Source organism: Dermochelys coriacea, chromosome 21 (genome assembly GCF_009764565.3).
Source record: "Dermochelys coriacea isolate rDerCor1 chromosome 21, rDerCor1.pri.v4, whole genome shotgun sequence".
Classification (NCBI taxonomy): Eukaryota; Metazoa; Chordata; order Testudines; family Dermochelyidae; genus Dermochelys; species Dermochelys coriacea.
Genome location: NC_050088.1, coordinates 12,208,992 through 12,330,887, shown reverse-complemented (window position 1 = coordinate 12,330,887; position 121,896 = coordinate 12,208,992). Strand labels below are relative to the sequence as shown.

General features: G+C 46.6%; 4 protein-coding genes across 13 annotated transcripts; all 4 read left to right on the top strand.

Annotated features, from left to right (window-relative positions):
• Nucleotides 1-308: 308 nt before the first annotated feature.
• On the top strand, nucleotides 309-9,277 carry CDKN1A (cyclin dependent kinase inhibitor 1A). 3 transcript variants are annotated; one of them, XM_038379656.2, is made up of 3 exons: nucleotides 309-455; nucleotides 6,194-6,619; nucleotides 7,304-9,277. In XM_038379656.2, the coding sequence occupies exons 1-3, from the start codon at nucleotides 449-451 to the stop codon at nucleotides 7,351-7,353; spliced, it is 483 nt and encodes a 160-aa protein (XP_038235584.1). In that variant the 5' UTR covers nucleotides 309-448; the 3' UTR covers nucleotides 7,354-9,277. The 3 variants fall into 3 exon arrangements, with proteins under 3 accessions (XP_038235584.1, XP_038235583.1, XP_038235585.1); XM_038379655.2 differs by lacking the exon at nucleotides 309-455 and adding an exon at nucleotides 1,614-2,137; XM_038379657.2 differs by lacking the exon at nucleotides 309-455 and adding an exon at nucleotides 2,162-2,717.
• A 5,537-nt stretch (nucleotides 9,278-14,814) lies between these two features.
• On the top strand, nucleotides 14,815-44,556 carry RAB44 (RAB44, member RAS oncogene family). Of its 3 annotated transcripts, XM_038379654.2 has the most exons (14): nucleotides 14,815-15,062; nucleotides 21,686-21,905; nucleotides 22,952-23,066; nucleotides 24,235-24,406; nucleotides 25,932-26,078; nucleotides 26,730-26,820; nucleotides 29,062-29,157; nucleotides 30,275-30,462; nucleotides 32,092-33,326; nucleotides 33,943-34,024; nucleotides 34,967-35,081; nucleotides 40,782-40,883; nucleotides 42,210-42,286; nucleotides 43,749-44,556. In XM_038379654.2, the coding sequence occupies exons 2-14, from the start codon at nucleotides 21,711-21,713 to the stop codon at nucleotides 43,834-43,836; spliced, it is 2,703 nt and encodes a 900-aa protein (XP_038235582.1). In that variant the 5' UTR covers nucleotides 14,815-15,062; nucleotides 21,686-21,710; the 3' UTR covers nucleotides 43,837-44,556. The 3 variants fall into 3 exon arrangements, with proteins under 3 accessions (XP_038235582.1, XP_043356310.1, XP_043356311.1); XM_043500375.1 differs by lacking the exons at nucleotides 42,210-42,286; nucleotides 43,749-44,556 and adding an exon at nucleotides 41,034-42,202 and having other exon boundaries at nucleotides 14,851-15,062; nucleotides 40,782-40,898; XM_043500376.1 differs by lacking the exons at nucleotides 40,782-40,883; nucleotides 42,210-42,286; nucleotides 43,749-44,556 and adding an exon at nucleotides 38,903-40,770 and having other exon boundaries at nucleotides 14,852-15,062; nucleotides 34,967-35,121.
• Nucleotides 44,557-50,267: 5,711 nt separating this feature from the next.
• Nucleotides 50,268-86,232, top strand: C21H6orf89 (chromosome 21 C6orf89 homolog). 6 transcript variants are annotated; one of them, XM_043500666.1, is made up of 10 exons: nucleotides 50,291-50,388; nucleotides 53,190-53,522; nucleotides 56,042-56,109; nucleotides 57,331-57,538; nucleotides 61,979-62,144; nucleotides 78,005-78,159; nucleotides 78,505-78,644; nucleotides 80,088-80,214; nucleotides 81,326-81,449; nucleotides 82,182-86,232. In XM_043500666.1, exons 4-10 carry the CDS (start codon nucleotides 57,350-57,352, stop codon nucleotides 82,265-82,267), a joined length of 987 nt encoding a protein of 328 aa, XP_043356601.1. In that variant the 5' UTR covers nucleotides 50,291-50,388; nucleotides 53,190-53,522; nucleotides 56,042-56,109; nucleotides 57,331-57,349; the 3' UTR covers nucleotides 82,268-86,232. The 6 variants fall into 6 exon arrangements, with proteins under 6 accessions (XP_038235577.1, XP_043356601.1, XP_038235579.1 ...); XM_038379651.2 differs by lacking the exon at nucleotides 56,042-56,109 and having other exon boundaries at nucleotides 53,190-53,275; XM_043500665.1 differs by lacking the exon at nucleotides 56,042-56,109.
• A 5,099-nt stretch (nucleotides 86,233-91,331) lies between these two features.
• PI16 (peptidase inhibitor 16) lies at nucleotides 91,332-102,206 on the top strand. Its single transcript, XM_038379645.2, has 6 exons — nucleotides 91,332-91,569; nucleotides 96,385-96,603; nucleotides 97,428-97,537; nucleotides 98,517-98,605; nucleotides 99,554-100,375; nucleotides 100,783-102,206. The coding sequence occupies exons 1-6, from the start codon at nucleotides 91,417-91,419 to the stop codon at nucleotides 100,920-100,922; spliced, it is 1,533 nt and encodes a 510-aa protein (XP_038235573.1). The 5' UTR covers nucleotides 91,332-91,416; the 3' UTR covers nucleotides 100,923-102,206.
• The last annotated feature ends 19,690 nt before the right edge of the window (nucleotides 102,207-121,896 follow it).

The following is a 121,896-nucleotide window of genomic DNA, read 5'->3' as shown; positions in this document are numbered from 1 at the left end:
ACAGATACCCTGGCTGGCCTAGGGAGCTGGCAAGGGGATCCGGACCCTCACTTCTAGGGCAGCGGCTGCTAAGGGCACCTGATCCGAGCGGTCCAGGGGCTTCTCCCGCGCCCCTGGGCGCAGAGCTCGGGGCGGGCCGGGCCTTGGGGGTTAATTTCGCCCCCAGCGGAGCAGGTCGCTGCATCGCCAGCGCGAGTGGCCGCCAGGCTCCCTCCAGCCCAGGGTTAAGGCGCCGGGCGGCAGAGCCCTGCCCGGGGCAGCGCCGTGGGAGTCCCGGGCTGCGCGGCGGGTGCGCTCAGCGGTGCGGAGCAGGTGGGGAGGGCCGGGGGCGGAGCGCTCCGCCCGGCTATATACAGGCTGGCAGCCGGGCGCAGCGCTCAGAGCCGCTGCCGGAGGTTTGCAAGAGACGCAGCAGCGGGCCGAGGCTGGGCTGGGAGGCGGTGGCTGGATGCGAGGTGAGAGGGGCTGGGGCATGGAGGGGCCTTTGTCCCCTGCCCTTGGGGGCGGGTCGGGGCATCACCTTTCCCGCCGGGTATCTGTCCCCGAGCCTCCCCCCCCCCCCGCCCGGTGGATTCGCGCACGATCAGTGACACCCCCCTCGCTGGGGACCCGAACTCCATGGGAGAGGCGGCGTCTTCACGGCTCCTTGGCCCCAGGTACCGGGGGTCCCACCCCGCTTCGCGACACCTGCGCGGGCTCTTCCCCTTAGCTAAAGGGGTGTCGGTGGGGCCCCCACTCTGGAGTCCTCTGGGCTAAGCCCAGCCAGCCAGAGCGAGCCCGACCGGGAGCCTGCTACTGTCCCGCACCCATCGGGGTCACCGGGGGGCTACCCGAGAAGCGAGGCAGGAGTCGAGACCCCGCTTCCCCCTTGGGCCGGGGCTCCCGGTCTCTCCCTCCCGGCTGCTGGTGGGGGTTTCTTCCTCCTGCATCCCAAGCTGCTCTGGCTCTCTCGGTTTCGCTTGCTGGGGGAGCCTCCCACTCCCTTCCCGGGGCCCCCGGCCGCCGGCCTCCTCCTGACCCGCACCGATCGGTGGGCTGGTCCCCCTCACGGGGGATGCGAAGATCCCGGAGCAGCGCCCTTGACGCGCGGTGGGGCTGGGAACGGGGCGGTGTCTGCGCTGGAAGGGCTGGGGTACCCGATGGCCCGTTCGGGCTGCAAGCGGGGCGCCCCTTGCTGGGGGGCCCTGCCGGGCGGGTCTGGGAGCGCACACGCGCCAGGAGCGTCGCCTTTGCGGTGCTAGGCGTCATTTGGGTTTACACGTCTCCTTCCGAAGCGCAGCGAGGTGCAGCCTAGGGGATGGGGCGAGCGTGGCGCATGTCGGATTGGACCCTCGGGCCATATGGCCACGGATGACGGCGGCAAGAGGCGACCGATCTCCCCAGCAAACGGGGGCGGGGGACCCGGTGGGGAAACGTTTCGTTTTCGGAGCCGCGCAGCCGGAGCGGGGCTGTGAGAGCCGCGGGCCCGGCTGCCGGGAGCAGGCGAGCGGCGGGCGGGCGATTGGCCGCGGTGCCGTGGCGGGGGACACTGACGCCAGCTGCTAGGCACGCCCGGCCTCCGCCGGGCTCGACAGCGGGGGGCGCTGCGGAGCCGCCAGCCCGGGCCGGCCAATGGGGCGCGGAGCTGCCCGGGCACGGCCGGCGATTAGCAAGAGTCACACGCTCGCTGTGGCGTAAGAGACCGGCCCCATCGCACGGGCCCGCGAGTCCTTCCCGGGCCCACGTCGGGCCGGGACTTCCCTGCGGCTTGGGTCGAAACACGTCCAGGAAGAGCCAGGCGAGCCCGCACCGGGGCAAAGCCCCTCCCAGGCCGGCGGGGGGGCTGCCTCGCTCCGCTGGAACTCGGTGTCCCCCGGGCGCTTGCGAGGAACAGCCGGATGAGGCTGATAAGAGCCGGGCGGTCGGCGCTGCCCGCTGGCTGCCGCAAACCGCAGAGCCCGACAGGACGGCAGCAGAAGCCGCCCACAGGGCTGTAGGGCTGGCCACGCTGCCCTCGGCTCAGCCCCGCCGCTGATCCGCCGTGCAGTTTGCATTTGGACAGCACTTTTGCAGATGAAGCGCTCGCTCCTCCCGGCAGGCTTGCTCCGTCACCAGCAAGGATCCCCGAGGGTCCGGCAGAAACTAGAAGAACCTTGCGGTAGGGTCCGGACAGTGCAACCGGCTGAAAGGCGCAGACGCTGCTTGTGGCTTGAGCGCCTGGGTCTAAAGGGATATTTCACAATGTATTCGTTCCCCGCGGTACTCAGCGGCCCCTTGGGCTGGTCCAAGATGATGTAATCCCAGCCTTCCCTAGACGTGTCACTCTGCATGTCCCAGGATGTGTCATTTTGGCGGGCTGTTCACTAGGTTTCACTCTGGTTGCAAATAATCCCTCGCTCTGCCTCTGGTATGAACAAGAAATAGAAACTCCGGGAGGCTACTGCAGTGAGGGGTGGGAAGATGTTTATTCCTGGGTGACAAACCCCCCCTGGTGGACAAAGTGGTGCACTGTTAAGAAGCTGTTTTCAGAGTAGCCGCCGTGTTAGTCTGTATTCGCAAAAAGAAAAGGAGGACTTGTGGCCCCTTAGAGACCAACACATTCATGAGAGCATAAGCTTTCGTGAGCTACAGCTCACTTCATCGGATGCATTTGGTGGAAAATACAGAGAGGCTGTACACTGAACACTTGCATGTCTGGTGTGAAAAGCTGGCAGTTCTTGCTTAAAGTGGCTATTCAGGTAAAGCTACTTTAATTTATTGTAATCTAGGTTAAGATGGTTGACGGGAGCAGTAGAGCCATACAACTCACAAGTAAGGAAAGTGAAGCCTGCAAATGACCCAGAATAGTTCCACTTCCTCCCTCTCCAGACATGCTTTGCCTGGAAACTGCAATATTAATGACAGGTTTCAGAGTAGCAGCCGTGTTAGTTTGTATTCGCAAAAAGAAAAGGAGTACTTGTGGCACCTTAGAGACTAACAAATTTATTAGAGCATAAGCTTTCGTGAGCTACAGCTCACTTCATCGGATGCATTTGGTGGAAAAAACAGAGGAGAGATTTATATACACACACAGAGAACATGAAACAATGGGTTTATCATACACACTAAGTGATCACTCTCCTTACAGTGTGTATGATAAACCCATTGTTTCATGTTCTCTGTGTGTGTGTATATAAATCTCTCCTCTGTTTTTTCCACCAAATGCATCCGATGAAGTGAGCTGTAGCTCACGAAAGCTTATGCTCTAATAAATTTGTTAGTCTCTAAGGTGCCAAAAGTACTCCTTTTCTTTTTGCAATATTAATGAGACCAAGCCCCAGATTGTTCCAGAGGTCTGCAGTAAATGGGCTGCTGACTGTTGGACTTTAAACTTGTTTCCTTGCTGCTGTTCTTTTTGCCCCTAGAATTTCCTTTCCCAACGTGGGTGTATGGGAAGGAAGGGGCTGCATTGAGCCCAAAAATCCTGCTGTCAAGTTCGCTCGCTTCCAGGAACTCCTCTTTGCTGTCTCTCTCGAAACAAAAATCCTGCTGTGGCTGAAGACCTGGATGTTTAGCTTGAACATACAGAGCGCTCTTCAAAGGATCCCCAAAATCTTACTGTAATTAAACCTCCCCCTATACTCCTTGTGCTAGGCCAGTCTCTCGTGTCACTTTGGGACATGTAAGACTTGCCAAGGTCACACAGCAGGCTCTCTGCACACTGAGTGCAATTGACTTGATCACTGCACCCAACTTAATTTCCTATTGAGATCCTGCCACCTGTAAGAAACTGGCTTAGGGAAGTGATGACTCCTGTTTCTTAGACGGTTCAGGGTGAGCTGAGCCAGTGACAAGTTGCCTTTTGCTTACCTGAAGCACTTGTCTAGAGCTGCGTAGTTGTTCAGCACTGCCCTGGCACCCACTGGTGACCACAAACCTTGCCCTATATCAGCTGCTTGTTCAAGTCTGCAGGGTTCTGTAGCAGAATTTAATGGGACTTGCAAGAAAGCTTCATTGTATGACAGGAAATGAAAATGACTTCAATGGTTCTTTAAGTCATCAAACTGACTATTCAGGAAATTAAAAGTAAAGACCAGCCCTGTGTCGTCCGCACTCAGCAGCTTCCAACACACACAATCAGGAGCGGAGGATGAAGCATTAGTCTTAATGCGAGGTTGTGCAGTTTTGTGGCACACCGATCCTGTGAGGTGCTGAGTAGCTGCAGGCTTGTCTGATGTAGCACTTCAGTGTAGACACTACCTATGCTGATGAGAGAGGCTCTTCCCGAGAGGCCATAGCTAGGTTGACGGAAGAAGTCTCCTGTTGACCTAGCGTGGTCTATATGAGGACTTGGGTCTGTTTAACTACGCTGCTCAGGGGTGTGGATTTTTCACATCCCTGACTGATGCAGTTAAACTGACCTCACTTTCTACTGTAGACCAGGCCTTAGACTCCGGTTTAAGTTTTAGTGGTAGGTGTTGAAAATGCTCCGTATCTCTCAGGAGTGGGCATTCTTGCATTCCAATGGGTGTGGCTGTTTGCTTTTATATATTGCAGCCAGTTGAAACTTGTTACCTGCCAGGGCTTGTTTGGACATGTTGGAACTTGACTGACTCACAATGATGTCATTCCACTGAACTGTTTACAAGGGTGTGAACTGTCAGGCGATATGAAGGTTGAGTTCTATTTTTATTCTCTTAGCCTCTTCCTCTCTGGGTGAAAAGGCAAGAACAGGACAAGCTGGATCAATAGAATATTATAGGCACTGAGGCCATTTAAAGGTTAAGGTTCAAGATATATAAGCCAAATGTGGCCTTTAGCCTCTGTGGTGCCTAAATGTCTTCCAGACTAATAGCATAAAGGCTAAATTGTTGCTGCCAAAGAACCGTGTGCGGGCCAAGATGAGCAAACAGTTCACGGCTAATTAAAGCGGTGAAAATAACTTTTTTTTTTTTTTTTCCCTTGCATTACTGGAATCAAATTAATTTTGAGTTGAACCCAAAACATTGTTGGGTTTTTGTTGGTTTATAACAATAAAGAGAACCTTAAACTCGGTGTTCAGATTTTCATAATCCTTTTTTCAAACTATTTAGCAAAATTGTCAAATTCCTGAATTGTTTTGGTTGATGCAAATCTGCATTATTATTTTTTAATTTTTTTTTTCTGGCATAAAGCTTTGGTGAAAATTTTGCCCGTTTGACTGCTAATAACTTATTTGGCTCTAGCTTTCTGCTCATGGGCCTATTGTGACTGCCCTCTGTCCATCATGGGGTGGATGTTTTGTGCTGAGCAGCCTCTGTTCCTGCTGCAGTCAGTAGAAGCTGACCATCAGACTCTATGGGAATAAATTCATGGTCTCAGACTTGGATGAATGCTTTTAAAATATCACTGTGCCCTTTAAAACATAATCCTTACATAATTACAAGCTGAAAAGGGATTCCTTTATAACCCTGCATGCCCACATCAGCAGGAGGGTGGGAAGTTAGAACCCTTTTGGGATTTCATCAGCAATTGGCAACTTTCTTTACCACTTAGGTGCATCTCCTGTTTATAGACCTCAGGTGTGGCTGCTCTTTGCCTCCATCTGCAAAGCAGGGTCTTTATCAGTGGTTACCCAAGAGGTTTACCGATAAGGGATTACCAAAATGGACAAGCTTGTAATTTATTCTGTGCAGCTTGTTCAAAGCATAGTTCCTTGCTGCTATGTTCTACTACTTGGATTTAAGAAATTCACCTAATATTTCTTGTTGGCTTTGCCATCTGCTCACATATGAATGTCTCATGCAAATTTGAATTCAGATCCAATTCTGATTTTAAATATCCTCCAAGTTGAGATCCAGTCTTGTTGTAGCAGTGTCAGTCCCAGTCAGAGATAGAAGGTGGGTGAGGTAATATCTCTTATTGGACCACGGGGCTGACAGCAGGGTTTGAACCTAGGACTTTGAGCACGAGATGGATCAGCCCTTACCACTTGAGCTCAAGGATTAAGTCCTATAGCTGGGAAGCTGTAGCAGATTCAACCCTCATGTAAAGCAGACACTAGAGGGAGACAAGTGCATGGCCCTTGCATGGATTACATTAGCCAATGATTGCTCAGCGCTCCATGCCGGAGGTGGTCCCAGGAGATGCCTGAACCCCGTGGATCTCTGTGATCATTTACTAATGCCCTTAGTAGCCTAACTTTGATCACTTGCGCTGCTGCTCAGTAACCATATGTTGCTCATTTTCCTTCCAGCTGGAAACATGCCTCTGTCACAGAGTAACATGCATCAGGCCCCCTGCAACAGGAAGATCTGCCGAAACCTCTTTGGCCCGGTGGATCACGAGCAACTCCAGAATGACTTACAGGACTTGATGAGGAGACATCTGGAAGAAGCTCAGCACAGGTGGAATTTTGACTTTGAGACAGAAACACCGCTGGAAGGCAAGCTCAAGTGGGAGAGAGTCCTCTATCCTGACATGTCTCCTGCTTGCCTGCCTTCTCAGGACCCGAGCCACTCCAAAGGTAATGGTGGGGAGAAGAACCAGAGCTCTCCAGCACTTAAGATTTCTACAAAAGATCTTAACGTGGCCCTCTCGAGTGAAGCAGTACAGACGGGCTCCGAGTCCCACAAGACCAGTCCCCCACGGCACCTGAAACGAAAGCAGACCAGCATAAAAGGTAAGTACGAATGTTTGTCCTGCCCCTAGTTCACAAGTACCCCCAATGGCTACTAGAGCAAGAGACAGAATGTCAGCGGCAGCTTGACCAGTCCAGTCGGATCTGTGGGGTGGCACAGGGCACCTGTCACTGCAGGCATTGGCACTTAGCGTCAGTTCACCTGTTCGCACTACAGCATTGCCTTGAGGCTCCAGCTGAGATCAGGATCTCATGGCAGTAGGTGTAAAGAAAGCAGCTAGTGTTGTAAGAGGCAATCTCTACCCTGGAGAGCTTACAGTGTGGGGGGGGGGAAGGCCAGTATTCTCTGCTTGCTACAGCTGGGGAAAGGAATCTCAAATGACATCACATGGGGTGGCTGGCAGAGCTGGGAATCCAAATCCAATTTCCTAGATCTCAGGTCAATGAATCACAAGACGGGAGCAGATGATAAAAATCAAACCAGCATCCCATAGCCATTCAACCAGATAGCCAAAGGGAACTCGTTAAAATAAAACTCTGCACAGATGGGCCTTTTCTCACTATCAGCCAGGCAATCTGAAGCATGACTCCGGATTATTCTTGCCAAAACAAATACAGATGCTTATTGCTCATAAAGCTCCTCCAGCAACAGTTTATTGGAAGGGTTCATTTGCCCTCTCACTTGAGAGCAAGCTCAGTGTAGTCTCCTTTTCTTTCTCCCTCCAGATTTCTACAGTTCGAAGCGGAGGATTGTCCCTTGCAAGCCAAATCCGTGAAGCCACAGCACAAGTTGTTCTGCTTCTGTGTGCCTCTTGGCTGGGGCACAGTCATCAGGATGTGTCAACTACTAACCCTACTGGCCCTCTGCAGCCCTCTAGGAAGACCGTTTCCATTGAAGTCTGTGGAAGGGTTGCCTTAGGGGCTGAATAAAGTCTGTGTCAGGACTTAGCGGCAGGAAGACTTAGTTAGAAGCCTCCCTCTGCATTGTACTGTATAAGCTGCCTACTGAATCTGTCTATTATGAAGTGATGTAGAGTTTAGTGTCGTATTTATGAATAGGGCTAGATGTCTAAGGACTCACTTGTGTGCACTGTGTATTGTGAAGGCTTTATTTAAAATAGATGTGGAATATTTGATTACCTCCTTTTATAGGCCTTGGAGAAGAGGGAATGATAAATGCTGAAAATTGAGCCTTCAGAGCAGGCCAGTGACACTCAACAAGGAGGGGTAGGAATGAGTGGTAAGTCTCAACCCCCCTGACCAGCTACACCCTTGCCCTGAGGACCACAGGGTAAAAGGGGTGGGTGGAGGAGAGATGGGCCTAGATCCTAAGCTGCTGTAAAGAGTGTTTTACTTCCACTGAAGTCAAGTATAAAAGAGCATAGCTCCCCAGCTGAGGCTCTGGCCCATGGCAACTGGTCCTCATGGCCATGGGATGCTTATGTACATGCTTTTCTAAAGCCTCACTCCTGCTCCTGGGCAGCATCAACACTCTCCATCTGCCTGGGCAGGAGTTAGCTGTGAGTGCAGTGGGCCTGCACTGGTAGAAGGGTGTCTGTCTCAAGCTGGGGCTCTGCTTCCTGAAAAGGAATGCTTAAGGTGGGGGTGGGAAAGGAGATGCTTGTTGCCCATAAAACAAGCATCCCTGACTGCAGGGCCTACCTGAATGAGCAGGAAGTGGATGCTTAGCTGGGTAACAGGATGGCACATCCAGCTTTCTCCCTGGCTAGCTCAGATCAAGTTCTGCTTGGTGTTTAAACTTTGCCCTCTGCTTGCTGACTTGAGGAACGGAATAAGTTGTAGCTCCATTCCTTGGGTGGTTCTTCTGCATTACAGGGAGGCTGGCAGTAGGAGATGGGGATTGAAGATTGTGGGGGTGGGGGGCGGATTCTGGCAGGGTTAGACATCTCCTCTGCTAATACCTGCCAGTCCTGTTCACTACTTGTAAAGCTGCTTGATGCACCCTTGAGTGGAAACGGACTGCTGATGCCACCTGGTTGTACCCAGGCCCAAATGCTGCATTGGCAGATTTCAGCGCTAGCCTAAGAGCAGAATTTGACTAAGACTTGCCTTTAGTTCCCCCTGCTCTTGTCATAATACACCACTAGCTCCTGCCACTAGGCTATTGCAGGGCGTGTTCTGTGGGGGATCCATCTACTCAGCAATTGCTAGACTTTGTGATTTGCTACAGTAGAATTGTAGCACCACTCTACAGCAGGGCTAATTCCCTTCCCACTTCCTCCTCCAGAAGGAGGTTTAGCTGCTGGTCTCCCTCATTGTGTGGTGGTTCATGTCACAGCTTCAGCAGTTCTAGCTCTGCAGTTAGACTCACTGCATGTCATCCTCTTGTGTTACGGGCCAAATTCTCATGGCTCCTGCTGCTAGTTTTCATGGCCGGTTTGTCTGTCCACAAAGGCTGCAATCTCTCTGTTCGAGATGGTCTCAAGAAACATCAGAAATTCTTAGGCACTTTCTCTCAGTGATGGGTTCATCCCCTCTCATAATGGAGTTGGACTTCTAACCCTGGACAGAACAGATCCCTTCACACCCCCACTCCTTGCTGCACTTTGCGTTCAGGGTAACGCCAGCAAACTTTCAGCACTAATACTTGTATCTGTAAATAAAATGCTGCTGCATTTATTGGAAAAATGTAGTTTAAAAATGTAACTTTATTATGAATAAACACTGTGTATAAATGAGGCTTGCTCATCACCGGTCTTGTTTTTGCCTGCTCTGAAGAGTGCAAGTAACTTCAGAACCAAGTATGCTATTAATGCACTCCATGTCACTATCTGCATGAAGGATGCTGCAGGTGTAAGCCTGGACTCAGGAGATCTGGGTTCCGTTCCTCACTTTGCTATGTAGGTGTGACTTGGGCCTGTCACTTGGTCTCTCTGGGCCCCAGGCCCGCATCTGTACAATGAGGATAATAGCACTGCTCTGCCTCACGGGCCTTGAGGATAAACACATTAAGCAGCTCAGATACTAAGGCCTGGCCTGCACAACAGGGTTAGGTCAATGCAAGGCAGCTTGTGTTGACCTAACTATGGAAGCATGTGTGACTGATTCCCTGGGGTGCAGTCTGGGACTGTGGGACCATTGTACCCCCTGAACTCTCTCCAGCCAGGGCTCTCTCTCACAATCCCTTGCTAGTGACAAGCCACAAACCCCTCCAGGTGCTGTGATCACTCATCACAACCACATGTGGCACCCCATAGCCAGTGAGATTGCATGAATACTCCCAGAGCCACTCATGAATCACACAGGGAAAGGCACCAGCCAAATCTCCCCTCCCCCCCCCCAGCACTGTACCTCAGGAATATACCATCTTGTGCTGGTCAGGATAAGCAATGCAAATTTAATTGGTTTACCACTTTATCAATGGAAAGTGGACATACACCAGCCTTTTTAAAACCTGAGCATATTTACCATTCGCTTCAGGCAAACTCAACCAGTAAAACAAATTTATTGGTTACAAAAGGTAGATTTTAAGTGATAGGCAAAAAGTCAGTTAGTTACCAAACGAAAATGAAACGTAAGTACGCAGTCTAAACTCTCAACCCTATTAGACTGGGCAACATTTAGATTAAGCAGTTTTATTTCTCACCCCACTGGATACTACAGTTCATAGTATACAGATTTCACCCTTGAAATCCGGGCCAGTCCCCTCAACTGGAGCCTTCAGACTGTCCTTGTTGCTTGCAGCGTAGGTGGGTGAAGGAAACGGGCCAAGGCTGAGCCCCCTATGTTCTGTTTGATCTCCTCAGTTCATGTGCTTGTAAAATGCAAGTCCAGGCATGTCTGGGGGAATTGCTGAGTCTCCGGGCAAGGTTGAGCAATTCCCCTGGAGTAGCCTCATGCAGGTGAGTCACTGAATTGTAGCTCCCTTGCTGAACAATGGCTGTTGATGGTGGTTTGACACCCTGCCTGGGCATTGGTGACTTTCCTTGCTGTTGCCTCTGGGGAGCTAATATCTGGCTGATTCCCCAACTTGCAGTATTTTTTCGTGACAACCATACAACACACTTCTCAGAACTTCATATGCATTAATGATATGGCTAGAGACATGACTTTCAGCAGATCATAACTTTTCCCCTGATACCTTACAAGGCACACTTTATATGCAAGATAACAATCCCATATAAATTAGGAATATGCGGGCTACAGGGTGCTTCCCCCAGGATACAGAATGTCAGTGTCTGCACTTAAATGTCACTCCTGCTGATGTAACTGCTCCTCTACATCAATAACTCCATCTCCATGAGTGGTGTAGAGTCAAGGCCAGTGCAGTTATGTTGATGGAGTGATACGGCGTAGCCTATGTTGACTGTTACTGGCTTTCAGGAGCCATCCCACAATCCCCCACTCAAGACAGTATAATCAATACAAGCGCTCCAGGGGAGGATGTGCACCACCAACACACGGAGCAAGCGGCAGACGCACAAAAATGATGTCATTACTGTGGTGGCTGTATGCTGACATAAATTGGGTCAACTTAATTTTGTGGTGTAGACATGGGCTGGGGTAGTGTGGGGCCACATAAGTATTTAGACACACTTTGCAGCATGGTCTTAGCTGCCTAGCAAATCCATGTGCTGCAGTCAGTCTGAGGTCACTGAAGGCTCTGAGACTAGACTCCCTCAATCACAAACAATTTACAGACCTTATTCAGGGCTCCTAAGCATGACTGAGTCTGAAAAAAAACACTTCCCCTTCCTTTAGAACAGGGGTCGGCAACATGCGGCACGTGTGCCAAAGGCGGCATGCAAGCCAATTTTTACTGGCATGCTGCTGGCAGCTGGGGTCCTGGCCACCAGCCCCACTCAGCCCGCTGCCTGCCTGGGTGAACGCAACCCCCGGCCAGCAGCGGGGACCTCGGCTGGCAGGAGCTGGCAGACGGAACCCATGGCTGGCAGCGGGCTGAGCGGGGCCGGCGGTCGGGACCCTGGCTGGCAGGAGCCGGCGGCTGGAACCCCAGACCGGCAGCGGGTGAGCGGCTGCTAGTCTGGGGTTCTGTTCACAACCCCACTCAGCCTGCTGATGGTCTGGGGTTCCGGCCGCTGGCCCCTTACCAGCCGGGATCCCAGCCATCGGCCTGCTTCCGGCCTGGGATACCAGCCGCTGGCCCCGCTCACCTCACTGCTGGTCTGGGGTTCCAGCCAGGGTCCTGGCCACCTGCCCGCTCAGCACGCTGCCAGTCTGGGGTTCCATCGGGGGGCCCCTGTAAATGTAAAATTTATTACTGGCACGCAAAACCTTAAATGAATGAAGACTTGGCACGCCACTTCTCAAAGGTTGCCAACCCCTGCTTTAGAATTAATCTACCAAGCCCTGGTATCCTACTCTGCAACACCACTTCTTTCCATCAGAGCTCCAATGAAGATCATGGGCCACAAACTTGGCTGCTATAAATCAGCCTGACTCATTCATGGCACTGGAGTTGTGCGGACTTACACCAGCAGAGGATCTGGGTCCTTAGATCATTTCTGTCACTCAGTTCCTGTCCCTGCTGCTACAGAACAATGGGGCTTTACCAGTTCCTTGAGGGAATGAATTCTACACTTTAGCACACCTCATTAGCCAGGCGTTTTGCCTTTCTTAATTCACACCCCTGTACTCCAGGCTAAATCATTCTTCCCTCTCGTAATGTGTTAATACCCTTCAAATATTTGCAGAGCATTGTCATACTATCCCTTAGCTGTTCCTCAGCCAAGCTCTACAGATTTAGCCCTTTTAATCTTTCCTCCTACGTCAATGTGTCCAACTCTTCCAGTGACTGTCACTGCTTCCCGGCAGGTTGTCAGCAGGAAAAGATACTGAGCACATAAACAGATCAGTAGATAAATATCCCCTGAGATCTGAACACCTCTCAAAATGAGCCAGGCTCATTTCCTCAGCTGCTCTTCCCCATCACATAGGAGGTTAGACAGCTTTCAGTGAGGTGTAGCCGGAGACAGATTTAAGCAGGATCTTCCTCAGGCTCTTGAGGCACTTAGCTACAATGCACACTTGACAACCACTCATCTGTTGCAGAAGGGCCACAGCGGGTCTTCTGTGATGACTGTTGTCACAATTCACCTCCTCTCATACAGGTGTCCCATTTCCTGATAACTACAAGTGCCACGCTGCCTGCCCAACTTAATCAATAGGATTCTCTCACAAATCCTGCCACTTTCTGTAAATCCTGCTGAAGGAAGCAGCTGCATTCTCTAGCATGTATAACACTGCAAATCAGACAGCAAGGAATAAGACTACATGTCACAATCCTTCCATTGTGTGCTGCCATCACACTAACATTCCTGCCCCCCGCCCCCCCATGACCTCTCGGGTTCTCCAAATGGTCCAAAGAGCCCCATAGCTGCAACAGCTGTCCAGATTTTGAACTACCCACAACTTATCATTAAGAATAATGCACAAGCGAACAAAGCTGCTTGCCAAGTAGATTCTACAGCTGGAGGTAGACCCTCGGAGGTGGAGAACACGGTACCTGCCCTATCTCTAACATTAAAACACTTCACGGGTAAGTGCATGAGCTTGGCTTTGATCTCCTAAGTGGGGAGGAAGATAGGATCTGTTGGATGTGTCCAGTTATGTGCAAAGGTCCTAAGGACACGCTCACCCCACCCATAAAGCACCCATAGGCAGGTCAGTGCAAAGCTCATGTTCCAGTTAGCTCAGCTTTGGAGAGCAAGAATCAGTGCTCGGTACAAATAACTCTGATCTAAGAGTCATAACAGGCACTGGACATGGCACTTCAGTTCTGGTCCCTGAATAAAATAATACTTAGCACTTACCTTTTCAACTCCAACGTACTTTACACACATTGTCTAAGTCAGTGGCTCTCAACCTTTCCAGACTACTGTACCTCTTTCAGGAGGCTGATTTGTCTTGCGTACCCCAAGTTTCACCTCACTTAACAACTACTTGTTTACAAAATCAGACATAAAAATAGAAAAGTGTCACAGCACACTACTACTGAGCAATGGCTGACTTTCTAATTTTTACCATATAATTATAAAATAAATCAACTGGAATATAAATATTGTACTTACTTTTCAGCGCATAGTATATTAAGCAGTTTAAACAAGTCATGATATGAAATCTTAGTTTGTACTGACTTCACTAGTGCTTGCAGCCTGTTTTAAAACTAGACAAATATCTAGATGAGTTGATGTACCCCCTGGAAGACCTCTGCGCACCCCTAAGGGTATGCATACCCTATGTTGAGAACCACTGATCTAAGTCATGAAACCTCTCTGCACCAGATGTGGGAAACCAAAGCAAAAGAAAAGGAGTACTTGTGGCACCTTAAAGACTAACAAATTTATCTGAGCATAAGCTTTCGTGAACTACAGCTCTCTTCATCGGATGCATGCAGTGGAAAATACAGTGGGGAGATTTTATATACACAGAGAACATGAAACAATGGGTGTTACCCTACAAACTGTAACGAGAGTGATCAAGTAAGGTGAGCTAATTACCAGCAGGAGAGAAAAAAAAACCTTTTGTAGTGATAATCAAGGTGGACCATTTCCAGCAGTTGACAAGAATGTGTGAGGAACGGGGGGGGGGGGGGGGGGGAGGGAAATAAACATGGGGAAATAGTTTTACTTTGTGTAATGACACATCCACTCCCAGTCTTTATTCAAGCCTAATTTAATGGTGTCCAGTTTGCAAATTAATTCCAATTCAGCAAAAGAGACACTGACCAGTCTAGTTCCACTGTCCCAAAATACAGTCCAAAAGGTGAAAACTAAATTAGATTTTTTTTAATTTCAGGTTAATAATGACAGGTGGGGAATTGCTAAAGAACCTAAGGCAGGTAGACGCTCCAGACTCAAAGGATGCCTACCTTCCTTGTGTTCCCTTGAAATTCCCAGCCAGAGAGTGGGACTGAACCTAAACCCCAGAGCTAAAAGCATCTGGACTTTGTTGGGATTTGAAAATACAGGCAAAAGCCATTTAAATTAGAATGATTGACATAGCACCCAAAAGAGTGCTTGGCACTTTACAGGCATATTAAAAAGACACATCCCTGCCCCAAAGCACTTACAATCTAGAGTCCAGATTTTTTAGAAGTTCAGCAGTAGCTGCCTTTGTTATAAGTGGGGGATTCTCAATTGTTCCCCATAGGAGCTGAGAACTTTGGAAAATCTGGAACCTATCTCTATGTTTTATATCAATGGTGTCCCTTTAAATATTGGCTTCCTATGTTAAGGTCACAAAGCAATGTTTCGTGAACAGGAAACGCAGGGAACTCTAACTGTTATATTTAACCCAACAGCGGAAAAGTGAGTTGAGCAAGAGAAAGAAAATGTCAGATCATGCCCGAGCCAGATTAATGAAACATAACAGCAGAAGCGGACCCCTCCTCTGCACTTACTGTGCCAACTTCCTGCAAGAAATAAAGGAACCAGATCACTTCAGAGAAGGTGCCCCGCACTTTGCAACGTCTGAAACCCTCTCCCAGAGGCACTGCTGAAAGGTAAGTGTATTTTACAGCTTGGTTGCTTTTTTATTTCTGAGGCAGATTTAGCCCCAAATCTGCTGCAAAACCCTGAACTGATCTACTCTTCCTCACAAAGAAATAGTTCCCATGTTGCTTAAAAAAAAAGTTTGTCTAATTTCGCTCCCAGTTTGATTTAACCAAGGCTGGATTTTCAGGGGTGCCAAACACTTCCAAAAATCAGGACCCTAGTGGAAATGTTTTGATCTTGATATTAACAGGCTCATGCAAGTGTCTCAAATGCAATCTGCCGTCTAACTGCTGCGGCTGAGTTAGTGCACGTTTTGCTACTTGAAAAACCCAAGTAATGACCAGAGAGATCCTAGATCTACTCTGCTCTTTAGCTGAATAGGATCCCTCACGAGTGCTCTTTGCTGTCAGGGTAGCCTGCCTTTCTGCTTGTCACCCCTCTCTCCTTTGGATAGGTATTGGTGCAAGACAGCTCAGTAAAACAGACCAAGGAGGCAGCATGCTCTGGAGAAACAAATATGAGTCTGGGAGGGCCTCCAGTTCTAATCCTGGCTCTGTCACTCAGCTGATGTGTGACCTTGGGCCCACTCACTTTAGGTGGGACTTCTAAGGGAACTAGGCACCTAATTCCCTCTCCTTCACTCAGGCATCTAACCCCCTTAGGCATTTTTAAATGCAAACTCTTCCCCATTCTGTGCCTCAGTTTCTCCATCTATAAAGCAGGGATAACACAACCTTTCCCACCTACCTCACTATGGTGGTGTGAAGATAAATTGTCCACACAATGGGCCCATTTGCTAAGTGTCATTAAAGCCACATGACCAGATCTGCCATAGAAGCTTCTGTTTCATTAATTCTGGGCAGAGGACAGATTCATATCACAAACCACCCGAAGTTAGGAGCCAAACTCTGTGGACTGAATCAGTCCCTAAATAGCAGTGCTGGTTTGCAGATCGGAACCCTTTTATGTTGATATATTTTTAGAGGGAAGCCTGGAAAAATTGGACTAAAAGCTCCTGTTCGGGTGATCTTTATTTTAGTTTGTACTGACAGTCTTCTGGCCTGATAACTCGTTTCCTATGAACTCTGGATGCTTATCAGCATCTCTGTCTAACCATTACAAAACACACAATGTGATGAAGTTAATGTGCTATCTCACCATCACTCCATCCCTCCTGACCTCCCACTCTTAGTGTGAAACGGTTAACTTCTTTAGTTCCCATGCAAATATCATTTGTTTAGAATGAACAGAGAAGAGCAGCCTCTGGGGACAGCTTCAGGTGATGTATAATGAGAGGAAGGGTGGCTCCAGGGGGTAGGGTGCTAGCTTGTATTCAAGAGCTCAATTCTCTTCCCTGCCACACACAGCCGATGTGGCCCTGGGCAAGTCACTTATGCTGAGATTGTCAGAGGTATTTAGGTGCCTAACTCCCATTGAAACCATAGTCTGTGTGTGCCTCAGGGTACATCTATACTGCAAGAAAAACCCTGCGCCAGCGAGTCTTAGAGCTCAGTTCAGCTGAGTTGAGCTTGTGTGATGAGGCTAAAAATAGCAGCGCCAACATTCCCACTCAGCCCGGAGCCCGGGCTTTGAGACCCACCCCTCTTGCCAGGTTTCAGAGCCCAGGCTCCAGCCTGAGCGGGAATGTCTATGCTGCTATTTTTTCAGCCTGTAGCACAAGCCCGAGTCAGTTGACCCAGGCTCTGAGACTCGCTGCTGTGAGGTATTTTTCTGCAGTGTGGACACACCATCAGTTCACCATCTGTAAAATTGGGATAATTATTATCTTGAGCTCTTATCTAGAGCTTTCCATCAGCAGATCTCCAAGCACTTTGCACTGGAGGTCAGTATCTTTATCCCTGTTTACAGCTAGAGAATAGCACTGCCCTACTATACAGGGACATTGTGAGGATCAGTATATCAAAGATTGTGAGGCGCTCAGATACTAAAGTAATGGGGCTACGACAGGCCCTAAGACAGAGGGACTCTGAGCAGAGGATCTGGAGATTCAGAGCCACAGTTCTGCCAACACTGATGCACACACACTAAGTTCAACATGTAAGTCTTTGCAGGATGGGGGCCCAAAAAGATGCTCCCTCAGAATTTAGGGGGAAGCCATACCTCCTGTAGAACCTCTCCTATATTTCAGAGCAGTAACTCCTGTTTCGGGAAGGCTCAGAACCGTGAAGCCCGTAAGAGGGATTAAAGAAGAAGAAGGATATACACAAAATGAGCAAAATAACAACATCATCAAACTGGGCAGAGGCTTAACCAAAGGGCTTGGGTTTCATATACACTAAGGCCGCACTCGGGTTTGAACCCCTGAGAATAGCCGCTGTAAAGAGGATTTCCCTGGCTGGTGTAGAGATGGCATAAAGGGCTCTGCGCCAACTGTGCACCCATGTCCTGCCGCAGGGGGTGTGGCGGGTGTACACTGCACTGTGCCTATTTTCTGCTTCTCATGGCCCATCAGAGGCAGAGCATACACTAGAGCAGCCCTGAGATTGCTGTAATTTATAGTAGGGGCTGGGAAGGCCCCTGTGTGGCCAAAGATTACAGGGAGCACAGACAGGATTTAAAACCATCTTTGCCCTATCCTCGTCATCCCTTCCCCAAGGGTGGGAATGGACCAATTGAGAATCAGGTCCTCAGAATCTACATGGTTTTACTGCTGTAACCCTCATCTTTGCTATCCCCTCTCCTTAAGTCAGTCTAATGCTAAACTGTCAGCTATTTAGGCAGGAACCTTCCATTGTAACTTTCCTGCCTTATCTATATTTGGGGGCGGTAATAGTGAGCATAAAATTTGTTAGTCTCTAAGGTGCCACAAGTACGCCTTTTCTTTTTGCAAATACAGACTAACACGGCTGCTACTCTGAAACCTGTCATTATGCAAGGCACTGAATTTAGCCGTATAGAGTGGAAATCTGTCAACTTCATGAAAAACTTTGTTAGTCTCTAAGGTGCCACAAGTACTCCTTTTCTTTTTGCGAATAGTGAGCATAGTTAATGATGACACCATGAGGTCAGCCTTTTGGTTTTGCTTTGACTTTCAGTTTCAAATCAACCTAACAAACTCAAGATAAAACTCCACCCAAACTGCCAGCTTTTGACTCAGTTGGGGAGCTGAAGCCACCATGTGGACTCTCCCAGCGTTGCCTACTCTCGTGAATCTATCACAAGTCTTGTGATATTTGGTGTTTTTCTTACTGCCCTGCTCCAGGACTCCTGTGATTATTATGTGAGAATTATAGAATCATAGAACTGGAAGGGACCTCAGGAAGTCATCTAGTCCAGACCCTGCACTCATGGCAGGACTAAGTATTATCTAGACCATCCCTGGCAGGTGTTTGTTCAACCTGCTCTTAAATATCCCCAATGATGGAGATTCCACAACCTCCCTGGGCAATTTATTGCAGTGCTTAACCACTCTGACAGTTAGGAAGTTTTTCCTAATGTCCAACATAAACTGCCCTTGGTGAAATTTAAGCCCATTGCTTCTTGTCCTATCCTCAGAGGTTAAGAAGAACAATTTTTCTCCCTCCTCCTTGTAACAACCTTTTATGTACTTGAAAACCGTTATCATGTCTACTCTCAGTCTTCTCTTCTCCAGACTAAACAAACCCAATTTTTTCAATCTTCAATAGGTCATGTTTTCTAGACCTTTAATCATTATTGTTGCTTATCTCTGGACTTTCTCCAATTTGTCCACATCTTTCCTGAAATGTGGTGTCCAGAACTGGACACAATATCCCAGTTGAGGCCTAATCAGCATGGAGCAGAGTGGAAGAATTACTTCTTATGTCTTGCTTACAATACTCCTGCTAATACATCCCAGAATGATGTTTGCTTTTTTTGCAACAGCGTTACGTCATTGACTCATATTTAGCTTGTGATCCGCTATGACCCCCAGATCCCTTTCCGCAGTACCGCTTCCTAGGCAGTCAGTTCCCATTTTATATGTGTGCAACTGATTGTTCCTTCCTAAGTGGAGTACTTTGCATTTGTCCATATTGAATTTCATCCTGTTTACTTCAGACCATTTCTCCAGTTTGTCCAGATCATTTTGAATTTTAATCCTATCCTCCAAAGCACTTGCAACCCCTTCCAGCTTGGTATTATTTGCAAACTTTATATGTGTACTCTCTATGCCATTATCTAAATCATTGATAAAGATATTGAACGGAACCGGACCCAGAACCGATCCCTGCGGGACCCCACTTGTTATGCCCTTCCAGCGTGATTGTGAACCACTGATAACTACTTTCTGGGAACGATTTTCCAACCAGTTATGCACCCACTTTATAATAGATCCATCTAGGTTGTATTTCCTTAGTTTGTTTATGAGACGGTCATGCAAGACAGTATCAAAAGCTTTACTAAAGTCGAAATATACCACAACTACCGTTCCCCCTATCCACAAGGCTTGTTACCCTGTCAAAGAAAGCTATCAGGTTGGTTTGACACAATTTGTTCTTGACAAATTCATGCTGACTGTTATTTATCACCTTATTATCTTCTAGGTGTTTGCAAATTGATTGCTTAATTATTTGCTCCATTATCTTCCTGGGTACAGAAGTTAAGCTGACTCGTTTGTAATTCCCAGGTTGTCCTTATTTCCCTTTTTACAAATGGGCACTATATTTGCCCTTTTCCAGTCTTCTGGAATGTCTCCCATCTTCCATGACTTTTTAAAGATAATCACTAATGGCTCAGATATCTCCTCAGTCAGCTCTTTGAATATTCTAGGATGCATTTCATCAGGCCCTGGTGATTTGAAGACATCTAACTTGTCTAAGTAATTTTTGACGTGTTCTTTCCCTATTTTAGACTCTGATCCAATCTCATTTTCACTGGCATTCACTATGTTAGACATTTAATCGCCACCAACCTTCTTGGTGAAAACCAAAACAAAGAAGTCATTAAGCACCTCTGCCATTTCCACATTTTCTGTTATTGTCTTTCCCCCCTCATTGAGTAACAGCCTCCCCTGTCCTTGGTCTTCCTTTTGCTTCTAATTACTACTATTCTAATTCTACTATTTGTAGAACGTTTTCTGGTTTCCTTTTATGTCCCTAGCTAGTTTGATCTAATTTTGTGGCTTGGCTTTTCTAATTTTGTCCCTACATACTTGTATTATTTGTTTATATTCATCCTTTGTAATTTGACCGAGTTTCCACTTTTTGTAGGACTCTCAGCTTTCATTTTTTTAAAGTAAGTTTTTAGCCCTGATGGCAGCTTTGACAAGCTTGGAAACATGATATGAGTGCGCCTTAAACCTCTCCCAAGATTATCAAATTTATATATTTAAAATCTAATTTTTTAAGCCTATTTCCTGATTTTTGGTGGCCTAAGTCAGGGGGTTTGAACTCCCATGAGAGTCAATGCTGCATTCATTTAATTCTGAAGCCCTCACAAGAGCCAGTTTCACTCAGAATTCAGACCAAGGTCACCTAACAGTTTATGAACCTCAGCAAAGCTGGCCCGTCCTAAGCTGTTCATTTGTACACCACTAAGGCCTTGTCTACACGACAGGGAAAAGTCGATCTAAGCTACGCAATTAGAGTTAGTGAATAGTGTAACTCAAGTCGACGTAGCTTAGATCTACTTACCATGGGGGACCACACTACGCAAAGTTGACAGGAGACGCTCTCCTGTCAACTCCTCTTACTCTTCTTGATCTGGTGGAGTACAGGAGTTGATGGGAGAGACATCGGCGGTCAATTTAGTGGGTCTTCATCGATCGCCATGCGTCAATTCCCCAGTAAGTGTAGACAAGCCCTAAGATTCACAGTGTTCAAAGAGAGAGTCCGAAGCAGGGCCTTGGGCAATGGGACAAAATCAGGGACCTTCTGGATACATCTACACTGCAAAAATAACCCCACACCACAACAGCAAGTTTCAGAGCCCAGGTCAGCTGACTCGGGCTTGCGCTACCGGTCTAAAAACAGCAGTGTAGTTATTCTGGCTTGGGCCTGAACCTGAGCTCTGAGACTTTTCCCTTCACCGGGTTTCAGAGCCCAGCTCCAGCCCCAGTGGGAACACCAACACTGCTATATTTTGCCCCACAGTTCAAACTCCACAAGTCCAAGTCAGTTGACCTGGGCTCTGAGACTTGCTGCCATGGATTCTTTCCTGCTGTGTAGATGAACCTGTCTGTGTTGGCAGAGTGGTAAGATGGTCTTGGAAATAAACCATTGAGCCTGGGAGTCAGGAGATCTATGTCCAATTCCCGGTTCTGCCTTGAATGTGCTGTGTGACTGAGCAAGTCCCTTAGGCTTAGGTTTGCCAGCTGCAGCGAAGAAGCCACTGGGTTGAGACCTAGCCTCTCACACAGGGGCCACAATCACTCGACAACAGCTTCTGCTCCCTACTGATCAGGACCAGGTCTGCACTGGGCAGTCAGAGACTGTCCCACTGCCAACCCTCAGCCATTCAGTCCCCATTAGGCTATTCTAATTCAGATGTAGTCCATTCCCCTTTTCTTCCCATCAATAGCGAAACAGGCTTGTTCCCCCTCTCAGTGTAAGAGTTCTATGACCCTCTGAGCTAATCTAATTAAAAGCCTGTTGCTAAAAGATCTCAAGAAGATGAAGGGGAGCACGGTGCCCTTTGATTTCTCTCTTTAAAGGGCTGAACCACACACTGAAAGAGCCATGGAGGAGCAGAGGAAACCCAGGAAGCTGGGCTCAAGCCGACGAAAGCAGCTGCGAGACGCATTTGGTGATGCAAAGACGTCCCCAATCCCGGAGGAGGAGCCGTTCCCACCCGAAATAATGGAAAAGATTCAGGATTTCTTCCAGGAATGTGACAAGGACCAGAAAGGTTTCATCACACGCGCTGACATGCAGGTAAATAGCAGGTTTATGCAATGACCTCACTGGGCCAAATTCGGGCATTAGTGAAAAGCCGATAGAAGCCAAGGAGGTGTAACTGAGAGCGGTACGGCCCTGATGGACAGCGTGTGGGAATGGGACTCAGTCCTGTTTCTGGGTCTGCCATTGAGCTGCAGTGGGAAAGTCACGTTGCTCCGTGCCTCAGTTTCTCCATCTGTGAATCGGGGAGAATGCAACTTTCCTGCCTCCATAAAGCACTTTGAAATCTAAGATTGACACGTGCTATGTAATCATTAATCATTATTATTGTGTTGCAGATACAGATATATGAAACTATTCATCATATAATGTCTGGTTCTCTAAGGTATTCTGCTCCCCTCAGTACAAGTTGAGGGCAACTAACACCTCTCAGGGTCAGACCATGTTCAGCAAATCACCTAAGTAAAGTCTGAGCTAAAAAGCATTGAGCAAGGGAGGCCATGTTGGCTTGTGGTTAGACCAGGGGGCTGCCATGGACTCACAGTTTTGGCAAGTCACATCACATCATGCCTCAGTTTCCCCCACTGTAAAACAGGTCTAAAACAGGTCACTAGGAGAGCAAACTAATACGAGAGACCCTTGGATGGACAGTGCTAGGGAAGGGCAAAATGTAACACCTGGTTATTGTTCAGCTTTGGTCTCGATACGTCACACTTACAGTGTCTATTTAGACTGGAAACCCAAGGAGCTTCCAATCTCAGTAGAGAAGGGGAGAACAGAGGCACAGCGAGGTGAAATGACTCTGTATATCAGTGGTAGAGCCAGGAATTCAAGTCAGGCCTCCTGAGACACAGGCCAGTGCTCTCTGCACTGGATCAAGCTGCCTTTCTTGAAATTAATGGTGTAAAACAGGTGAGGAAGTGGAATCAGGCCCAACCAATACAACAGACCAGATTTCTAAAGCCACGATCACAACTTGTTGCTTTAAGCACAGTGCCTCCAGGAAAACAGGTCCTTACACCTGAGCTCCTTCACAAGGTCAATCACATCTCTATCTAATCAGACGTTTGCACTGCTCTTAGAAACTTAAGAAAGAGGATTTCCCATGCAGCGCAGAGGAGCTGGAGCTGGTCTTTGATGGTCTCGATACCAACAGGAACGGATATTTAACTACGGAGGAATTCACCACGGGGCTCAGTAGGTGCTACTTTACTTCCTTTCACTGATGGGACATGGGAATTCATCAAAGAATTAATACTACAGTGGTACAAACAACAGCGATCATGGTAGAAGGCTTGGTGCTACTCCCAGTTTAAGGGGCATGGATGGACGCTATGGCAGTGATTTCAGAGCATGTGTAAAGATGCAGCGCTCTGTCCTGCGCTTCAAAGCCTTAAAAGGCTAGTGAAGATTTTAGGTTGACTTACCATAGCAGGGCAATGCTTTGCTGCAATGATTTTATTAGTGCACAGAGAATATTTGCCAAACACGTCAGACTGGCTTGCTGTCTCTTTCATAAGAGCAACAGGCTTTTCCCCTCACTTAGCCATTATCCACCCCATGTGCCTGACATGGCCCACAGGCTGCCCCAGGTACACAACATAGTCCTCCTTCTGCTCCAGGTGCCTGGTCTGCCATGAATTGCCTATGTGCCTTGAATGCCCAGCATGGAACACCTACCCAAACCTCGGGGGTTAGCCACCTGCTGCCCAGCATGGCTCACCGGCCCAAACCCCCTTGCATTGTCCGCCTGCTGCCCTAGGCCCCTGTTCAGAATGTCTTCCCAAAATGCACCATTTTCTTCCATTCTAAATCCATCCATCAATCCAATCCAAGCGTGACTGTTCTGAGAGGCTGGCGAATGTTCACTCAGCTGCTCCCTTCTTTCACATGGGGAAGGCGAAACTAATCTCCTAGTCTGACAGTTTGCTTCTCCACCAGCTTTCTGAAATGACACCCTGGGCTTCTGAATCAGGAGGGCTGAATCATAGAATCTCAGGGTTGGAAGGGACCTCAGGAGATCATCTAGTCCAACCCCCTGCTCAAAGCAGGACCAATCCCCTTTTTTTTTTGCCCCAGATCCCTAAATGGCCCCCTCAAGGATTGAACTCACAACCCTGGGTTTAGCAGGCCAATGTTCAAACTACTGAGCTACCCCTCCCCCCTGATTTTCAGAGGTGCTGTGCACGCAGAAACCAAAGGGAACCGCGTGTGCTCAGAGCCCCTGAAAACCACCTTACGTAGGCATCTAAAGGTAGATTTAGGTGTCTAGCTTTGAGCCACCCACATGGGAAGATGTTGGCCTCAGAGCTTCACTGTTGTATTGTACCTGGCCATTGATGTAGGTTTGGTCGTCTATTGACAGAGCAGTTCCTGAGCTTGCAGACCGCAACAAGGCAGCACAGGAGAAGGAAGACAGCTTCCAGGAGGGTGTACATGTCCCGCACGGACTACTCCCTGGAAGAAGCAGACAGCGAGGAAAGAAAATGCTTCAGAGCGTTCATGGATCAACTCGGAGCAGACAATATCTTTGAAGAGTAAAAGTGCACCAGCCAAACCTTCATTTAGCACCTAGCAGGGGGTTCAGGGCTGGGATGGGGCTAGATGATATTATGGTTAAAGCTTGTGAGAAGGGTGGAATCCACACGTAATACGCTGGCCAAGCTCAATTCCCCATACAGGCTACTATGTGTGTGAATCTAGGGAGTTCAGGAATGGCTTAAGGCCACTTTCACCTGCCCTCTCCATCCCTGCTCCAAAGATAGGAACAGAGGAACTGAGAATCAGGCCTTGAGCATCAATACAATATTACCGCTTGTCTTTCCCAGGGGAGGGTCATCATCAGGGGTTGAACTTGGGACCTCCAGTTTCATGAGCTCCTAGTGCTCGAGCTAAAGGACCAATTCCATTAGCTCAGAGGCAGTAGCAGACTCAAATCTCTGACATGGCTCAGCACCAGAGGCGGACAGAGATACACTTGGCCAGTGTACTACATGCGTTGTATTGAGTCCTCGTGGAAGGGCATGTACCCTCAACTCCTTAGCAGGTTCTGCAAAGTACCCCAATTCCGTTCTAGGTCCATGCTGCCAATGCACTGTCACTATGGCTGTGGACAAACTTTTCAGTAAGACATTTTGTCCAATGAAAATTGCTTTTTTGAACAACACAAACATTTTTGGATTGCTGGCAATCGCCCAACAGCAGAAACAATTTCATCCAAAAAGCTGGAAAATGGCAGGAAAAATTTTGAATGAGCAAACAAAAATTTTTGTTGGAACTTTGGTAGAGAAGAAATCCCCTTTTTGATGAGGCCAAATTCTCACCCTTGCCCATGTTCCCTATCCACAACCCCTAAATTCTTTTAAAACCCTTTCCTCTAGCCCTCAGCAAAGTCCTTTAACAGACCTTTTCCAGTCTTTACAACCCATCTGTCCACCTGCCACTCTGGCAGTTATACAGTGGTTCAAGAGACAAATTAGTGATCAATATGACCCAAAAGAGCCATAGTCGTGTGACTTCATTGTTTCATTTACTTTTTTTATATAGCTATATGTTATTCTCACAGCAAAATGACTGACAAAGTATTCTACCACTGGTTAATAACACAGTAAGAGCATCCTAGCTGGTTAATTACTTAGACTGGTTAATAATTAAATCACACAGGGCTTTAATATCATGTGCTGCAAAGAGCCGGAGGGGAGCCATTAAAGATCCACTAATGGCTCCCAAGTCTCAGTCTGAGTCTAACTGTGCTATAGGTAGGAGCCCGAGTCTCTGCATGGCAGCTGTGCCATTCTGTAGCTCTCTCTTATGGGATTACAGGTATTGTCAGAGGAACTTTCCCCACATCTAACCAGCAACTAGACCCAAGACAAAGATTCTCCCAGCTATCGCCAACAGGTCAAATCAGTCCCCAACTTTGCTTAGCTTGCAAGACCCGATGAGATCTGAATGATATTAAGCATGAAACATCCTAGAACTTCAGGCCTGAATAGACCATTCTATCATCTAGCCTGACCTCCAAATGAGGGGAGATCAACGTCTCTTTCTCTCTCTCCTCAGCCAGTCAGAGATTTGGAGGCTCTGGGTGAAGCTCCGTCAAGACGAGCCGCACCTGTTAGGGAACTTGGAGGAGTTCTTGGCCAAGATGACGCACCGGATCAAGGAAGCTCAGAGCGAAAAGGTGACACTGGAGCTGACCTTGAACAAGTGAGTGGCATGGTAGAGCTGGCGTGGGGGGATCCGTTTCCACAACCTTACAGAAGGGGAGATGAGCGGAGAAAGGGGCTGCGAGAAAGAGAAACCAAAGGAAGGAGGAGCTGCTTTCAGCATTCGCAGCTCTGGGAGAATGGATGTGGCTCCAGGGGGTTAATAACCAGCTATGGCGCCTTTGGCCTCCATGTTACCACTTCCAATCCAGCCCAGCCCAGATCAGATGTTGCCAAGGACCATTTGTTGGCACTATGTGAAATGGCCTTAGTGGACAGATGTCCACATTTCAAAACCACCTCTGCAGCAGGTCCTCTCATTGGCAGCTGCAGTAGTGAGAAAAAGGATTGAGGGCCCGATCCGCCCCCATTGGAATCGATGGAGATAGATGTGTGTCAGATCAGGCCCTTGAATAGAGTCAGATCAGGTCCTCTTACTTCTGAGAGTGGCCCTGCCAGGTTGGGGTTGAAGCCGGGTTGAGACAAGGGAGCTTGCCCAGCTGCTGCCCAGGTTGCGCTGGTTCTGTAAGGAAAGAGAGGTCTCCAGGGCTAACGATCGGTCCCCTTTCACCAGCGCTACATTCCCATTCATACACTAGACCTGGTGTAAACAGACCCATATTAAAGCTGCCCGTTCATTCCCCTGTTCCAGACGGGTCACTGATCACAACTGGGAGGTGCAGCAGCTGTACGAGGAAATGGAGCAGCAAATAAACCGGGAGAAGCAGCGCCTTCAGCATGAGGTGGGTTCACAACCCGGACAGGCCTGGTCATGTCCAGCTCCCATGCATGGCAATGGAGCGGGGAGTGATAGTTCCCTCCTAACAAGAGGTATTCCCTCTTTGGGGATCCTGCTGAGGGGAGTCCTCTCAACTCAAACTGTTGAGTGTTCCCTGGGCATGAGTGTTCCCCGTCTGGGGCTCAGTTGCATCAGCAGAGCATTGCCTCTCTGGCCTCACGTTTGGCAGTTGGATTGGGAAGAACTTTGCAGAGGAGCTGGGGATTCGCTCTTGGGACGCGGCCAGCTTTGGGGTTTGGCCTTTTCCATGGTGTTTGACCAGAGGGTCGGGGACAGCCAGAACTTCCCTAAGAAAGGAAAGACCAAAAACAGGAGCCAGCCAGGTGCAGAGGAGGGTCATCAGCTTCCCCAGTGGTTGAATAGCCACACCCACGTTTCTTGAATATTCGCAAGGGTGAGCTAAGGCTCACAGACACATCAAACCTCAAACCAGAGGCTCAGCAGGATCAAATCCACCCACCACCATGAGTAACTGGGCTCAGGACTATATGGTTCCCTCCTGGGCAGTCGTCCCCTGCCAGGTCTTGGCAGGGCAGGTGAGCTGCTCCATGTCCCCCACTGTAACCCCCTCCAACCTGTTTAATAGGAAACTTCCTTCAGCATATACCTGCCAGTTCTGGACAGATTCAGAATAGGGGCCCAATTAAATGACTCTGCAGAGACTCACCAACCACTTCACTCTGATAGGTTTGTACTAATCCCCCATTTGCCTTCTCCATCTATACTTTGGTTTTTACCCTGCTGCGTTTCTTTGCAAACATACCTGTTTCCTCCCACTCTCTGACCCAAGACTGTATCTGAACTCAAAATGCAGGGCAGCCTATTTATAAAAGGAGGCCCTCCCATGGGTGTTGTTACAGTAATTAGGGGGTGGAGCTAGGGATTATATATACTGCTCTGATGCAGCCCACAGGCAATCTCCGGTTAGAACTAAAGAAAGAGGGAAGACTCTGTTTATTGGCACTCAAAAAAAATCTCTCTGTTCACACATCCCTACCCTGTGTGTAATTTTTACAAGTGTTCTTGAGTCTCCTTGAGTTTGGGAAGTGGAACGTGAGTTTGGGATTTCTAGAGTGAATGGATTCCCTCTGGGAGGAGAATTCCTTCACCTCTTCTAGTCATAATATGTCTATGGATCCTATTTGCCCTTAACAAAGATGGCACATGCACTGGCAAAGCTTCCAGTGATTATTATTAGTATCCCAACAGCGCCTAGTGTCCCCAGGTGAGATCTGGTTAGGTGCTGTACACTGTGGTAGGTGCTGTACCAACATAATAAAGCAGTTCCAGTCCTGTAGCGCTTTCAGTCTCAATAGATTAGTGGGAGAAAGGAAGTGACATCACATCCTTTTTACTGGAGGGGAACTGAGGCCCAGGGAGATCAAGTGGCTTGCCCAAGCTCAGACTTCAGATCTCCTGCACCTCGGTCACGTGCCATCATCACAAGAGCACCCTCCCCCTTCCCTGCTCAGCGACGATTTGGTTTCAGGGACCCAGCTCCACCATCACCAGTCTCTCACCCAGCTCTGAAGCATGCACCATTCCCGTTTCTGCTGTGTGATCTGATCTCTCCCTGCCAGATGCACACGTTAGTCATTCTTGGTGTTAAAAGTATTGTTCAAAATCCCTTGGCCGCCATATGGATAGATGGCCAACTAGACCCACTCTGTCCAGGTCTCCAGGTTTGCCATGAAGAAGTGTTGCCACCAACCTGCCTATGGGGTGTAAGGAAGTGTAACCCCTGCTTGCTCAGAGTGGCACTCTGTCCCCCTCTCATGGTGGCTGGACCCACTAGAGATTGAAGAGCCTGCTATAGCCTTGGCTTAGGAAGAGGTGTCTTTTAGCTCATGTAGCAGAACTGCATGCATTTAGCTCCAGAGATCCCAGGTTTGATCCCCGCTGCCTTTGTGGGTCGGCATCACAGAAACAATATTTAACTTTCAGCTTAAGATTGTGGCTCCGATCCTCTGAGCTACGCCTGTGGCCCCTGAACATAAAGGGGGAAATTCCCCCCCTTGTAGCTGTGCAGCAGCCCTGGTGAAATGTGCAAGGCCATCAGGATTGCTCAGCGTAGTGAGCTCCTAGAGAGGAAAGGATTTGTTACTCCGGGTAGCATCAGGGAATTGTCCTTGAGTGGGCGGGTCATTTAAAGAGACTGGCATTACCATCTCCTCTGTGATTCCAGAGTAAAGCCAGAAGTCACCTGCACACCACGGAGGTGCAGAGAGCACTAGACATCGTGGAGGGGGAAGTGCAGCGCTTGCTGGTGGTTCAAAGTGAGGTGAGATGCTCTGTGGCCTGCGGAGGACTCAGTTGAGTTCCCAGAGGGGCGAATGTACACATCACCGTAGGTCTGGGTGGCAGACAGAGCAGAGAGGGCAAGGACTGCATGGGAGGCCCCTCCAGCAGCACAGCCCCTCTTGGCACCATGCTGAGCATTGAGTATTGTGCTCCTATTGAGTCACGCCACCGAAAGCATCTCCTGTGCCCGCCTTTATTGGCCCAGGCTACAAGGGTCACAACCAGATCCCTGGCCTGTTAACTCAGCCAATCAAATCCTATTCCTCATGCCCCTTTTATTGGAGCTGGTCTCTGACAGAAGCATATGGATACCAAAATAACACATATTAACCCTGTGCTTGCTGCTGGAGTGTCCCAGCTATATCCAGATGCAAGGCATTTGCTGCGCTGAAGACCATACCAGGTAGACGGTGTTGTGCTTCTGGGTATGCTAAGGACATCCAAGCAAAAGGCACCTGCTGTGATGCTGAATATTCCAGGCATGCCTGGGCAAAAACACAGAGTTGTGCTTCTAAATATACCAGACATGCCTGGGCAGAAGGTACCTGGTGTGATGCTGAATGCACTGGGCCTTGCAGTGCAGATCTATGTTGCATAGTCTTGCATTTGGTCTATGGATGCCCATAGAAATTCCACTCACAGAACCCATGCAGGGACCCAAAGGTCTGCAGTGCAAATCACCAGGGACATTTTCCCATCCTTTGCACCATTATCCTCCTGCTGAGTGGGGGTACAATACCGGGCAGCTATGACATTCCACACTAGTGAATAAAACCCAGGCCATAACAATCAGCCTCACCAACTCTAACCAAGCAGAGCACTAGCTCCTGGGAGAAGGTAGAATGTGGAGCTGCTTCTCCATTGTGTCATTAGTTTGGGACCAAGCCTTCAAGCCCTGTTGAAACAGGAGTTGGCGCATTTTCCGCAATGGAGACAGGTGCCTTGAGCAGCGCCAGTTTACACCAGCAGGGAGTTTGGCCCCAGGGATTGCTCAGTTCATTATTAACAGGTTTCCACGTATGCAGCTGGCAAATCTAACACTCTCCTGCTGGCTCCTTTGTGGGTGCCTGAATTGGCCACCTCTTCTCTCCTCCAAGCTCGAGACCCAGTTCTACAGCCTCAGCACCAAGCAGCACGCTGCCACCAGCGAGAACCAGAGGCTGAAAGAAAACAACCAGGACCTGGAGAACCAGCTGCAGCAAATCCACATTCAGCTCCAGGAGACCCAAGGGCAACTGGGTGCTATGAGGGGCAGGGTATCTCAGCTGCACAGCGAGGAAGGGAGGCAAGTACTCCTCAGTCATGTTCATGGGTGGTATCGTTCCCTATGAGACACATGCCAAGAGAAAAGTAGCTTACTTAACCTGTGGCTAAGCTGAGGTCCATCCTCTCCTCAGAAGGTTCTCCCAGTGCTGGAGTAACTTGAATCCCCTTCTCTCTTGAATGAGAGTCATTTCCACCTGACCACTGCTTGGGAGTTCACAAGAAAAGAAGTTTGTGGGTCTCAGTCCATACCCTAGGGGACAGGTCTCTACAGCATCAAGAGAGGCAGTGTTTCCTAGTGGATAAAGCCCTGGACCGGGACTCAGGAGACCTGAGTTCTATTCCTGGCTCTGCCACTGGTTTGCTAGGTGGCCTTGGGCAAGTCACTTCACCTCCACATACCTCAGTTTCCACATCTGTAAAAGGGGGATAATGATACTGACCTCCTCTGTAAAACTCTTTGAGATCTGTGGGTGAAAAGTGCTATATAAAAGCTAGGTATTACCATCATCATCATCATAAAACTAATTAGCTGCCTTTGGGACAGTGTCAGCAGAGAGGCTAAGGTCTGAACAGACTTTCAGATCACATCTGAGGCAGGACCCAGTGTGTGGGAAAGACGCTTGCTTAGCTGCTGTCCACGCTGTTACCTGCCCGTGGAGAGAGCACTTTACCCCCCAGGGCTGTCCCCTCTCATCAGCTTGAATTCATATCATACATTCTACATAACAGCCACTCTTCAAATACATCCCTCTTCCTTTCTGCACCGTCTTCTCAGCCATGTGCTGTGAGCCGATCTCGTCCCATCACAGGATCAGAACTGCCACTAATGCGGACAGAAGCACCCTGTGGCAGAGGGCTCCTAGTGCAGAAACAGCAGGGGCATGAAAAGGCTCAGACTTAGGAGTGCTACATTGTAAATCTCGCCACCGTCTGAGTGTAGAAAAGAAACTTTTAATAAAAGGAGGGAAGTAACTTGGCATTAATTTGGGAAAACACTGCAAAGAGGGTTTGTAAACATAAACCATGAGTAAAGACCCACCTCAAGTAGATTGGGCAGTGTCCTTTTCCCCTCAGGTTCTTAAGTCCAGCAAACCAAAAGTCCCCTTCACTTGCCCGACCCTTCTATGCACCCTACTCACAGTTGCTGCCTCTGGTCAGTGCAGACCCAGAGTTCAGGGGTGCAACTGCAGAGTTCACCTCCCACCCTGCGTGGGGGGTAAAGCTGGGGGGTAAGAGGCATTTTATTCACTCATCATATATGTTAATGCAGCAATAAAAACAATTGCACCTGGTTTGAGGGATTATTGTTTAGTCCCTTGTGCACTGGCTGAGATTAAAAGAAGAGAAAATGGCCAAACCACTGATAAAGAAGCCTATCAGTAAAACATGATGAGGACTTGATGCAAAGGTAAAACAGCAGATTTACAATGGAAAAGGAACCCCTAGATATTGAACCCGGCCCTGGCTGCTGCTGGCTCCACCTGGCAGAAGGGTTCCATACAAGTGCTGCATCCCTGCTCTCTGCTGTATTTCACAGCACTGGGATAGTCAGTAGAGCTTGGTGCAATGTAGTGTGTTTGCGTGTCCCATTATGGTCTTATTTTCTCTCTCCTGTACCTAGCACATGCCATTGTATATTATTTTGCAGGGCGCCGTACGGTATTTCATTTGCTCCTGATTCGGGACACAGGACAAGAGTGATCTCCACAGAAGAAGACCCCGCCACAGAGTTTATGAAAAAGGGAGAGGCGTTCTTCCAGCTGGAATTTTCAGGCCAAAGCTCTTTGCTCAGAGAACTGAACGATGCAATAGCAGCTCTGGACAACGTATCTGAACCACAAGTACCAGGGACAGATGACCTACTGCATGGGGATGCTTCTTTACACCCAGCCAGACAAGGTGGGGATTCGAAGCAAAGAATCAAGCAGGTCAGAGATTCGGAGCATCAGGTGCTCTCAAGAAATGACAATGAACCTAAGGCCCTGTCCGAAGCACTTTCAGTCCTTTCCACCAATCAGGCTACGTCACAAGGAGAGGCTCTTAAACAGGGACCAACTCAAGCAGAACCGCATGCACAGGATGTGAAGCAGGCTCCGGCCTCTGAGCCAGCAACGCACAACGAGGCTCCAAAACTAACGAAGACAGAGGTTGTTTATGCAGAGGTGCAGCCCCCTGCTGTTTCAGAGCCAGCAATGCAAGCCACCATTCCCAAGCAGAACCCACCAGAGAGAGGTGTTCTCCTGCCAAGTGTATCACAGCCTGGCATTAGAGAGCAGGCAGCGCCAGATGAAATACAGAAGTGGGTATCAATGAAGAGAGATGTGGTCCTTGCAGATGTGTGGCCACTTGCTGTTTCTGAGCAGGCACTGCTGAAGGAAAAGCCTCCAGAAATGAAAGCACCGGAGAAGAAGACATTTGAGCAGAGAGAGCCACCAAAACAGGAGATACCACCAACTTATCTCCCTCATGTGGGAGCCCTGCACAAGGAAGGTGTAGAAAATGAACAAGGGGGAGCCCTTCGCAGAGCCAGCCAGCTGGGGGATACGCCCCAGGCCAAGACACAGCCCCAAAGCACTGAGAAACCGGAGGCGACCCGGGCAGAAGAGACAAGAGGAGACATGGATATTTTTCAACAAGAGGAGAAGCAAGCGAGCAGAGTGAAGGCGAACGAGGATACAATCCCCAAACTGGGAGGCCAAGGGTATCAAGGTAATGTGACACCAGAGCAGCCAGGCGGAACTGCTAAAGGCACCACAGAGACCTGCACTGATCCAGACCATCTTTATAACGTGTTGTTTGTGGGGGACTCAAACGTTGGCAAAACATCGTTTCTGTACCGGTTACATGAGGATTCCTTCAACCCAAGTCTAACTGCTACCGTAGGTAAGAATCCCACAGCTTCCATTAAGCATAAATACAGTCCCATAGGGACATAGGACTTGCCCTGCCAAATCAAACCAATGATGGATTAAGTCAGGCCTCTTGCCTGCAGGAGTGGCCAATCGTTGATGCTTGAGAGGAAGGTGAGAGACACACTCCACATATTTAAGATGGATTTGTACAGATATACCTTGAGCTTCAGCACGTTACCAGTCTCAGGCCCCAATCCTGCAGTCTGATCTATGCATGGGCTCCCGTTGACCTCACTGGGATGCTGCAGCAGCCAGGGGTTGGCTGTGTCGACCGGACTGCAGGATTGGTGATAAACATTAAATACAGCACCCAGCCCATTGTACTGTGTGTACAGGGGGGCAATGGAGCAGAAATTCTCCCTGGTCCATGCACCGGTTAGCAGAACATGCCCAACTGTTACTCTTATTAGTCATCATAAAACTAACCAGACCTTTTTAAAACCCAGCCCCTATTCTGGGATTTTAAACTGAGAAGAGACTATTTTGATCATCTAGTCTGGCCATAGAGTGTCTCCCTATCACTCCTGCCCCATGTCCTTATCTCATGGTTGAATTCTACCGCATTATAAATGTGCTGTATGCCCTAGGAATGGATTATCGGGTCAAAAACCTTTTTGTGGACAACAAGTGCTTTGCTCTACGCCTATGGGACACAGCTGGTCAAGAAAGGTAAGGCACAGTGCTGTATTTACAAAAAAGAATGTGTACAGGGAAATACATGTCTTTGGAAATCCACATAAATATATGCTCACACAAGACGTCTGAAAGGATAAAGTTGAGATGAAGAATAAAAATCCAAGCTCATTTGGGCAGGACTGAATTTAGAGAGACCTTTAGTCCCCAGGGCTGTCAGTAGGGCCCCTCTCATAAGTGCTGAAGGCCAAACCTTGACCACTCAGCTCAAGGCAAACTCTTGCCGATTTCAGACAGGCCAGGATTTGACCCTAAATTCACTAATATATATGTGTATTTACTACATATGCATATGTGTGTGCATCGTGTATATCTACTTTGTGGGTATATATATTTGTAAACATATACACATAATAAGAAGTGTGTGTATTTACTCTCTATATATATGTATATACATAGACACATACATAATATGTGTATGTATTCTGTGTGTTTATATATATATGGGATAAGTATTTACTCTGTGTGTGTATATGGTATACACACAATATAATGTGTGTTTATTTACTCTGTGTGTATGCATATACACATACACACATACATATAATCACCTGTTTTCTATCTATAAACACATCCACTTGCGCACATAGTTAAGGCTCTGCAAAACTGTAATAAATTTTGAAATTTATCTCTGCTGAAGCTTTGCAAACCCCATCCCCCTCCCACATTCTCCCCCAGTTTCACTTGTCTGTCAAACTTTGCAAAATGGTGTCTTTGCTTCACACCCTTGCAGAAGGGAATATTTGCATATTTTTGCACATTTGAATTTTCAGTTTTGTTACCATGGTTTTGCACAACCCCCACCTGAAACACGCTTTGTATGTACTTGGGGTTTTTTTTAAACCTCTGGATTGCTGTTAAAAATTATTCAAAAAGAGTATGTACATAAGTATAAAAAGCAAAAGTGCTTTCTGACAGGTACCATAGCATCACCAAGCAGTTCTTCCGTAAAGCTGACGGAGTGGTGTTGATGTATGATGTCACTTCAGAATACTCCTTCGCAGACGTGCGCTACTGGCTGAGTTGTATCCAGGTAGGTATAATGGGTGAAATCCTGGCTCCACTGAAGGTAATGCCAAGACTCCCAGTGACTTCAGTGGGACCAGGCTTCCAACCTATAATTCGTTATGCTTTATTAGTTCTTTCTATCTGAGGATTTCCAAGTACTTCACAAACATTAATGAACTGAGACTCATTTCTCCCCTGAGAGGTAGGTGAGTATTATTATCCCCACTTTACAGCTGAGAAACTGAGGCACAGAGAGGTAAGGTAATATGCCCCATGTTGCACAGTGAGTCAGTGGAGAAAAGGGGCTAAACCTCATATCTCTGCTTTAGCTACAAAATCACCCGTCCATGTGAATCCCGTAACGGAATCATGATGGGTACAGGGCCAGATCCTTAGCTGGTTTAAATCAGGATAGCTTCATTGAAGTGACACCAATTTACACCATTAGAAAATACGACCCACAGAGTCTACATGTTTCTTCACTCTGGGTTTTTCTTCCTTTCATGAGGGTAGATGTTATGGACCATATTCTGCTCTCTGTGACCGCAGTGTGAACTCAGTGATGCTGTTGTCTTCAGCTGAGTTACTCCAGATTAACCCCCATGTGATTCGCAAAAAGAAAAGGAGGACTTGTGGCACCTTAGAGACTAACAAATTTATTTGAGCATAAGCTTTCGTGAGCTACAGCTCACTTCATCGGACGCATTGAAAACCCCATGTGATTGGAAGCTGAATTTGGCTGGGTGATAACTCTCCCCTCCTTCCTGGTTTTAAATGCACTAAGTTCAAGTTAGGTTTCAGAGTAGCAGCCGTGTTAGTCTGTATTCGCAAAAAGAAATGGAGTACTTGTGGCACCTTAGAGACTAACAAATTTATTTGAGCATAAGCTTTTGTGAGCTACAGCTCACTTCATCGGATGCATTTGGTGGAAAATACAGAGCGGAGATTGATATACACACACAGAGAACATGAAACAATGGGTTTTATCATACACACTGTAAGGAGAGTGATCACTTAAGATGAGCCATCACCAGCAGCAGGGGGGGGAAAGGAGGAAAACCTTTCATGGTGACAAGCAAGGTAGGCTATTTCCAGCAGTTAACAAGAATATCTGAGGAACAGTGGGGGGTGTGGTGGGGTGGGGGGGACAAATAACATGGGGAAATAGTTTTACTTTGTGTAATGACTCATCCATTCGCAGTCTCTATTTAAGCCTAAGTTAATTGTATCCAGTTTGCAAATTAATTCCAATTCAGCAGTCTCTCGTTGGAGTCTGTTTTTGAAGTTTTTTTGTTGAAGGATAGCCACCCTCAGGTCTGTAATCAAGTGACCAGAGAGATTGAAGTGTTCTCCAACTGGTTTTTGAATGTTATAATTCTTGACGTCTGATTTGTGTCCATTTATTCTTTTACGTAGAGATTGTCCAGTTTGACCAATGTACATGGCAGAGGGGCATTGCTGGCACATGATGGCATATATCACATTGGTAGATGCGCAGGTGAACGAGCCTCTGATAGTGTGGCTGATGTGATTAGGCCCTATGATGGTATCCCCTGAATAGATATGTGGACAGAGTTGGCAACGGGCTTTGTTGCAAGGATAGGTTCCTGGGTTGGTGGTTCTGTTGTGTGGTTGCTGGTGACTATTTGCTTCAGATTGGGGGGCTGTCTGTAAGCAAGGACTGGCCTGTCTCCCGAGATCTGTGAGAGTGATGGATCGTCCTTCAGGATAGGTTGTAGATCCTTGATGATGCGTTGGAGAGGTTTTAGTTGGGGGCTGAAGGTGATGGCTAGTGGCGTTCTGTTATTTTCTTGGTTGGGCCTGTCCTGTAGTAGGTGACTTCTGTGTACTCTTCTGGCTCTGTCAATCTGTTTCTTCACTTCAGCAGGTGGGTATTGTAGTTGTAGGAATGCTTGATAGAGATCTTGTAGGTGTTTGTCTCTGTCTGAGGGGTTGGAGCAAATGCGGTTATATCCTAGAGCTTGGCTGTAGACAATGGATCGTGTGGTATGATCTGGATGAAAGCTAGAGGCATGTAGGTAGGAATAGTGGTCAGTAGGTTTCCGATATAGGGTGGTGTTTATGTGACCATCGCTTATTAGCACCATAGTGTCCAGGAAGTGGATCTCTTGTGCGGACTGGTCCAGGCTGAGGTTGATGGTGGGATGGAAATTGTTGAAATCATGGTGGAATTCCTCAAGGGCTTCTTTTCCATGGGTCCAGATGATGAAGATGTCATCAATGTAGCGCAAGTAGAGTAGGGGCATTAGGGGACGAGAGCTGAGGAAGCGTTGTTCTAAGTCAGCCATAAAAATGTTGGCATACTGTGGGGCCATGCGGGTACCCATCGCAGTGCCGCTGATTTGAAGGTATACATTGTCCCCAAATGTGAAATAGTTATGGGTGAGGACAAATTAATTTAGGCTTGAATAGAGACTGGGAATGGATGAGTCATTACACAAAGTAAAACTATTTCCCCATGTTATTTCTCCACTCCACCCCACCCCACCCCCCACTGTTCCTCAGATGTTCTTGTTAACTGCTGGAAATAGCCTACCTTGCTTGTCACCATGAAAGGTTTTCCTCCTTTCCCCCCCCTGCTGCTGGTGATGGCTCATCTTAAGTGATCACTCTCCTTACAGTGTGTATGATAAAACCCATTGTTTCATGTTCTCTGTGTGTGTGTATCAATCTCCCCTCTGTATTTTCCACCAAATACATCCGATGAAGTGAGCTGTAGCTCACGAAAGCTCATGCTCAAATAAATTTGTTAGTCTCTAAGGTGCCACAAGTCCTCCTTTTCTTTTTAAGTTCAAGATAGGTTCTTCTGGGATGGCTACCCTGGAGGATACAGCTGGTGTCAGAGAGAGTCCAATGGCAGGGTCACTGGATGCTCATTATTGCACTGGCTTGCTCTGGCTCATACATGTGTCTACACAGCAGGCAGGAGGTGTAATTCCCAGCACAGATGGACATACACATGCTAGCTCTGCTCAAGCTAGCTTGCACCTAAAAATACCAGTGTGGCCTCAGCAGAATGGGTAGGGGTTCGGCCTAGCCGCCAGACTACAATCAATCCTGCCTGACTCCTTGGGTACATAGCCTGAGTTGCCATGGCCACACTATTTTTAGGCACCAGCTTGAGCAGAGCTGGGGAAAAAAAATAACCATAGAATATCAGGGTTGGAAGGGACCTGAGGAGGTCATCTAGTCCAACCCCTGCTCAAAGCAAGACCAATCCCCAATTTTTGCCCGAGATCCCTAAATGGCCCCCTCAAGGACTGAGCTCACAACCCTGGGTTTATTAGGCCAATGCTTAAACCATTGAGCTATCCCTCTACTGACGCTGAGGATTATATCTCCCAGTTGCTGTGTACACATACCCAGAGACATAATGCCATAGCCTAAGGAACTATTTAAATATCTCTATGAGGCATAATCAGGAAACATGTCTGTCTGTTCAACTAGGAAAGGCGGTGAGCTTTAAGGTATGTCTCCACTGCAAAAAGGGACTGTTATTAACTTGGGTTAAACCAGCAGTGAAGACACAGCAACTCGACTTTGAACTCAGGTCACCAGCTCGAGTTCAACCCCAGGCTGCCCTCTGGGCTTGAATTCATGCTGCTGACCCAAATTAAAGCCGAGTTGTCATGTCTTCATTGCTATTTTAATGAGTTAGCTAATGTGGTTTAGTTAACCTGAGTCAAGAACACACCTTTTTTTTGCAGTGTAGACATACCCTTACCTGTTGAGTGGGGGACTGGAAACGAGGACCCCTCGATTCTATTCCCAGCTTGGTCTTGGACTTGCTGTTTGACTCTCGGTGAGGCACTCTGCACCATTCTGTGCCTCAGTTTCCCAGCTGTTCAATGGGAGAAGGAGGGTTGTGAGGCTAAATTAATTAGTGCAAGAGACTCTGAGATCTTTAAATGCTATATTCTTAAAAAGAAACACATAGTCATTTTAGAAGACAAGGCCAAATTCTGCCCTGACCTAAACCTCATCAACTGTACTCAGCTAGGTCGCTTGGGGACAGAAACAGAGCAGAATTGGGCCACCTATATTTTATTAATCGTGTTTAGGATGAATATATTGGTCCAAGTAAATAGTTAAGAGAGGAACGAGGGCATTGGTACTGGAGCTATTCATATTTTGAAAAAGACATAAGCAACCCATGTACTTGATGAAAAATGTCATGAAGTTTTATCAGCCCTCAGTATCATTACCTAGACAGATTCACCCATGATGTAATCCCCATCAAACATACTGGAATGACATAAGGAATGAATTTGACCTATGTCTTATGCTAAGCTCGGAATGTGGATGGAAGAAACATTTGTGAATTTCATCGTATGCAGCTGTATCTGGCCAGATCCTCAGATGGTTTAAATTGGTGTAACTCCATTAAGTCAGTGGAGCCACACTGATTTACATTAGTCTGCATCTGGCCACATGGGGTTTGGGATTTGCAATAGCAAGTAACTGAGGGTGGCAGGGTCTTTCTTTGGTGTCATAATAATACTAGCTCTTATATAGCACTTTTCATACACAGATCACAAAGTGCTTTACATAGGAAGTCAGTATTATTATCCCCATTTTACAGATGAGGAAACTGAGGCACAGAGAGGGGAAAAGGTCACCCAGCAGGCCAGAGCACGGAATAGAACCCAGGTTTCTCGAGTCTCAGTATAGAGCTCTAGCCACTAAGCGAAACTGTTACCTCAATATGGGCCAAATTTTGCCCTTGACCACACACCCACAGTTCCCACTGAAGTCAGCTGCAGGCACCTACATAAATATGAGGGCCAGATTGGCCTTATCTCTTTATGGAGATGATGCAGTGGCTGCAAAGATGGGTGCTTTAAGAATTTCCTGTAGAACTACACCACTAACACCCTTATTCTTGAGTAGGGAAAAGTCTCATGGGTTCTTTAATACCCATGAAGGGTCACAGACTTGATTTTGCATCTCATCCATGCGCTGGCTATAACTGGAGCAGGTGGAAGCTTTTCAGATTTTTTTTTTTTTTTGTCAGTTGGCCACTGGCATTGGCCACTGTTTAAGACAGGATACTGGGCTAGATGGAGCTTTGGTCTGATCCAGTATGGCTGTTCTTATGTTAATTAATAGCATTTATTCTATCATGAATTTATTTTGCAATAAAAGTTCATTTTTCCATATTTTGCACAATATTTTCCTGATGTTGTTTACTGAAAATATTGTCAAAATGGCTATCAAGTCTTTTTTGTTTTGATTTGGGGAAAATGAAGGATTTTGAAAATGATTTACGTAGTGATTTTTTATTTAAAAAATTGCAAAAAAACCCCATTTTTTTAAAAAAGAAAATGGATCAGCTTTAAACCCTGAGGAATGGAAACAAAATCATTTTTTTCGTTAAATTTTTTAATTAATTTTTCAACCTACTCTGAGGTCGGTTGAAACTATTGCAACAAACTTCCAAGGGAAGTGGCAGATTCTCCGTCTCTCCATGGCTTCAAATCAAGACCAGATGCCTTTCTGGAAGAGATGCTCTATCATGTAAACCCAAACCCCAATGGACCAAATCCATGCAGGTCAGTGGAGTTACGCTAGTCTTTGCCCTGATGTGTTCAGAAGCTGTGTAAGGTTATGATTTGAAGAAACTGCAGATCCCATATGGTCAATGGCAAAACTCCCACTGACTTCACTGGGGCCAGGATTTCACCCCACCTGTCCTGCTTCACAGGAAGGAGCAGGAGATGGAATTGTCATCCTTCTACTCGGTAACAAAACAGACTGTGCAGCACAAAGACAGGTGTCTACTGAAGAGGGTGGACGCTTGGCTAAGGTAAGTGCACAGATCTATTGGACAGGTTTCAGAGTAGCAGCCGTGTTAGTCTGTATTCGCAAAAAGAAAAGGAGTACTTGTGGCAACTTAGAGACTAACAAATGTGTTAGTCTCTAAGGTGCCACAAGTACTCCTTTTCTTTTTGAGATTTATTGGAGTTTGCCATCAATTTAAATTCTTACACCATCCTTAGTTGGGAGGCGGTTTAAAAGAATAAAGCAAAACCAAGGCTTTAATTAAGCCATGATGACTGACAGCATAGGCATTTCCTTCCATTAACGACTGGCGTGGGAGTTGACGACCTGAGGCAAAGCAGAAAGCCCTGAACTCATCGGCTGGTCATTAATTGCCAGGAAATGACCACAGAACCATATTTTGCTTTCTGCGCTCTCCCCTCCCACTCCTTTTGTTTTTATCTTCTTCTGCTGGCCTTGTTTTAACTCAGACTGTGATCCGGCAAACTATTCCCTGGTCCTCCTGCACTGAACTCCAGCAGAACAGGTTACAGGATCAGGGCCTCAGGCTGTAAGGTTTTTGAGGCAGGGAATCTGGCTCAGATCCTCAAAGGTATTTAGGTGTGTACTTCCTATTGATTTCAGTGGGAGTTAGGCTCCTGCATGTCTTTGAGGATCTGGGCCTATCTGCACCGTAACATGCAGGCACCTCTCTAGCACTATGTAAATAATAAAAGCATAAAACAATTACTGACACATCCCTTTTGAAAGATGCTTTATGTGTCCAAGCACTGATTCTTGTAATGGTCTGTTAGACAGACAAGTATCGTCCTCCCCATTTTACAGAACCCGGGACAGAGAGAGATGAAGTGACTTCCCCAAGGACACACGGCAAGTCACTGGCAGAGCCAGAAAGAGAACATTCTAGCTGCCAACTCTGTGTTCAATCCATTAGGCAATGTTGCCTCTGTGTATGTCTACAGCATGTCAGGATTTCCCTTGCTGTTAAAGACTAGCACTGGATTTCATTCTCAACATTCCTATAACTTAATAATTACAATGCACAATTTTATTCACATATGAATTCTATGCCTTAGCAACAAGGACACCCTCTGGGCTATGCTTTTGCAACAGTTCACCACCTTTCCTCACGTAATTAGTCCCCCGTGCTTTTTTTTCCCAATCCTATACAAACCATGATATCATTGCTCCAAATGCACCAACTCCCCCATCTTTTGTTGTTTGAGGATTATCTGGGAAAAATCACAACACTTGTGCTCGACCTGTTTTAAATCTATGCAATCTATGGCTTGAACCTACCAAACAGTTCTGGAAGGGACTGCATTTGTGTGTGCCCTCTTGTGTCTTCCAGGAGTGTGAGCTCTTGTTTTATGAATGCAGTGCTGCGTCAGGCCACAAAGTCTCCGAATCCATGATTGACTTAGCCAGGTGAGCAGTGTGCTGTGGGATTGTTGACTGTCCTGAATTAATGGCTTGGGTCCCGATTTCCACTGCTCTTCTTCAGCTCTGCATACTGGCATGACCCCTGCAGCTGAAAGCTGTATATCTCCGTGCTCCTTAGATAATGTACGCAGCTCCTATGTGCCCATCCAGGGCCTGTCCAAACTGGAGCTACACCAGTTTATCACAGCTGAGGATCCGGCCACAGGTGCAAAGATCATAGTCTGTTCTAGCTGAGACAGGTTCTTATACTGTGCAGTATCAGAGCACTTTCCAGTCATGTACTAAGCAACGTGACTAACATCAGTCACTTGTTTGTTCTCTCATCCTCTCCCCAAGCAGAGAAGCACGTGCAGTGGCGTGGTGTTTTTTCCTTAAGTATATATGTTGATCTGTGTTTATGTTGGAGAAGACAAACTCAGAGAAATGCACCTTGCACTTGGTGTGGAAGGTAGTGAGGTTTGTGATGGTCTTTAGTTCATGGGGGAGTTCATTCCACCCTCCTGGCCCACCCTCTGATAAAATTTCGTCTCCCACATAAATGTCCCTAAATGGATTCTTCACTGCAATGTCAGGATGCACCTCAAACATTCAGCCCTGTAAAAGTGGGTTAAAAAAACCATCAGGAGTATGTTTTTGTGCCTAGAACAGATTGTTGGAAGGAAGAATGGAAAAGGGCATACCAGGCCCAGATCCACTTACACTTTATGCTCCCCCACTAAAAACATCCAGTGTGACTTTCAGATGCTGCCAATCCAATCCCTTCTTCCAATCACAGAATAACACAACCTGATGGCACCAAGGACCTTAGCTATTTCTCCTTCTCCTGTGCAGACAATAGGTAGCTAGCTGGAAGCAGCAAGCCAGGCATCATTCTACCTGCTGGAGTTTTTTTTTTTTCTTTGTTTTATTCATATCTGATGTAATGGCTAAACTACACAAAACTAATTAACAGATCAGACACATTGTCAACCGAGTGAACCGCAAAACTGACAATGCTTACTATACTTAATGCCCATATCCAAATAAAGACAAATTTTTATACAATACTTAGCACTTCCAGGATGTTTTATAACCCAGTTCATCCTTACAACATTGTTGTGAGGTAGGTTATATTTTTTTTTAGATAGATATTTACCGTTTTGCCTGGAGACCGCTCACAACCTGGGCTCCAGTCCTCAGGATATTGTTTAATTCCGCTATGGGTTAACTGACGTAAGCAGGTTTGTTTTGACTGTGGCTTGATTGAGGTTGGAATTTTTAATGGAGCCTAAAGAAATAGGTGCCCAAATTCCATTGAATTGCTGTGGGAGTTGGGCATGCAACTCTTTTCAGACCCTTTGAACACTCCAGCCCTTCCCTTCACTGGAGCTTTCCACCACAGAGATGATGTAGATTCCAAACAGCAGGGCAATTACCTGGCTAATTTGTTTCATGTTTATCCTGCCAGGTCACTGAAAACTCACGAAGACAGATTAAAAGCTGAGGTGGTGGAGGTACCAGCACCACCGAAGAAGAAAAGAGGTTGTTGCAGATGACTAAGAAACTTGGTGCTTTGATTAAAATATACAGCCTGAAAGCATAAAAATGGCCCTCTCTTAACCTTCATCTCTGCTCCTCAGGTCTGAGTCTACTGATTCCCCTTCAGCGTTGCAGAACAAATGCCATTATGTGGGCGTGAGTTGTAATCTGTCTCATTTGTAGCGAATCTATTTCTCTGATTGCCTATCCCCACAGTATGTCTGGGCCTACAACATGAGTGGGCAAATATTATTTCTTTCACTCAGAGATCAGACCTGTGCTCCTCCACTGCTGCCACTGATGCAAGAAGTGGAAAGAGCCCAGCTGGATTTTCAGATCTCAGAATAAGTTTTGCAGCCAGCAGACAGAAAAATCCTCTTGGAGGGTGAAATTCACTCTTATGCAGAGGGCCTGTGCAAGGCCTATGAATGTATCGCAGGAGATCTCACAATTGGGTTTAAGTGGTGCAGACACCTCTGCACAGTGATGAATTTCACTCAGAATGTGTAAACTGAGAAAATCTGATCCAGATTCAATTCAGAAAGAATACACAATATCCCTCAATCTCATTTTTACAGTCATTTTTCCGATTGCACTTTATAAAGTATGTCATCAGTTTTAAGTGTCTTCACGTTTATAATATCTAGCTTTGCCCCTGGCTACGTCTCATATTGTACTACACCAGTAGTCAATAAAGGATCCCTACAAAAATGGCTACTAAAATTGTGATTAAAAAAAAAAACATAAAAAGGTGGGTAGAAGGTACAGAATAATAAAATCACTTTGGAGCGAGGAGTGAATCGGATAGTTTGATCAGCGGAACGTTTGTGAGTCTGTCATTTTCAATGGAGGGTACTTTGAGCAATGAAACAACCTCCAGGGTAATGGATTGTTGCACTACAACAGAGGTTCTCAAACTGTGGTCCGCAGACCACCACTTGTCTGTGAGCTCCATTCAGGTGGTCCACGGATAGTTCCATCTAAGGTATATGCCTGGGTGGCTGTACACAAGAGAATAAAGGGCCACCCACCTAATTAGTGGAGCCGTGCAGGGGTGGCTACACTAATTAGGTGCCTGGATCCTGGAGAAGATGCACATGTAAGGTGACGTGGTGGCCTTGGGAGGAATAAGGGATAGGTGGGACGGGGCAGTGGGGTGAGAAGGGGGGAGGGAATTTGGGATGTGCAGGGCTGCGGTGGCCAGAGAAAGAGGCAACTTTCCCCAGCTCCAGGGCTGTGGCTGCCAGGGAGAGACCCCCCCCTCCTTCCCAGCCCCAGCTCCCGAGCTGCTGCAGCGGGGGAGAGAGGGAGAGACCCTCTCTCCTTCCCAGGCCAGCTTGGTGGCTGCTGCAGCGGGGGAGACCCCCGCTCCTTCCCAGCCCCAGCTCAGGGACTGCCGCAGCAGTGGAGAGAGGGCACATCCGTCACATTAGAAAGGTAAGACTACTGGTATTAAAATATGAGTTGTGTGCTTTTATTTGTAGAACAAAAAAAGTTTATTATTATTATGTTTTTTTTTAATATAGTGCTTTTATCCAAAGCACTTTACAATAGTTAGCTAACGGTACAAACAATATTTGGAAAGATCATTAAGTGGTGCACCGAGACCCTCGGCAATTTCCAAGTGGTCCGTGAAAAAGAAAGTTTGAGAACCCCTGCATTAGAACAACTCTGGGTATGGGGAAAGCAACGTTTTGCAAGCTTTTTACAAATGCAATTGCTTTTTTTTTTTTAAAGTGCATTTTGTGCTTATTAACTTGGGAGTGACACAAGCACCAGAAATATTAATATTACTGTTTAAAATACAGTTTAATCTACAATGATAATGTAGATAATTGTGCTTTTGAGAGCTAAGGATGCAAACAGTTAAGGCCCAGATCCTAGCTCAGAATCATGTGCCTACATACCTTTGCAGATCTGGGTCTAAGTATATAAGAGCTAAATGTTATTGTAGAGCAGCATTAAACATTGCTGGGGGATTTGTGTAATCTCTAGCACTTCAATGGGATTTATTTAAATATTTTTGTTTAAAAATCTCAGTGTATCAGACTTGGAGACAATAGCTTGGATGGGTTTGGGGCCAATTATTATTATCATCAGTGTTATTTAACATTTATATCCCAGAGGCCTCAGCCAGATCGGGGCCCCCATTGTGCCAGGTGCTGTACAAATGTAGAGACATGATGAGTCTCTATACTATAAATAAAAACGTATTTTAACTTATTTATGGTTCTGCTTCTTTTTTATTTGTATGTGTTATTCATAATGCTATCACACAAATTGGTGATGTCAGTTCTGCGCAAAGCTACTGAAATTTAGTGAAGGGAGCTGGGACACTTTCACAGAAAGGCAGAGGGTGTTTAGGGATCTAACAGAATGGAATTGTGCATTTGTTGGTTACAGTTGGGGAAAATGACCAATATAGTTACATTACAGGACAACTATGAATATTCTAAGAATAGACCAAGACCAAAAAGACCTCAAATAAAGCAAAGCTGGTTAGCAAATGGAGAGATCCCCTGAGCACACATTAACAAATGGTATCAGGCTGTAACCAGTGCTAGTTTGGGTAACAAGGTTAGCCAGGTTCAGCAGGATCTTGTAATTAAGACAAAGGATCACATCTTACAATGTCAGAGCTCAGGTATTTCAGTGTCTCACTGACCAGTTGTCTCTCTCTGTTAGCATTGCAACATTTCAAAACTCCATCTCCCCGAATCACCAAAACACTCTCTGTATGTCAGGTTTACCTGCCTCCTGACACTTATTACAGCAAAGGGGTGAACCTCCTGCAAAGTCGTTGGCTGAATAATCTGTTTTCTCAACATTATCGAGACTTTAACAATCTCTCTTCTAATCAGAAGTTATAGCCCTCCCTTTTCCATTGTATGCACCAGTTTAAATTCACACTGAATGGAGTTGCATGTTTGTTTTCACTTCCTGTCACATACCAAATTCCTTCAAAAGCTGCCTTTGAGGCCTCAGCCTACCATTCAATTCTAACAACCTTTTATTTACATAACTTGTCTCATCTCTGACCAAAGTGGTATATTCCTGTTCCTGATTAGGTGGCACTAAACTCTACCTGCATTTGTACTGTATCTGGGCAATTCACACTCTTTAATGGACTAACCTCATCACCTCTCCTGTAAGGCAGGGCACTGCTATTAGCCCCATTGTACAGATGTGGAACTGAGGCACAGAGAGACTAAGCCAGACCCTCAAAGGTATTTAGGTGCCTAATTCCTGTTGATTTCAATGGGAGCTAGATGCCTATACAACTTTGAGGATCTGAGCCCAAGGGACTTGACCAAGGTCACACAGGAAACCTGTGGCAGAGGAAGGAAATGAGCTCAGGTACCTCAAATCCCAGGCTAATGCCCTAACTCCTTTCCTTACAGAGGCATTCTGTTGCCTTTACTGTTAATGCCAGACAACTGTCCCTTAGCCCTAATAATAAAAGGACTGTATTTTCTTAATCCAATTTACATAATTCTTCTTTTAGGCTAGCCTCTCTTATCACACTTCACTATAAAATGATATTATTCTATCTAGTACTAGGATCAGCCTTTGGAACATATTCACTAACGAGAGACTCTAACAGCACAGTTCCGTTCTAGCTCTGGATGCAATATTCTGGGGTCTTCAGATCCAGGTTTAATTTGGGCCAATCTGTACTATTTCTATTTTAAAAGTCCATGTATATTGCCTTGAACAGAATAAACCCAAATACATTTGAAATTCCAATCAACAATGAAAGTAACAAAATCGCTATGTCCATCAACCAAAACAGACCGCCTGTTCACTTCATGCAGCTGTGCAGCATTTAGCTCCTACTCTAAATCTTGTTTGGATTATGTACGGAAGATGGCGCTTTTCCTGCTTCAATCGGTCAGCAAACAGCTTTATTTGCCTACAAAAGAAGATTAAATTAGTTAACACTGCTTTTCCTCAGTTCTTCCATTAGATGGTAGTAAATACAACAATGCATTCCAACTGCATAATATTTGAGCTGTATAAGAGATGCTGATAACCTGAATTTGGCTCAAAATGTAGATCTGTAAAGCCAAACTTTTATAAAACATAATACAGAGAAATGGTACTATTTTATTTCCAATGATTCCAATGGCATTAATTGTGATAAAATATATTTTTTAAAAAAATCACTCCCCCTGATGTGTTAGCAAACTTTCAAAACATTGCAGCATTAAACCGGAAAGCAAAACTGAATTGTTTACAATATAAACAAAAGTCAAATTGATTTTTCATTCTCCAAGCTGAGAGAAATGCAAGAAAGTTAACAACGAGCATAAGTAATGACAAGTATGTTGCATTTTAACAATTCTTTCACTTTTAAATAAGGCCTGGATCATGCAAACACATACACATGAGTCACTGAAGTCAAAGGGACTACTCAAATAAAGTGATGCATGTGTGTGTTGGGAGGATCAGGGCCCATTGTCATAGTAATATCATACGAAAAGACATTTTATTTGTTTGCACTATATGATTTTTTAAGCTGTGTCTCTAAATCTTTCAGAATTACTATAAGCACTTCACCAGTAACAGAGAATTTTTCAAAATTAAATTCCATTTCAGAGCACTACAGAAAATCTTAGTAAACGACCATAAACCAGCTGAGTACCTGCAGCCATACCACTTTGCGGGCTGCTCCTAATAGCGGAGCACAACTGGACTGAACAAGCACTTAGATCATGACACATTTTAACATCATTGTACAAAAGTTCAAATACACAAGCTATCTGGTCTCCAAAAGCCACTTCTCCAATTCTCTCTGTTTTCATCGTTTAAGGTATTATTTACTCTTATTGGCATATAAAATATGCACCAAATGAAGCACAATAACTAGCACTCTTCATCTACAAATCTCACAGTGCTTTAGAAAGGAGGTCAGTATCATTACTCCCACTTCACAGATGGGGAAACAGAGGCACACAGCCGTGAAATGACTTGTGCAAGAACACCCATCAGGCCAGCAGCACAGCTGAGAATTAGAATCAAGCTTTTCTGAAGGCCAGTCCAGTACCCTATCCACTGGATGCAGAAAGTCCATGGCTTGCTCCGCAAACTACAGTTTAAAAGGGGGAAAATTAAAAACTGATAAAAGGAAATACTTTCTCATTGCCACCGGAAGTTTTTGAGATCAGTCTCTGTACAGAAACTCAGAGTCTGTACTGATCAGATGCCCCCACATGGTATTAATGGGCACTGCTCTGCTTGGCTTTCCCATGTGTTTGAATGATGTCAACATTTTAGATTTGTTCATTCTTCAACTCTTGAAACAAGGGTCTTATCCACCGTGAAATGGGTAGACTGCCGTGTGTGTGTGTGTGTGTGTGTGTGAAGGTGCTGGGGGCAGGGCAGAGGGGTGAGCCTGTTGGCCCAGGTTTTCCACAAACATTGTTAACTATTGAGGACGATGTTTACTACCAACTGTAAGCACATCACAACAGGGACTGGCCCTGTATAATCTGTACAGTGCCTAGTACATTTTGGGCACTACTGAAAATAAAAATGAGGAGGGGGCTTATTTTTCCTATGGCACTCCCAGCAGAGTGGTGCAAAAGTTGAATAAGGAAGCCAAGTGACGGCTCAGTTTCACTCAGCGTAATGTACCGCCATGGGCCAGAAGCAACAGACACCGGCCACACTCCTGTTAACGGGGTAATACGGAAGACAGACGCTCCAGAGGGAGACGGTGCATGGGCAAAGCAAAGGCATAGAAGAAAGCGGGTGAGGCTGTAGGGTGACTGTGGACATGTCGACAAAGCTGGGGACGACTCTTGGCAAAGGAAGGTAGGCCCTGCAAGGGCACTTAGAGCAAAACAGGGGTGCTGTGGGTGGTCAAGGCAGCTGGGCAGCACCTGGGTGGGGGGGCGCTGTGGGTGGCAGAGCAGCAGGGGGGGCTGGAACAATAGTGGGGGGGCTGAGAGCCATTGAAGCAAACCAGCAACCCTGTATTATCCCGGACACCGCTTCAAGCCAGGGGGTGCGGTCGCAGCCCCGCCCCCGTAGTTCCAGCACCCAGGCAGAGCAGTCGGGGGGGGCGACAGGGCAACTGGCGAGGGGGTGGGTCACGGTGGCTGGCAGGGCAGGGAGGCCGCGGGGTGGGAGAGACGTGGTGGAGCTGAGGCGGTGGGGTGGGGTGGGGTGCAGCGCAGTGGGGCAGAAGGCACAGTAGGGCGAGGGGTGCAGTGGGGCAGAGGGCGCGGTGGGGAAGGGGTGTATTGGGGTGCGCGCAGGCGCGGTGGGGCAAGAGGGGGCAGTGGGGCGAGAGCCCGGGGGCGGGGGGGGTGGGACTGAGGGACGCAGGGGGCGGGGCCAGCGGTGGGGGGGGAGGGCAAGTGAGGCGCGGTGGGGGCGGGGCTCGGGGCCGGGGGGCGGGGCCACGGCGGGCCAGGGGGCGGGGCAGCCTTGGCGGCGCCGCGCAGCTCCTCGCGCCCGAGTCCCGGCCAATCGGCGGCCTCGGCAGCAGGAAGCAGGAAGCGCTGGGCGGGTCCCCCCCAGCCGGGCGGAGGCAGGAGCACCCGGGCCTGAGCGTGGATGGGGTGAGGGGTCACGGGGGGCACAAGGGGAGCGCCCCAGGAGCCGGACGGGAGGGGGGGCGCGGAGGGGAGGGGTACCGGGGCAGGAGGGGGGATGGGGAAGAGGGGTACTGGGGCAAAGGGGAGGGGTGCTGGGGCGGGAGGGGAGGGGTACCGGGGCAGGAGGGGGGGACGGGGCGGAGGGGGGGACGGGGCAGGAGGGGTGCTGGGGCACGAGGGGAGGGGGGACGGGGGAGGGGAGGGGAGAGGTGCTGGGGCAGGAGGGGACGGGGCAGGAGGGGAGGGGAGGGGTGGGGTGCTGGGGCAGGAGGGGGGACGGGGCAGAGGGGAGGGGAGGGGTGCCGGGGCGGGAGGGGGGGACGGGGCGGAGGGGAGGGGTGCTGGGGCGGGAGGGGAGGACGGGGCAGAGGGGAGGGGAGGGGAGGGGAGGGGTGCTGGGGCAGGAGGGGAGGGGAGGGGTGGGGTGCTGGGGCAGGAGGGGGGACGGGGCAGGAGGGGAGGGGAGGGGTGGGGTGCTGGGGCAGGAGGGGGGACGGGGCAGAGGGGAGGGGAGGGGTGCTGGGGCAGGAGGGGGGGACGGGGCGGAGGGGGGGGTGCCGGGGCGGGAGGGGGGGACGGGGCGGAGGGGAGGGGAGGGGTGCTGGGGCAGGAGGGGAGGGGAGGGGTGGGGTGCTGGGGCAGGAGGGGGGGACGGGGCAGAGGGGAGGGGAGGGGGGACGGGGCAGGAGGGGAGGGGAGGGGTGGGGTGCTGGGGCAGGAGGGGGGACGGGGCAGAGGGGAGGGGAGGGGTGCTGGGGCAGGAGGGGAGGGGGGGACGGGGCGGAGGGGAGGGGTGCTGGGGCGGGAGGGGAGGACGGGGCGGAGGGGAGGGGAGGGGTGCTGGGGCGGGAGGGGAGGACGGGGCAGAGGGGAGGGGAGGGGTGCTGGGGCAGGAGGGGGGACGGGGGACGGGGCAGGAGGGGTGGGGGGACAGGGCGGAGGGGAGGGGTACCGGGGCGGGAGGGGGGGATGGGGCAGAGGGGAGGGGAGGGGTGCTGGGGCAGGAGGGGGGGACAGGGCAGAGGGGAGGGGTACCGGGGCAGGAGGGGGGACGGGGCGGAGGGGAGGGGAGGGGTGCTGGGGCAGGAGGGGGGGACGGGACGGGGCGGAGGGGAGGGGTGGGGTGCCGGGGCAGGAGGGGGGGACGGGGCAGAGGGGAAGGGTGCCGGGGCAGGAGGGGGGGACGGGGCAGAGGGGAGGGGAGGGGTGCTGGGGCAGGAGGGGAGGGGTACCGGGGCAGGAGGGGGGGAGGGGAGGGGAGGGGAGAGGTGCTGGGGCAGGAGGGGGTGACGGGGCAGAGGGGAGGGGTGCCGGGGCAGGAGGGGGGTACCGGGGCAGAGGGGAGGGGTGCCGGGGCAGGAGGGGATGACGGGGCAGAGGGGAGGGGTGCCGGGGCAGGAGGGGATGACGGGGCAGAGGGGAGGGGTACTGGGGCAGGAGGGGGGGACGGGGCAGAGGGGAGGGGTGCTGGGGCAGGAGGGGAGGATGGGGCAGAGGGGAGGGGTACTGGGGCAGGAGGGGAGGATGGGGGTAACGGGACATGGCGAGAGGCAGGAGGGAAGGGGGGTATCTGGAGGGGGCAAGGGAGGGCAATGGGGATAGTGAAGGGGGAGGAGAGAAAGCGGGAAGCACCTGGGTCCGGGTGGGGGGGGTGTGAAGGTGCTGGGGGCAGGGCAGAGGGGTGAGCCTATTGGCCCAGGTGCACCTGGCAGGTGGAGGTACAGACGGATTCCCAGGGCACCCTGCCCCTTTGCTGCAAATCCCAGTCAGGGAGCCCATATGCCCTTGCACCAGCTGCTGGGTGTCTTAGTTCCCTTCTTACCTCTGCTGCACTCCAACTGTGGAAAAATGAGAAGTGCGGAGCAGAGAAAAGGCCTTGGCCTTAGTGCAATAACAAGCCAACCTGCAAGTGTTTGCACTGTAGCTCAGGGGTGGGGGGAAGTGATCCCTTAAAGGGGGTACCCTCAGGCAACGAAGGTCCAAAATTTCAGTATTGTATCAAAATACAAAATTTCTAGCAAGCCTGGTGTCAGCAGAAGTAATCTAATTAAGGAACAAAATTTCAAGGCATATATTTAGGTTTTTTGTTGTTGGCCTTTCAGCATATTGCTGTCGTGTTTTGCAATCCGGCATGCTATTGCATGAGAGCCAAATGCTCCCAAGGGCTCTGATTTTGCAATTGGAGCCCTGCCCCCATGCCAAGCCCCATGGTCTTAAACGGGGCTCTGTGCGGACTCAGGTGCAGGATGGGGTCTAGCTTTCTTTTTCTATTGCTCATGCAGAGTGAGGCACAGATGGGAAACCGACAGCATAAATGGTGAAATGTAAATTTGATTTTTAAAGTTTGTTCAGCTTTAACAATCTTGGATCTTATTAGTAATGTAAGTGAGGAAACTTGTCTTTTAAAAAAACGAGGAGTCTGGTGGCACCTTAAAGACTAACAGATTTATTTGGGCATAAACTTTCATGAGTAAAAAACCCACTTACCTACGAAAGCCCAAATAAATCTGTTAGTCTTTAAGGTGCCACCAGACTCCTCGTTGTTTTTGTGGATACAGACTAACACAGCTACCCCCTGATACTTGTCTTTTAAAAATGATTTTTAATCCAATAACATCTCTTTTAAAATAGATTGCCACTTAAATCTGTTGCCCAGTTTCTGCAAACACTTATGCACATGCTTAACTTTCAGCATGAGCATTCGCATTGAAGTCAGTGGGACTGCTCACATGCATGAAATTGAGCAGATGTTTAAATGTTTGCAGGATTGGAACCTAAGGGCATGATCCTGAATAGAACCTTGCAACCCAACCCGAACCTGACGGGACCTGACTACAACCGTCTGGCCCAGGTCTGGTCATCTCTGATCACCTCTTCCTGACTGTGGGCTCGGCGTGTTGTTCTACTGTGTACCTCACTCCTTTTGGCCACCACATCAGTGTGCTGCGTATGCTGCTGCTCCCGTGTGCTGACAAGTCACATCCCCTCTCCTGCTGCAGGAGGTGGCCAGAGATGGATTGCTGGCGCCAGACATACGGAGTGGGAAGCTGCCACCAGGCCAAGCCCCAAGGATGAGGCAACACTGACACAGGCTCAGGGTGAAATGTCGGGTTCGGGTCTGAAAACCTCTCCACACTCTCAGGTTGGGTTTAGGTCAGTTGTCCTCCGCTCGGGTTTGGGTCCTGGTCCAGCTTTAAAGTTAGGCCTGAGCAGACCTCTAATCCTGAAAATACCTGCATGTGAATCACTTTAATCTCATACATAAGTGTGTGCAGGATTGGGGTTTTAAACTATAAATTCTTTAGTTCAGGAACCTTCCCTGCTGCTGTGTTTGTACATCACCTAGCACAATGGGTCCCTGATTCTCATTGGCTCACTACCATAAATAAGTACTAAATAAGAGTAATAATTAATAACAGTAAACCTGTTGGCTTTCCAATAAATAAAAGCCAGAAACAAAATGTAAAGACTGTTATTTCTCTAGTAGGCGTAGCAGTATAAGATATAGAAGATTTATTTCCTACATGTATGTAGCAACTAAGTAGAAGAGTTAGTCTGTCATTCTTATTTCATAAATCATGTTGCATTGATCTGAAAGTAAATAATGGATATTTTTTAAGCATCGTTTTATTTTTAAAACAATGCTAGACAAGTATTTTATTTTCCAGTAGGGAACATAGATTACTGTTGACTTTTGCTAAGGAAATGTGAAAGGTTTTCAATGGTAGTATGTGATTTGTAGGTGTCTTCTTCAATTATGCTCCCTAATAGTGGATACTCTCATAGAGGGGGGCTAGTCTTATGACATATCTCAGTATTTTTGACGCTGATGAGCTTCTGCTACTAGGGAAAGGAGAAAACTTGCGCTATGTGACACTTACTGTAAGGATATCTGTCGTGAGCTGCTGCATGGAATTGCTGTCAGCAGCCATAAAACACGTGCTCAATTTTGCAAGTTCTTTGTGCACAGATTTCATTGAATTCACTGGAATTCTTTATGTGGAGGTCTCGCAGGATTGAGCTCTGGCATTTCAGCAAATGATACAAAGAGCTATACAGGAGCTACAGAAAAGCTCAATGACCTTTCAGTCCATTTAGTACATCGCTTGCGGTTCCAGTGTCAAGGCAACTAGAACAATCATTAAAGTTGAGCAAAGATCGTTTAATTTTCTGCATATGCTCTGGCTCTTGCTTATTTTGTGAATCGGTGTGTTATATAAATGAAAGAGGCAGTAAAATAATATTTTTATAGAGCCAGTTGTTTGTAAAGCATCTAGTTCACAAGTAGAAAAGGTACCTTTCCTAGAGAGCTTGCGCTCTATAATCCAATCTTCCCCATGCTAGCTCCTGGATGTACGGTGGGATTCACAAAGGTGCTTAGGCTCCTAACTTCCATGAAATCAATGGGAGTTAGGCACCTAAATACCTATGGGAATCCCACCCAGAATGCTTACTACTCAATGGCGCTACTCACAAAAGTAAGAACTAATTACATCTTGTAGTAAACATTTGCCTGGTCAGGTCATAAATTAGCATGAGGAATAGAGACTGGACTATGACAAGAAGCAGAGCAAACTGGCATATATCCCATTCCATCTTTTTTTTTTTTTTTTGATTGCTTGTTAGTGTTTCTGATATTGCAGGAATGGAGGGTAGAAATGTCATCACTTGGTTCTAGTTAATTAATTGCTAAAGCTGGCAGGCTAGGAAACATAATTTTCAGATGACTTCTTTAAGGACAACCAGATTTCAAATTTGGTTGCCTAACAAGGAAACGTGATTTCTTGAATCTTTTTTTTTTTTATTGTTGGGGGGAGGATTAGCAAAAATGAGTTGCTACTTAAAATATTTTTCACTGTGTATTGTACTGCCCTTTGCACCCTCAAGGACAAGCTGACGAATTGATCTGTGGTTTTTAAAATACCGGATGAGTTGAGCGATTGGTCAGCGAGTATGTGACTAATTAGCCATGTAAAGTGGTCTCATAATAATGCTGTAGGGAGTGTATCAGACTGAGCGAAGCCAGAGGAGGAATTTCATGACTTGGTGGACAAGCTATCCACTCCTGCGGTTGGGTGGTGTTGAGAACAAAAGTGAGGCAGGAGCCCTGTTTCTGTTCTCAGCCTGGGATGAGCCTGAAAAATCTGCACAACTTGGATTTTCACATGTGGGAAAGCACCCTCCCTGCTGGGCTGTATGTGATTAAACTTCCTCTCTCCAAATCGATTTTTGGTTGCCCTAGTCTAGTGGATAATAGAATTTTCCAAGCTCAGAATTAAGAGCTAGGGGAAGGCCCTATATCCAGTCCCTTCCCCTCCAGTGTCAGATATTCACAAGTTTTTATGACAGGTTTCAGAGTAGCAGCCGTGTTAGTCTGTATTCGCAAAAAGAAAAAGAGGACTTGTGGCACCTTAGAGACTAACACATTTATTTGAGCATAAGCATCATGAGCATCCGATGAAGTGAGCTGTAGCTCACAAAAGCTTATGCTCAAATAAATTTGTTAGTCTCTAAGGTGCCACAAGTCCTCCTTTTCTTTTTGCAAGTTTTTATGTGAGTCTCTAATGATGGAACAGTTACAGTCCCAAATGGCTTATTTCCTTATGTCTTTCTACAGCCCATCCCTATTGTACAGTGTCCACTACAGTGGAGTCCCAATCAATGACTAGGGATCCTAAGCACTGGGTAATACAAATAATTAATATCTTTGTTTCAAGGCTCTGCCATTGTGACAGACGGGGGGAGTGTTGGGGGAGTAAATTTCCTTCACACATCCTGCTGTTCATCACTGTTCATCACACATCCTGCTGGTCCTGATGTGAAAAGTTTTCAGTGGTAGCATATGATTTGTATATGTCACAAACTTCTCCGCTTAAACTCCATGGTCAGGAATAATTTGCCCTCAAAGGTATCAGAGGGGTAGTCGTGTTAGTCTGTATCCGCAAAAACAATGAGGAGTCCGGTGGCACTTGCCACCGAACCCCTCATTGTTTTTGCCCTCAAAAGCCATTTTGTCTCTTTCTTGTATTTGCGATGAGTCTCTCGCTGTAGTACTTGGTTGTATAGAGATGCCATATGTGTGAATCACTTGCAAGGAAACGTAAAGGAAGAGAAAAGGAGTACTTGTGGCACCTTAGAAACTAACACGGTTGCTACTCTGAAACCTGTAAAGGAAGCGCTTACTACTGTGAACTCTTCCTGCTTGCAGCTAGCACATGTCGTATTGCCAATACCCAACAATGAGCTAGCCTTGGAATTAAATTGCAAGAATTGAAATAGTAAAATCGTGACCCTCCACTCACCCGCGCTACTTATTTTTAACAAGGAAGAGGACAGAGGGACAAGGGATTTAATGAACAAAAGATGTGCTTGGTTAAAATAAGTGACTCACTAAAGCTATAACAGAAGAAAGCTTGGCCAATGCACATGCTTATTGTCTTCCATAGTGTGGACAGTGACCTTCAATGAGTAGTACGTTTTATGGGCCAGATCTTCAGCTTGGGTAAATGGTTGTAGCTTTATGGATTTCAGTGAAGCTACACCCGTTTACACCAGCTGAGGATCTGGCCTTTTATCTCCATTTTATGCCTAGTATCCTTATTAAATCTCATGACCCATTAGGCTCTAGTTTCTTCTTATGATCTGTAGGAAACACAGATGCAGCAAAGGCGCTTAGGGCTGCAGCTAACTGCTCTCAGATGAACTCCCTTTATGTTTGAATGAACTATCTCTTTCTTCGGTGACAACCGGCTTTGCAGCTGTGCAGCCTTCCTTTCTCATTTAAAACCTTGAGGATGTGCACTGCTCTGTGGAGGGTGGCCTTGGGCTCTGTGTGGGTGGGTGGGTGGGGTGATGGGGAGCTTTTGAAGATTTCTTGTTGCTTGACTGTGTTCAATCCCCTTGCAGGGATTTTTCACTCGTGGCCATGGAGCTTTCTGCCAATGAGCTCAGCATTTATGACAAGCTATCAGAGACCATTGACCTGGTGAGGCAGACTGGACACCAGTGTGGAATGTCAGAAAAAGCCATTGAGAAGTTTGTCAAGCAGCTCTTGGAAAAGAATGAGCCCCAAAGGGGACCCCCCCAGTACCCTCTCTTGATGGCTCTCTACAAGGTAAGCCATCTTTCTGACCTGCAGGGATAGGAGATGTTGACACTTATACATACATGCCTTTTGAGAATTTGACGTTCTTCCTCTACATAATGGCATCTGAGGCTTATATTTCCCCATGATTAAATAATAAAAGCACAATTGGGAACCTATCCCAATGAGAAGGAAAGAAAGGAAGAATACTAAGAGGCCAGTGTGGCTCCATCAGGAGCTCTTTAATGACCTGAAAATAAAAAAAGAATCCTACAAAAAGTGGGAACACGGACAGATTGCTGAGGAGGAGTATGGAAGAATAGCAAGGATGTAGGGACAAAATCAGAAAGGCTATGGCACAAAATGTCCCCCAGCAAGGGACATAAAAGGCAGTAAGAAGAGGTTCTATAAATACATTAGAAGCAAGAGAAGGAGGAAGAAAAGTGTAGGTCTTCTAATGATGGATATCATCAAGAAGGCTGGCAGGTTTAATGTCTGTTTTGCTTCAGTCTTCACTAAAGTAAATTGTGATCAGATTCTTAATGCAATTACAGGTTTCAGAGTAGCAGCCGTGTTAGTCTGTATTCTCAAAAAGAAAAGGAGTACTTGTGGCACCTTAGAGACTAACAAATTTATTAGAGCATAAGCTTTCGTGAGCTACAGCTCACTTCATCGGGCTTTTTTTTTCCACCAAATGCATCCGATGAAGTGAGCTGTAGCTCACGAAAGCTTATGCTCTAATAAATTTGTTAGTCTCTAAGGTGCCACAAGTACTCCTTTTCTTTTTAATGCAATTAATATTCACAACAAGGGAGAAGGAACGGGTAATAGATATATTCAGATAAGTTAGATGTATTCCAGTTGATGAATTGATGAACTGATGAAATGCATCCTAGGGTATTTAAGGAACTAGCTGAAGCAATCTTGGAACCATTAGCCATTATCATTGAGAATTCATGGGGGATGGGTGAGGTCCGAGCAGAGGAGGGAAAACATAGTACTCATCTTTAAAAGGGGGAACAAAGAGGACCCAAGAAATTATAAATTAGTCAGTCTAACTTCAATACTTGGAAACATACTAGAATAAATTATTAAACAATCAATTTGTAAGCACCTAGAGACTGATAGAGTCATAAGTAATAGCCAGCATGGATTTGTTAAGAACAAATCATGCTAAAGCAACCTAATTTCCAACTTTGACGGGGTTACTGGCCTAGTTGATAGGGGAAAGCTGTAGACATGATGTATCTTGATTTTAGGAAGGGTTTTGATACAGCCCAACATGACTTTCTCGTAAACAAACTAGGGAAATATGGTCTAGATCAATGGCTCTCAGCCTTTACAGATTACTGTACCCCTTTCTGGAGTCTGATTTGTCTTGTGTACCCCCAAGCTTCACTTTACACTTAAAAATTACTTCCTTACAAAATCAGACATAAAAACACAAAAGTCTCAGCACACTATTACTGAAAAATTGCATACTTTCTCACTTTTACCATATAATTATGCAATAAATCAATTGGAATATAAATACTATGCTTCCATTTCAGTGTATAGTATATAGAGCAGTATAAATAAGTCATTGTCTGTATGAAATTGTAGTTTGTACTGACTTTGCTAGTGCTTTTTATGTAGCCTGTTGTAAAATGAGACAAATATCTAGATGAGTTGATGTACCTCCTGGAAGACCTCTGCATATCCCCAGGGTTATGTGTACCTCTGGTTGAGAACCACTGCTCTAGATTAAATTACTATAAACTGGGTGCAAACTGGTTGAAACACTGTATTCAAAGACTAGTGATCAATGGTTTGCTAAAATCTGGGGGACATAACTAGTGGGGTTCTGCAGGGTCCTGTCCTGGGTCCAGTAATAGTCAATATTTTCATTAATATGGAGTAGAGAGTATGCTTATAAAATTTACAGATGACACCAAGCTGAAAGCATTGCAAGCACTTTGAAGGATAGGTAAGTCAAAATGACCTTAAATTGGAGAATTGGTCCGAATTCAACAAGGTGAAATTCAATAAAGACAAGTGTAAAGTACTTCACTTAGGTAGGAAAAAAATCAAATGCACAACTACACAATGGGGAATAACTGGCTAGGTGGCAGTACTGCTGGAAAGGATCTGTGGGTTATAGTGGATCACAGAGTGACTAGGAGTCCACAATGGGATGCAGCTGTGAAAAAGGATAATATTCTGGGGTGTATTAACAGGAATGTCGAATGTAAAACACAGGAGGTAATTGTTCTGTTCTATTTGACACTACCGAGGCCTCAGCTGGAGTACCCTGTTTAATTCTGGGTTCCACACTTTAAAAAAGATGTGGGCAATTGGAGAGAGTCTAGAGGAGAGCAACCAACACGCTAAAAAGTTTAAAAAACCTGACTTATGAGGAAAGGTTAAAAACAAAAAACCCACCTGGGCATGTTTACTCTTGAGAAAAGAAGAGTGAAGGGACAGACCTGATAAGAGTCCTTAATATGTTAAGGGCTGTTATTAAGAGGACAGTGATTGATTGTTCTCCATATCTGCAGAAGGTAAGACAAGAAGTAATGGGCTTCATCAGTAGTGAGGGAGATTTAGGTTAATATTAGGAAACATTTTCTAACTATAAGAATAGTTAATCTCAAAGAGTACTCCTGGGGGAATTCTGCACCAAAAAATTAAAAATTTTGCAAAATTCTGCATATTTTATTTGTCAAAACAACACAATATAATCACTCCAGTTTCAATTATTTTGGTAACTGATTTCAAAATACAATAAGTATGTCAACAATACAGAGAGCAGCAAAAAAGATTCCCCCAGGAATAAAGAGTTAAAGAAACCCTTACAACAACAACAACAACCCAGTTCCAGTTGTTAAGAATTGAAGGGGACTCTGTGGGGCACCCAGACATCAGCACCCCCCTCATTGCAGAGCCCAGCTAGGGGGCACTCCCTGGTCCCGCAGAGCCCAGCCTTGGAGCACCCCCTGCCTTGACACTATCACCTCCTTTCCCTCCAGATTCCATCCACTGGGCACCCCCCAGCCCAGAGACCAGCATCCCATTCCCCCAGAGACCAGCAGTGGGCACATCCAGAGCCCAGACACCAGCACCCTCCTTCCCCTAGAGCCTAGCCTCGGGGCACTCTGCTGCCCAGACACCAGCACCCCCAGAGCCTTTACTACCCCCAGCTTCTTTGCTGTCCTGCCAGGGGACATGGTGAAGCCCTGCCCTTCCTCACCCTTTGCCAGAGCTGGGTCTTCGGGACCCCTTCCAGTCCCTGGGAGAATGAGGATCAAGCAGAGCGAGCAGCCACCAGCCCAGCCAGGCTGGGTGCTCTGCTCGCTGCGAGCTGGGCTTTGCAGAATCCAGCAGCCCATCTTGGCAGCCAGCAGCTCTGCAGGCCCAATTCTGCAGGGGAAACAGGGAATTCTGCAAAATTGTGCATTGTGCAGTGGTGCAGAATTCCCCAAGGAGTAAAATAGGCTTCCAAGGGAGGTTGTGGAATCCCCTTCATTGGTGGTTTTAAAGAATAGGTGTTACAGTGGTTGAGGTTATTTGGTCCTTCCTCAGTGCAGGGGCTGGACTAGATCTTGTGAGGTCTCTTCCAGCCCTACATTGACTCCCCATTGACCATGTACCTGTCTGCATCTGTTTTCTCATCTATAAAATGGAGATGCACCCCTCAAGAGGTTTAATGGTGGGAAAGTGCATTGAGATTCTTGGCGGGAAAGTGCTATATAGGTTCAAAGTAGAGTGTTTATTGGGTGGGGGGGTGGGTAAAGGAGACAATTTCCAGTAGGGAGTGGTCAGATATTTGCTACAATGATAAGAAATTTCTCGTTAAAAATACTACTGGATATAATTTTATTGTCCTCTTCTACAACTGACTCTAGAGCATTTTTTATCATCAAAAGAAGTCCAGTTTTGTCATTCCCAAGCATACACAATGCTACATAGTGAGACTGTGGGTCTTCTGGTTTGTATTCCTAGTTCTGTCAACTCAGTGTAATTTCTTTGGGGCTTATTTTGGCTGATTGTACCAATGAAGTAACTCCACCAGAGTGTTTTGAGGCTTGGTTAATGCTTGCAAAGTGCTTTGAAATCCTTGCATAAAAGGTGCTACGGAAGTGCAAAATATCTGATTAGAGACTAGGAGTCTAGAATTGTTCATGGAGATCCCTGGCCTTTCTGATGGAGAATGTTAGTACTTGAGTATTAAACAACCCCCCATGTCTGCAGATGTTTGTTTAAATACCAATGATCTTCATTCTTGTACAGCTCCAGTGAACGGAACTGAATGAGAAGTCTACACCTGTATGCGACTAGCATTGCTGTTTAAATGAGGTGTCTCAGCGGAAGTTAAAACACACACAACTCAGACACTAGAACCCTTCTTCGTACCTGGATGGAAAAAGTTTCCATTCTGAAGACATCTGCTTCTTTCAGTGTAATTAATCACTTGCCTGTCTTCTCTCACAGGGCCTGCTTACCCTGGGGTTAATCTTGCTAACTGCGTACTTTGTGATGCAGCCGTATAGCCCTTCGCCACCTGAAACCACGCTCTCCAGAGCCCATGGCTGGGGCTTCCTCGTCAGTCACATCCGACTGCTGTCTTTGCCTATTGCCAAGAAGTACATGCTGGAGAGTAAGGAAATAATTTCTTTGCTGTTGCATAACAGGTGAAGCGAGGCCGGAAAGACAATTGACTCTGAGTTGAACAGTAACTGCACATGCCCGTTGAATGTTTCACTTTCCACCAAACTAATAACACTTTACTGTGATGGTGCCAGTCTTGTTTCTAGCACCATATTTACATGCAGTCTGTTTTATCAGTAGCCAGAGCATGAGGTTAGCCTGAATAAGATTCCCCAAAGCAGTTTCCAGTGTGTAGATCTAGGCTGGGGTGTATCTTCTCTATTAACTTTTTATATCAAATCCTTCTTGCATGTTCTCTTCTTCTAGTACCAAAGACCCTGGTAGAGAAGTTCACTTTCCCTCTACCAGCATATAAAAATGGTGTCCTTGCTTGAAGTGGCTCAGTGAGGTACTCAGAAATTTCAGTGATAGAAGTATGGGGAGGGCCTTGATAGATAGATTTTCCCTGTGAATGCTGCCTCTTCATTCTCGGTTAAGCAAAGCGACCTCCCACTTGCAAATCAAAGACCCTGCTGTTTGTGAATAGAAATTTGAAATGCCAGCCTGCAGTTCTGATCGGTTTAGGGAAAGGCAAGCTTTGCCCATTAGCATGTTGGGAGGAGACTCTGGGCTTGATATCTGCAGCTTTTGTACCCCTAGAACTCCCAGGGAAGTCAATGGCAGTTCAGTGCATGGGATATTAGTGCACTGAATCCCTGATTAGGTGTGTCCATGTCACAATGATGAACACAGTGTAAATGCCTGGATAGACATAATAGGAATGGAAAAGTTTGTGTTGAGTTCTCATTTCCATTCTAAGTCAGTTTTCACCAACCCAGTGGGATTATAGATGGGCAGTAGCGTAGGGTCATGTGGTAATTTTGATAAATCCCTCCTCCAGACTTCAGTAATGGCAATAAACTTTTCAGTTATTCTAAGTGAGAAGGTGGCGTGATAGTGATCATCTTGCAGGTCATTGTAAAGCAAAGGCTCAAGTTCTTGCTCCTGAGTTGGTTTATATTTAGCGTCAGTGGTTCATTGTGCCAGAGTTCCATTATCTGGCTTTGAACTTCCTGTATCAGCTAAAAAAGACCCTCTGAAATGCCAGCTCCATTCTGTCTTTTCTCTGAGTGTCTCTCTCTGTTCCGTTGACATAAATACTAGACAGGCTGTTGATTGAATCTTATGTGGGTGGGTCATGTGGGTGATTCATTTCCTAGCTTATAAATTGGGATTTCTTGGGCAAAAAAACCAGAGGTGAAGGAAAGGCCTCTGATTCCACGCTGGCACTGGTAGCCTGCTTATCTAACTCCCTACGTGTACTTGCAAAAAATGTCCTTGATGCCCATAAAACGTGTCTTGACTTCTCTGCTGGAAAGAGAAACGCGGCAGATAGTTCTAGGCTTTAAATTTTTTTAACATGATCTAGTTAATAAAATGCCCAAATACTTTTTAAACACTTTCAGATGCTGCAATTTGTATGTACGCGGTTGTCTTGAGTGGGGAAAGGACAGTAAGGTTTCCTGGCACTGTGGGAAATATCTAGGAAGGAGGTGAAGTCCCAATTCTGCTTCTGTTGAAGTCAGTGGACATCTTCCTATGAGTTCAGTGGGAGCCGGATCAGCCTTTTTATGTTGGGGTGAATGGTAGGAGATGGAAAGGCATCCTAAGGGAATAGGAAAAGCCAGGGACTCTGGGAAGTTGGGAGAAGGAGCTTTTTAAAATTTTTCAAGTACCATAACTTTGCATGGATTTTAAATCTATTCTAGATGGTGAAGCAGTGTGGTTTGACTAACTCCCAGAGGTAAGGAGGGGTGGAAAGATAACCCCCCAGGCTTTGCAGATCGAGTGCTGTTGGGACTGTTTCATTTTGGGGGGTTCTTTTTGTGTGCCACCTATGTGGTAACCATAGCACCCAGCCTTGTGCTCAAGGTAGCTTTAGTGTCTCTGGCCACTTCAGGAATAGGGATGTCATCTCTCGTTGGAGCTGTCTCTTGGAAGAGGGAGCTGTGTATCCAGGGCGGCCGATGTTGATTGCTGACGTGGCATGTACATGAGCAGTGCTGGTGATCGGCGGTTTCAGAGTGCTGCAGTGTGATTGGGGCTATATAAGAAATAGTGCAGAGACGCTAAAACAAGGGAGTGCTTGGGAGATAAAGAGGGAATTCGGACAGTAGCTGGTGTCCACAGACAGTAGCTGGGAGACCACCCTTAGTTGATCCATGCTGCAGACCACCGACCCCTTCCAGCCTGGCAATTAGATGGGAAAATCCAGCTGAGTTCATGTTCCCTGGAACCTGTGATCATGCCCAGTCCACTTTCCTGCCCAGTGCTTCTGTAGGAAGTGTAGTTCACAGCTTGGTTAGTCACTTTTGCTGCAGTTCCCACGCAGGATAGATAATAAGAGGGAGTGAAAGCTGCTGCTTGTCTTGGCAAATGGAATACTGGGCACCCTGATAATTAAAAAATGTTAATAGCTGTGGTTTGACCAAGAGGAAACCAGTTTAGGAGCCTAAAATGTTCTGCCAGTGACCTCTGTGGAAGGGCCAAGTGTCTGAGATGAGTTCTGATTTTCTTTCAAGCTTATAGCTTCGTGAGTTCAGCCTCTTTTAAATCTCTCTTCCTGTGCTGTGCTTGACGTAACTAAAAGGGCAGCGAGGAGAGAAAATAGCAGAACACGTGTGTTGGAAGGATGTCAACACTGAGGGAGAGGAGTCATTTAGGGTAGTCCAGGAGTGTGCAACTTGGAGCAATGAGATAGGAGAAAGGAAACATGCCAAATATCAGGAAATGCAGTGAGATCGATAGACTGGAATAGTCTCCCAGCAAAGCAGAAGCACCGTCGCTTTGGACATTTAAAACTGGGCAACATGCTACCCTGAGACACATGCTAGAAAATATATTGCAAGGACCTTGAACTGGAAAAGGAGGAAGGAAGGTGGCACAGATAAGGCCCTCAACAGAGACTCAGGAGATCTGGGCTCAAGCCTGGCTATGCTGCAGATTTCCTGTGTGACCTCGGCAAGTCACTTCTCTATCAGGGTCTCAGTTTCCCCATCTGTAAAATGGGGATTATAATCTACCACCCATTGACTGTTTTATCTATTTAGTTCTTTGAGGGCTTAGGGTTTCTTACTATGGGTATGTACTGTGCCTTGCACAGTGGAGCCCTGATCGATAGGCCCCACCCAAGGGGCACAGCTCTGGTAGTAATATTAGGGTGGAATAGATGACCATGTGGGTTTTTTCCCTCTGTCTTTTATGATTTGTTTAGCTCTGAGGCCTGTTATGGGTTAAACTTGCAACATTCCCTTAGTGCTCCAGCCTTTCTTATTGCTTACTACAGAAAGATCATAATGCTGAGTTTGTCATCCTACTCATTTCCACGACTGAAGGTTGTGATGGTCCTAAAGGCAAGATTAGGCCTTTGCTAAGAATGGCCCAAAAGGAGAAACTCTGCCGGGAGGCAGAAAGCAACAAAGAGTTAAAGGGGAAGGGAAAAGGAACAGAGAAAAATACTAACCAAGGGATCAGATTTACGATGCAGTGTGGACACTCAAGCATGGGCTTGGAAACACAGAATTCACAAGCCCGGGTCTCTCAGACCCATGTTCAGTGTAGACGTACCTTATATGAAATAGGCCTGACAGCCCCAGTCTAGTTCTTGGTAGACAAACATCAGCCATGCAAAATCCACCAATCTAACTGGCACTGTCACGGGCAGCGTCTGTATGGAGGCAAGGGGCTGCCAGGTGCCAGGGAGTGTTATGACGATGTATGTTAAGGATTATGAGGCACTCGTACTATGGTAATGGGGGGCCATACAAGCACTAAGTTAAAATAGATAGGTGCTTTTCCCAGGGGCCATGTGGAGCTGATACATGGCAATGGACGAGACATAAATAGCTTGACAACTGACCAGCTGGTTCTCAGAAGGTTCCCTTCCCCCCCCGCCATATCAAAGTAGCTGCATACTTCTGATATTTTTATTCTCATTTCAGTGTGAATTTAGATGCCAGATTGACAGCTGTGGATAGTTGAACCCTTCTCAAGAGAACAGGTGCAGCGTGGGCTGTGTCAGCTCAAGCCTCCTTCATGCAGCCTGCTTGCCTGCCACACACCTGCCCTGGACGGAGCAGCTCTAGGGGCAAGTGGATAATCCACTTCCAGTGACCCACTAGTGGTGGTTTTTGTGATGTGGATTCCTGAGAAATGGCCTGAAACCCAGCCCAACTCATTTCAGACAGGTCCCCAAACAACCTTCAGATTGTGGTTGTATTACTGCAGTCCCAGGAGCCCGAGTCACGGGTCAGGACCCCATTGTGCTAGGTGCTGTACAAACACAGAACACAAAGCAAGTCTCTGCCCCAAGAAGCCCACCCGGGGCTGTTAATAACTTTCAGTCACAACTCAGGCTGGATTTGAGCCAGCGAACTTGAGGGAGAAGGTTCCATTGCCCGTTTGCAGTCTCCTGAGCTGCCCAGCTCCCTGAAACAACTTTCTCTTTGGACACTTATTTTCTGCTTCACGTTTTGGTCGCATACTAAAATGAAAAGAATAGTGAATATTTTCCACCATCTCCATTTCCCATAGGAGCCCTCAAGTTGTCCCTGAATCACTTGGACACAACAAAGGGTTGGTTTTTTTGTCTGTGTGTATTTAAATTTTAAGTGGGTTGGAACTTTATTCTCAAATCTTTCTGCCCCCCAAATTGTTAATGAAAACCTCAAGGATTATATCCCTTTCTAAATGGTGTTTACACTAATATTACTTGCTGTCGGGTCCACTAAATGCACCCCTCAACATGCTTTGCAACTGCATTTTAATTTGGTGTGAAGGCAGCCACCCCTGAGATGAAACAGACAAGTCCTGCGTCATTGCTCCTGTGGTAAAATAATCTTCCTGGGTGTTTCTGCCATGAAACTGAATGAAATGCCCATGTTGGCAGAAGGAGCTACCCTATCTAGGGCCTGATCCTGACTGAGCTTCCTCTACCCTGATTGAAATCATTGGGATCTGCAGGTACTCAGCACTTCTGAAAATCAGGCCCAAGACATCTCACACTGGGCACACAAAAACGGCAGCACATGAGATCAGAGGCTGCTGGTGGAAATGTTCTCCCCTGTGACTCTCCCCAGGCCACAGAGGGGAGTAAGTGTTGGAGGTGAGATTAAAATTTGGGCATTCCTGGCTCCCAGTCCTATGCTCAGACTACCAGGCCACCTAGATCAGAGGGGTCTAAAAATGTGTTAAAATAGATTGTGCATGAAACTGATCAAAAATTAGCCTTGCCTCAGTTGTCATGTTTAAGCAACAAAATGTAACTGAAATGTGGTTATCATGTTGCAGAGCTCCGCTTGGGTGCATTTGAGTGCTAAGTGGTGGGACAGATCACAGAGGGAGTGGTTAGCTGGCCCTGAATAGTTGGGAGAAAGTAGAACAGCAATGTTTGTCTTTTGGCTGGCCACCTCCAGTTTTGCTTGAGGCTTGTTTGGCTCCCAACCATGTTCCAGCTTCCCTGTGAGTTTAACCCTTTCCAGAGCAGCCTTTGCTGGGCCAGCCACCCACAGATGTGTGTCTGTCTGTCTATGGGACTTAATGGCCCTGATTACTGTAACATCTGAGCGCTCACAATCTTTAACATACAGTATTTTTCCTCCCCACCCCCTGTGAGATAGGGCAATGGTATCATTATCCCATTTTACAGACAGAGGACTTTGAGACGTTGAGGGTATATCTGTACTACAAGGGCTACAGCTGCATTGTAGCACTATAGTGTAGACACTTGATACAGTGCTGAAAGGAGATTTTCTGTAAATCCATCCCCTTCGAGGGGCAGTAACTAGGTTGACAGTGCCACATGACAAAACAACCTAGCAGCATTTACACCGAGACTTAGGTCAGCTTAACTGTGTCTCTCAGGGGCATGAATTTTTCCTGGTGGAGAAAGAACCGAACCTGGGTCTCTTATGTCCCAGGCTGGTGCACTGACCACTGGACCAGCCTTCCTGTCTACCGTCTGCGACAAACCTTGGTCAGAGACATGATGATTTTTCATTCACTTTCCAGCGAAAAGCACTTCTAACAAATGGGGCACTCTGCTTTTGCACCGACTTCGCTATGCCCCAGGGCTCCCTCTGAATCCTGTTGCTGCTGCAAGTTCACGAGACATAATAGCAGACATATGTGTTGGCTCATGTCCTTTAGAAAAGGAAAAGTCAGGCTGGCTTTGCAGTGAAGGGTGGTGTAGATTCTTTGTATTTTTCAGCTTTACTTTGGCCCTCATTCAAGCAGTGGAGTTTGTTTGTTTGAAATTGCTGACGGTAAACTAACGCCTCATTATTGCGGGATTGTGGAATGCAGAAACTTGCTATGTTTTTGCATTTGGAAGATGCCAGTATCTCTCCTGTTCCCTGGCTCCCTCCTCTGCCTGTATGTTTGTTAGTGGAGGTTTCTGTGAGAAGCACTGATGTGCTACACCTGTGAATGATACCTGCCTCTCAGGGCTATTGTGAAGCTTCATGTGTGTGTTGTGATCCTTGGACGGAAGCAGCTATAGAATTGAAAAGTGGTGGTGTTATTGTCCTGTCCAATTTGTGCTGGGAGTCGTAGTTGTATATGCTGCCTTACAGGTCATCTGCTCATAACTGGAGGTGCAGGGTGGAGTGGATTTCTTAAAGGGTCTTTCGGCCAACCAGAACTTTTATCTTTCAACTAGCAGATTTGTTGCAGCAGAATTGCCCTGCTTATTCTGATCACTTGTTTACATGAATTGTGGATCCAACCATTCAAATGAAGTTGGAGATTTTATTTCCCCATTTTCAGTTGGATCAGAATGATTATTCTGTCACTCTAACTATGAGTGAAAGTTGTTCTTTGACCAGCCACTTGCCCATTGGTGAAATACATGACTTTGACCCATGAGCCATTGGCCCATTTGACCCAGAACAAACTGTAGGCTATTTTGTTAGTAGGTTTCCCTTGGTAGATGCTTCCCACCAGCTTTGAAGGGAGATGATCTATATCCAAATTACCCAGAGGTAGGGGTGAGGATTGTGAGCGCTCGGCAGGGGCCATCTCTTTATACTGTGTTTGTACAGTGCCTACAGAATGGGGTCTTGGTCCATGCCTGGGTCTCTTAGGCGCTACTGCAACATAAAACAGTGAGCTGTAGCTCACCAAAGCTTATGCTCTAATAAATTTGTTAGTCTCTAAGGTGCCACAAGTCCTCCTTTTCTTTTTGCGAATACAGACTAACACGGCTGCTACTCTGAAACCTATAAAACAGACTGGCTCACATGAGGAGAGGGTCGGTTCCCTTAGGCATCTCTGCCCCCATTCTCCCTTAGTTCCTCTACCACTCACCCTCTTGTCCCCTTCCCAGTGTCCCTCCTCCAACCTCCCCTACTGTCCATCCCCATAATCCCCACTTCCCAGAATCCTTCCTCCCCTGCCAGCAAGTTTTACGGTGTCTCATTTCTTTTTTTATAAAAGTACTTTGATTACATTCCCCCAAAATGAAAAAAAACCCTGACACAGTGCTTTCCCACCCTTCCCAGATTTCTGACTGAGATGAGACTTGACCTGATGATGGCTGGGTAAGTTCTTCGGGATCAGAGGCTTACTGCTTAGCCCCTCAAGCTAGCCAGCTGCCGTGAAAGTTTTCCACCTACAAATCCTCTTAGCCTTGCTGTCTGCACATGTTCAGTGATCAGTTGGGCTCTAGAGTAAGGATCAAGTGACAAACAGGAGAGCCAAATTCTTGCTAATAACATTCTGAATTTTGTTCCCCCGCCAAGGGCTAGTGGGTACCATGTGCTCTGGGGGTAGCCCTCAAGCGAGTGAGACCCTTGTGTCAGGTTCAGATCCAAGGTTTGATCCCTAGGTCTGGGCAAAAAAACAAATACCTTTTCATAAGCTGTTTGTTTAGGCTGCGGGGGGGGGGGGGGGGCGGCTGTATCTTTGGAACCCGGTGGTCAAATGACCTCAAATTTGGATCAATACCCATACCCCACACCCCCATGAAGCATGCCAAATTTCAAGGCAATCTGGATTTTAGAGCACTAAGAAGAGTCTTTGTTTAAACAGAAATGACATCTCAATCTTAACTATAGTGCAGTTAGCTCTCCACTGTAATAATAAACACTCCTGTGAAAATAGGCTTTTCTGAACTCAGCCGATGTCTAATGCACCAATGTGGTCTCATTCTGACTTTATATTATAAATGATCAAGTTAATTTTTAGCATAGTTTAAAAATCACAATGACTTTATTTATGTAGGAAGGATAGTCCTTGTAGTAAAGATGCGATTTCTGGCCCTGGCTTGGCCACGGTCTTGTGCGATTTTGAGCAAATCGCTTCATCTCAGTGATCTTAGTTTCCAAGGCTGTAAAATAGGGATGATCATAGCTTCTTTCCTCAGAGACTAAATTGCATTCATTCATTAATATCTGTAAAGCGCTTTGAGATGTGTAGGTAGCAGACTTTTCAGAGAGTTGTATTAGAGGATCTTACAGTTACGTAGTGCTTGTCATCCCGATGGATTCCCAAAGCACTTTGCAAGCTGATTCATTGGGTATAGGATGTAGAAACTGCAGTAGAGACAGCAGAACAAAAATATACACACTACAAATGGGCAAGGGAGACACTCAAGGAGGCATAGAGGTTAGAAGTCTGCAGCCGTGCTAACATGGCCATTGGCTGGTCGCGTCTCAGAAGCAAGCACAGATGGGAGATGAGACGACAATGACTCTGGAATGGAGGCCAAAGTCAGTTAAGTGCTGTCAGGGCTGGCTAGAAGAATTGAGAGCCTTTGTTTAGCCGTGCTCAATCTTGGCCCAGAAACGGGGTGCCTAGCAACACCAAGATGAGGCCTGCATCCTTCCGCAGATTTAATGAAGCTGTTGTTTAACTCTGTAGTTTGTTCGGATAAAGGTTTCTGGTCATAAGCATGATGACAGGTTTCTGTGACTTTGGCCACATATTCTTTTGCTGTCATGGCAATAGTGGTTCATTTAGAACAGAGACCTCACTTTTAGGTTGAGGGCTCCGTTCTGCAAATCCCTACTTCCAGAAGGGCTCGTTAAACTAGCAGAAAATGACATAACAAGCTCCCATGGCTGAAAGTTGAAGCAACTGGAAACAAGGAGGGCATTTGTAACAGTGAGGCGATTGACCATTGGAATAATAAGGGATGCAGTTGGAGTCTTCATCGCTTGCAGTCTTTAAAGCAAGATCAGATGTCTTCCCAAAGGATCTGTTCTAACTCAGTGGCAAGCTATTGGGCTCAGTGCAGGAATTAAAAATCCTGTGCAGGAGGACACACTAGATGACCATAATAGCTCTTCTGGTCTTAGAGTCTGGGAAAATAGCCCCTTTTTCTTGTGATCTCTCCCATTGACATCCATAAAAGTACTTGTGAAAAAGGCCTGCAAATGTGAGTAAGGATTTCTTGGGCCTCAAGCAATCATCAGAAACTGGAGACCCTCTCAGAAATTTGTCGGACTGTTCAAAATATTCCCCTTTGTTCAGGGATCTCATTAAAGCCATTTTGAAAGGCGTGTGGTTTAAGCAGCTGTGCAGCTGTATGCAGATGTTGTTATGGAAGGATCAGCAGATGTCCATCTCCATTGCATTCAGTGCATCTAAAATCTGAATAGATAAATTATCCACTGGCTCTCAAACCAACAGGATAGATTAGTCATTTTGCCATGCCTGTAGGGATCCACCCCAAGCCTGAATTCACCTTTGAATAGTCTTGGGTTAAAATTAGTCACGCTTATTCCACAGCTGGTTGGAACCCATATCTTTGAGGCTTATCTGTCTACCCACCCAGATTTCCACTGTTCTGGTACTTTCTAACAATGCAGTTCACATCCTGTGAGGGGGGGCTGCAGCATTGGGTGGTTGTTACTGGAAACTGACCAGCACAATAGCCATAGAAGGAAAAAAACAAAAATTGAGCATGTAGACCCAGCATATAGAACAGCACTCTTTAAGGGCCTGATCCAAAGCACATTGAAATCAATGAAAAGACTCCTGTGGAACCAGGATCAGGTGGGTTTAGTGCTGTTACTTCAGACTTCCTAGGACTTGTTCAGAGAGAGGAGACAGGAAACCCAGAAGAAAATGCGTCTGAAACCAGGTTGTGAGGCTTCTTTGCATGACTGTCTCGCTGTCGTGTTTGCTTGGTGCAGGGAGCTCTCTTCCATTCAGCATGAATGATGATGGCCGTCCCTTTCTCTAAAGGCAGCATCTAGAACAGTGACTGCAAAAAAGCTGGGACCTGATCTAAAGCTCATTGAAGTCAATGGGCATCTTCCCATTGACTTTGGAGCAGGTTTTCCAATGCAGAGAACTCATCTTCGGTCCACACACAGTAAACTGCCACTGGTCTGCCTAAAGGAGCTTTTCTGAGTCTTGGGTGCTTTGTGGGCCACTCGGGGAAGCTTGTAGAGGCCAACTGACTCTGAGGTTAGCCAGTGAACTGTTAGCTCTTAAAGTTTTGATACTTACACTTTCTGAAGCACTTATCTGAGCTGTAAGCTGCCTTTGCTTCCACAAGCATAACATTTTCAGCAGAGTCAGGGGCCGTCCCTAGCTCTCTGCATCATGGCGCTCAGGGTGTCTGAACTAGATTTCCGGCCTTGTCTCTCAGCCTTCTGCTGTTGACTGATGTTAAACCACAACACGGTGCCTTTCCATCAGATCCATGTGAGTGGGCTGCCATTGACTTCATTGGGGTTCTGCCCAGGCACAGGGGTGGACCCGGGCAGATCCAATTGCAGGAGCAGTGCCCAAGCTTCTTAAGAACCTTTTTGTTTCCAATCCAGCTGTGCTGCACACAAACCCTTATTGGCTTCGACATTCATGTGCATCTGCAGGTTTAAAGACGGTTGCATTCCTTGGTGAGGAGAGGGCCAAATATTGAGACATTTTGTGGAAATGTAAAAGAGGGTGGGGTGGTCATTTTAAACCGATTATAACTTGAACTACTTGTTCTGTGTCATGGAAATGTTGACCCAAAATCCCTCTTACCTTAATCACAGTAACATTCAAAAAGATGTTGTGTGTTTACGTTAGCAGTAGCATATAAGATCCCCATTGCGCTAGGCGCTGTACAACTACAGAACCAAAGGAGGTCTCCAGGACACCGACCATAAGTTTGAGACGAGAGGTGGATATGACATGCAGGCAGGGAGCGTGATGTGAGAATGAGGCAATATTGGTCAGTTGCCTTCCTGTGAAAAGCGAAAGGGCTGTATGAAATATAGCAGAGGAGGGGAGGGGAGTTTCAGCTGGACCATTGCCTCCTTAATGTACCTGTGTAGTAGGACATATCAATACAACAGCCACTCCCACTCATCCCATGATCAAGCTACACAGGAATAATTTAGCACGCTTGCAGCTTTACATTGTAATGGACCTTGATATAATCATAGCCCGACAGTAACAGTCTGTCCTGTTTATATGAAGATGCCTCCTCCTGTTAAATCTACAAACAGATCACACACCCAGTGTGCTTCATTTAAAACCCCAATGATCCCCCAGGGTGGCTGCACAGTGTGATAATCTGAAAGGAATGTAGGAGTCTAATCGAAATGGAGAACAAATACTTTGTGAAGTGCCTGCTCCAATCCCTTGTGTGCTCTTACAGGCGCGTTGTCCTCCCATCTATGTACAGTCTAGGAGCCTTTCATCACTCCCTCCCTTCTTAGCAAGGCCGGGCCCTCCTCTCTGGTCACACTTCTCATGCAGGTCACACGCATTCTGATACACAGACTAACACCCTCAACAATAAATCTAAAAGATTAATTAAAAACAAACCAACCCAGCCCCGCCGGCAGCACTGGGAATCCATCTCGAATGTTCTCTAGATGGCTTATTCGTGGCAAAAATAAATAACCTCTTCAATCGGGCAATTGAGAATGCAAATATCCCATGCTAATTCAAAAGAGAAATTGGGCTCTGGACTGGAGAGCTGATTAACATACAATCCTGCAGGCTACTGCACTCTCGGTCTCGTATAGAATTTCAACAGACCAATTGGCTACAGCACCTAAGGACACTGCTTGGAGGATTTCACGATAAACATATTATTTTAATGTTCCTTGCTTTATTGTGAATTGCCATTGTCTAGTCCCAAGATATGTTTTGTTGTTCTCTGTCCGTGCTAATGGCAACTGCAGTTACTCCAATGAGATCGTCCAGGTCTTTGTTTTCCATCAGCAACCAGATGGGTTTTTAAATTCACACTCCCTACTGCTGACAAAACAAAGATTTTCCCTTTTTCTTCTATAAGCTGGGAGGATGGGAAAAGCATATTGAAGTGGCTGCTTCTTCTGTCTGTTAAAACATCATGCATGTGGAGGGGTATAATTAACCTTTTGCTAGGAATAAAAATGTTACGCTTGCATATCTTTTTAACAAAAAACTCTGCGTTTTCTGATGAGAAACAGGAATTCTATCCTGATTCTTCTTAGTCCATATATCAGCAGTAATATGTGAAATGCACTGTTCAAGTCTTTCAGATTCACAGGTAATAAAGAATTGAAGCCTGGGACCTGCATGAATAAAAATAATATAATAGTTCCAAATAACCCTCCCATATTGTTATCCCTCAATGAACCTTAAACCTCTATAAAGCTACTCCTTGACTGTTGGGAAGGAGGGGAGCTAAAGTAGGGGAAACAAATCTAATGCTTTTCAATCATATAATGCCCACCAGATATAACCTGTTACATGTAGTAACTCCAGTGTTCATTCACATTTTGGAGCTTATTATTTTTATTGATTTTAGTATTAAAAAAGTCTCCAATCGTTTGGGTGCATGTTCTGTAGAAACGCTTAGGCTGTGAGTTTTAAAGCCATCTGAAGGATTTGGGCTCCCAGTTCCGGGCCATCCAAACCCTCCAGGTGACTTTGAAAATCGCACGTCTGGATTAATGCAAAGGCCCTATAGGCCTATACCTGGGATCCCAGCTGTTGGAGTTACATGAGATGAGAATCTCAGCTTTTGTTTCAAATGTTTCCAGCCCTCTTGGATGTGAAGAAACACTTGAAAATGTGATCTGAGTGTCACTAAAGTCTGTCTGAGTCTGCAGGTGGCATGAAACAATAGCTCCAAGAGATGTGCTCCGTTTGTCTTCTCTCTGAAACGTGCTAGCACCCTAAGGAGGGGGCAGGGCCGCAGGCTGGGAGTAGGTCTGGGGGGGCGCCATGTGAAATGTGTGTAGGGCTCTGAATTGCTTTAACTCAGCCCTGCCTGCTCCTGCAATCTGATGTGTGTGGGCTGTCCCCTGCACCCACATGGAGTGCTGTTGACTTCACTGGGACTCCATGAAGGTATAAATAAGGGTCTCCCTGTACTGATTGAATTGTATAATCAGGACCATAGCTTTTACCAGCTGAGACCCTGATCCTACAATTGGATGGACCCCTGAACATTGAAGTCAGCGGGGCATTAATCATTAACTCCTCTGTGCCCATTTATCCATCTGACATAACTCAGATCATCCCCGTAACTCAGACTCCTTTCTGACAGGGATCTGCTAAGAGCTGAGCACCCAAATTGATCTTTTAAAAAAAAAACACATAGATAGAAATAAAAATGCTGATGCTTTAAAAAAATACATTTCAGCAGATTTCAGAGTAGCAGCTGTGTTAGTCTGTATTCGCAAAAAGAAAAGGAGGACTTGTGGCACCTTAGAGACTAACAAATCTATTAGAGCATAAGCTTTCGTGAGCTACAGCTCACTTCATCGGATGCACTTGGTGGAAAAAACAGAGGGGAGATTGATATACACACACAGAGAACATGAAACAATGGGTTTTATCATACACACTGTAAGGAGAGTGATCACTTAAGATAAGCCATCACCAGCAGCAGGGGGGGGGGAAGGAGGAAAACCTTTCATGGTGACAAGCAAGGTAGGCTATTTCCAGCAGTTAACAAGAATATCTGAGGAACGGTGGGGTGGGGGGGAGAAATAACATGGGGAAATAGTTTTACTTTGTGTAATAACTCATCCATTCCCAGTCTCTATTCAAGCCTAAGTTAATTGTATCCAGTTTGCAAATTAATTCCAATTCAGCAGTCTCTCGTTGGAGTCTGTTTTTGAAGCTTTTTTGTTGAAGGATAGCCACTCTTAGGTCTGTAATCAAGTGACCAGAGAGATTGAAGTGTTCTCCAACTGGTTTTTGAATGTTATAATTCTTGACATCTGATTTGTGTCCATTCATTCTTTTATGTAGAGACTGTCCAGTTTGACCAATGTACGTGGCAGAGGGGCATTGCTGGCACGATGGCATATATCACATTGGTAGATGCGCAGGTGAACGAACCTCTGATAGTGTGGCTGATGAGATTAGGCCCTATGATGGTGTCCCCTGAATAGATATGTGGACAGAGTTGGCAACGGGCTTTGTTGCAAGGATAGGTTCCTGGGTTAGTGGTTCTGTTGTGTGGTGTGTGGTTGCTGGTGAGTATTTGCTTCAGATTGGGGGTCTGTCTGTAAGCAAGGACTGGCCTGTCTCCCAAGATCTGTGAGAGTGATGGGTCGTCCTTCAGGATAGGTTGTAGATCCTTGATGATGCGTTGGAGAGGTTTTAGTTGGGGGCTGAAAGTGATGGCTAGTGGCGTTCTGTTATTTTCTTGGTTGGGCCTGTCCTGTAGTAGGTGACTTCTGGGTACTCTTCTGGCTCTGTCAATTTGTTTCTTCACTTCAGCAGGTGGGTATTGTAGTTGTAGGAATGCATGCTAGAGATCTTCTAAGTGTTTGTCTCTGTCTGAGGGGTTGGAGCAAATGCGGTTATATCGTAGAGCTTGGCTGTAGACAATGGATCGTGTGGTATGATCTGGATGAAAGCTAGAGGCATGTAGGTAGGAATAGCAGTCAGTAGGTTTCCGATATAGGGTGGTGTTTATGTGACCATCGCTTATTAGCACCGTAGTGTCCAGGAAGTGGATCTCTTGTGTGGACTGGTCCAGGCTGAGGTTGATGGTGGAATGGAAATTGTTGAAATCCTCGTGGAATTCCTCCAGGGCTTCTTTTCCATGGGTCCAGATGATGAAGATGTCATCAATGTAGCGCAAGTAGAGTAGGGGCATTAGGAGACGAGAGCTGAGGAAGCGTTGTTCTAAGTCAGCCATAAAAATGTTGGCATACTGTAGGGCCATGCGGGTACCCATCGCAGTGCAGTGTTTCTATCTTGTTTAAATCCAGACCATTCCCTTGCAAGCTCTGCAGCCAAGTCTGAGCAGTGCTGTGCTACTGTATAATAGAAACTGGCCTAGGGACACAAGCGGAACCTGCCCAAGCTGACGGCTGGGAAAAAAGCAAATAGGCAGCTGATTTTTATAGTCTAAGGTGGTGGTAATGACCCCAGTAAGGACATTGGTAACCTGACAACTGAGTTTTGTCTTCTGGATGTCTTTTTTTAAACGGAAGAGCAATCCAAACGCTTTCTTTATGGATTTGTTTCAGTTTAGTCGCACAATAATAAAGGCCCATCAAATTTCCCTAAACTTCTGTAGTAATGGCATAATCTAGCCCACATTTTTCAGATTTACAGACAAAGAGAAATTTCCATGAAGTTCTTGCATGCACAGCCCAAGACCCTGTCTCCAAAAACATCAATTCACTGCCTTCTCTAACACCAAAGGAAAAAGAGTCTATTAAAAGCAACGTTGATGACTCCAACAAAGCTTGCCCAATTAATTATTTTTAATAGCTAATAAACCTTGGACGTCTCAGTAATCTGACAATATTTTGTGTTTGGGTTTAGAGATGATGAGTGTATAATCTGGACTCCGTTACCTTTCCATTTGACTCATCCTGATATAAAGCTTGTTTTTTCTTTTTCCTCCAGAGTGCCATGACTGGTGGGGACTAGATTGCAGGCAGAATGGTTCTGAGATTCCTGCCAACTGCTCTTGCTGTGCTGCCATTAAAAGCCTCCAGGTAGTGACTGACCTAGGACAATTATCAGAAAACCTCCAGAGGCCTCAGCCCCTCTTAATCAAGGTAATGCATATGTTTTTAACGCCAGAAGGGAGCATCGTGATCATATAGTCTTAACCATCTGCGTAACACAGATCAGAGAACCAAACCCCCGTGATATCTGCATTAAGCTCATAATTTCTGTTTGAACTACAGCAGCTCTTTTAGAAAGACATCCCATCTTGGAGACTTAGTGATTGAGATCCCACCACATCCCTAGGTAAATTGTTCCAATGGTTAATTGCTCTCCCTGTTAAAAATGCAAAGCCCAGATGGCTGTTCTTGTTTGATGTGATGCAAGGAAATGGAAATGGGAGAGAAAATAGCCAGGTTCACACTGCTGATCTTTCTCTTTTGCTGTTGTTTAAGACAGGGCAGCATCTGTCTTATGATGAACTGAAGCATTTTCAGTCCCAGTACCCGGAATTGACAGAGATCACAATAGAAGAGAATTCAGCTGAACTTTGGCGCTGCCTTCCAAGACAGATGTTTCCATTTGCCTTCCCCTGGTGAGTTGAGACAAAATACGTGGAAGTTGCACGCCACCCTTTTCCAGGGGTACCCAAGCTCTGCCCAGTTCAGAAACTTATTGATGACTTCTCAGGAGCCTGTGGGTTACACCTGATTGGCCAAAAAAGATAAGAGCAGAATTTAGCCCACCTTTGCCCCTAAATGAAATGCAGTCCATGGAGACTGGGGAGATATGATTGAGGTTTATAAAATCACGACTGGTGTGGAAAAAGGAAATAGGGAAGTGTTGTTTACTACTTCTCATAACACAAAAACTAGGGATCAGCAAATGAAATTAAATAGGCAGCAGGTTTAAAACAAATAAAAAAGTATTTCTTCACACAATGCACAGTCAACCTGTGGAACTCCTTGCCAGAGGATGTTGTGATGTCCAAGACCATAACAGGGTTCAAAAAAGAACTAGATAAGTTCATGGAGGATAGGTCCATCAATGGCTATTAGCCAGGATGGGCAGGGATGGTGTCCCTAGCTTCTGTTTGCCAGAAGCTGGAAATGAGCGACAGGGGATGGATCACTTGATGATTTCCTGTTCTGTTCATTCCCTCTGGGGCACCTGGCACTGGCCACTGTCAATAGATAGGATACTGGGCTGGATGGACCTTTGGTCTGACCCAGGAGGGCCATTCCTACATTCTTATGCCGGCCTCAATGCAGAATACTCCATCCTGAGCCATGTGGAAGGCTCCTCTGATCAAGTTGGAGCATTGCATGCTGGGACTTTGTATGCTGTTCCTCACAGTAAGATCAGGCTGAACTTGGGTCGCATGGTACAATTTCTTGGGTATAATCTGATCTCAGTCTGAAGGAAACCTGGGTATCAGAGTTTCAGGAACGATCTACGTTCCAGATATAACTGTGTAGGGTCTTAAAGTGTGTCAGGGACCTCAGCTTGTGTTGACCCTGTCTGTGACCTGTGCTAAAGGGCTACAGTTGTCCAAGGCTTTGACACAGTACAGGAGCATGATAGGATGCCATCTAGAAGCAACACCTTATTTTTACAGGTTTCAGAGTAGCAGCTGTGTTACTCTGGATCCGCAAAAAGAACAGGAGGACTTGTGGCACCTTAGAGACTAACACATTTATTAGAGCATAAGCTTTCATGGGCTACAGCCCCACTCATCCTATCCTACCTCCTGTTCAAATATGCATCACTGTGTAAGGGAAAGGTGTGACCAGGGCACAGGCCTAGGAGCTGGGGAGTCATGAGTTCTAATCCCAACTCTGACAGTGACTCTGTGGGAGCAAGAGCCTTCACCTGGCTGTGCTTCAGTTTCTCCATCTATAAAATGAGACTAATAATATGTAGCTACCAACCTCATAGGGGTGTTGGGGATGAATGTTTGTGAAGACCTTTGACATTGGCCAGAGGCTATATAAGTGCTAAGCATTATTATAAAGTGATTCTTTAATATGTTTTATAGGAACAAAGCCCTGAATAAAACTCAGATTCTCCAGGAACTTTTCCCTGCCTTGTCTTTGCTGGCGTTCCCAAAGGCAATCTCCCTGGAAAGCTGCTTTCTCATTCGCAACCCAGAGTTAGGGAATAAGGTGAGAAATCCATCACGAGGATGCTTTCCTCTTTTGTGTAGGTACATTTCCTTGATGCAGGAAAGTCACCCATGTGCAGAGAGCCAGTGTAAGGCCTATGTACCAGGAGGTGCTCACGTGTCACTTGGCTTGTACGCTGGTGCTCTGCAAAGGAATATGTTTCTCCCACCAGTGCAATCAATTGCTTTTCCGAAGCGCACTGGGAAATGGAGATTCTTGTCTGATGAGTAAAGCCTGGGGAATGCAAGTTGGGATGGCTGGGTTTTGTTCCTGCCTCACTGTGACTTTGGGGGCCAGTCATTTGCTGTCTCTCTGCCTCAGTTTCCCTATCTGTAAAATAAGGATCTGACTTGGGGTCTGTCTGCCCTACAATTAAAAACCTGTGGCTGGCCTGTGTCAGCTGGCTTAGTTGCAGTAAGAACAGGAGGACTTGTGGCACCTTAGAGACTAACAAATTTATTTGAGCATAAGCTTTCGTGAGCTACAGTTCACTTCATCGGATGCATTCAGTGGAATGCAGGAATTCAGTTGCAGTGTAGGCGTTCAGGCTCACCCTGGAGCCCAGGCTTTAGGATCCTAAACTTGGGAGGGTTCCAGAGCTTGGGCTGCAGCCCAAATGTCTACACCACAATGAAACAGCCCCAAGCACCGCAAGCCTGAGTCAGCCAGCCTGGGCCAGCAGGGAGTGTCTAACTGCAGTGTAGACATACCCATAGCTACTTAGGAGGAGGATTGTGAAGTTGTGAAATTAATGCAGTAGCTCCCAACCATTTTTTGTTGGCACAGATCAGGGATGGGTGCTCCTGAGTGTATCCCCTCACTCTGGGCCTCTGCCTGTTCTCTCTCCCACCTCTAGGCCCATTTTTCCTCTTTGTCTTGTTTGTTTTTCTTTGAGTGCAGAGGAGTGGTGGGGCTGTGCTGCTTTGTATAGCTGAAGAGGGGCATCAGCAGCCTTCAGGGCCTTGGGTTTGGTATGATTTCATATTGATAACCCCGTAATAAATAGTCCTCTAAACAGCAGCCACTGGTTGGTTGAGCCATGCCCGGAAAGGACAGGGAGAGGTTTTGAAGCTCCTTCCTCTATATCTTTCCTCCTTCCCATCTGTTACAGACCCACAGACTGCACAGCCTGTTTGCTGTTGGAAGCGGCCAGCTAACCTTGAATATTGCACCTTCCAAGGAGTGCAGTGGACACTGCAGGACTCTGTCGGTGGAGCTGGAAGCTGGGGATTTCGGTGAGTTCCAGTGCTGCAGTGAGTAGACCTAGGTGATCCCCTCCTGAAGGCCAGACGCCTGCTCGCGGTTGTGTCTTGTACCAAGTGCCTCCGACAGAGATGAGCATCTACCTCCAGCACCAATTAATTGCACCCAACCAACTGTGCCAAGCTGTCTCATGTAGTGGGAGAGAAAAATTACTCCCCAGCCCTTTCGAGGGCTCAGTTTATGACCTGGAGCAGAACCGGCATAATGCCTTGAGATACTCTACGTAATTTCATGCCTAAGTCCTGATCTCTCACTGTTTTCTTGGCCAAGCCCCCACTGATTTCCAAGGATCATTTGAGTCTCCTTTCCCTTGAGGTCCTGCAGGCAGAGGAGTTTCATAGCCTTGTTCATTAACATTTTGTCTGCATTTATCAAGTCCCTTCTAAAGCATTGTCTTGTCACGTTGCCGAAGACTAGCAGGGTCAGGTTAGGTGAGTGCTTAGAGAGGAAACCACTCAGGAATAGCCAGGATGCTGGAGGAAATGGTGTGGATGACTTACTCGCCCCATTCCCTCTGAGCCTATTCTGATGGATGCCCTGCTGGGGTGCTGCTGGAGGTGCTGCCCTGTGATAGAGAAGTAAAATGGAGGCCCTGATCAGCTTCTCTTCTATCTACATATTTATCACAGTGGTGTCTGAGCTTGTCCAGTACAATAACCAGTCATGGGCCCGTCTCATGCTGCTTTCTGTTGTGTTTCCCAAAGGCTATGCCAGCGCGGATTACTGGAAGATGAGCTTTAACTCCAGAGGAGCAGAGCCCATAGTCATTTGCGATGGATCCTCTAGCTAAGAACTGTGGGATAGCTGGAGTCCAGTCCGGTGTGAGAAGAAATGCGCAAGGGGGACAAGTAGATGGGTGTATAAAAGCAATGAAACTGGTGCAGCTGAAACATCCCGGGGAAGCAGCTTTGCCCACCATGTGGGAGGCCTTGTGTTTCAAGCAACCGTTTCCCCGACCCCCAAGGTAATACTTGCCCATCTTCTGACATAACTTGGGAGAGAGGCAGTTGCACTGATCACCCCCCTCAGGTAAGCCCTGAGGGTGCACGCGTTTGTTTTCCTGAGAGCAGGCAGATGTATTTCTGAGAACAAGTTTCTCCTTGTGTCCTTTGTGTCTATTGCACTGTTAAAATTTCACAGGGAGCCCCAGAGCGGGCGAAATCGTGACTGAAACCCTCCGGTGCATTCATCCCGGAGAGGTAACATTGGGCCTGCCTATTGGGGACATATGATTGACATGTTCCATGGTTCCTCCCCCCACATCACAACCTAGTTCCATGCCCCACAAGGAGGAGAATGAGACCCACAGCCCCCATTCACAGACTCAGGCCTGGCTCCCTGCCACAGGAAAAGAATGGGCCTTACAGCCCGGTTGCAAAGACTACCACACACAGCAGCGTTCTTGTACCAAATGAATCTGTTTAACCCTTTATCCCCCCTTGTCTCGTGATTGCTCTTCTGCATTATGACAGCCTCGGAGCATTGCTGGTTCCAATAAATAATCACTATGTTCTTTTCCTCCTCTAACAAAAATACCGGTGTGAATTTGACTGTCCGGGTTCTGAGAGTGCAAGAGCTTTGGTGAGAGCCAGGCTGAGGTGCGGGGAAGCACTGCATAAGCTTCCCTTTCCAGATTGATGAGTGAACTGCACCACCATGCTCTCCTACGGCTCCACCTGGGTCTGACTTGGAAACCCCCAGTTAAGATTTTCGAAAGTGACTAGTGATCTTGAGCCCCCTCATTCTCAGACAATGCTGAGCACCCACCCTGTGAATATCAGGCTCCCTTGAGGTCTCTCAAGTTGGCCACCCAGAATCACTGATTTCCTTTGAAATCTTGGCTCCTGTCTACATTGGCGAGGCAAAGGGCATCAGCACCTTACTCACAAATCTTGCTTGCATATACTATGCAGCTCTTGTTTGAAATGTGCTGGCTTGCTTTCCTTGGCCAGTAGGGGAAGGACCTAAATGAGGGCAGTTTTTAGGATCTGGTTTACCTGGAAGTTCCTTCTTCCCCCCCAGACATTTGTGTGTTAACTCCTTCCAGACCCCAAAGCTCCATCTCTCTCCAGAATGAATGTTGATTTTTTTCCTGAGTCCTTTCCGAGCTTCCTCTGCAGGTTTCCTGTTGCTTGTGTGCTCCCCTGTCCGGTGCCTTTAGAGAGGATCAGTTTCATCATGTGCCGGCTGCAGTTACAGCCGTTCCTCCCAAGTCTGATCCTATGGGTCTTTGTTCCTGCTGTGGACGATGGCTTACAGATGTGTCAGATTGAAGTCATAGCCCTGGGCTGCGGTTCAGGACATACTCTCTCACTTGTTTGTATAGTATTGTGAGAGCCTTTTTCATTTTGAAGCAAGTTAATCATGTTATGAGACACAAGAATCTTTTCGTTTGTAAACATCTTTAGGTCAATTAAAAGAACGGAGTGGAACGATTTCACTCCACCCTCTTGCAGTTTTCTAACAGCTGGAAAATGGGTGTGAAGCTGCTGCTGGTATTTAATTGTGTTACAGTAATGCTTAGAGGTTCCAGTCCAGATCAGAGCCTCATTTTGCTGGGTGCTCTACAAAGCTAAAATAGAAGACAGTTACTGTCTCAAAAGAATTTATAGTCCAAGGACACGATCCTGCAAACACTTCCATATGTGCATAATGCTTATGAGTTACTCGGGGGGAGGAGGGGAGTGTTTGCAGAATCAGTCCCTAAAGAGGGAAAAGACAAAACAGGTTGAGTAGAACGTGAGAGGGTGGGGATTGTTTTAGCTGGCTTTGACCAATAAAGGTCTAATTTTAATTGGTAGCAAAATATCACAGGGAATTAGGGTAGTACAACTCCCAGTATTATTGTTTGCTAATTTTTGTTGGTGGGTTTTATACTAGTGATTGTGTGCACACCCTACACTCTCACACATGTGTAGCCCTCTGAAGGACTGGATCCTGTGCAAGTTACCCTTGATTTCAATGGCAGAAGGATCATGCCCTAAACACACAAATTAGGGACTGATGCTATTTACAGTTTGGCAACTTCTCAATTTAAATTCGGAGGCTAACATGGTTACCTCATCAGCTCCCAGGTTTCCCTGTGCCTAGCTCCATTTTTATTAAGCATTCAATGAGATACACAGACAGGGACTATATTGGACTCAGTGTTAAGATCATGAGTGAGTTAGTGCTGCTATTGCTTCTAAGTGTCCTTGAATGTGACTTGTAAAAAGTTGCAGAGAAAATTGCCAGTAAAGTTAAATGGCTGTGTTTTGTGACCCACGTCAGTGCCAACGCGGCTCCCTGGCTTTATGGAAGGACAAGAAATCAGTCAATAGGACAATCAGCTGTCAGGCTCTCTAACAAGCAGTGGGTTCTAAAGCTGGTTGTATGAGTAGAGTATGTCTACTCTACAGACGTGCACCCATAAAAATGGCTCCTCCCCAGCTCAAACACAACTAGCAGAGCATTACGCCAGTTGGCCAGATGATGGTGAATCTGTCCTGATTGCACATCTGCTTTCCAAGTGCACTTTTGGTCTCTGCTTAAGTTTCCAGAGCTGTGTCTAGGAGACAGTGCTCACATGTCCAAACCTCACTGCTTTTGGAATTTACATCATTTGTTTTTACACTTCCAGTATGCGTTCTCCTCTGCTTCCAAGAGCTGTAAGGCATTAAAGGCAGACTTAGCTGCTAAACTAAAACAAGAGGAGGCTGATTTTACTCTACTTGTTAAGATACTGAAGAATCAAATGTGGCCCCATCAGCACTAGAGTACAAAGCCCTGGTCTGTTGTGTGGTTTCTAGCTCAAGCCCATCCCTGTCTCTGGCAGCCAGGGAAATGGCGTTAGCATCTTGCTCTGATTCAGTACAGGCATGGCTGTCAGGGTTTGAACGCTTGTGTGGATAAGGCCAAAGGAGAATGAGGCTGGTGAGGCTGAGATGCAGCATGCTCCTTATCAACTCTTTCCAGTCTAGATAGTCTGATGACTGCCGGCAAGAACTGGTCCCATCCCATCCACCACCCCGTTTGTGTTTTGGGGGCACAACTTCTCCCAACCAGAAAAGCAGCAGGATTTCCAAAGCAGTGACAGGCTTGAGAGGTGGGGAAGGGCAATTCTATTCTTGCAATCTCCCCAAACCGAGGACTTAGTAGAGAAAGGGTTAAATGCTGCCCCAAATAGCCAGCCGGCTCCTATGGCTCTGGAGTTTGTAACAGAGTGGAGCAACCTGGCCATCTTCTCAGTTCCTGAGGCATCTTAGCAAGTGGATCAGGTCGTTGATGCTGTATATAATGTCACGGGTGTCAGTGTCCTCCAGCATTGTCCAACATTTGTGGGCCCTTCTGCGTACAACATGTCTTAAACAGTCCCCATGTGCGGCTAGTTGCACACCTTGCCCTGCTCTCCCATTCACCCAGTTCATCCCTCTTTTGAAATTCACTGCGTGCCTAAATGCTTCGTGTATGAGCCTGGAGATGGACTTGTACCTCCTTGAATGCCATGGCCTTGCAAAGCTGCTGTGAAAATTCACCAGTCAAGGCACAAAACTTGCTCGCTTGCCCTTGCCCACAATGACCGGAGATAACGAAACTGTCGTATCTTACTCAAGGAAAGACTACCTGCTCCAGGGAAGGGGGCAGGTAGAACTTTGCAGAGGCTGTTTAAGGCCTGTCTCCGATAATCCAAGACATTGACTGTCTATCCTGATCTCTCTGGTTTCTGAACGCAGGGTAATTGAATGGAGGAGAAAGGAGTCTGACTACTTTCCCAATTTCAACAGCGGGAAACTAGGGGGATCTGGACACCCAGTTCCCATTGATTTTTTAACAAGAATTGTGCAGTGCTGCAAATCTGAACCTCTGACTCCCATTGCAAAGCCCTGGAGAGTTTTCTAGGGTAAGATCCTACTGGAGTGAGATGGCTTTTGGTGCATGTACCAGCCCCTCCCTCAACAGCTGTTGCAAAGTGCCCACTCTCCAGATGGGAGGGGAGGTACTGGCTGTGCCGTATGGTGCACTTTGTCTTGACATATGTCTATGCTAATTGCAGCTTGGATAGACGTGGTGAAGACATGGCGGCATGGACCCCAGCACAGGCTAGCAATGCAAATACCCAGGACATCAGGCGGGCTTGTAGAGCCCAAGTTGAAGTCCGTGCCACCAGGCCTTCACTGATCTTTTTAGCTATGTCAGCCAGATTAAAGCTGGCATGGATATGGCTACCCAAGCTGCAGTCCCACCTCTGACTGCAGCGTTAGATACAGCCTTAGAGGAATGGGGAAGAAAATCAAGTTAATAGTGATTTGAATGGTAACCGCACTACACAGTATGAGGAAGACGAGCCTACCACCCTTTCTCACGCAAGTAGACCTGCCTCACTGCAGTGGGACTGCTGTCGTGAGGAAGGGTTGCAGGATCGGCCCCGATCCTGCAGTGTGCTGCAGCGCCCTTGGCTCCCTGTTAATTCAATGGGAAATAAGGGAACTCAGCACTTTCCAGGATCAGAGCACAAGTAATGAGCAATTCCAGCAGCCTTGCAACCCATGAACAGAAACCTTTCACCTCTCAGAGAATTCAACTTTCTTCTCTTTGTATATTTTCTGTCAAGAGTCATCTCTTCTCCTCTTCTGGAATACCTGAAAATAGGTGTCTTAAAGGATTGAGGGACCGTCGTGTTGAATTAAACATGAGAAGTGCTGGCCTTTCCTTTTGCTGAGCAAATTCCAACGAAGGAGCATTGATTTATTTTTAATGTTCTCTCTTTGTGTAGTGGGAAATGTCCAAACCCAGGGTTAAACTAAACCCAGGGTTGTGAGTTCAATCCTTGAGGTGCCCATTTAGAGATCTGGGCCAAAAATTCGGGATTGGTCCTGCTTTGAGCAGGGGGTTGGACTAGATGATCTCCTGAGGTCCCTTCCAACCCTGATATTCTATGAGTCTGAGAAATGGGGCGTAATATGGTTAATTGTGACATTATTACAAGACTCAGGGGTATGCTGGGCAAACTATTCTATAGATATATGCATAAAGACTGTTGAATTATGTACACTGTACATTCAAGTGGCTGTTAAAGAATGTAAATATGCAGGGAATTTTATGGATGATTATAATTTAATATATTGCAAAGTTTGTAAATACTTGGGAAAAGCCTGTAAAGAGTGTAAATAAATTGGCTTTGTATGTAAGAAGAATTTAAAAATTGTTTTTACTTTTTGCATTTAAATATAAACATTGATGCACCTTTTTCCCCAATGTGGATTTTTCTTTTATTATTAAAGAAACAGTGTCATGAGCAAGAGCCGTGGTTTTGTGACTATACTTAAGCTCTAGTGTAGAGGCTCCAACTTTTTGGTTCCTGGGGGTGCTTGACCCCTGCTCTGCCCTGGGGCCCATCCCCTCTCCACCCCTTCCTCCAAGCCCCACACCATCTCTTCCCGCCCCTGATCTGCCCCTGCCCCACCTCTTCCTACCCCACCTCTTCCTACCCCTGCTCCTTCCCCTTCCCTCCAGCACCTACACACCACGGAACAGCTGATCACAGTAGGGTGGGAGGTGCTGGGAGGCAGGGGAAGGCGCTGATTGGTGGGGCTGCCAGCGGGTGGGAGGCGATTTTTTTCACGGAGTCAGTGCCTATGTTATGGTGGCAGAAGTGGTGGAGGAGGGTATAATAGAGATCTGCATATGCTGGGTAGGTTGACGACAGTCAGCATAAGGCATTAAATATATGATGGTCTGATAATATTTTGTCTTTACACATCGGAAACATTTTCAAAAATGTGTAAATGATTTGAACCTAAATCTCAATTGCAAAAGTGATTTAGGTTTCAGAGTAGCAGCCGTGTTAGTCTGTATTCGCAAAAAGAAAAGGAGTACCGGTGGCACCTTAGAGACTAACAAATTTATTAGAGCATAAGCTTTCGTGAGCTACAGCTCACTTCATCGGATGCATTTGGTGGAAAAAACAGAGGAGAGATTTATATACACACACACACAGAGAACATGAAACAATGGGTTTATCATACACACTGTAAGGAGAGTGATCACTTAAGATAAGCCATCACCAACAGCAAGGGGGGGAAAGGAGGAAAACCTTTCATGGTGACAAGCAAGGTAGGCTAATTCCAGCAGTTAACAAGAATATCAGAGGAACAGTGGGGGGTGGGGTGGGGTGGGGGGGAGAAATACCATGGGGAAATAGTTTTACTTTGTGTAATGACTCATCCATTCCCAGTCTCTATTCAAGCCTAAATTAATTGTATCCAGTTTGCAAATTAATTCTATTTCCCCATGGTATTTCTCCCTCCCACCCCACCCCCCACTGTTCCTCTGATATTCTTGTTAACTGCTGGAATTAGCCTACCTTGCTTGTCACCATGAAAGGTTTTCCTCCTTTCCCCCCCCCTGCTGCTGGTGATGGCTTATCTTAAGTGATCACTCTCCTTACAGTGTGTATGATAAACCCATTGTTTCATGTTCTCTCTGTGTTTGTATATAAATCTCTCCTCTGTTTTTTCCACCAAATGCATCCGATGAAGTGAGCTGTAGCTCACGAAAGCTTATGCTCTAATAAATTTGTTAGTCTCTAAGGTGCCACCGGTACTCCTTTTCTTTTTTTAAAAGTGATTTAGTCACCTAAAGTCTTGTCTACACTTAAAACTTTGCTGCTTTACCTGTACTACTGTAATTAAAGTGGCAAACCCTACCCCTGGTATTGAAGTGGTTATGGGTAGAAAAGTGATTGTACTAGTATAGCTTATTCCTGTTTGAGAACTCAAGTAAGCTATACCAGTATAAGGCACCACGATACTAGTATAACTGTATCCACATGAGGGCTGTTATTGGTATATCTGTGTCAGCAAAAAAATCAGCTTTTGAAAATTGGATTTAGGCTCCTAAGTCACTTAGGCACTTTTGAAAATGTTACCCAGAGGCTGGTATTTTCAAAGGAGCCCAAGGAGTTAGAGGCCCAATTCCTGTTGATTTTCAGTGGGATCAGGGTACCTGATGCTCTTATTTTCTTTTGCAAATGGTAGCCGTTGGGCCTGATCCAGAACCCACTGAAGTCAGATCAGACCCACGAACCCCACTGTGTGTTTTATATCTCATACATTATGTAACAAAATTATTTGTTCCTAATAATCCATGGGTTTATTGCAATTGCACAATACATTTCTATATTGAAGCATTTGAATACAAGAAAGCCACATTCCTCTCACACTTACCTAATGGGCCCTGTAAGAGACAAGCCTTGTCAGCACAGGGTGGGAGCTTGGTGCTTGTTTTGCAGCACCTCAGTGCTACCAACATTGGTTCCAAAAAGAACTGTGGGTGGGATCCTGGAGATGAGAAGCCGCCCTTGATCAGTTTAAAATTTGCCAACAGCTGCAGCTGACCCTGCCAAAAAAATCATTGTTATTAGTAGACGAACCATGGCGATTTTGAATGGTTTGGGGTGCTGCTGGATACCCTGCCCAAACCACAAATTCCAGCACCTAGGGCACACCAGGAGAGTCCACATGGGGCAGTCGGAGCACAACATGCAGCCTGGGGCTTGGGTGGTGGATCCAGGCCTCCCCCCTTGGCCATAGACAGGGACAGGAGCGGATGGAGGAGACAGAGGTCCAAGTAACTTCCCTAATTCCTTCCTACTTTTTTCATAAACATCCCTAAATGTCCCAGAACAAGATTGGCATTTCTGTGTTCAGGGTAAAAAAAAAAAAAAAAAAAAGCGGGGTGGGAGGGAATGTGTGTGTGTGTGTGTGTGTGTGAAATGGATATATATTAACAATTCTTTAATTCCTCTTATTAAAATTGTGCAATTGTTTTGTCAGCTGTATTTAGAATAGCACTCACTGCGTAAAAAGCAAGTTTCTCTCTTAAAATGAGGAAAGGACATAACTTCTTTATTTATACTGCTTCCAGTAAGGAAAAATTAAATATATTTTTCAAAAAACACCCTATTCTTTTCAAAATGGCCGACAGCACCAAAAATGCACATCTCCAAAAATGATACCTAGGGGCCCTGGAAAGGCGAGAGAGAGTAGGAGGGACTTCCAAAACTACTGGGCCAAAAAGGGGATGGGGCAAAAGGCGGGGCCATGAAGTATAATACAGAGTTCTGATTGGCACAATGCTATGATGTGGGACAAGGAAACCTGTCAAATTTATATAGTGATGAAAGACAGAGATCTCTTACTACTCTCCCTTACCATCCCTCCTTATGCAGTTTCATAAGGTTTTTCTCACTTCCTATCAACCCAAAAAGTTTGGGAAGGGCTATAAGCTCTCCTGCTTAAGGGTATCAGTTTAACTGATGAGGGCCAGGAAGAAACTTTCTGTGGGGAAGGTTATTCCATAACTGCCCACTGCACCTTCCTTAGGTGCTGGCCACTCTAAGACATGATAATGGACAAGATGGCCAGGACCCCAATCTGATCTAGAATTACAATTCCTGCATGTCTAGTGTTGCTGCTTGCTGTTAAATAGCTGCCGTGTTCTGCCCCAGAGGTGGCTGCATTTCACTGGTAGGTGAAGTGATCCCTGTCTAAAGTTTGTGTTTCCATTTGGAAAACATTTGGGGATCCTCGGGGAGGAGTATAAACATAAGTAATTACAGGACATCACAAAGGGTTATATTAATGTTTAAAACTGAAATTACAGCAGTATCAGGGCCCCAAAATGGAGCTCCTACGATTGTGGAAAAAATTAATACCAGGATTTCACACACATGATAACTCTCAGGGAGTGGGCATTGCTCACTCACTGGCCCTTTAAGCAACATTCCTTTTTCATCAATGACATTACATGGGTGTGTTCCCTGTGGCTCTGAAATGTATTATAATAAAGAGATAAATTGCCTTCCCTAATCTCAGGCTTTGGGTGTTCCTTGTTTTGGGAAGTGCTTTAAATCTGTCTGCCAGAGGCGTGGGCTGCTAAAGCCAGAGACTGACTGCCACAATGTTGAGCGCTCGGCTTCATCCCCTTCTCCTATTGCTCACAGCTGTGGAGCTGAGCTCGTCCCTTACAGATGATGACAAGAAGTTGATTGTGGAGATGCACAACCAATACCGCTCCCAGGTCTCGCCTCCTGCTGCAGACATGCTGAAAATGGTAAGTGTCCCATGGGAAACCCAGGGTCTGATTGCAGTCATATCTGGGGTCTTCAAGATCAGTGTTTTTCAGTGACCGGTCCGTGAACTGGTGCCAGTCCCTGAGATTTCCCTCATATAGTTCATTAAGGCAGCAAGCCGGTATCAAAGCCTGGCAGCAAGCCTGGTATCAAAAAGGTTGAGAAACACTGTTCTATATGATAGAAAGGTGTGGATATCTGGAGGTCTCCTGTATGATAGAAAGGGAATCCTGCATCTTATTGAATAGCTGAAGGTCTCCTACACTTCTTAAAATAAGAGCATCCCTTGTTATGAAATGTATTTTGAAAGTTTAAGTTAATAAATATGATTGACTCTAGCTGGAGATCCAGTGTAAAAATTGTTTTTTTTTCCTCGTGTAGCAATGACTGGGATACACACCATGTGCCGTAAATGTCATGGCTGTAGTAAACAAACTTGCAATGAACAAATAACCAAAACTTAAATTCACCAGCCAGAGTGATGAAATCCCAACTGAGCTTGGAGAATTCTTCTTAGTGTTGCACTTCATTGATAAATACTTGTGATTACTGATAGACTCTTTTGTCTATAGGATGGAATATAAAATTGAACGTCAATCATTGATTTTGGCTGTATGGGCATCTTAAAATTAGCCATCTTTCATCCAAGGTGCTCGTGTATGTTCCTTCTCACAACACCTCTGTGGGGTAGGTCTGGCAAAAAAGTATTATCCCCATTTAAAGATGGGAAAATCTATCGCATGATGAAGCAATATGCCCAAGGTCATATAGTGTGTCTAAGCTACAAATAGAGCCTCATTCTTTCAGTCCCTGCTCTAACCATAAGAGGATGCTGCTTCTGGTATTAGACCCCTTGATTTGAGTAAGATGTCTCTCCATGTCTGATGAATTACTTATTATTTGTAAAGTGTTTTGAAGAGGGAAAGTACTACATAAAGTGCAAGGTGTTGATATTTGGACTGCATTGTCTCTTTGGCTAAAGGCAAATTTGCAGCGGGTTCTTTATCATAACTATAGTCGGTTGGGGATTTTTTGATGAGCACTGAAAAATGTCAATTTGTCAAAACCAAAACTGTTCACGAAACAGGGTCAATTCTGATGACTCTTGTGATGCCAAAATATTTTTGGGGAAAAGTTTTCATTTTTTCAATTTAAAACAAATGTTCATTTTGAAATTTTCGTAAATTTCAAGTTAAAAGAAGATTTTTAAAAGGTCAGAATTGAAACAAAATAGCCAGGAAGGAGGGGGGGGGGGATAGAATAGAGACTGGGAGTGGATGGGTCATTACATAAAGTAAAACTATTTCCCCATGTCATTTTTCCACCCCCCCCCCACTGTTCCTCAGATGTTCTTGTTAAATGCTGGAAATGATCCACCTTGATTATCACCACAAAAAGTTTTCCTCCTTTCCCCCCATCCTTCCTGCTGGTAATAGCTCATCTTAAGTGATCACTTTCCTTACAGTGTGTATGATAAAACCCATTGTTTCATGTTCTCTGTGTGTGTATATAAATCTCCCCACTGTATTTTCCACCGAATGCATCCGATGAAGTGAGCTGTAGCTCACGAAAGCTTATGCTCAAATAAATTTGTTAGTCTCTAAGATGCCACAAGTCCTCTTTTTCTTTTTTACAGTGAGGTAATGTGCTCTACTGGGGTGTGATTTCTAAAACACACTAGCATGTTGCACATTAATTGACCCTGCTGGTGCACTTTAATGTAGTGCTGTTTGGGTAATGTTTTCTGGGATGAGTTGAAACTTGGAAAGCACAAGAGGGGTGGTGAATGAAAATGCTTCAAAGACATTATGAAGTAGAATCTGACCTTCATTGACATAACTATTGATAATTTCAAAGACAAAGCCAAGGCCAGACCTGAATGGAGAGCAACTATCCATAAAGGTAGTAAACACTATGGGGAAAACATACATAAAAAATGGATCAAAAAAAGGGTCAAGTGTCCTGCCAAGTCCTCAGTGGGACCCTGCACATTCTTATGTGACATCTGTTTACAGTCTTGCTCCTCAAGGATTGGACTGTACAGCCTCATGAGAATGTGTGATGTCATTGTCGGATACGACAGCCAGCCATACAGTGCTGTCTGAAACATTAAAGTGCACAAGGGAACCTTTAGTGCGCACCAGTGGGGCCTATATACAGACCAATTAATACTCAACACATTAGTGCGCTTTAGAAATCAGACCCACCATGTGGACAAGCTCTTAACTCATTTAAGCAATTTTGAAAATTGCTTAATGAAGTATGCTGCTGCTTATTGTAAAAATGGAATGATGACTTAGGCATATGACAATAAGAACATTCAATCCTATTTGTTTTAAATAAACGCTTGAAGCCAGATTTGACTGCTTTGTAGCACATTCCGCCTTGACACCGATTCTAACTCAGATCCTATCCTGAAAAACATATTGATCTTGATTGTGGTTTACTCAGAGTCTTAACTTTGTCCTGAGTTTACCACGAATAGATGTGGAATGCACACATCTGTGCTACATTTACTATTAGAGAACTTAAAAGACCTGATGGCCAGGAGCAGCAGCTTTCCCATGGTAAACTTTTGTAAGCCGTTCAGTTTAGAAACAATCCCGTGAGTCTCTGATTAAACTCCGGGTGTCTGCATTGCTCTTCTGGATTTCCAAGGACGTTTTTCTTTCGGAAGAAGCAGATCTCAGCTTCTGAGTTCACCTACTCCCGTGGCTAACTGCCCATCTGCAGTCACCCAGTGCTTGTGTTTGGGACAGCAGAACTGGTTACCATGGAAATGGTTATACAATGGGCATACGCAGACCGAAGCCTTATGTTTTTTAATGAAGCAAATAACACAGAGGTTAATTCTCCGCTTATGGAACCCAGCTCTCTGCTACAGGGAGGGGATAATGAGCCCCCACACCAAGACCTGCAGCCAACTCTTTCTAAAGCCACATCAGACACCCCCCCATCCCCTGCCGCCGCCCCTCTTAAAAGTAAGCAGAGAGCCACTTGGGAGAACAGAGGCTGCATCTTCTCTGATCCTTGCCGCCTACCCTTGGGCTCTGACACATAAGAATCAGTGAACCAGGAATCGTCCAATCGTCCTCACACCAACTAAGGTAATCACCTTCCCTGCAAAATAGTGAGGGTTTCCCCGTTGGATCACACCCCACTCCTGCCCCCATCAGCTGCTAAACCCACCTTCCTTACCCACTGCTCCATCCTTTGAGTTTCGTGATCTTTCAGTGGGCTTGTACATCTGGGTTCTCCTCCCACCTGCCCTGCTATCTCTGCTGGTTGGATTTCAGAGCAGCTGCTGCCTCCTTTAAATAATATAAAGAAAGTCCAAGCAGCTGTGTCTTAGTGTTCCCTTTAATGCTTCTCTTGTGCAAAAACATCTCCCTCTCTTACCTAACAACCACCGCTAGGTAGGATATGGAGCCCAGGGGAGCTCAGCTGGACACAAAGCAGTTGTCAGTCTGGGCACTGGAGGGATCACTTGGGATGCAGCTGTCAGACTGAGTCTCCAATCAAGTTTAAATGATGAGGTTACCAGATGTGTGCACTGGCTCCTGTGCTCTGGCCTTACACAGCTGTTGAACTGGGTATGTCCCTCTCTCCATGCATTCCCACAGTTTGTCCTGTTCATTGTGGTCAGTGGTTCCAACAAGGGACCCAGGTCTTCTGGGTTCCATTCCCAGCTTTTTTCCCTGTGACGTTGAATGTCACCACCTTGCTCATTGCCTCAGTTTCCCCTTTGGTAAAACAGGGATAATTCCTAATTGGGTAGGGGTGCTTTGAGATCCAGGGATGGAAGCTGCTGTAGAACGGCTGCTATTTTATTACTGTCCATTGACAACTAGTGTTTTATATTCACATTTGCCTTACGCTGGTATGTTCTAAGGAACATAAGGAGGTTAGATACTGAGGTCCAATGAATTTCACTGGAATTTGAGCAGCTAATGCCCTTGGGTTCCCTTTAAAACCCCATCCTAAAACCCCAATCCAGCAGTTGCATTCCTAAGGGGGACTTCATCATCATCATGGCAAATCCCAGGAACATGGCCTCCTTGCAGATTAAGCGCCACCCAGATCAATCTCTGGCTAGATCCTCAAGGTTGTCTGGCTGGATATTCAGTTTGTGCCTATTACTGGCAATCTTATGGCACAACCAAAGCTTTTGATGCCTATGTGATCCCTTGTGGCGGCGTCTGTTGGTAAACACACTTTGGAATTCATTGGTCTTCCATTGTAATAATACACACACACCAAGAAAACTGCTGAAACCAAGCCAGTGCTGGCGGGTGCAGGGTTGAGCTTTGAATATCCTCATTTCTGATCTTGTCCTACTATGTAATATGGACCTGCCGACAAACATGCTAAGAATCGGAAACGTCACTCTGGGGGTCTTTAGCCTCACTCTGCACCCACGTTTTGCTTCTATACCACAGAGCTGGTGCAACTGTTTCTACAGATCCGCAGCCTTGTGGAAAATGTCATGTCACTATGTCTGCACAGAGCCCCCAGGAGACTCTGCTTAGGCTCAAAGGCTTTGGTAACAGATCCAATTGCAGGATCGGGGCCCTTAATCTTTAATCTTACCAATTAATCTAGATGGAAAATGTAAGAGCCATAGCCTTTACCAGGAGTCTAGGTTCTAACCTCAGGCCCCATTGGATAGGGGATAGGCTGTATGTCTCTCAGCATGTCAGAGCGTTTCATCCATGTGATGAAGGACTTGATCCAGATGGACAATTCTCGCCCCGGCCTCATGCTTTGTGATGGTGGCAGTTTTGTGTTTGTTTCAGAGCTGGGCCCCCGACCTGGAAGCCTTTGCCAAAGCCTATGCATTGAAATGCATCTGGGGCCACAACAAGGAGCGGGGCCGGCGGGGTGAGAACCTCTTTGCCATTACCGACGAGATGGACGTGGAGGTGGCCTTGGAGCAGTGGTACAGCGAGCACGAGCATTACAACCTGACCACGTCCAAGTGCACCATAAGCCAGATGTGTGGCCACTACACCCAGGTATCTGGCTACAAGGCATGAGGGGCTGGGTTCCTGGGAGGGAGTTGTGCTTGGGACTTGACCCACCGTAGAAATATTGTTTAGGAGCTTCAATACCATGGTGATGGGCCCAGTATAAGAATCTCAGTTGGCCAGGATAGAACTGATTCTTATTCAGCATGGATGCCTCAATTGTGTGGGCATCATGAGCTGCTGTGATCATTACAGGCCTGCTGAACAGTTTCCCTTTAGGGGGAAAAAAGCCTTTAACATCATTTGTGTATTTTAATGCTGCACCGTTTGGTCACTGTGTGGCTTTCAAGTCCCTGTCGCAGATGGTCTCTGGCCTCAGAATTAGGATCCAGGTCAAGCTCCATGTTTTAAACGCTCCACTACTCCGGAACATTTGGATCTGGACTTTTCATTTGGCTTAGTATAAAGACAGGGGCCTCTTCCAAAATTCAGATCTGGATTATGAACAGCACCATAATTAGGGAGCATGTGGGTTGTGTCCAGTTGGATAGAGAAGAATTGTTGATGGGGGTTCTCATCCAAGCACTAACAAGGCCTGACTCCGCTTAGATGTAACTCTGAAACGGTGGTCATGCACAGAGTCCATGAGTCTGCTAGTTTGGGGAGTTGGTGCTTTAGCCCTGTAGTGGTTCATGCTTTAGCTCTGGAGGTCAGGGGAGAAAATCCTGGTGATGACTGAGCTGACGCATATGACATACACACTCATCGTCTAAACCTCTTCTCACAGGCAGGGTGTTTCATGGTCTCCCATCTGTGCTCTTCGTGCCTTGTGCTGACAGATGTAACCCTTCTCTCTTCTTCCCTTGCTTCAGGTAGTCTGGGCAAACAGTGAGCGGGTTGGCTGTGGGATGCAGTTCTGTAAAACCCTGCATGGTGTTGAAGACCCTGACCTCTACCTGCTGGTCTGCAACTACGATCCCCCGTGAGTGCACGCTTCCCAAGGGCTGCTCTGATTCCATCCAGGCCCTGTCACATCTACTTACAGTAACCTTCATCCCCAGGCTGAGAAGGAAAATCCTCCCCCAGGCTCTGCTTACCTTGCTTTCAGGTAATGCGTGGAAGCCAATCCCAAGAAAGCCCTTTCTTGTCATTTTCCTGTGGCAACAAAGGGAGGCTGGTCTTGTAAATCCAACCCAGGTCTGGGACAGAGGAGTCTTCGGCTCTATCTGTGGTGCTGCCATGGACCATGCGTCCTTCGGTGTGTCATGAAAAGCCACATAGTTACAGGGCTGTAAATCTAAAGTTGCTCCACATAGGTCAATGGAGGCACCCTGGGTTTATACCAGTGTCACTAGGAGGAGAATTTGGCTGTTAACTTCTCTGTGCTTCATTTTCCCCAGCTGTGATATGGAGAAAATTAGCTTGATTCTGCTCTCAGTCTGTTGTCATGCCACTGACTCCATGGAGTTCCTCGTAAAGATTTACATCAATGTACTTCATGGATGTGTATAGGGGGCTTTGAAGTCCTCTGTCGGCGGGGCTGTATAAATACAAGGACTAACTATCAGAGCTGGTCAGAGGGTTCCCAGTCTGGTAACCTCTATGGAAATATACATGGAAATTTTAATGGAAAAAGGCAAAATAAAACGATGAATGTTCAGGAAACTGAGGGGTCATTTTTTGAGCAGCTGTAATAATTATTAAGGACCTGATCCAAAATACGGCTGAAGTGAATGGAAAGGCTCCCAGCCTTAGGCTCTGACCTCTAGACAGTGTTCGTAAGCCCAGGTGCCATTAGTAGCACAGTCAAAGCTCCCCCCGCTTTTTTAATGACCCTTGATTTATATCTTGGCAAGATCTGATTTGAATTAAAAATCTACCTCCTTTTTGAGATGGGGAGGGGATTTGTCCTCTCTGTTGTCATGGGCTGTTCTCTTTTCATCGGCATATTCTGCTTCCAGTGGCAACGTGAGGGGTCGCAAGCCGTACAAGGAAGGACCTCCGTGCTCCAAATGCCCCGAGGGCTATACGTGTAGGAATTCAATCTGTGGTACGTGAAGGGAACTAGAGGAGCCAGTGTCTCCACTGGACGAGCCAGAAAACTGGCGGGGGGGCAGGTTCCACCCATGAGACAATCCCCCTGAAAGCAGTGGGGTTAGCTTCCGAATGAGCGTCCAGGAGTAAGGGGGTAGAATCTGGTTGTATGTGTGGAGCCCAGCACTTCCTCAGCCCTGCCGGCAAAGTTTTCCTAGGTCTCAGGGTTGGGATTCTAGGGCTTTCCCCGAAGGTGAATCTGCTTGTTGTAAGTGTATATTAGCACTGTCAAAAAGGAGCTGGATTGGCAGACCTGGGACTGGAGTCCTGTGTTTATCTACAGAGCAGGCATAGCCTAGGCAGCAACAGAGCAAGCTTCCCTCACACACGCTGCCTTGCCAATGTGCCTCGTCCTGATCCGACGGGACCCCTCCCCACTCCACTCCGAGGGGTAGGTCATTTTCACTTTCTGCAGCCCATGCTGTCCTGCGTCTCTGCTGTCCTGTGCATGGTGGTAGCTCTGTCCACTGGGAGCTCCCCCAGCTCGTTCCACTCTTCAGCCACCAGAAGACAGGGACGACGCACTGTCTTCCAACCTGGGCCATGTTCATGCTGGTGACATATGGGAAAGGCTTCCTATTCCAATAGCAACCACCTGGACCCCTGCTGCCAGGAAGTAACCCATTCTAGAGGGGTGGCGTTTTCCTACATCAGGTCTGAAAACAAATGAAATCTTGGGACCTGCCCGGAAAAAAGGATGTCCCTGTGTCCGGTGGGCTACCTGCTAAGCTCAGTTCCCACCAAGGGGCAGAGAGGTGGGGTGTGTTTCCCCGAGAGCCTAGTGAAAGCACCTGCCCCTGCTTTCTCCAGCTCTCCTTTGCTGGGTTTTCATTGGCACTGCTCGGGGGACTAGAGCTCCAAGTGGAGCTGGTGGTAACCCACAACCCTCTTTGTCTCTCATCAGAACCCAGTGTAGACTCAGAAGAGGCCTCTACATCCTCTAGGACAACAAGGCCAAAGCTCCCCACTAGGCCAGCTCTTGCCACTGACACCACCACCACGAGCCCGACCACCACCACTCCCATAAGGCCAGCACCCACCACCACGAGCCCGACCACCACCACTCCCATAAGGCCAGCACCCACCACCACGAGCCCGACCACCACCACTACCATAAGGCCAGCACCCATCACCACGAGCCCGACCACCACCACTACCATAAGGCCAGCATCCACTTCCACCACCGCCACAAAAAGGCTGAATCCCACCACAAAGCCAGCACCTGCCAGCACCACCATGAACAAAAAGCCACCACCTGCCACCACCACCACAAGCCCACCACCCACCCGAACAGCAAGGCCCCACCCCACCACGGCCCCTGGGCCAACATCTTCCTTAGAGCCCACCTCAGACCTGGACCTTAAAACATCTCCAGAAATGCAAGTGGACTCTGAGGAGACTGGTGCCCCATTGGTGACCACGGAGGATGTGCTCTCGCTAGACCTGGAGTCGACCCTCAGCCCGACTGCCTCTCCAAAAATGGAGGGAGACTTGAAGGAGTCTGATGCAGCCTCTGAGAGAGCTGAGCAAGCCCTCTCCTCAGAGCCACCTCCATCCTTCAGCCTTACGACTCCAGAAACCGATCTAAACTTGGACGATACCAAGCAGCCCCCACCTGCCCTAAAGCCAACACCCGCCACTGCTAAGGTGACCTCCCTCCTGCACTTATTACCACCTTCCAAGGCCGCAGGGAGACACAGCCTCACTGTCCAGTCCTCCCTGTCAGGTAAGGCAGCTGTGGAGTGAGTCTGTCTGTCCCGTCTTGGACATAAAGGACATAGACAAAGAAACATAAATGCACTTGGCAGGAAACAATAGGAGACTGGCCCTCAAACTCCTCCCCCACACAGCACCGACTCCTTTCCCCACACCTTCCCCTGCACTGTGTCCCCTAACATTATCAGGGGCTGTCTGAGCTGCCGGGTTTGTGAAGCATGAGCATGGATTTGGCCTGTTGCCCACTAACCCACGAGCAGTCACGAGCTGTGTCTTGCCTTCTGAGGAGCTCTGTGCTGCTGTCCTGCGCTATGCATCATCCGTGCCCATGTGGCAGCATGTCACAGTGTGAACTGGGCTGGTCCTTTACCTGTGGCTTCCGCTTTGACTCCAGGTTTCCTTCCTTTCTGCACACAGGTGCCAGAGAGACCGAAGAGCTGATGACGGGCCCCACAAAGAAAGACTTGGACCAGCTCAATGGTTCAGCCACCAGCAACTTTCTGGAGTTCTCTCTGTTCCTGCTGGCCGTGCCCCTGCTGACAGGCCTTCTGCTCTGAAGGGTCTGCCTCGACCCTCTGTGCTCCTGTCCTCAAACTCTCCTCCAGTACTGATTGTCCTGCTGCTCTGCTGCATGTGGGGCATATCGATCAGGTGAAGAGCCCCTACTGGGCCTTCTTGCCGCTGGCTAAGTCCACTCCAATCCAGTTATACTCAGCGGTGCCTGGCAAACCGCAGTGACCATTCTGTTACGCTAGCACTGCTGAGACCCCACTATCCCTGGATACCAATATAAGGGGGGTAGCTAAGTTTTAAGTGCCCAGCTCATCTGTCAAAGGGGCAGGAGCAGCTGGGTGAAGAGAGGGGAAATTCCTTGGTGCCTCTTCCTCCCTGAGCTCTAACTCTAACCTGAAGCTCCATAATTCCTACTCCAGTCTGACTCAGAGATGGGACTGCTTCATACTGAAGATCCTGGATCCCCACCAGTCTGGAGGCTCAGAGCGTCATGGCCCTCCTCCTCACTGGAAACGATGAATGATCTACTATCCTTGTAGGACTGTGAGGTCCTTTCCTACAAATCCTATATGAAAGGCAGTGCAGAGACATGGATGGTACAACCCTATCTAAACTCCTCTCGCTTCCTCCACCAATTATGTCTACAGTGCACATGCCCCTTCAGAAGAGCCAGGAATTGAACCCCGCTCATCAGTTTTGCTTGGTCCATTGCATGCATCCCATTCCAGTTCTCCATGTGGCAAGGCTCTTATTTTTTTGTGCATGGGGAAAAAATACTTCTGCACTAGAGAGGAGGGGGTGGCTCATTATAAACCTCCTGTTGGCATCATCTGTATCTTGTGATATGATGTTAGACTAGCTTCTCTTGAGTGCCTGAAGCGTACAACGTATTTAAAGTTAGATACAGATCTTGGCCTATGGTGTATGTATCTTATACGCACAGTGGAACCTGGCCCAGCAAATATTAGGTGGCGTGATGGAACTCAAAGCACATTCTGCTAGGGGCTATCCACTGGAAGCATGACTTACCTTAGAGCAGCTTTCAACTGTATGTGTCATTAACGTTTGTTTCCCCTCTGCGTGTCTGCTCCATGTATCTTACATTTCCAAGAAAGGTGTGTTAACTACACAACAAGCCTCAGGTGGTCTAGTTAAGATCCAGTGGAAGATGCCACTTGATACGAACCTTTTAGCAACCATAGCATCCCTTGGTTTTGTTAACAGATGAGGTGGGGACTGATGTGAATCCTGTAGCCCATTAGCTACAAGGGACACTGTTTCCAATACGTCATGAGGTCCTGCTCTCAATAAACGCTGTTCTGAAACCATCACGCTGGAGCATACCATGTTTCACTGAGTGGCAGATGGAGTCCTGTGGCTGGGAGGTTGGTAACTTGCGTGTGAAAGACTCTCTTGGCTGTTTTCTTAGTGGAGAGAGAAATGGCTTCTGTGGTCCGTCCCTTTGCAGTAGTGCTAGGAATGAGGCAAAGTCCCTTGTTCATTTCCTTCAGGATTCCCGAGCATTATGAGAGTGGGGGTGTGCACAACATGTAACTCAGTCACTCTCAACCTTTCCAGACTACTGTACCCCTTTCAGGGGTCTGATTTGTCTTGCATATCCCCCAAGTTTCACCTCATTTAAAAACTACTTCCTTACAAAATCAGACATAAAAATACAAAAGTGTCACAGCATGTTATTACTGAAAAATGGCTGACTTCCTCATTTTTACCATATAATTATACAATAAATAAATTGGAATATAAATACTGTACTGACATTTCAGAGTATAGTATACAGAGCCATGTAAACAAATAATTGACTGTGAAATTTTAGTTTGTACTGACTTCGCTAGTGCTTTTTATGTAGCCTGTTGTAAAACTAGACAAATAGCTAGACGAGTTGATGTACCCCCTGGAAGACCTCTACGTATCCCCAGGGGTACATATATCCCTGGTTGGGACCCACTGATGTAACTGACTTTCTGTCTATCCCTTTCTATGGCCTCTGTTCCCACCATTTCTGAGCACCTCACAATCTTTTAATGTATTTCTCCTCACAGCCCCCCCCCCCCCCATGAAGTAAGGCAGTGCTATTATCCTCCATTCCTGGAGGGGAACTGAGCTACAGAGGGACAAAGACCCGGATCCTCAAAGATATTTAGGTGCTTCACTCCTAGATATCACTCATTGAAATCAATGGAAGTTAGGCACTTAAATTCCTTTGAGGACCTAAGTGACGTGCCCAAGGTCACTCAGGGAGTCTGTGGCAGAACAGGGAATTGAATCCAGGTCTCCCACATCGCAGCCTAGCGACCTAACCCTTGGCCCATCCTTCCTCTCAGTATAGTCACAACTATGTGTACATCTGTCGTGTCTTATGGCCGTGCTGCTCACCGGTCCATAGTTAAAGGTGACCTAAGTTTTTCACCACAAGCAGGGATGCAGCCACTTTGCTATGTACAAAGAACACTCTGTACCCTACTCAGCATCACAGAGGACTCACTCTTGGAGTACAGAATGGATTTTCTGAGAATTTACAAGTAAAATGGTTCATTAGTTTATAAGTTAAAATTAATTCTAAAAAACAGTAGCACTTTGGATCAGCCCTTTGTCCTGAATTTCAGAATCACGGCCTCCATTACATTATTGCCAACGGTACTATGGAGCTCTAGACTCCTGCAGTGGAGGACTTTGTATTGTTCCCACGACATGTTTATGGCAGCACTTTAAGACCCAGGGAGTGGTCCAGCTGCAAAGGAATTACACAACTCCAGAGTGCTACAGCCAAAGTAAGTAAGTGTAAGAGTGTGTGTGTGTGTGTGTGTGTGTGTGTGTGTGTTTAAAATAAACAAAGACATTACATGCAAATTCCACCATCCCTCGGCAGCAGTTTGACTGTACATTTAAACCAGAGCAGCTTTGCAAACAGGAATAGTGGCTCAGCTTCATTGCACTTTACGGCGTGAAGCTGAAAGCTGTTAAATGTATAATATCATATATGCTGTGCGTAATCTGGGTAAGTAAATGTTGTTATTTAGACCGTGGCTTTTGCTTTTCCTGATCCTTCTGAGCCCTGCTTTGCTGCACTGAGCGAGATATTAAAGAAAGAGAAAACGAGCCTATATCAAAAACTCCAGTTACATAACAGGAAGAAGCCTGAGGGGGGTTTTCAAGTCACTCATGGGCACCAGCTGTTCTATGTTGTGGCCAGCAGATGGCAGTGGTTCAGATACAAGCGGAAACTGGACCGCTTCGAAGTAAATTGCTGAACAAACCTAGGGAGACTTGAGTGCTTTATTTAATCAGAAATATCAGAGGTGTTTAAGTATCAGCTAAAAATAAGCCGGTGCCCAAGTGACCTGGTTTGTACGTGGCTTCAGTGCAGGCTAAGTGCCCATAGAGCAGCTGCTGAGCCATGTTCAATACAAAAACTAGCCTTGGCCTATCTGCAGTGAGACCGCCCTCAAAATGCAGATTTAGCTATTACGATTCTCTTATGGTAAAAGTACCAAGGTGTTGCCCAGATGCTACTAAGAGCGGTAAACCAGGAAGAGCCTTTCAGGCCTTTAACCTTTAATCTATGGATAGGGCAAGGCTAAAGACATGGTATAAAACCCCTGCAAATCAGCAAAAGAACCAAATAAGTAACATTGGGTAACCCTGTTAGGTTTGCCAAACCTGGACCAAGGCATCAGAGCACAGGGCTATCCACTGACCAGAGAGCCACAGCATTGCTAACTCTCCCAATTGTATCCCGAACCTCTCTATATAATTCTAGGGTCTTAATTTTTTCTAACATGATTCAGTGTTGCTAACACTTGTGATAGTTGGTTTTTCTTGGAAAAGTGAACCTCAAAGGCTCAGAAACCAGAAAACAACCCCCCCCACACACACACTATGTTTGTTTACTTTTAAAATCATGATTTAAAAGGTAATCTGATGGTTTTTGCGGGAAGAAGAAGGGGCCAGTTCCATTTTTGAATGCTTGGCAATACTGAAGATAAAGTGTTGCTTGTTTGTTTCTTTAATTCCAAATTTATCTGGAATCCTAGGTGAGACTTTGAAGATGGCCACTTGGCAAAGGTGATGCACCAGCCTTTAACAGGTTAATAAGTAAGATCATTTAACGGGGAGCAGGCTGCTACTCCATGAGGCTCTTAGGCCACCGACCACCCCAAACACTGGCTTGCACAGATTAATTTCTAGGGGATGAAGAAGGGGCTAGACTAGGTTGAGGTGCTCAGAATGACAAGTGATTCTTCAGGGTGGCCAGATAGTTACAGGGATGCACGTTACTGGGACGTCATATCACAGATCATTTCCAAGGGGACCAAACTGAGAGCAAGGCAGAAAGCAGCGAGGCTGTAAAGCCCCAGGTAATTCCATGGGGTAGTGTGTGTGCGTCGGGGGAGTGTGTGTGTGGTTTAAAGGCCCCAGGTCAGGCCCAAAGGTAGTGGGATAGTATGAGGGACAGGTTTGCAGGTCACAACTCCCAGGGGAGGGATGTTAGGGGAGGGTGATGAAGGACACTGCAGGGGAAGCTCACAGCTCCATCCCTGAGGCAGGGAAATGGCAGGGGGGTGCAGAGGGAGGATGCTGAAGAATATTGCACTCAGGCTGCAGCCTGCTGAGATGGGGTGAGTCAGGAGCGGGGTCCCACACCAGGCTGGGAGACGCCAACGTACCGACCGTCCGAGCCAGACACCCCAGTACAGCCAGGCTTTGTGGGCAGCGGGGAGCCGGCTGGACACGCTGCCTCAAGCTCCCCTGCTCCTGGAGACTAACCGTTTCTCGTTGCCTGCGTTCGGCTCCCCAAGTTGCGCTGCAGGCTGCAGAATGGGGCAGCTCGGCCTCTTTCTCCTCAGCCATGTTGCTATGGCAGCTGGAGCCTTCGAACACAACCCCTTTTGTTAACGGCCAGCAGCTCCACTCTCCCTCCCGCTCCTGCTCCCTGCGCTCTGGGGCTCGGCGAGTCCCTGCCTAACGTGCCAGGCTCTTCGCTCCTCTTCCAGGAGAGACAGCGCTTGCTATGGTGACCGCCAGTCGGAGCGGGTCTGCCTGCAGCAAGGCACCGGTGAAGTGGCCTTCGGGACATTCATCAGGCAGGAGCCCTGTGCCTCAGAGAGGCTGAGGCGGCCGTGCTCTGCCACTGCGAGCTGGCCCAAAGGACTAGCAGGTGGCACCCGCAGGGAGCCTGAGGCAGGAGATGGGTACGTCCTCACGTGCCTACAGCATGGAGAGCAGGGTGAGCTCCGGCAGCCACATACAACTCCCTTAGGAGCCCAGGAAACGTTGGACTCCTGGAGGCCCATTTTTGGCTCCCCTTAAGGCTCATGCTTTTTTCATCCCTTCCTGTAGACACAAGACTCCAATCGGCCCCGACTGCAGCCATCAGGGGCTAGCCACTCAGGCAAACCCCTTGAGTAAACAGGTTAAACCGCTGTAAGTTGTGCTATCTTCTGGTGCAGTGTAGCACAGGTGAATGCTATCAGTGCAAATAGCCTCTAGCCTAGGGCTTTGCCCGGATTTTGCACTCAGAGCAAACCCCCCCCCCCCCATGGGGATAAGGCCTAGCTGCTGTTTCAACTACTTTGTGCTTCACTTTCCCCAGCCATTCACCTCCTGGTAGAGCTGAGCAATTGCAAATAAACACAGTGACTACTTGTGTCCTGTTCCTGTTTTCCACCAATGAGCTTTATTCATAAGGATTTGGTGGACAGATTGAAACAAACCCAACCCAGCCTATGGGTCCGTTCACGGGGATTATTCGCCGTGAGTGTTTGGTCACCGAAGTCACACGGTATTGTTTCTGCTCTGATTGGAGGACTGATTTTTAAACAGACAAATAATAAAGACCAAATTACTAGAGCAAGTTGAAAAACACAGAAGGGGGGGGAAGAGCGGAGGTCAAAATCTGCATCCCTATTTTTCATATTTTATTAGAATTCAAAATTTCAGTGAAATTCTCCAACTAATTCAAAACCAAATGTCAAACATCACTACAAATAATGAACAGCAAGTGTTCTTGTGGGCTAGTGAATATCCTTGTGGCTTTGAACAGCATCTGCTCCCCAGCCAAGAACCTAGGTGTGTGGAGGAGGGATTCAAACCAAACAGCTGGAGCTCCCTTCATAGCTCTTAGCCTGGGTTTTATCTGATGGTTCCTTCTATTTACATTCTGATTCCTTCATTGTAACCTTTGTTTCTTGGTCAGCTTTTATGATACCACCTGAAAATACAGCGGGTGCCCAGCTTATTATCTGTGTTGTCATTTATCTCCCAAACTACTGTCAGCCAGCTATCCAGCTGAGCTACAGCTGGGTGAAATGTTTCAGTCAAACAGTTCATTCACTGAAAAATTCAGGTTTGGGGCATCCAAAGCTATCAATGAATTCGGGTTGACTTCAGCAAACAGGTTTAGCTGATTAAAAAACGACACCAAACATTTTTCTGAAAAGTCAAAGTGCTCCATTCTGACTGGGTTTTAACAGAAATGTTTCGACTTTTCATTTGGAAAGGTTTCATTTTGAAATGTAGCTAGCTTGGTTTAAAAAAAATTAAAGGGTAAAAAACACCGGAAAATGTAACAACCTCAGAAATCGGGGGAGAATAGTTCTGTGTTGAACATAACATTTCATACGCCCCAGAACAATTTTTTTTGTTTCGGCCACCAAACCAAAAAATCAGTTATTTGCTCAACTCTACTCCATGTTATTAGAGTCCATTTAGCTCTGAACACCAGCCTAATGGCACTGAAGCCAAGAACTTACCAAGATTCAAAACGGGATGGGACAATTATGTGGATAGCGAGAATCATCATAATTAATTACAATGGTTTTTTTTGAAAGGAATACTAAACCTTGTGCTTCAGGGCTTAATTCAGTCTCTAACTATTAGAGACCAGGATGAGACTTTCATTGGGAGCAGATTATTCCACATTTACTACTCTGGGTTCTTACACCTTTGTCTCAAGCATCTGGTGTTGGCCAGTGTTGGAGATGGGATACTAGACTGGATGGACCTTGGGTCTGATCTAGTCTGGCAATTCCTATGCTGCTAAGATCATGAATAGGTTGAAACATGTTGCTTTATGTGTGAAGGTCCTACTTCACCTACCACCTCTGTTTCAAGGCAATAAAAAGAAACTACAAAAAACAAATACCGGACAAGGGGCAGTTCCCTTCACAGCATTATATTCATGGCACAAAATAATACAGTCTCAGCGTATAGGATTCCCTTGCATTAATAGTGCTGAAATACAGGACAAAACACATCCTATATTCACTTGAGATGGGACACAGCAAATTAAACCCCAGTCAAGGCACACCCTTGGATCCAAATCCAGCTCCGAACTCTGTGAGTTGGGGCCTGCAGGCCAAACCAGAACAGTCCCCAGTGCTCTCAAACCACTAGCTAAGTTTGAAACTGGATCCAGATCCAGACCCAAAGTTCACAGCTGGGCCCAGTTGTATAAAAGGCTTAAATTACATGCCCAGATCCAAACCCTAACTTTGGGTCCAGTCATAAACTTTCTATAACAGGCCCAGAGCAGAACAGTGTATCCAAACACCCCAGAATTCTGGGGAAGAGTGGGTTGGAGTCAGGAGTCCAAATCCTTCTGAGCTTGGTCCCATCTCCTGGAAAAGAGTGAACTCTAAACACATGCATGTGATGACTCCATCGAATAGTAATGCACCACCTAACCTATGCTTTCGCTGCCCCGGCACCTTGCACTTTTAAAATGGATGAATAGGCATTAATTTTGAAGCAGATGGCTTTCTGTTCCCGTGCCTGAGATCAGTGATAGGCCCAGAATGACAAGACCCTGGATACCGCATGAGAAGAACATTGATGGGTTGTTCACATCCTGGTTTGAAGCCCTTGTTGGAAAGAGGGATTGTCCCTGGAGCTCTGTGGCCAAACTGTTCCTCAAGCCGTTTTGCTGCTCTTTAAGGAAGGCAATAGACTGTATAGTTATCACCTGAAATGGGATGAAATCCCTCCCACCAAACTATACAACCTACTACCTCACCTCCACAGAGCAGTACAGAGGCTTGTTGTGTTCCAAAGCCCCCACCTGGCGCAGGGGTGCGCCTACGCTCAGCTGCGACTCCACCTGCAGCACTGGGGTGGTTGTGTGATGACCTGACTGTCTCCTTAGGAAAGACAGTAGATTGTATAGTTAGCTCAAAGGGAGGGTAGGACTCCACAACTATTCAATCTACTACCTCAGCCTCAAGGACAGCATAGGGCCACAATGGCCCATCCTGGCGAAGACAGCTCCGGGAGGAGGGCCATGTGGGTTCTGCAAAGAGAAAAGAACAAGCAGGGTCAGCCTTCGTGATGAATGAGGCAACAGCAAGTGTAAAGCATTAGTCTTACTCACTCGGGCTCCCTCTCCTTCCCTAAATGTCCTTTGATTTGCACAGATCAAGTGAACCCCAGTCAGCAATTAAGTTGCCTGCAAACTTTAGCCACTTGAGTGCTTCTGAATGTACTATCTGCACCCGGGGACCCGCTGTAAACTGTATAAGCAGGACTGCCGAATATAGGGAGATCCACGCAGGTAGAATGTCCCTGCTGCAGTACCAAGTCTACCAGGTACCATCTATCCAGTTAGAATGCAACTTCTGAATGTACCAGGTGAGTTTATAACATTATAACATTATATTATAAGAATTATAACATTCAAAAACCAGTCGGAGAACACTTCAACCTCCCTGGTCACTCAATTACAGACTTAAAAGTCGCAATTATTCAACAAAAAAACTTCAAAAACAGACTCCAACGAGAAACAGCAGAGCTGGAATTAATCTGCAAACTGGACACCACTAAGTTAGGCTTGAATACAGACTGGAATGGATGAGTCATTGCACTATCTAAAAACTATTTCCCCATGCTAATTTTCCCCCTACTTTTACTCACACCTTCTTGTCAACTGTTTGAAATGGGCCATCGTGATTATCACTACAAAAGTTTTTTTTCTCCTGCTGATAATAGCCCACCTTAATCAATTGGTCTCGTTAAGAGTTGGTATGGCAACCCCCATTTTTTCATGTTCTCTGTATCTATCTATCTATCTATCTTCCCACTGTATTTGCCACTGCATGCATCTGATGAAGTGGGCTTTAGCCCACGAAAGCTTATGCCCAAATAAATTTGTTAGTCTCTAAGGTGCCACAAGTCCTCCTCATTCTTTCTGCTGATACAGACTAATTCGGCTACCACTCTGAAACCAGGTGAGTTTAGAACATACCTGATGGGCCATAGAAATGGAGCAGGTCAGACAAGGCAGAACACATCCGCTGAGGCACTGAGCATACCAGTTAGATGAACAGACTAGATATAAGCAGGTACAATACAGCTTCCCAATGTACCTGGTGCCAGGTACATCTAGGTAGAGCTCATTTGCAGAGCTAGTGAATGCACCAATGCGAGCGACAACATTCCTTCAATGTTATAACAGAGGGCAGCAGCACAGAAGGGCAAAGTTTAACAAGGGATGAAAACATGCTGGCTTTCATCCAACCCCAAGTGCTTGATGTATTTCTCCTCCACTTAGCACACAATCAGCATCACCGTTTTTATTCCCTAGCTGCCGAAATACTGATGCAAACCGGCTGGGGGGTGCAGGTGATTTAAAGAAAATTAATAAGTCTGGTTGTAGTAACAATAGCCAGCTGCAAACAAACTAAAATTCTCTGGAAGGGTAAAGAACATCTGGGGCATAAGCAAAAGACTACTCACTGTAGCACAACAGATGAGGTGAGCATGTAATATAGTACTGTCTGTAGGCCATTTTTTCTAAAGAGCTCATGTTCAGATCCTCAAAGGTCTTTCAGTCCCTAATTCCCATTGATTTCAATTAGGTACCTAAATATTTCTGAGGATTTGGGCCTCACCTCTTATTTAGGCCCCTAAAAAAAATTTTCAGAATTGCTCAGTATGTTGGGTGAACATTGGGTGCCGAGCTCTTCTGAAAATATGCCTGTATGTGGTCCAGTGAGAGCTGAGCCCTTGGAAATCTGACCCTCTGTGCAGGTTCTAGTGCTGGTTAAAAAATGCCAATTATTTTGGTGGAAAACTTGCAAAATAATGTGGACGTTTGTGGGTATTTTTAATTTCCTGTTAACCTTTTTATTTTTTCAATGAAAAAATAAAACCTGAAAAAATTCACTTTTTGAAAACTGTTTCCAGTATAAAATTTCCTGTTTTTTTTAAAACCCAAAGCCAAACATTTTTACCAAAGCCCTCTCCCCCAAATTTCAGTTTTATTTCCCCCCCCCAAAAAAGGAGAAAATTTCAACCAAAACAGAGAAAAAAACTGCTTTTGTCAAAAAGATATTTTTCACCCTCCGCCCCAAAAGGTTTGATGAAAAATTTTAAACCAACTCTAATAAGTTACTGTAGTAGTTAAGTTTCGGAGTAGCAGCCGTGTTAGTTTGGTCTCTAAGGTGTAGTAGTTAAGTTAATTCAAAGCAATAGTGGGGAAGGTGCAGAGGAAGAGAGAAAGTATGCTGTGGAAAAGTGGGCAAGCACAGAGATGCCCATATACCTTCAGCATCTTCTGCCCAACTCATGCAATGGTATGGAGGTATTTGTTTTTAAATGATGGGGAAAGCTTTCTAGCAAAATTTCACCCACATCTATTCCAGCAGCCGCTAGTTCTGGGGAAATCTGGTTGAAATTTCCCAGTTTCCTCACATTTCCCAGCTAACAGTTTGACGGATCAGAGCTCTGATAAACATTTTCCATCTCTGCATCCTCAATGCAAGCATCTCCATAGTTTAGACCCATTCATCGTTATCAGGTGGGCCTGAACATTATAGGAAATACCAAGTCTAGATTCCGAATGCTGAATGGCTGCAAACTGGATGGCCCCCAGGGCATCTCAGGACAGTAAGGTCCAGATCCTCAAAGGAATTTCGGCACCTACCTTCCATTGATTTCAGTGGGAGTTAGGCACCTAAATACATTTAAAAATCTGGCCCCACTGACTTTTGAAAACATTACCCTCTGAACAGAGATTTCAGAGGAAGTGACACCAGCTTCTTCCCTTCCAGATGCACATATAAATGCACCAGAATCAGCCCAAACTCAAAACCAACATGAATTTTTAAAAGTTTGGTTCTCCCTCTTCATGTCTAACAGTTTCCGAGAGGAACAACCCTAAGATTCCAATACTCGAACTATAACCTAGCAAGGAAACTGTAGCACTATAAGTGGAAATCTAAATTCATTTGGGGATGAGGGCTTGGGCAAATGAAATACTAATAGGTTCCCCCAAAGCCCATAGTAACAGAAAGTTCCTCAGGGTAGCAAAGAATTTGGTGCACACTCATTTCTGGGGGAAGAGATGCCCCATAGCTGCTTTTTCTTTGTTTGGGATCCATACATCACTGACCATGACCCGCACTTCAGATTCCCTAAGAGAAGCCCCATAATGGTATCCTCAGAGATTATAAGGATCTGTGTATGAGGCAAGTTTGAGCACGAGTCAATGCTCTGATTGGAAAACATTGGAGGCGCGGCAAGATACTGAGGTCACTTCAAAGGCTCTGAAAATATCAGGAAAGGCTCTCAAGGTTTGAGATGCTGATCTGATTTATTAAAAAGTCCAGAGTGAAGGAGGGAGGGCAGGAAGGAGAGCCACAAAACAACAAATTAGCTGCTTTAAAAGGAGACACTGCTTCCAGCTTTTGTATAGTCACAGTCCTTGCGAGACGGTGCCAAAATGATCTAGGGACAGGTGGAGTTTCCCAGCAAGAAATCAGGGCCTTGCTTCTCTTAAAAACTTTTCAATCTCCCCAAGCAACAGCTGAACTGGGACAGAACCAGCTCTAGCTTAAAAAAAAAAATAAAAATCTGCATTAAGTCAGCTGTCTGCATTGACACAAAATGGCTGCCCGTCAGCCATTTTGTTTCCTTACACTTACCTATATGAAAACATGCAGCCACTCAACCTTTCATTCACCTCACTGTTTTGCTAAGGTGGAAAAAAAATGACGGTCCCAAACTTTTCAATGGCCCCAGATGTTCTTGTTTTTGCAGTAACATCATTTGTCTGTATGAGCCCCTTCTGCTGTCTGTATTCCCTATCAGAGTTCATTCCCTTGACTCACGGCAGCTGCTTACATGTTTTAATTCGCCGTGCCTCCTGTGAAAATACGGTATTGATTTTGCGTATCTGGGCATGGCACCATTTAGATCTGGCTCAATTGTATATGCCAGCAGAGTGAGAAACACTGACTACAGAAAGGCAACTAGTGGTCTAGCGTTCACCTGTAGTTGTCCCCACTTGAAGACAAAAATATCTTTTCCAAACTAGCTAAAGAGAGCAACAGGTCTCCCTTAAGTATTTTTAGTTTAACTTCATGTAGAAAAGAAACAGAACCTAACTTCATTTCACACTCCACACTTAAGAGTAAAAAGAAAAGGAATACTTCTGGCACCTTAGAGACTAACACATTTATTTGAGCATAAGCTTTCGTGAGCTACAGCTCAAAGTGAGCTGTAGCTCACGAAAGCTTATGCTCAAATAAATGTGTTAGTCTCTAAGGTGCCAGAAGTACTCCTTTTTCTTTTGCCGATACAGACTAACACGGCTGCTACTCTGAAACCTGACACTTAAGAGTGTGACTTAAAATAATACACTTACAAGAGTTAATCAGACGTGCTGTATACAGGCAAAGAGAGAAGAGAAATGCAAGCAGAGATTTTAAAATTCATTCTTGTAACTGTCTTGGCGCATTTGTGTTAATTTTTCTCCTCCGTGTTTTATTAATGAAACAGGTCACACTTTATAATAAGGTTAAATTTATAAAGGGCTAGTACATGATTAACAGATGTTTCTATAAACGGCTAATCAATTGTTAGAGATTGCTCTTGACTCCAATAGGTCATTAATAAGCATCTATACCCTCTTCTATGGATGTACTATTCATATCTGTAACATGCTTATTACATCTACTCATCCTTTATTAACCTTTTAGAAACCCTTTACAAATGTGCCCTAAATATAAAGAGTGACCACAAAGATAACATATTGGCTAGACTTCCAATCAGTATCTTTACCATATATTCTGCACTCCCTTGCAAAAAAGTTCTATAGAATTTATTAGCATGAAACCAGCAAGGTTCTCTTGACATTTAATAGAAATCTAGAGAAATTTATTCTAAAATGGAGTAATTATAATAGCGATCAGGACCCTATGGATTGTTCTATTTTAATAATTCTGTAGATTTTGATAGGAGGGATGGAATTCTCTATTAAAGTCCATAGGCTGGTTTGAAAATCCTACAGAAAGAAGATTGCTTTCTATTCAATTCTATAAAGCTTTTCCATAAGGGTTTCATTCAGGTATTGTTAGAATTCAGACATTACTCACACATGTTATCAAATAATGCACAGCGCCAATTGTATACTGTCCAAAGTATTTTCATTTAAAATCCGAACCAAACATCCCAAGCCTGAGGATACAGTACCAGCTGCGTGATTGCCATTTCCGTTGCAACCGTCCACCTCGTCCTTTTATGACAAAGCTATTTACATATGGAGGCAAATCTCTTTTCAAAAAATAAATCTCTTCATGCTGCCCTCGATCCGGGCTGCTTTTTCAAAGTATCTAGTGCTCTAACGTACTCCCCCAAAGAAAGGTGATACTATCACCAAAAACTGATGAACCACTTGTCTTATCGAAATCTGATTGCTGCTGGACTGAGATATATTGTTCTGAACATCCACGGACCAACTGAGCGATGTGATTGTTAGCTGATAAACACAATTGTGCTACTGGGGGTGAAAATGCAGACATACTTAAAATAAACCTACTCTTTTTTTTTGGTGCAGAACCTAGTACCTTTGCCATGATACTGCACAGAACCATATGGGAACAGCACCAAGTTCCCCTCAACTTTCACAGCATACCACTTTTCATGGAGCCTCCACTGTATATCACACCTTAAAGCTCACATCTTGGTACAGGAAATATTTTGTTATTATAGTAGCATGATAAATAACTAAACTATTAGCACTCAAAAAGCAAGAAAGACATATTTTTAAAATAAATTCACCCATTATAATGCTGAGCTGAAAATTTTTAAGGGGAGGCATTGAAAACAAAACAAACCAGAGAGATCACTTTATCTAAATCCATGCGTTGTTGGATCCGAGGAAAGGTCAAATCCTATTTTCATCTATAGCAAGAGGACACACAACAGGTTAAAGGCATTGATCGGTTCTAATCATACCGAGCCCATGTGTAATACTGCCTGCCCGTCCAAAAACAAATTAGACAATAGCACTCTCTGGTATTTTATAAACACACAAGAAAAGAGTTGTGCTTTATTGAATATACCGAACAAATCTTTCCATCCGGCTATACTGTGCAGCCCCATATTTCTACATGCACCAAGTAGCGCTATATTGATAACACAATAGCTCAGTTTGGCAAACCTAGGCATTTTCAATGCTCAGCATATGCCAAAACTACCCACTCTCTGTCTCCGACTTTGGTCTCCTTCCAAACAGGTCCCTTTTTTTTCGTTACAGCCGGTGCCACGTAGAGAGAGAAGCGTTAGGCTCGAACATGGCCGCAGTCTCCGGCAAGAGCCAAGTCCCAGCATCCTCGTTTCCCCCTTATAGACAGCAAACAAAATGGCCCGGCAGCGGCCATTTTGTTTGCTCTGGAATGGGAGGGAGAAGGGAAGGGAGAAGGGAAGGGAGGGGAGGCGCACACCAGGAGGGCGAGGGGGTTTGTGTGTGTGTGTGGGGGGGGTTGAGTATAAATTAGACAGGAATCAAAGCTTCGCAGAGATGTACTGCTGCATGCTTGCTTCCTGACACTGGGGAGGGAACGGCCCATACAGCCCAGCAGCAGCAGAAGAGAAACGGATCAGGTCCTGAGCTTTCTAACTTGTTATAGACGACTGAGCTAGAATCTGCTGAACTTAAAGAGGTAACACTGCATTCCCAAGGCCAGCTGGGTGCCCCCGCCCCGGCTGTCAGCGCAGGCAGGGGTTCTACTCAGTCCATCCACCTGGATGGAGGGGACGCCCGGCTTGCTCTGTGTAAAAGCTCCTGATGAGAACACAGCAGGAGAACGGAAACCAGCCCGGGAATGTCAAACTCCTGAACTTCCCTGGACAGGAAACTGTGCAAATAACACCCACGTAAGGGCATGGGGCAGGGAGCCCAGAGCAAGCAAAGGGGCCCTCGGGAGAGAGATTCATTGGCAATAAGGACAGTACAACCTATAGACTGGCTCCTTATGCAAGCTGCATGGCAGTTGCAGGGGAAAAGGTTTTTCTGGCATTTATTAGCTAAGCTAAGCTTTCCCCCATAAACCTCTTTGTTTCAGATACAGCAGCAATACACAATGGTTTGGCATAGTACCTGCCACTGTTCTGTGCTTCCAGAGCCATGTATTTAGTAACACCCCAGCTATTGGAAGCTTCTTGAACTAGGGCCAGATCCTAAGCCCAGTGAAAGCAATGGGATCAGGCCCTCGATGCTTGGTATTAAAGTACCTAACAGTGCTAGTGAACACGTCCACTTGGTAGTGCCCTACACCTCCTGAAGTAAAGGCCCCACATTCCCACTCAGGCACAGGTAAAGGGCCCAGACCTGGGACAGATTCTTTTGGGGCTGGTGGTCTGTTCTGGTGGAATCTGGAGAAGGATCTTTCCCAGGACCTTGCAAATAATCCAGTGCTTTTGGCATTCGTTAACTGCCCTGCACTCTCCAGGGCTAGAGGAAGCCCGGTCTGACTTAACGGTGGGACTGTGAGGAAGGAAAGGCGCTTGTTCCATGCATCAGCCACGCCTCCTTTAATATTCCAGCCTGGCGAGGAGGCAGCAAAAGTGAACTCCCGGTGAGATAGCTACCAGAGCATCAGCCCAGGCATGTAAAATGCTGCTGCCAAGCTAACCTCATGGCAAGGACTGAAGCCGAAGGAGCAGGGGTGGCCCTCGCACCACTATCCCTCTCACTAGAAGGGAAGTTGGATGCATTCTGAGCACCTGTCCAATGTTACGCTACATACAGGCCCATGGGGAGAGAGCTGGAGCATCACTCCTTTGAATGCATCAAGAAGAAAGAAAAACCAGAAGGTGGAGGGTTAAATCATGACTGGGGATGGAGCAGGCTGAGCTGGATTCCCATGTGGAGGGAGGAGCTGATTCATCTGTCAGTCGTTACTATAACCTTTGGATAACGACAGGTCTCAGAGTCGCAGCCCTGTTAGTCTGTATCCACAAAAAGAACAGGAGGACTTGTGAGAGACTAAAACATTTATTTGAGCATTAGGTTTTTGTGAGCTACAGATGAAGTGAGCGGCAGCTCGCGGAAGCTTATGCTGAAATAAATGTGTTAGTCTCTAAGGTGCCACAAGTCCTCCTGTTCTTTTTGCGTATAACCTTTGGGTTTGTCCCTCCCCTCCCCCCCCCCCTCGTTGCCAGCCCTGTGTCTCATTTAATCCTCCCCAGCAACACCATCAGTCCCATGCAGAACACCCTAGGGATCAGCCTGCTTTACCCGGCTCCCTGGTCTACTGCCTGGGGACACCATTCACAAACCAGGCTCAGTTAAAGTCTCAAGTGGCCTGTAGGGTGGCAGGAGAGAGACAGCTTGTCTATGGGAGACAGGACGAGAGAGGCACAGAGCGAAGCCCAAATTGGGGTGGGGCACCTCTCCAATATGCCACTAATCTCCGCCCCTGGTCAACAGTCTTAGCAGAGAGTCCAGGACTGACCTCACCCTAGGAATGGATCCTTCCAGGTCTCAAGCCGAGGGCGATTCTGAGACCGACTGGGTGAAGAGGACTATGAGTGGTAGCAAGTGTTGAACCTGCATAGCTTAGAGGTCTTCCATCAACACAAGAAACACAGTGCTTGCCTGACACACCGTGACAAAGACAATGGCTGTGGCCAGCTTCATCTTTCGGGCCCTGCTAGCAAGTGGCAAATGGTTTCTGGCAAAACCCTCTCTGCTTCTATCCGTGGCATTGGTGCCCTCACCTCCTGCTCTTGCATTGTAAAGGCGTAAGGACACAATGAGATCTGGTGGCGTCTCGTGCATAACCCAGTATAAATTCACTCTCTGTCTTTTGGTTTGAAAGACGCAGGACAAATCTATGGGAATCAGGACTGTCCCTCAGAATTTGGGATGGGTGCGAGCCCCGCTCCAACTATCAGCCCCAGCACCCAGGTTGAAGTGACTGTAAATGCCAAAACCTGGCAGAAAGATTGAAAACCTTAAAGATGCCGTCGCAAAATCCCCAAAGGAAGGGTGTTAATTGGGCATGTCACTTAGTGCCTCAGTCTCCCCATCTGTACAATGGGGGTAAAGACACTGATCCACCTTCGCAATGTGCCCCAAGATCTTCAGATGAAAAGTGTTATGCAGGAAGTGGGCCAAGTTCTATTATCTTTTTTAAAAAGCCTTCCTCTTTCTACCCTGCTGGTGTTGCAGCATGTTAAACACCCCTCCCTTGCGCCCATTTATACGCTCCTTGCTCATGCAAACACACCTTCAAGGCCCATCACTGGCTCAGGCACACACTCACACTCCTTCCCTTGTGCAGACACACACACACTAGGGTGGCAAGATGTCCTGATTTTATACGGACAGTCCCGATATTTGGGGCTTTGACTTACATAGGTGCCTATTACCCCCCACCCCATCTCAATTTTACACACTTGCTGTCTGATCCCCCTAGCACTCAATGTCCCTCACGCACGCATGGACCCTCCTTCTTGCTTGCATCCTTGCTTGCACAATCGCCCCTTTCCTTGGGTATACATGCACACGCCTATAGTGTACATGCACACAGTACCTGGACTAAATTGCACTGACTATACAACAAGCACTCTGGAGCGGAGAGTGACTCGAACACTGTTAATTGTCTCTGCCATTCATGCACCATCTCTCTCACGACCCTCATCCCCATCCTCACTGTAATGCTGCCTGGGAGGTTGCCTCGGTGGCCCCTAGCCCATGTTCTCAGAGCAGGTTGCCTTGCAGACAACGTGTCCTCAGTGTGAACTCTTCTGGGCCCATGCTGCAGCTGTTAAGCTTTTATTTAAAATGATGCTAAAAATAAAACCTGGTGCAAGTTCCTCATTCATCAGAGATCCACTGGGTTTGTTTCCCTCTCACGGAGAGCGTGGCAGCACGGCCAGATGGGAGTGGCTCCGAGCCGCTCCTGTTTGCTAGCTGAACTCTGTGCACCAGGCACGGTAGAGCACCAGGATCACTTGGCTCAAGAGCCCAGAGCCTTCTGTCTAGGCTCAATGCGCTTTGTCCTGCAGGCTGCCTTGGCACTTACCCGGGGGGACTTTTGCGCAGTACATTAAATATACTTTGCCCACAATGGCTGGGATTTCAAATGAACTTCAGTTAGGCATCCAAATCCCACTGAAAGTGAATAGGAGCTGCCTCCTGTTCGTTCCAGTGGGAGCCAGGCAATGGCAATTCACATCAATCCTCTGTGCAACTAATAGAAGCCCCAGAATATTCTACATGGAGGTGGGCGGTGACTACGTCAGACGTCCACCCACCCATGTTTTGAGAGACATACTGCAAAGGGTATTGCCAGCTGCTAGGGACTGGCGAATCAGAAAAACTGAAGGGGAAAGAAAGAAAAGGAGTACTTGTGGCACCTTAGAGACTAACAAATTTATTTGAGCATAAGCTTTCGTGAGCTACAGCTCACTTCATCGGATGCATTCGGTGAAAAATACAGTGGGGAGATTTATATACACACAGAAAACACGAAACAATGGGTTTTATTGTTTTATGTTCTCTGTGTGTGTATATAAATCTCCCCACTGTATTTTCCACCGAATGCATCCGATGAAGTGAGCTGTAGCTCACGAAAGCTTATGCTCAAATAAATTTGTTAGTCTCTAAGGTGCCACAAGTACTCCTTTTCTTTTTTGCGAATACAGACTAACACGGCTACTACTCTGAAATCTGTTATGAATGGGAAAGGGACAGCATGGCCCAACCTTGTACTGGGGTGGGAGAAAGCAAATACCTATCATCCCTAACACTCTGCGACTGAAGCCCTCAGGGCTCGGTATGCAAAGCTGCCAGGGGGATCTGGATGTGCAGTTCCAATTAGTTACTGTGGGAGCTGGGATCCAAATCCCTGATTTTCAGCCTTGGTCTTTTCTACTGCAGCTGACTGAGGCTAGTGAGATCAGCTGCTCACAATCTCGTGGTCCAGCCTTCGGGCCTCCCCAACATCAAGATCTCATCCAGAGAACTCTCACAGTGAGGATGTTTGCTGGAGTCCCTCCCAGGCTTATCCTAAATCCTTCTGGCTTATCCAGGGCCCCATGGGCCTTCTGGGACACATCCATAGTCTCTCTTTGCATAGTCTTCTTCTTCGATGATCTCTCCTCACAAACACCGTCCACATTGCTTCTGGTTTATGTAATATACAACTTCTGCCCATGTGGACAAATAACAAAGGGCTTTATTGGTTTCATCAGTGGAAGATGCCTCATGCATCCCCCTATGGAAGGGGAGGAACCGGGCTGTTTTCGCCTCACATGGTATGAGTGGGTAGATGCAGAAATAAGTCTTGTTAAACGGATGGAGTTTTCTCTGTCCAGGTTCTTATGGCAGCACCTTTCATTGTAATATTTGAGCAAGCCCCTCCCCCCAACACACACATACACACACACATACACAGAGGTGTTTAGGAAATCCTAGAATGGCAGCAGATCATTTGTGAAGAGAAGGCAGAGAAGCACCATGGTCTATCAGTTTGAGCAGGGACTGGATTGCATTCACCCCATGTCCTATCTGCCACCGACTCACTGGGTGAGTTACTTGCCTATCGGTGCCTCAGTTTCTTCATCTGGGAGATTAACACCCGCTCCCTGTGGTGCTGGGAATATTAATTAGCTAATGCCCTACGGTGCTTTGAACAAGTAAAGCACTTAAGGTGCTAAATACCACGAAGCTCTAATCCCAAGACTGGCTTCAAACAAGGGTGGGCTTCCAACTAGTATGAATCTGCAGAGTGCACCCAGTCCTGAAAAAAAAAATCAATCTTGTTTTCATTTTGCAAGATCTATTTCCACAACTCTCGAAGCTATTAAGAGCTGCGCCCAGAGCCCATTCTAAGTTACTGAGCCACTGATCTAGTTCAGAGCCCTCTCCTCTCAGGATCCATCACACAGGAGCCTAGAAATGCAGTTGAGGTTCTTCTTCTCATGGTGGTGGCACTGAGGTTCCATCCCAGCTGGGCACAGAAATCCAGTTCAGGGTCTTCTCCTATGGCCTACAGCCAAAGCCCATTCAACTTGTACATGTGACTTCGCCTCTGAACTATGCCCAGAGCCCATTCTGGATGACTTCCCACTCCCAACTCCTTCTCTTCCTTCCAGAAAGTTCACAGACTGAGACAGAGCTCCACCAGCTAGAAAGAGTGATGCTTTCACCTGGATCAAGTAACCGGGACACATTCCAAATTGGATTTGGATGCATAGTAGATGTGAATGCTGTAGGTCCAACTTCTTTAGACGTAGGCCTGTGTTGGACACATCAAAAGGGCAATCAGGCATTTTATGCAGCCTCAGACCTGTCTAGACATCTGCCCATGATTTACGATTGACAGTTAAAGTCCAGAGTCAAATCTCAGGGGTGGGCTGGGGTCATAACCTAGCTCTGAAGTGACTAAATCAAACACCTGACCACCGTGACTGGGTGTCTTAGCAAGGGCAGGTGGTGGTTGTGAGACTCTTGCATTGATCCTTTCCCAATCATTCCATCTGAATCCGGCACTTCAACATTGCAGAGAAAATCACCTCTCTGGAGCAGCTGCATATGTGCATCTTAGAAGAGTTTTTGTACACAGGTGGGCGTGGGGTGGAGGGGGGGGAAGCTAGTTTTCTATCACAGAGAACTTTTTGCCTGGAGACGCAAGAAAAGGTATTTGTGCCTCGAAGGGAAATCTGCCTTTATGTGCCTGGCTTGTAGAGCTAGTTTTAAGGGGTCTAACAGAT

Excerpts from the sequence above, each read along its gene's own strand:
- CDKN1A (XM_038379655.2), top strand. The coding sequence starts at position 2,053 with ATGAAGCGCTCGCTCCTCCCGGCAGGCTTGCTCCGTCACCAGCAAGGA. Across the intron at positions 2,138-6,193 it reads GAAACTAGAAGAACCTTGCG|CTGGAAACATGCCTCTGTCA; the intron begins GTAGGGTCCGGA and ends TTTTCCTTCCAG. Across the intron at positions 6,620-7,303 it reads AAAGCAGACCAGCATAAAAG|ATTTCTACAGTTCGAAGCGG; the intron begins GTAAGTACGAAT and ends TTCTCCCTCCAG.
- RAB44 (XM_038379654.2), top strand. The coding sequence starts at position 21,711 with ATGGAGGAGCAGAGGAAACCCAGGAAGCTGGGCTCAAGCCGACGAAAG. Across the intron at positions 29,158-30,274 it reads TGCTGGTGGTTCAAAGTGAG|CTCGAGACCCAGTTCTACAG; the intron begins GTGAGATGCTCT and ends CTCTCCTCCAAG. Across the intron at positions 33,327-33,942 it reads AAGTCTAACTGCTACCGTAG|GAATGGATTATCGGGTCAAA; the intron begins GTAAGAATCCCA and ends TGTATGCCCTAG.
- C21H6orf89 (XM_038379646.2), top strand. The coding sequence starts at position 53,528 with ATGTCGGGTTCGGGTCTGAAAACCTCTCCACACTCTCAGGTTGGGTTT. Across the intron at positions 57,539-61,978 it reads TCTTGATGGCTCTCTACAAG|GGCCTGCTTACCCTGGGGTT; the intron begins GTAAGCCATCTT and ends CTTCTCTCACAG. Across the intron at positions 62,145-78,004 it reads CAAGAAGTACATGCTGGAGA|AGTGCCATGACTGGTGGGGA; the intron begins GTAAGGAAATAA and ends TTTTTCCTCCAG.
- PI16 (XM_038379645.2), top strand. The coding sequence starts at position 91,417 with ATGTTGAGCGCTCGGCTTCATCCCCTTCTCCTATTGCTCACAGCTGTG. Across the intron at positions 96,604-97,427 it reads TGTGTGGCCACTACACCCAG|GTAGTCTGGGCAAACAGTGA; the intron begins GTATCTGGCTAC and ends CCCTTGCTTCAG. Across the intron at positions 100,376-100,782 it reads TGTCCAGTCCTCCCTGTCAG|GTGCCAGAGAGACCGAAGAG; the intron begins GTAAGGCAGCTG and ends TTCTGCACACAG.